The sequence below is a fragment of the Canis lupus genome, chromosome X (genome assembly GCF_003254725.2).
Source record: "Canis lupus dingo isolate Sandy chromosome X, ASM325472v2, whole genome shotgun sequence".
Taxonomy (NCBI): domain Eukaryota; kingdom Metazoa; phylum Chordata; class Mammalia; order Carnivora; family Canidae; genus Canis; species Canis lupus.
The window spans coordinates 123050985-123195163 of NC_064281.1; the positions used below are offsets into that span (position 1 = coordinate 123050985).

At 45.7% G+C, this 144179-nt stretch overlaps 2 pseudogenes; one reads left to right on the plus strand and one right to left on the minus strand.

The window, feature by feature from the left end:
• Window positions 1–17774: 17774 nt before the first annotated feature.
• Window positions 17775–58296, plus strand: LOC125754730 (olfactory receptor 3A1-like; annotated as a pseudogene).
• A 49741-nt stretch (window positions 58297–108037) lies between these two features.
• Window positions 108038–108534, minus strand: LOC112668519 (olfactory receptor 3A1-like; annotated as a pseudogene).
• Window positions 108535–144179: the final 35645 nt, after the last annotated feature.

Here is a 144179-nt window from a genome sequence, read left to right on the forward strand (position 1 = left end):
ATAATAACCTCCAGTTCCATCCACGTTGAAGCAAATGGTGGGTATTTGTCGTTTCTAATGGCTGAGGAATATTCCATTGTATACATAGACCACATCTTCTTCATCCATTCATCTGCCGATGGACACCGAGGCTCCTTCCACAGTGTGGCTATTGTGGCCATTGCTGCTAGAAACATCGGGGTGCAGGTGTCTCGGCGTTTCACTGCATCTGTATCTTTGGGGTAAATCCCCAGCAGTGCAATTGCTGGGTCGTAGGGCAGCTCTATCTTTAACTCTTTGAGGAACCTCCACAGAGTTTTCCTGAGTGGCTGCACCAGTTCACTTTCCCACCAACAGTGCAGGAGGCTTCCCCTTTCTCCACATCCTCTCAAACATTTGTGGTTTCCTTCCTTGTTAATTTTCCCCTTCTCCCTGGTGTGAGGTGGGATCTCATTGTGGTTTTGATTTGTATTTCCCCGATGGCAAGTGATGCAGAGCATTTTCTCATGTGCATGTTGGCCATGTCTATGTCTTCCTCTGTGAGATTTCTCTTCATGTCTTTTGCCCATTTCATGATTGGATCGTTTGTTTCTTTGGTGTTGAGTTTAAGAAGTTCTTTATAGATCTTGGAAACTAGCCCTTTATCTGATAGGTCATTTGCAAATATCTTCTCCCATTCTGCAGATTGTCTTTGAGTTTTGTTGACTGTATCCTTTGCTGTGCAAAAGCTTCTTATCTGGATGAAGTCCCAATAGTTCATTTTTGCTTTTGTTTCTTTTGCCTTCGTGGATGTATCTTGCAAGAGGTTACTGTGGCCGAGTTCAAAAAGGGTGTTGCCTGTGTTCTCCTCTAGGATTTTGATGGAATCTTGTCTCACATTTAGATCTTTCATCCATTTTGAGTTTATCTTTGTGTCTGGTGAAAGAGAGTGGTCTAGTTTCATTCTTCTGCATGTGGATGTCCAATTTTCCCAGCACCATTTATTGAAGAGACTGTCTTTCTTCCAATGGATAGTCTTTCCTACTTTATCAAATATTAGTTGGCCATAAAGTTCAGGGTCCACTTCTGGGTTCTCTATTCTGTTCCATTGATCTATGTGTCTGTTTTTGTTCCAGTACCACACTGTCTTGATGACCACAGCTTTGTAGTACAACCTGAAATCTGGCATTGGGATGCCCCCAGCTATGGTTTTCTTTTTTAAAATTCCCCTGGCTATTCGGGGTCTTTTCTGATTCCACACAAATCTTAAAACAATTTGTTCTAACTCGCTGAAGAAAGTCCATGGTATTTTGATAGGGATTGCAGTAAACGTGTACATTGCCCTGGGTAACATTGACATTTTCACAATATTAATTCTGCCAATTCATGAGCATGGAATATTTTTCCATCTCTTTGTGTCTTCCTCAATTTCTTTCAGAAGTGTTCTATAGTTTTTAGGGTATAGATCCTTTACCTCTTTGGTTAGGTTTATTCCTAGGTATCTTATGCTTTTGGGTGCAATTGTAAATGGGATTGACTCCTTAATTTCTCTTTCTTCAGCCTCATTGTTAGTGTATAGAGATGCCATTGATTTCTGGGCATTGATTTTGTATCCTGCCACGCTACCAAATTGCTGTATGAGTTCTATCAATCTTGGGGTGGAGGCTTTTGGGTTTTCTATGTAGAGTATCATGTCATCGGCGAAGAGGGAGAGTTTGACTTCTTCTTTGCCAATTTGAATGCCTTTAATGTTTTTTTGTTGTCTGATTGCTGAGGCTAGGACTTCCAGTACTATGTTGAATAGCAGTGGTGAGAGTGGACATCCCTGTCTTGTCTTGTTCCTGATCTTAGGGGAAAGGCTCCCAGTGCTTCCCCATTGAGAATGATATTTGCCGTGGGCTTTTCGTAGATGGCTTTTAAGATGTCGAGGAAAGTTCCCTCTATCCCTGCACTCTGAAGAGTTTTGATCAGAAATGGATGCTGTATTTTGTCAAATGCTTTCTCTGCATCTAATGAGAGGATCCTATGGTTCTTGTTTTTTCTCTTGCTGATATGATGAATCACATTGATTGTTTTACGAGTGTTGAACCAGCCTTGTGTCCCAGGGATAAATCCTACTTGGTCATGGTGAATAATTTTCTTAATGTGCTGTTGGATCCTATTGGCTAGTATCTTGTTGAGAATTTTTGCATCCATGTTCATCAGGGCTATTGGTCTGTAGTTCTCCTTTTTACCATATGAATTTTAAAAAAGATTTTACTTATTTAATGATGAGAAACAGAGAGAGAGAGAGAGAGAGAGAGAGAAAGAGAGAGAGGAAGAGACACAGGCAGAGGGAGAAACAGGCTCCATGCAGGGAGCCCAATGTGGGACTCGATCCCAGAACCCCAGGATCATGACCTGAGCTGAAGGCAGACGCTCAATCACTGAGCCACCCAGGAGTCACCATATGGATTTTTGAATCAGTTGTACATTTCTGCAAAGAATTCAGCTGGCATTTTGATAAAAATTGCACTGAAGCCTATATTAATTTGGGGCGTATTGCCATCTTAACAGTATTAAGTCCTTCACTTCACGAACATAGGATGTCAATTTATTTAGATCTTATTTACTTCCTTTCAACAGTATTTTGTAGTTTTCAGAGTAAGTTTTTCATTTAATTTGAAAAATTTGCTCATACATTTTTTTGGAGAGCGAGAGAGAGCAGAGGGGAGGGGCAGAGGGAGAGGGAGAGAGAGACTCTTGAGCAGACACCATGCCCAGCACGGAGCCCGATATGGGGCTTGATCTCACAACCCTGAGATCATAAACTTAGCTGAAATCAAGAGTTGGATGCTTAACAAAGTGAGCCACCCAGGTGCCTCAATTGCTCATAAATATTTTAAGGTTTTTGATGGTATGTGAATGGAATAGATTTCCCATATAATTTTCAGATTGTTCATTGCAATTTACTTATTTAATAATTAAATAAATTTAAAAATTTATTTTAATAAATAAATTTATTAACTCATTTATTAGCTTTAATAGTTTTTTAGTGTTTTCCTTAGAATTTTCCACATGCTGAATGAGGTCATCTGCAAATAGAGATAATTTGACATCTTCTTTTCCATTATGGCTGACTTTTATTTTTTTTCCTAGCTTGACTATACGGCTTGGATCCTCCAGTACAATGTTTAATAGAAAACAAGTACTGATATCCTTTGTTTCTGGTCTTAAGGAAAAAGATTTCAGTCATTCAATATTAAGTATGATGTTAGCTGTGAGTTTTTCATACGTGCACTTTATAATGTTGATGAACTTCCTTTCTATTTTTTAAAACATTCTGTTTTAAAGTAATCTCTACGTCTAACATGGGTCATGAACTCATGATCTGGAGATCAGGAGTCACATGCTCCACCGACTTAGTCCACCAGGCACCCCTATTTTTAGGTTAGTGAATATTTTTATCATGAAGGGTGTTGGATTTTGTCAAATGCTTTTCCTGTGTTTATTGAGATCGTCATGTGATTTCTCTCCTCCATTCTATTGATATGTAGTAAATAAAAATATGTCTTGAGGTGAGGACCAACTGAGTATTTGAGGCCCCTTGTTATGAACTAAATTGCGACACCCCCCAAAAAAATATGCTCAAATTCTAACCCCTATTACCTCTGAGTATGACCTTATTTGGAAATAGGGTCTTTGCAGACGTAATCAAGTAAAGGCAAGCTCATGCTGGTGTACAGTGGGCCCTAAATCCAATATGACTGATACCCTTATTAGAGAAGAAGAGGAGCACGTGAGTGGCACAGTTGGTTGAGGGTCTGACTCTTGATTTTGGCTCAGGTTGTGATCTTGGGCTCACAAGATTCAGCCCCATGTCAGGCTCGGCACTCAGTGGAGACTCTGCGTGGGATTCTTTCCCTATGCCCCTCCCCCTACATGCAGTTTCTATCAAATAAATAGATCTTAAAAAAAAAGAAGAGACATAGACACTGACACAGAAAGAGGAATGCCACGTGAAGATGGAGGCAAAGATTGAAGCGATGCATCTATAAGCCAAGGAATGTCAAGGATTGTTGGCAACCATCGGAAACAAGGAGAAAGGCATGAAACAGATCATTTCCTAGAGCTTTCACAGACAGAATGGCCTGCCAACATCTTGATTTTGGTCTTCTGACCTTGTGAAATGTGAGCGAATCAATTTCTATTGTTATAAGACAGTAAGTTTGTTGTACTTTGTCACGGCACCTTAGCAAACTAATATATCCCCCAACTCTCCAATGTTGTCACTTCAGTACCACTTGACCACTTAAAGTTCTGCTGACTTTTCTACCCACTAACAGCAACCATCAGCCTCTATCTGCATTGAGATCTGAAATTTTTCCTGGGGAAAAAGTGGTTGCCGATGAACAGTGTAAAATCATCACTGCTTCTAGGGCTTTCACTTTTGTTTGTTGTGTTTCCAGGGCCTCTCATTTAGCAGGCCTTTGTTTCCCAAGCACAGTGAGACTACAGAAAATGCCTACCACTGCTCAGCTTAGGTCTGTAGCCTCTAACCCTGTGCAGCTTTAGAACTATGCACATGTCTTGGGGGAGAGCAGCCATTGGTTTGAGGACCCGAGAGTCTCATGTTTTTTCTGAACCTTAGCAGTAGGTTTCTGTATGTGTCAAGTTCAGATTCTCAGCATCTATCCTTCAACTAGAGCCAGCATATCCTTTAAGCAAAAACCAGCTGCAGTTCCTCAGCTCATATCTAAATGTTTCTTCCTGTCTTAGTTTGTTCACGCAGCTAAAACAAAAATACCACCGACTGGGTGGCTGATAATCAACAGACGTGTATTTCTCACAGCTCTTGAGGCTCGAAGTCCAAGATCAAGTGCTGGCAGATTCCGTGTCTGGCGAGGGCCTGCTTCCTGGTTCATAGATGACCAACTTCTCATTGTGTTCTCACATGGCAGCTGGGATGAGGGTGTTTCCTGCTGTCTTTTCCATAAGGGCAGTAATCCCTTTCATGAGGGCTCCACCCTTATGACTTAATCATCTCTCAGAGACCTCACCTCTTAATACTATCACACTGCGAGTTAAGGTTCAATATATGGATTCTGGGGGGACCCAAACATTCAGATCATAGCATTCTACTCTGGCTCTTCGAAATTCATGTCCCTCTTTGCACACAGAGTGCATTCATTCTATTGTAGTTGCCCCAAAAATGTTAACCAGTTACAGCAAGAACTCTAAAGTCGAAGGCCAAGTCTTATGTAGATGTCATCTAAATCAGATTGGGTAAGACTCAAAGTATGAGCTGAGGCAAATTCCTCTCCATCTGTGAACCTGTGAAACTATACATGTTGTGTGCTTCCAAAATACAATGGTGGGATAGGCATAAAATAGACCTTTTCATTCTAAATGGGAGAAATAGGAATGAAGAAAAGACTGACAGATCCCAAGTAAGTCCAAAGCTTAATGGGGCAAATTCCAGTAGACCTTAAGGCTCAAGAATAATCTTTAGCTTGATGCTCTGTCTTCCAGGTCCACGGGGATGGCAGTGTCACCGCATAGCTTGGTGGGATGGCCCTGAAACTGCTCTCTGCTGGGGCCCTGAAGCTCTCCTGGGCTCGGATTGCATGCCTGAGGTTGTGCTGGGTAACCTTGTCTTTTAAAACCTAGGTGGAGGGACACCTGAGTGGCTCAGCGGTTGAGCGTATGCCTTTGGCCGAGGGCGTGATCCTGGAGTCCCAGGTTCAAATCCCACATCGGGCTCCCTGCATGGAGCCTGCTTCTCCCTCTGCCTGTGTCTCTGCCTCTATCACTCTGTGTCTCTCTGGAATAAATAAATAAAATCTTTAAAAAATAAAACCTAGGTGGAAGCAGTCAAGCCCCCCAAAGCCCATGTACTCTGGGCTTGTAATGGGAGGGTTAGTCCTGAAGATTTCAGAAGCACCCTTGAGGTCATTCTTCCATTGTCTTAAAGAATAGTGCTTCGCTTATATTGAGATCGCTAATCCATACTCATTTCTGAATCAAATGGTCACTTGGCCACATTCTTAGTGTTGTCATTTTTTGCAATATGGTTAGGCTGAGGATTGTCCAAATTTTTTTTTAAAGATTTTATTTTTTCTTCTTGGGAGACACATGCAGAGAGGCAGAGACATAAGCAGAGGGAGAAGCAGACTCCCTGCAGGGACTCGATCCCAGGACCCTGGGATCATGACCCGAGCTGAAGGCAGATACTCAACCACTGAGCCACCCAGGTGCCCGGATTTTCCCAATCTTTAAGTTATGCTTCCTTATTGATTAAAAATTGTCTTTAAACCACTTCTTTCTTCTCAAGTTTTACTAAGCAATCAGGAGGGACCAAGCTGCCCTTTCAACACTTTGCTTAGAAATTTCTTCAGCTAAATATCCAATTTCATTGCTGGTAAATTCTGTCTTTTACAAAACACTAGGACACAAACATGATTCAGCCAGGCTCTTTGCCACTTTATAACAAGGATGGCCTTTCCTCCAAGCCCAATAATATATTCCATTTCCGTCTGAGACCGCATCAGAATGACCTTTATTATCCACATTCTACCCATATCCTGCTCATGATTATGAAGACTGTGGCTTTCTCCATGGCTCTCCTCTTTTCTTTCTGAGCTCTCACCAAAATTGTCCTTGATGGTCTGTTTGTGGCAATATAGGCTTTTTCTAGTACGCACTTCAAAACTCTTCCATCCCCTACTGATTACCCAGTTCCAAAGCTGCTTCCATATTTTTGAGATAATTTGTTACAGCGGCACTTGTCAGTACTAATTTCTGTCTTAGTCCATTCAGGCTGCTATTACCAAATGCCACAGTCCAGGTGATTTATAATAATAGACATTTATTTCTCACAGTTCTGAAGGCTGGAAATCCAAGATCAAGGTTTTGGTAGGGTTGGTATCTGGTGATGGCCTGCTTCCTTGTTCACAGACAGCTATCTTCTTGCTGTGTCCTCACATAGAGGAGGGGCTGAGGGAGCTCTTTATGGTCTCTTGTATAAGGGGACTAATCCCATTCATGGGAGTTAAACCCTTATGCCTTTTTTAAAATAATAAATTTATTTTTTATTGGTGTTCAATTTGCCAACATACAGAATAACACCCAGTGCTCATCCCGTTAAGTGCCCCCCTCAGTGCCCGTCACACATTCACCCCTACCCCCCGCCCTCCTCCCCTTCCACCACCCCTAGTTCGTATGGGTTGATGACCTCCCAAAGGCCCTGCCTCCAAATAACATCATATTGGGAATTAGGTTTCAACATATGACTTTTAGGAGGGACACAGATATTCAGCATATAGTACTCCCCTCTCTGGAATTTTACCCCTTCTAATCCTTACTGCTTCTGAAGTTCCATGCATTTAAAAATATGATTTTAGAATTTACTAGCTTTTCTAATTGTTCTTGATGAGAGTGTTGTTTTGATGAGCTGATCTGTGTAATAAACTACCTAAAATTATTCTGGCTTAAAACAATAATCATTGTATTATGTTCTACAATATTTTGCATCAGAAATTTGGTTAAGGCTCACCTGACTAATTCTGTTCTTTGTGCTATCAAGTGTGGTGAGTTGGTGATATTCAGCTGCTGGCTGGTCTTGTCGAAAAGATCTAAGATGGCTTTAATGATGATCATTGTCACCTACCCATTTTTCTCCCCTTCATATCTAATCCATTTACTAGTTCTGTCTCATTTATATTCAAAATATGTCTTGAATTCATCAACTTTTCACCATTTCCACTGCTGAAATCCTACTTCAAGGCATCTTCATCTCTCTCCTGAAACCTATTGACAATAAAGTTACTGGTTTCTGACTTCAACATAGTCCCCCTCAAATATATTTTCCAGATTGATCTTAAACATAAATAAGATAATCTTACTGCCTTTCTTGGTACCTTCCTATGCCTTCTGTTTCACTTCAAACTAAAATCCATATTCATTACTATGACCTATAAGGCTCCACCTCATCCAGGAATTGTTCCCTCACTGAGTTCCAGCTATATTGATATATTCATACACTTATTCCACAAATATTAATTGAATACCTGCTATTGCTAGGCAGTAGGCCTGCAGTGGTGAACAATCCAGGCAGGGATTGCTGCCTCATGGAGCTTATATTCTTGTAGAGGGGCAGACAATATATAAGGTAAATAAATAGAATATTGAATGGCAATGATTACTAAGGGAAAAAGTGCATGGAAAAGAGATAAGAGATGGGGGTGGGGGTTCATTATAGATATAGGGGACAGGGAAAACCTTGCTGAGAAGTAGGCATTTGGGATCTCTGGGTGCCTCAGCGGTTTGGTGCCTGCCTTTGGCCCAGGACTTGATCCCAGAGTCCCAAGACTGAGTCCCACATCAGGCTCCCTGCATGGAGACTGCTTCTCCCTCTGCCTCTGTCTCTGCCTCTCTCTGTCTGTGTCTCTGTGTCTCTCATGAATAAATAAATAAAATCTTAAAAAAAAGAGAAGTAGGTATCTGAGGAAAGACTTGAAAGAAGTGAAGGAATAAACCACATGGATATTTGGGTAAGAAAATATGAACAAATCTTTTTTTTAAGATTTTATTTATTTCTTCATGGAAGACACACACACACACACACACACACACACACACACACACACACAGAGACAGGCAGAGAGACAGGCAGAGGGAGAAGCAGGGCCCATGCAGGGACATGGGACTCAATGCAGGGTCTCCAGGATCACACCCTGGGCTGAAGGTGGCGCTAAACCGCTGAGCCACCTGGGCTGCCCTTGAACAAATCTTTAAGAGTAAAGAGATTGAATCCACTAAAAAAATTCCCCAGTAAATGCAAATACATGACCGAATGGCTTCCTGGAGAATTCTACCAAACATTTAAAGGAGAATTAACATTGATCCTTCTCAAATTCAAAAAACAAAAGAGGAGGGAACAGGTAACCCACTCTGAGGCTAACGTTACCGTGATCCCAAAGCCAAATCAAAGACCACAAAAAAAACTACAGATCAACATCCCTTATGAATATATATGTGCAAAAATCTTCAACACAATCCTAGCAAACTTAATCCAGTAACATATTAAAAGAATTGCATATGGGGGTGCCTGGGTGGCTCAGTTGGTTAAGGGGCTGACTTGATTTTAGCTCAGGTCAGGTTATGATCTCAGGGTCCTGAGACAGAGCCCCATGTCAGGCTCCCAGCTCAAGGATTCTCCCTCTCCCTCTACCACTCTCCACCAATGACGTCCATGCTCTCATAAAAAAAATAATAATAAAAATAAATAAATAAATGTTTTTTAAAAAAGACTCACAGAATCACCAAGTGAGATTTGTTCTAGGAATGCAAATGTGGTTCCATATGTGAAACCTACCAGAGAATCAATAAAACAATGGAAAAAACCCAATCATCTCAATTGGTAAGATACAGTTTTTGACAAAATCCAACACCCTTTCATGATAAAAACATTAAAAAACCCTAAGGATTTAAGGGAAATTCCCAGAGATGATAAGGGGATTGTATGAAAAACCCACAGCTAACATCATACTCAGTGGTAAAAGACTGAAAGCTTTCCCTGTAAGATCAGGAGCAAGAAAGGATGCCCACTTTCAACACTGATTTTCTTTAAAAATTTTTTATTTTATTTAAATTGAACTTGCCAACATATAGTACAACACCCAGTGCTCATCCCATCAAGTGCCCTCCTCAGTGTCCGTCACCCAGTTACCCCATCACCCCATCCACCTCCCCTTCTGCAATCCTTTGTCTGTTTCCCAGAGTTAGGAGTCTCTCATGGTTTGTCTTCCTCTCTAATTGTTCCCCACTTGGTTTCCCCCCTTCCCTCTAGTCCTTTTCACTACGTCTTATATTCTACATGAGTGAAACCATATAATTGCTGTAGGTGTCCTTATGTCTAAAATGAGTCTCTTGTAAGCAGCAAATTGATGGGTATTGTTTTTTATCCAGTCTGACACCCTGCGCCTTTTGATGGGGTCATTAAACCCATTCACGTTCAGAGTTACTATTGAAAGACATGAGTTTAGTGTCATCATGGTACCTATTCAGTCCCTGTTTTTGTGGATTGTTCCCTTGAACTTCCTGTATTAGAGAATCCCTCTCAGTATTTCTTGCAGCGCTGGCTTCGTGGTCACATATTCTTCCAGTTTCTGCCTATCTTGGAAGCTCTTTATTTCTCCTTCTATTCTGAATGAGAGCCTTGCTGGATAGAGTATTCTTGGTTGCATGTTCTTCTCATTTAGGACCCTGACTATATCCTACCAGCCCTTTCTTAGTTTTGTTGACTGTTTCTTTTGCTGTGCTAAAGGTTCTTATGTTGATGCCAAATTTCAGGTAAATGGTGCTGGGAAAATTGGACATCCACATGCAGAAGAATGAAACTAGACCACTCTCTTGCACCAGACACAAAGATAAACTTAAAATGGATGAAAGATCTAAATGTGAGACAAGATTCCATCAAAATCCTAGAGGAGAACACAGGCAACACCCTTTTTGAACTTGGCCACAGTAACTTCTTGCAAGATACATCCATGAAGGGAAGAGAAACAAAAGCAAAAATGAACTGTTGGGACTTCATCAAGATAGGAAGCTTCCGCACAGCAAAAGAAACAGTCAACAAAACTCAAAGACAACCTGCAGAAGGGGAGAAGATATTTGGTATTTTTTTAAAGCTTTCAGTTTCATGGATTTTTTCTCTATTGTTTGTCCATTTAACATTTTATTCACATCTCTTTTTATCTTCATTATTTCTTTCCCACTATGTATTTAGATTTTAATTTGCTCTTCTATGTCTGATTCTCTGCAATATTGTTCTATCAATTATGAAAAAGGAGTGTGAAAATGTTTCTCCAATTGTGGATTCATCTATATCTCCTTTCTTTTCTGTGAGTTTTGTTTCATGTATTTTGGAGCCCTGTTATTAGCAGTGCATACATATTTAGGTTTTCTTCACAAAGTGACCCCTTTATCATTAGCAAACGTCCTCTATCCCGTCATCTCCCTTGTCCTGAAGCCTACTCTGCCTATAGGTACAGCCACTCAAACTTTCTTATGATAAGAGTTTGCACGGTATATATCTTTATCCATCTTTTCCCTTGTATTGTGCTTCACATTTGAGGCGGATTTCTTATGCTTAGCATATAGATTTGCTTTGTCTTTTTTATCCGGTCTGGCAATCTCTGCTTTTTAGTTGCACCATGTAGATCATTCCCAATAAATGTAAGTAGTGACACGGCTGAGTTGAAATCTACCATCCTGCTATTTACCTTCTCTTTGTCCCATGTGTTCTGTGTTCCCCTCTCCATCTTTACATGCCTTCTTTCAGATGAGTAATTTCTAGAATTTCACTATATGTGTATAGATTTTATATCTAGGGTTCTAGGGTTTCTAACACGTATGTGACCTTATTATGGACTGCGTTAAAATAATTTCCAATCGTTTCCCATATAAGATGAGAACATGACAACAGTATACCTCCAATTACCCACTCCTGTGCTTTGTGCTATTGCTGTCGTGCATTGCATTCCCTATGGAGGTTACAAAGCCCACATCATGTGGTGAATACTTTTGCTTTAAATGGTTTGCTATGGTTGAAAGAAATTTTAATGAGAGAAAAAATCTTTTATATTCACCCACGTACTTTCCATGTCTGGAACTGTGCGTTACTGCACGTAGGTCCAAGCTCCCATCTGGTATCACCCTTCCTCGTGGAGAATGTTCTTTAGCATTTCTCATACTGCAGGCTTTCTGCTGACAACAAAGGATCTCTGCTTCTGTATGTCGGGGAAAACCTTTATTTTGCCTTCTCTTTTTCTTGAGGGTGGTGGACTGTTTTTTTATTTTTTTTGGACTGTTGTATTGTACATACAATAAGCCATTAACTTACAAGAAGACTTAACATACAATAATCCATTTTAAGGTGAAAATTCCGTGGCATTTAGTACGTTCACATGTGAAACGATTGCCTAGCAGGGCTGGCACCATGAGAGCAGCCAGAGAAACGGGATCAGTTCGCCGCGGGCGGGAGGGCAGAGCCGTCTCCTGTGGAGGCAGGCAACGGGCCAGGGTGTCTGCTGCTGCGGGCCCATGTGCAGATGTGATTCGGGGCACGGAGCTGCCGGACTTGTTGCCTGATGACAGAGGAGAGGAGAGAGCGTATCACAGAGGGCCCGGTGGGCCTCGGGCAGGACTGTGGCTTTGACCCCAAGTGACATGGGAGGTACCGGGAGGTCCAGAGCAGGAGAAGGAGGGACCTGACGCATGTCTTATCACTGATCCCGGGTTGGGGCTCTGCTGTGTGGGCGCTGGGGAAGTAAGGGGACCATTGCGGATGATTACAGGGTCTAGGTTCCTCATTCAATAGGCGTTTCTGAGGGATTGACTGACACCCTCATGGGAGGAGGGCACACCTTAGCTTCCAGGTCGCGCACCTCTCTGGGTGTGGGGTTGCCATTCCCATTCCCCTGGCCTCCACCTCACCACCGGCCTCTCGAGCCTAACCTCACTCCTTTCATTTCAAGTCTCATTGTCCTAAGCTTGGAACGTGTCTTCTTTGTCTCTGGACCTTCCCTCGTCCCCACTCCCTCTAGTGAATTGGAATCTCGGGACTTAGATCCTCACGTGACTCTGAGTCGGACTCTACCGTTTCTGTGCTTGGCTCCATGCGGCTGGGGAGTGACACCCTAGGGTCCCAGTTTCTTCTGGAAGGACTGGCTGACACAGAGTTGAGGCCCTTGCTCTTTGAGATCTTTTTGCTGGTCTACATCATGGCTGTGGTTGGGCACCTGGGCATCGACAACCTTACTATCATGGAGTCCTGACTCCAACCCCCCATGTACTTCTTCTTAGCCAACCTGTCACTGCTGGAGGCTGCCTATATCTCCAACACGGTGCCTCGGTGCTGGCACGCCTGCTGGCGGCAGTGTGGCCTGTGCCCCACGGAGCTTGCCTCACCCAGATGATCCTCCTCCGTGTCCTGGCCCCTGGGAGTGCCTCCTGCGCAAACCTGTGGCCGACGACCGCTCTGTGGCCCTCTACCAAGACCTCATGGGCCAGGGGACCAGCATCGGGCTGGCTACTGCCTGCCTGCTCGCCTTGGGCAGCGCCCACCCACAGCACCCTGGCTGCTCTGCTCCAGCTCTGCGGGCCTGGCCTCCTCACCCACTTCTTCTGGGACCCCCCCCCCCGCCGACCAAGCTCTCTTGCTCCCACACATGGGCCACGAGGCTTGCCCTGTTCTTCTTCAGTTTTGCCGTGGCCGTCGCACCCCAGGCCCTGGTTGTGACCTTATGCCCGCGTCGTGGCCGCGTTGTCAGGATTCACTGCGCTGAGGGCCGAAGGAGGCCCTTTCCATCTGGCTGCCCGGTTCACCCAGGCAGCGTTGCCTCTGTCTCTTGGCTGCTCTGCTGCATCCTCCCCGGCTCCGCCCGCCCGCCCGCGGGGCCGGTGCTCTCTGTGCCGTGAGTGGCGCTCACTCCCGTGCCCACCGCCTCGGCTACACCATGCGGGACAAGGAGGTGAACAGGGCCTAGTTCAACACCCGCAGGCCAGAGCGTGCTTCCGGGGCACACGGCTCGCCAGCCCTCAGCCTTCCTTCTTCCTGGGTGAGGCAGGGCGACTTGACGCCTTGGGGTCACTCCAGTCACGCACGAGTCTGGACTGGCGTGCGGCCCACCCGTGCACTGAGTCCTCTCTGTGGGCCGCGTCTCCCCCCCTGCAGCGCGCATCGTGCATTTCCGTCGTGGTGTTTGATCCGAACACGGTGTTTCCTATTTACGGAGGTGAAACACGGTCGTTTGCTGAGCTGTGCACTTCCAGAAACTTATAGAGTGACACCGGGAACATGCCCTCTGGGGTCTCACCACCCAGAGAGAAGCCCTGGGAACATCTTGCTGGGAGCTTCCAAGCTTCTTTGGGAACTAGGAAGGTATGAGCGTGCAGAGTTCCAGAGAGGACAGCAAAACCGGGATCACAGTGTGTTCACGCTTCCCGGTGCTTAGACATGTTGCAGTTTATCCCACTAGGATACACACTCACTATAAAATCATTCATGCCTTGGGGATCCCTGGGTGGCGCAGCGGTTTAGCACCTGCCTTTGGCCCAGGGCGCGATCCTGGAGACCCGGGATCGAATCCCACGTCGGGCTCCCGGTGCATGGAGCCTGCTTCTCCCTCTGCCTGTGTCTCTGCCTCTCTCTCTCTCTCTCTGTGTGACTATCATAAATAAATAAAATAAAAAAAATCATTCATGCCTTAAGCCAAGGCGTGTTGTTAGAAAGTAAAAATGCCTCATCACCTCAGGGTCCGTGGTAACCACGAGGAACAGTTTGGTGTGCATTTTTGCGGGTTTTTCCCCAAGATATAGTGACCTGCATCCGTGACTCTTTTTTACACCAATACGATCGTACTGATAAAGTAGGCAGGTTAGACATGAGCTGCAGGCAGGGGCAGTGACAGTAGGGGACACCTTAGAAGCCTGAGCATACAGCATCCTGATTGTGGCTTTGAAGGTCTTGGCCTCCGGCCTTCCAAGGGGGGGGAGGGGTGAGAGAGGGAGGAGGGGTGGGAAGGAAGGGGGAGGAGGAGGAAGGAGGCGGAGGAGGAAGAGGGAGGAGGGGCAAAGGGGGGAAGGGAAGAGGGAGAAGGGGGAGGTGGAGGAAGGGGAGGAGGAAGAAGAAGGAAGGGGAATGCTGTTCCCCAATGCAACAGGCCTCTAATCTACCCACTGATGCCCTAACCTTTTCTCTCTCATCCACTTCTTGTCCTCAGGTTTCTCACTGCATCCTTGCCAAGGCAATCCAAGCTGAGCCGATCCACTCTCTGTCTGTGTGTCTTCCTCCGTCTCTGTCTCTCTCTTTTCTCCCATACCAATCCCAATTTCCTCTACTGCATCCTTCAGGACATTTCCTCAGGGAGGCCATCCCAGAGCGCTCAACATGAACTGACCAGAGAAATAAGTGTGCAAGAATAAAGTCAGATGTGGGCTTAGACTTTGGTGAAGATGACATTTCAATTCAGTAGAGATATATGGATTATGTGATAAATGATGTTGAGACACCAGACTAACCTTCCGCAGGGGAGGAGACAAAGTTAGACCAACGGCATTTTTCACACCAAAATAAACTCCTGGTGTACCAACATTTTAAAGTGCCAAAAGATGTTATGGATGACAAATTTTACACTTTTACCGTGGGTAAGGCTTTCCATTGGACACAAACTACAGAAATCATAATGGGAAAAAATCTCTCACTGAAATACATCTCAAATTATTAAAGACCCTCTGTGTATAAAAGAAGTGAACAAGGATGCAGGGAAGCAATGACGAAGGAAAGTGTTTTCAAATGGTGACAAGATTTGGTATCTTTAATATGTAAAGAGCATTCATGGATCAATAAGTAAAATGTGCCTATTTGAATTTAAAAACACAGATAAATGGTATGAATGGACTGTTCTCAGAAGAGGAGGTACCCCTGGCTCAACGTCATAGGACAGGTTTTCAAGCCACGTTAAAGATCAAAAGAAAGTGGAACCATATTGAGGTGTCATTTTAGTGACCATATGGGCAGAGATTTAAAACACTGAAAATGTCGTGTTTGGGGTAGGTTATGGGCTGAACTGTATCTCCTTGCCTCCACAAAGTCTTGTCTTGAAATCCTGATCATTAATGGGTCTGCATCTGGATGTATGTATGGACTTTAAGGAAGTCATTAGGGTTAAACGAAGTCCTAAGGGTGGGCCCCTACTCCGACAGGACTGGTGTCCTTGTAAGAAGAGGAACAGGCACCAGAGAGCTCGCTTCCTCTCTCTCCACACCCTCAGGCAGGAGGCCTCACCAGAAAGCAATGGTGCTGCACGGGCAGGACAAAAATTACGTGGAGACGCAGTAGCTGAACATAAAGTCAGAGGCGACTAAGTTTTATTTTGTGTGGTAACAGACCTTGGGAACCGTCCTGGTCCACGGGGGCCTGGGTGGCTCTGTCTGTGATGCCTGCGACTCCTGCTTTCGGCTCAGGGCATGATCTCAGAGTTGCGAGGTCCAGCCCGTGGGGGGCTCCCCGCGGCGCGTGGGGCCTGTTTAAGAGTCTCTCTCCCCCTCTGCCCCTCCCTGCATGGCTCTCTAGGAAACAGCAAGCAGCCCCTGCCCTCCAACCTCGGGGAACCAATAGGGCCCACAGGGCCCAGGGCCCAGGGCCCAGGACGAGCCCTCAGGCCACAATCCAGGGGCCACTGGCATAGGACTCAGTGCCCTGGGGAAGGACGCACCGCCCAGGAGGGGCACTATGTCGGGGGGAGCCCCCTTTCCCGGCCTCGGCTTATAGACAAAGTGGGGCCCGACGGGCTGCCTGGTGCGCACCAGCAGGGAAAGCTGCTCAAGACAGAGGCCATGCCAATGTGCAGGTGGCCAGGGTCCTCGGCCCCAGTCGGCCTCACGCGGGCACCGAGCAAGCAGATCAGATGAAATGCGGTCCTCCTGCCCCTATGTGTGTCTGCCCCCTCACGTGGGGCCTGCCCCGTGCGCCACGTGTACCTCCTGGCACCTACCCTGTGGGAGTCTCCAATCCTCCGGCACAACAGCAACTGCCCCCAGACCCCTTGCACCCCCACCTGCACCCCGGACCTCTGGGAACCAACTCAGTGACGATGGTGCCGGATACCATGGACTCCTTTCCAAGGGGCCCTTGCTGGGGCTGGACACGTGGAGCCAGGGCCTGGGGGCACCTCTGCCTCTAGGGGTGGAGGGAAAGGCACCGTGAGGAAACTGGTGAACATTCGATCAGGCCCCCCCATGCCCATCTGGTCTGTGCCTCAGGCCTCCTGATGGCTCCAGGGCCTGCTCCCCTCTGGCCGCTCTCAGCCCTCAGTGCGCCCCAGGCCTGCCCCCTGCTTTTGGGGCATCAGACTCTCTCTCCCACCATCTCTGCCACCCTCCGACGCCTCCGTGCACCAGGCCGGCCCCTCCAGACCTCCTGTACCCTGTCGCCCCTCCTTCCTCTGCACCCCAAGGCTGTGCCCCTTCCCTCCCTGTCCCAGAGCTCCTCAGGTCCCCTCCCCTGGCCCCCAGCCACCCCTCAGACAGGACACAGCTGGAGCGGCTGGCTTCTTGGCTCCCTGGCTGTGCAACCGGCCCCGGAGCAGCCCGTGCCCTGGGTTTCGCCCAGCGGGAGTTCCAGGCCCTGCCTCAGCAGGTGCCCCAGGTCCTGGCAGGGCGTCTCCGCCTGGGCCAGCAGCCTGTGCTGCCTGCGTCACCTGCGGTGCTGCGATGGCTGCAGCACTCGCCTCTCCCTCACCACCTCCACCGGGACAGCTGCATCCTGGGGGCCACCTGTGCCTCCGTGACCACCTGCACCCCAAGGGTCGTGCGGGCCTCCCTGACCCCCTGCACTGGTGGCCACACCGCCTGCGCCTCTGTCTGTGCCCTGCATTGCTCCTCAGGGTTTCCTTCGTTCTCCCCAGCCCTGCTGCCCTTACGCCCCTGCCCAGAGCCTCCCAGCTAGAGGCTGCTGGCACCTGACTCCCTCCCCGCCCAGCTCCTGCCTGAGCCGCCCTTCAGCATGTCCCCAGCCTGCTGATCACCTGCTCAGGTTCCACGAGCATCTGGAGCCATCGGGCAAGTCCCTGCTGCCACACCCTGCCTGTCCCCCGCTCTGGGCTCCACATATGGCAAGAGTCTGTGTGCACTGGGGCCCGGCCTGTCTTCAGGGAGCCACCAGCACAGCCCCGAGAGGAGCGAGAATGGGTGGACCTGGATCCTTCACGTCTCAGTCCCAGGCATTGTCACTCCATCGTGCCCGCCAGCCTGGGAGGGGGTGGCTCGCGGGCATGCTGTGGGTGCTGTGGGTGCCTCGGGTGCTGCGAGGCCAGGCTCCCAGCCCTACAGCCTCCGGCCCATTCACGCTCACACCCTGCAGCACCTCCGGGCCCCAGGCATGGGAGGGAGGGGGGGCTGGATGGGGTGCACCGCCCCCGGGGCCGCCCCCAGCCGCTCTGCCCGCTGCCTGCACCCCTCACGGACCCTCCCTCCTCCAGGAACAAAGTCTTGCGGCTCTCCGGGGGCCTGGAGGTGCCAGGGGCCCTCAACTGGGAGGAGACCCTGTGTCTGCTGGCCTGCTGGGTGCTGGTCTACTTCTGTGTCTGGAAGGGGGTCAAGTCGACGGGAAAGGTACGGCCGGAGGCTGGCAGGGCTGGGGGTGATGGCCGCGGTGAGGGTGTGGGGGGGAGGAGGGGCGCCCCTGCCAGGGACCACTGCTGCAACAGGAGGCGGCCGGATCCCCAGCAGGGCGCGGGTCGTCGAACCCAGGCCGCTGGATCCCCACCTGTGGCTGGAGGGCCTGGCCCCCCTGCACACTCAAGCCCGGGAGCCTTCCCTCCCTGTGGGGGAGAGGCCCAGGCGGCAGCTGCCCCTTGCCAGTGTGGGGCCACCCCGATTCCCCACTTGCTGTCCGGACCTCGCTGTCTGTCTCCGTTGCCGGCCTGCGGGAACCTGGGCTATGCCTCTCTCTCCCTGCTCATTCGGCCCTGGGAACCCAGGAGGATGTCTAGATACACGCTTTCCCCAGAAATTTCCTATCAGGTTGTAGTGACATAGGTAAGAGCAATTGTACAGGAGCAGAAGGCTCACCAGAGGGAGGTTACAGTGGGTGGTGTGGGCCAAGCCACAGACTCCACCACTGACCTTCCCTGTGCCGCTTGGCATCCAAATGTACTTTTCTCATATACTCTCGTACTCATCTCATAAGATGGCATAAGGGCTAACATTTAGTACGTTCCACTCTTTCTAGTGCTTTACATACATTAATCCCTTATGTAAGTGTTCAGGCAATAATAGCAACAACGATCTCCTGCCTACCTAATGCGACTGTCCTTTAAACAAATAAAAGGATACACACTCTCTCCAGAACTGCAGAGACTCCAAACCCATCCATCTCAGGGTGATGTTTGTTGCGTCTCTAGTCTGTTTGTAAAACCATGTGGTGTCCTGGAAGCTATGGACTACATTATAAAGTTCACTTCCACCGACTTAACTGGAATAAAATAGGAGGGGGAATGTGGCATAGGAGAAAATTGGCTAATACAAATTAAAACGTGTAAAATGACAAAGAAATAAAATAGACATGAGTATCTCTACGTTAGACATAGGCCCAAGTTGGCATTTTTCATTTCTTTCATCTACATCCATTCCCTCTCTGCTCCCTTTGCCCTCAGCCAACTTCCCAGCTCATGAGGATGAGGTGACCCCTGCCCCCATCATTAAGGGTGCTGAGCCTTTCTGGTTCTGTCTGTAAGGACTTGCTGTCGTCTTCCATTAAATCTGACCTTCCTGCATGGCATTACTAGGAGGGTGCCTCTCAAATTGTCTGGGTCTCAGGCACACTTCTCCCCAACCCCAATATAGAGCAGCCATTCTCTGTCCTCTGGATCATCAGGACACCTCTCCCTGACCAGCACAATAACCTCCTCTAGCTTATTGGTTCAAGAGCACAGGTAGCCCCACGTGGCCAGGGAATTGCCACAAACCCAGTTCAGCAGAGCTTTTGTGTGGACATTGCGATGGTGAATGAGACTTTAGTATGTCCATGGATGGTACTGCTGGCAAAACCCTGCCAGGACGGAGGGCAGGTACAGATATAGAAAAAGCCTGCATTTCAGAGACGAAAACTTGCTGCCCTCTGCATGAGGGAAGGGGTCCAATATAGTCAACGTTCCAAAAATTGGCTCAAGTTGGATGAACAGCCTACGGGATGTTTTCCACTTACTTAGGTCGTCTTCAATGTCTTTCTTCAATGTTTTGTAGTTTTTATGTATATTCTTCTTAGTTAACTTTATAAGTATTTTTTTCTTTTAGAGACTATTGTAAGTGGAATTGCCGTCTTAATTTCATGTTCAAATTACTCATTGCTAGTGTACAGGAAAACAACTGATTTTTGCATGTTGATCTTGTAACCTAAAACTTTACAGAATTCATTTATTAGTTCTAGCACTTTTTTGTGGATTCCTTGTGGGATCCCTATATAAGATCGTGTCCTCAGCAAATACAGATAGTTATACTTTTTCCTGTTCAATGTGGGTGTCTTTTATCTCTTCTTTCCGGACTGTGCTGGATGTAACTTCTGGTACAATGTTGAAAATCAGGGTTGAAGACCAAGTGGGATTTACCCCTGGGATGCAAGGATGGTTCAACATTCATAAATTATTCAACGTAATAGATTACAGTAATAAAATACAAGAGCCTTATGATCCTCTCAATAGATGCAGAAAAAGCATTTGACAAAATACAGCATCCTTTCCTAATTAAAACTCTTCACAGTGTAGGGAGAGAGGGAACACACCTCAATATAATAAAAGCCATCTATAAAAAGCCTACAATGAATATAATTCTCAACAGGGAAAAACTGAGAGCTTTCCCCCGAAAGTCAGGAACAGGACAGGAATGTCCACTCTCACAACTGCTATTCAACATAGTACTGGAAGTCCTAGCCTCAGCAATCAGACAACAAAAAGAAATAAAAAGTATTTAAATTGGACAAGAAGAAGTCATTCTCTCCCTCTTCGCAGATGACATGATAGTGGACATAGTAAACCCAAAAGACTCCACCTCGAGATTGCTAGAACTCATATAGCAATTCAGCAATGTGGCAGGATACTAAATCAATGCCCAGAAATCAGTGGCATTTCTATACACTAAAATGAGACTGAAGGAAGAGAAATTACAGAATCGATCTCATTTACAATTGCACCAAAAGCCATAAGATACCAAGGAATAAACCTCACCAAAGAGGTAAACGATCTGTATTCTACTAGCTACAGAACACATCTGAAGGAAATTGCGGAAGACACAAAGAGATGGGAAAACATTCCATGCTCATAGATTGGAAGAATAAATATTGAAAATGTCTATGCTACCCAAAGCAACTTACAGATTTGATGCAATCCCTATCAAAATAGCATGCATTTTCTTCACAGAGTGGAACACATAATCCTAAGATTTGTATGGAACGCGAAGAGACCCCGAATAGCCAGAGGAATGTTGAAAAAGAAATCCAAAGCTGGGGGCATCACAATGCCCTGAAGTCAAGCTGTATGACAAAGCTGTGATCATCAAGACAGTGTGGTGCTGGCACAAAAATAGACACACATAGATCCATGGAACAGAGTAGAGAATGCAGAAATGGACCCTCAACTCTGTGGTCAACTCATCTTTGACAAAGCAGGAAAGACTATCCACCGGAAAAAAGACAGTCTCTTCAATAAATGGTGCTGGGAAAATTGGACACCCACACGCCGAAGAATGAAACCGGACCATTCTCTTACACCACAAAGATAAACTCAAAATGGATGAAAGATCGAAATCTGAGACAGGAATCCACCAAAATGCTAGAGGAGAACACAGGCAGCAACCTCTCTGACCTCGGCCACAGCAACTTCTTGCCAGACACATCTATTAATCAAAAGCGAAAATGAACTATTGGGACTTAATCAGGATAAAAAGCTTCTGCACAGCAAAAGAAACAGTCAACAAAACCGAAAGGCAACCGACAGAGCGGGAGAAGATATTTGCAAATGACCTATCAGATAAAGGGCTGGTGTCCAAGATCTATAAAGAACTTATTAAACTCAAGACACAAAAAACAAACAATCCAGTCAAGAAATGGGAAGAAGACATGAACAGAAATTTCTCCTAATAAGACCTACACATGGCCAACGACCAAATGAAAAAAATGCTTGCCATCCCTTGCCATCAGGGAAACACAGATCAAACGACAATGAGATATCACTGCACCAGTGAGAATTGATAAAATTAAGACAGGAAACCACAAATGTTGGAGAGGATATGGAGAAAGGGGAACCCTCTTGCACTGTTGGTGGGAATGTGAACTGGTGCAGCCCCTCTGGAAAACTGTGTGGAGGTTCCTCAAAGTGTTAAAAACAGACCTGCCCTACGACCCAGCAATTGTACTGCTGGGGATTTACCCCACAGATACAGATGCAGTGAAACGCCGGTACACCTGCACCCCCATGTTTATAGAAGGAATGTCCACAATAGCCACACTGTGGAAGGAGCCTCGGTGTCCATCAAAAGTTGAATGGATAAAGAAGCTGTGCTCTATGTCTACAATGGAATATTTCTCAGCCATCAAAAAGGATGAATGCCTCCCATTTACATCTATGTGGATGCTGAGTGAAATAAGTCAATAGGAAAAAGACAATTATATGGTTTCACTCATATGTGGAATATAAGAAGTAGTGAAAAGGTAGAGGGAAGGAGGCGAAACGGAGTGGGGAAGAATTAGAGAGGAAGACAAACCATGAGAGACTCCTGACTCTGGGAAACAAAGGGTTGCAGAAGGGGAGGTGGATGGGGAGATGGGGTAACTGGGTAACGGGCACTGAGGAGGGCACTTGATGGGATGAGCACTGGGTGTTGTACTATACGTTGGCAAGTTCAATTTAAATAAAATAAAAACTTTAAAAAAGAAAATCAGTGTTGAAAGTGGGCATCCTTTCTTGCTCCTGATCTTACAGGGAAAGCTTTCAGTATTTTACCACTGAGCATGATGTTAGCTGTGGGCTTTTCATACATTCCCTTTATCATGTCTAGGAAGTTCCCTTAAATCCTTAGGGTTTTTTAATGTTTTTATCATGAAAGGGTGTTGGATTTTGTCAAAAACTGTATCTTACCAATTGAGATGATTGTTTTTTTTCCTTTGTTTTATTGATTCTCTGGTAGGTTTCACGTATGGAACCACATTTGCATTCCTAGAACAAATCTCACTTGGTGATTCTGTGTGTTAGTCTTTTTTAAAAAAAGATGTATGTATGTATGTATTTATTTATTTTTTTTTATTTTTTTTTGTATGTATGTATTTAAAAGAGCATGCACGTGATTGGTGGGGAAGGGTAGAGGGAGAGGGAGAATCCTTAAGCAGGGGGCCTGACATGGGGCTCTGTCTCGGGACCCTGAGATCATGACCTGACCTGAGCTAAAATCAAGTCAGCCACTTAACCAACTGAGCCACTCAAGCACCCCTGTATGCAATTCTTTTAACATGTTACTGGATTCAGTATGTTAAGATTGTGTTGAAGATTTTTGCATATATATTCATAAGGGATGTTGATCTGTAGTTTTTTTGTGGTCTTTGATTTGGCTTTGGGATCAGGGTAATGTTAGCCTCATAGAGTGGGTTACCTGTTCCCTCCTCTTCTGTTTTTTGAATTTGTTAATTCTCCTTTAAATGTTTGGTAGAATTCTCCAGGAAGCCATTCAGTCATGTATTTGCATTCACTGAGGAATTCTTTTAGTGGATTCAATCTCTTTCCTCTTAAAGATTTGTTCAAGGGCAGCCCTTGTGGTTCAGTGGTTTAGCGCCACCTTCAGCCCAGGTTGTGATCCTGGACACCCGGGATCCAGTCCTATGTGGGGCTCCTTGCATGGAGCCTGCTTCTCCTCTGTGTCTTTGCCTCTCTCTCTGTGTCTCTCTGTCTCTCTGTCTCTCTCTGTCTCTCTGTGTCTTCCATGAATAAATAAATAAAATCTTAAAAAAAGATTTGTTCATATTTTCTTAACCAAAATATCCATGTGGTTTATTCCTTCACTTCTTTCAAGTCTTTCCTCAGATGCCTACTTCTCTTTTTTTAAAGATTTTATTTATTTATTCATGAGAGACACAGAGGCACAGAGAGAGGCAGAGACAGAGGCAGAGGGAGAAGCAGGCTCCATGCAGGGAGCCCGATGTGGGACTCAGTCTTGGGACTCTGGGATCAAGTCCTGGGCCAAAGGCAGGTGCCAAACTGCTGAGCCACCCAGGGATCCCAAATACCTACTTCTCAACAAGGTTTTCCCTGGCCCCTATATCTACAATGAACCCCCACCCCCATCTCTTATCTTTTTTTCCATGCACTTTTTCCCTTAGTAATCATTGCCATTTAATATACTATTTATTTACCTTATTAATTGTCTCCCTCATGTGGCATTCCTGTTTCTGTGTCAGTGTCTATGTTTCTTCTCTTCTTTTTTTAAAGATTTATTTATTTGATAGAGAGTGCATGTATGGGGAAGAGCAGGGGAGAGAATCCCACGCAGACTCCCCGCTGAGTGCAGAGTATAACATGGGGCTGAATCTTCTGAGCCCAAGATCACAACCTGAGGCGAAATCAAGAGTCAGACCCTCAACCAACTGTGCCACTCATGTGCCCGTCTTCTTCTCTAATAAGGATATCAGTCATATTGGATTTAGCGCCCACCGAACTCCAGTATGAGCTTGCCTTTACTTGATTACATCTGCAAAGACCCTATTTCCAAATAAGATCATACTCACGGGTAACAGGGGTTAGAATTGAGCATACTTTTTGGGAGGGGGGTCACAATTTAGTTCATAACAAGGGGCCTCAAATACTCAGTTGGTCCTCAGCTCAAGACGTGTATGTATTTACTACATATCAATAGAATGGAGGAGAGAAATCACATGACGATCTCAATAAACACAGGAAAAGCATTTGACAAAATCCAACACCATTCATGATGAAAATACTCACCAACCCAAAAATAGGGGTGCCTGGCTGGCGAAGTGGGTGGAGCATGTGACTCTTGATCTCCAGATCATGAGTTCATGTCCCCTGTTAGGAGTAGAGATTACTTTAAAACAAAATGTTTTAAAAAATAGAAAAGAAGTTCATCAACATTATAAAGTACATGCTGAAAAACTCACAGCTAACATCATACTTAATAATGAAAGACTGAATTTTTTTCCTTAAGTCCAGAAACAAAGGATGTCAGTACTTGTATTCTAGCCTCAGTGTCCATCGAAAGATGTATGGATAAAGAAGCTGTGATCTATGTATACAATGGAATATTCCTCAGCCATTAGAAACGACAAATACCATTTGCTTTGATGTGGATGGAACTGGAGGGTACTATGCTGAGTGAAATAAGTCAATCGGAGAAGGACAAATATTATATGGTCTCATTCATTTGGGGAATATAAAAAATAGTGAAAGGGAATAAAGGAGAAAGGAGAAAAAATGAGTGGGAAATATCAGAGAGGGAGACAGAACATGAGAGACCCCTAACTCTGGGAAATGAACAAGGGGTGTTGGACGGGGAGGTGGGCGGGCGGTGGGGGTGACTGGGTGACGGGCACTGAGGGGGACACTTGATGGGATGAGCATAGGGTGTTATGCTATGTGTTGGCAATTTGAACTCCAATAAAAAATAAATAAATAAAAAATAAAGGGCTAGTATCTAAGATCTATAAAGAACTTATCAAACTAAAAAAACAAAAACAAAAACAAAAACAAACAAACAAACAAAAAAAACCTTATACTGGACGTTCCACCCAGTATAGTAAAGCTAGGAAAAGAAAAAGTCAGCCATAATGGAAAAGAAGATGTAAAATTATCTCTATTTGCAGATGACATCATCCAACATGTGGAAAAATCTAAGGAAAACACTAAAAAACTATTTTTTTTTCAGTGGGAAACTTTTTTTTAATTTATTTTTTATTGGTGTTCAATTTGTCAACATATGGAATAACACCCAGTGCTCATCCCATCAAGTGCCCCCCTCCATGCCTGTCACCAGTTACCCCCACCCCCCACCCACCTCCCCTTCCCCCACCCCTAGTTCGTTTTGCAGAGTTAGGAGTCTCTCATGATTTGTCTACCTCTCTGATATTTCCCACTCATTTTTTTCTCCTTTGCCCTTTATTCCCTTTCAGTATTTTATATATTCTCCAAATGAATGAGTCCATATCATGTTTGTCCTTCTCCGATTGACTTATTTCATTCAGCGTAATACCCTCCAGTTCCATCCACGTCGAAGCAAATGGTGGGTATTTGTCATTTCTAATGGCTGAGTAATATTCCATTGTATACATAGACCACATCTTCTTTACCCATCATCTTTGAATTGACACCGAAGCTCCTTCCACAGTTTGGCTATTGTGGACATTGCTGCTAGAAACATCGGGGTGCAGGTGTCCCAGCGTTTCACTGCATCTGTATCTTTGGGGTAAATCCCCAGCAGTACAATTGCTGGGTCGTAGGGCAGGTCTGTTTTTAACACTTTGAGGAACCTCCACACAGTTTTCCAGAGTGGCTGCACCAGTTCACATTCCCACCAACAGTGTAAGAGGGTTCCCCTTTCTCCACATCCTCTCCAACATTTGTGGTTTCCTGTCTTGTTAATCTTCCCCATTCTCACTGGTGTGAGGTGGGGTCTCATTGTGGTTTTGATCTGTATTTCCCTGATGGCCCATGATGCGGAGCATTTTCTCATGTGCATGTTGGCCATGTCTGTGTCTTCCTCTGTGAGATTTCTCTTCATGTCTTTTGCCCATTTCATGATTGGATTGTTTGTTTCTTTGCTGTTGAGTTTAGTAAGTTCTTTATAGATCTTGGAAACTAGCCCTTTATCTGATACGTCATTTGCAAATATCTTCTCCCATTCTGTAGGTTGTCTTTGAGTTTTGTTGACTGTATCCTTTGCTGTGCAAAAGCTTCTTATCTGGATGAAGTCCCAATAGTTCATTTTTGCTTTTGTTTCTTTTGCCTTCGTGGATGTATCTTGCAAGAAGTTACTGTGGCCAAGTTCAAAAAGGGTGTTGCCTGTGTTCTCCTCTCGGATTTTGATGGAATCTTGTCTCACATTTAGATCTTTCATCCATTTTGAGTTTATCTTTGTGTATGGTGAAGGAGAGTGGTCTAGTTTCATTCTTCTGCATGTGGATGTCCAATTTTCCCAGCACCATTTATTGAAGAGACTGTCTTTTTTCCAGTGGATAGTCTTTCTTCCTTTATGGAATATTAGTTGACCATACAGTTGAGGGTCCACTTCTGGGTTCTCTATTCTGTTCCATTGATCCATGTGTCTGTTTTGTGCCAGTACCACACTGTCTGGATGACCACAGCTTTGTAGCACAACCTGAAATCTGGCATTGTGATGCCCCCAGCTATGGTTTTCTTTTTTAAAATTCCGCTGGCTATTCGGGGACTTTTCTGATTCCACACAAATCTTAAAATAATTTGTTCTAACTCTCTGAAGAAAGTCCATGGTATTTTGATAGGGGCTGAGCACGCACGCATTGACCCGGGAGCAGCTCGGAGGGGCTCAGGGCCGGCTCCGCGGAGGGGGCTGCGCGGCCCGGGAGCGCGAATCCAACAGCGCAGGCCCCGGAGCACAGGGTGCCGGGACACAGCCCAGGATCCGGCCTCCCCCAGGGACAGGCAGAGGCCGGGAGGGCCCAGGACAGCGAGGACGCTCCTGCCCCGAGCTGAGCAGATCAGCGGCCCCGCCCCGGAGCCTCCAGGCCCTGCAGACGGAGAGCTCCGGAGTTCCTGCGGGAGCTGAATCCAGGGCTCCAGAGCTGGCCCCGCCACTGGGGTTGTTCCTCCTGGGGCCTCACGGGGTAAACAACCCCCACTGAGCCCTGCACCAGGCAGGGGCACAGCAGCTCCCCCAAGTACTAACACCTGAAAATCAGCACAACAGGCCCCTCCCCCAGAAGACCAGCTAGACGGACAGGGGAAAAACAAATTATTGACCAAGCAGCACTGGAAAGTTTCAGGAGAAGTCGAGGAATTTACAGTATACAGAATCAGAGGATCCTCCCCCTTGTTTTTTGTTTTCTGTTTGCTTCCCCCCTTTTGTTTCCTTTCTTCTCTTTTTTTCCTTCTCCTTTTTTTTTTCTGTTTACCTTCTTTCTCTTCTCTCTCTTTCTCCTTTTCCCAATACAGCTTGTTTTTGGCCACTCTGCACTGACCAAATGATTAGAAGGAAAAACTCACCTCAAAAGAAAGAATCAGAAACAGTCTTCTCGCCCACAGAGTCACAAAATTTGGATTACAATTCAATGTCAGAAAGCCAATTAAGAAGCACAGCTATAAAGCTACTGGTGCCTCTAGAAAAAAGCATAAAGGACTCAAGAGACTTCATGACTGAAGAATTTAGATCTAATCAGGCAGAAATTAAAAATCAATTAAATGAGATGCAATCCAAACTAGAGGTCCTAACGATGAGGGTTAACGAGGTGGTAGAACGAGTGAGTGACATAGAAGACAAGTTGATGGCAAAGAGGGAAACTGAGGAAAAAAGAGAAAAAAATGATAAGATCATGAGGATAGATTAAGGGAAATAAATGACAGCCTCAGGAAGAAAAATCTACGTTTAATTGGGGTTCTCAAGGGCGCCGAAAGGGACAGAGGGCCAGAATATGTATTTGAACAAATCCTAGCTGAAAACTTTCCTAATCTGGGAAGGGAAACAGGCATTCAGATCCATGAAATAGAGAGATTCCCCCCCCAAGAATCAATAAAAACCACTCAACACCTCGACATTTAATAGTGAAGCTTGCAAATTCCAAAGATAAAGAGAAGATCCTTAAAGCAGCTACAGACAAGAAATCCCTGAGTTTTATGGGGAAGAATATTATGGTAACAGCAGACCTCTCCACAGAGACCTGGCAGGCCATAAAGGGCTGGCAGGATATAGTCAGGGTCCTAAATGAGAAGAACATGCAACCAAGAATACGTGATCCAGCAAGGCTCTCATTCAGAATAGAAGGAGACATAAAGAGCTTCCAAGATAGGCAGAAACTGAAAGAATATGTGACCACAAAGCCAGCTCTGTAAGAAATTTTAAGGGGGACTCTGTTAAAGAAAGAGGAAGTCCAAGGGAACAATCCACAAAAACAGGGACAAAATAGGTATCATGATGACACTCAACTCATATTTTTCAATAGTAACTCTGAACGTAAATGGGCTTAATGACCCCATCAAAAGGTGCAGGGTTTCAGACTGGATAAAAAAGCAGGACACATCTATTTGCGGTCTACAAGAGACTCATTTCAGATATAAGGACTCCTACAGCCTGAAAATAACAGGTTGGAGAACCACGTACCATTCAAATGGTCCTCAAAAGAAAGCAGGGGGAGCAATCCCCATATCAGATAAACTAAAGTTTATCCCAAAGACAGTAGTGAGAGATGAAGAGGGACACTATATCATACTTAAAGGATCTATCCAACTAGAGGACCTAACAATCATCAATATATATGCCCCGAATGTGGGAGCTGCCAAGTATATCAATTAATAACCAAAGTTAAGACATACTTAGATAATAATACACTTATACTTGGTGACTTCAATGTAGCGCTTTCTACAATTGACAGGTCGGCTAAGCACAAAATCTCCATAGAAACAAGAGCTTTAAATGATACACTGGACCAGATGGATTTCACAGATATCTACAGAACTTTACTTCCAAACGCAACTGAATACACATTCTTCTCAAGTGCACATGGAACTTTCTCCAGAATAGACCACATCCTGGGTCACAAATTGGGTCTGAACCGATACTAAAAGATTGTGTCCCCTGTGTATTTTCAGACCATAATGCTTTGAAATTAAAAAACTGTTAAAGCTACTAAATGAGTTCAGCAGGATAGCAGGGTACAAGATCAATATACAAAAATCAATTATATTTCTATACACTTGCAATGAACAATCTGAAACTTATATTGGAAATCTATTCCATTCACATACCATCAGAAACAATAAAATATTTATGAGCAATTGACGCACCTGGGTGGCTCACTATGTTAAGCATCCAACTCTTGATTTCAGCTAAGTTTATGATCTCAGGGTTGTGAGATCAAGCCCCATATCAGGCTCCGAGCTGGACATGGTGTCTGCTCAAGTCTCTCTCTCCCTCTCCCTCTCCCTCTGCCCCTCCCCTCTGTTCTCTATTTCTCTCCCAAAAAATGTATGAGCACTTTTCACAAAGGAAATAAAAAACTTACACTTTGAAAACTACAAAATATTGTTGAAAGGAAGTAAATAAGATCTAAATAGACATCCTATGTTCGTGAAGTGAAGGACCTAATATTGTTAAGATGGCAGAACTCCCCAAATTAATATAGGCTTCAGTGCAATTTTTATCAAAATGTCAGCTGAATTCTTTGCAGAAATAGACAACTGATTCAAAAATCCATATGGTGACTCCTGGGTGGCTCAGTGATTGAGCGTCTGCCTTCAGCTCAGGTCATGATCTTGGGGTTGTGGGATTAAGTCCCCCATTGGTCTCCCTGCATGGAGCCTGATTCTCTCTCTGCCTGTGTCTCAGCGTCTCTCTCTGTTTCTCATGAATAAATAAGTATAATCTTTTTAAAAATTCATATGGTAAATAAATAAATGGAGAGTATCCAAAACAATCTTGAAAAAGAAGAAATTGGGGATCCCTGGGTGGCTCTGTGGTTTGGCGCCTAACCTTTGGCCCAGGGCGTGATCCTGGGGTCCCGGGATCGAGTCCTGTGTCGGGCTCCTTGTGTGGAGCCTGTTGCTTCTCTCTCTCTCTCTCTCTCTCTCCTCTGTCTCTCATGAATAAATGAATAAAATCTTTTTTATAAAAGAAAAAGAACAAAGTTAGAGGACTAGGTACTGTAATCAAGACTGTTGGGTACTGGAATAAGGACAGACATGAAGATCAATTGGAACAGAATTGAGAATCCAGAAATAAACCATATTTATAGTCAATTGATTTTCAACAAGGATGCCAAGACAATTCAATGAGGAAAGAACTATCTTTTCAACAAATAGTACTGGGGTAACTGAATATCCACATACAAAAGAATGAACTTGGACCCCTACCTCATACCATGCACAAAAATTAAATCCTAAATGATTGTGGACCAAAAATTTAAGAGGCAAAACTGTAAAACTCTTAGAAGAAAACAAAAGTGTAAAATCATGATCTTGGATTGGATGATGGTTTCGTAGATATGACACCATAGGTACAAGCAAAAAGAAATAAGAATAAACTAAACATCATCAAAATTAAAAATTTTTCGGCTTTAAGGTATATCATCAGAAAAATGAAAATACAATCTACAGGATGGTGGATCATCTTGCAAATCATGTATCTAATAAGGGTCTACTATGCAGAATATAAAGAACTATTACAACTCACTTTAAAAAAAAAGAAAATGACCTAATTAATTTTTTCTAGTATTTTCTCTTAAGTAATCTCTACACCCAACGTGAGGCCACTGACTGAGCCAGCCAGGTGTTTCTGTTATTGTCTTTTAAAATATAGGCATCTCGGGATCCCTGGGTGGCGCAGCGGTTTGGCGCCTGCCTTTGGCCCAGGGCACGATCCTGGAGACCCGGGATCGAATCCCACATCGGGCTCCCGGTGCATGGAGCCTGCTTCTCCCTCTGCCTGTGTCTCTGCCTCTCTCTCTCTCTCTGTGACTATCATAAATAAATAAAAATTAAAAAAAAAAATAAAATATAGGCATCTCGATGGATATGAAGTGGTATCTTGATGCGAGCCAAGCAACTCATGCTGTTTGACAAAGTCCAGGCATGAGGGCTAATCCTGAAAAATCAGGAGAAGCCACAGCTGGCTCCCACTGGTTCCTTTCACTTTGTTTTTGGCCATCTTCAGCATCATTATAATATTATCGGGGAATTTTCATAAAATAAATATGGAGTCTAAAAATAATCAAAATCTCCAACATGCTTTTTACAATAAAACCCAATGTCCCCGGCTCTGTAATTTCTCTAATATGAGAAAGGCTGAGTTTTTTCATCAGTTAAGGGTAAAAGAGATCTGGAAACCTAACCCAGTTAAAGCTGTCACAGAAGAAGTCCTTCAGGCACCTCTTAAGCGTCAAGACAAGGAGACGAAGTTAATTAACCAATGGAACAATATTTAATAAAATAGGTTATGGTAGGTTGTAGGTATTGTAAACTGACAAAAGAAAGTTAAACATTTCTGCATATAACCTCTAGACTATACTAACCCATTTCATGTAACCATAGTACCATAGACTTGTTCTTCCACTAGAGTAGGTCACGCTCTGTCTTGCACCTTTGTCTTTTGTGTCGCGTTCACTGCTTTCTCAAGAAATCAATAAAGGTCGTGTTAATTATAGCAGTAGAAGCTGAAAGGAAAAACATTTCGTATGAAAAAGAGGTTTAGAATGATCTAAGATGCTTGCGATAAAACGTAAAATGTAATTACCTACTAACTGGTAAAACAAGGCAATGTAAAATGATAGAAATAAAGCCCCTCCGAAATTTTCCGGAGGAGATGTATGTACCCTGCCTGTATGTGTGCGCATCTCCTCATTCGCGAACATCATCCTTTCCTTCAAGAGACCCACCCCAGTTGGAGCTGGACTCCAGCAGTATCTGACTCTGGTTTTCGTTTACATTTCTCTGATGTCTAGTTATCTGGAGCATCTTTTCATGTGTTTATTGATTGGACATTTGTAGGTCTTCTTTGGAGAAGTGTCTATTCAGACCTTTTCCTCCATTTAAAATTAGGTTGTGGAACACCTGGGTGGCTCAGCAGTCGAGCGTCTGCTTTTGGCTCAGGGCTTGATCCCGGGGTCTAGGAACCAGTCTCGAATCAGGCTTCTTGAGGGGAGTCTGCTTCTCCCTCTGCCTATGTCTCTGCCTCTCTCTTTCTCTGTGTCTCTCATGAATAAATAAATAAGATCTTTAAAAAAATTTGGATGTTTACGGGTGCCTGGCTGGCTCAGTCAGTGGAGTGTGGGACCCTTGATCTTGGGGTTGTGAGTTCAAGCTCCATGTTGGGAGTAGAGCTTATTTAAGAAAAGAAATCAAATTTTTCAAAAAGACAATAACAAATGTTAGCTAGGATAAGGATCAACTGGAACCCTCATGCATTTCTGGTAGGCATATAAAATAGTGCAACCACTAATGGAAGACAGTTTGGCAGTTTCTCAATAAGTTGAACATAGAATTACCATATGGCCCCCATAATGTCACTCCTAGGTATATACTGAAAATAATTGGAAATAGATACTCAAACAAAACCTTGTATAAGAATATTCATAGCAGCACTACTTACAATAGCCAAAAGGTAAAAATACCTCAAATGTCAATTACTGATGAATGATAAGCAATATGTAGTATATCCATACAATGGAGTGTTCTTCAGCCATAAAAAAGAGTAAAGTATTGATATATGCTACAGTAGAGATGGATTTTGAAAACATTATGGTAAGTGAAAGAAGCCAGACACAAAGGGCCACATAGTATATGATTCCATTTAAATGAATATCTGGAACAGATCAATCCATAGAGATAGAAAGCAGATTAGTGGTTGCTAGGAGCTGGAGGGCAGGTGGAAGGAAATGGAAAGTAACTGCTTAATGGATATAAGGTTTCCATTTAGAGTAATGAAGAAATTCTGGAAGTAGAGAGTGGTAATTATTGCACAACATTGTGAGTATACTAAATGCCACTGAATTGTATACTGTAAAATGGCTATTTTTTTTAATTGCAGAGTAGATGGAATGCCTGGGTGGCCAGTTGCTTGGGTGTCTGCCTTCAGTTTGGGTCATGATCTCAGGGTCCTGGGATCCAGCCCCACATCAGGCTCCCTGCTGAGCAGGGAGTCTGCATCTCCCTTTGCCCCTCCTGCCACTCATGTGCTCTCTCCCTCTCTCTCTCTCTCTTTTAAAATGATAAATACAATTTTTTTAATAAGTTAATTTTTATTGGTGTTCAATTTACCAACAACAGAATAACACCCAGTGCTCATCCCGTCAAGTGCCCCCCTCAGTGCCCTTCACCCACTCACCCCCACCCCTGCCCTCCTCCCCTTCCACCACCCTAGTGAGTTTCCCAGAGTTAGGAGTCTTTATGCTCTGTCTCCCTTTCTGATATTTCCCACACATTTCTTCTCCCTTCCCTTCAATTCCCTTTCGTATTATTTATATTCCCCAAATGAATGAGAATATATAATGTTTGGACTTTTCTGATTGACTTATTTCACTCAGCATAATACCCTCCAGTTCTATCCACGTTGAAGCAAATGGTGGGTATTTGTCGTTTCTAATGGCTGAGTCATATTCCATTGTATACATAAACCACATCTTCTCTATCCATCATCTGTCGATGGACACCGAGGCTCCTTCCACAGTTTGGCTATTGTGGACATTGCTGCTAGAAACATCGGGGTGCAGGTGTCCCGGCGTTTCACTGCATCTGTATCTTTTGGGTAAATCCCCAACAGCGCAATTGCTGGGTCGTAGGGCAGCTCTATTTTTAACTCTTTGAGGAACCTCCCCACAGTTTTCCAGAGTGGCTGCACCAGTTCACATTCCCACCAACAGTGTCGAGGGTTCCCTTTTCTCCGCATCCTCTCCAACATGTGTGGTTTCCTGCCGTGTTAATTTTCCCCATTCTCACTGGTGTGAGGTGGGATCTCATTGTGGTTTTGATTTGTATTTCCCTGATGGCAAGTGATGCAGAGCATTTTCTCATGTGCGTGTTGGCCATGTCTATGTCTTCCTCTGTGAGATTTCTCTTCATGTCTTTTGCCCATTTCATGATTGGATTGTTTGTTTCTTTGCTGTTGAGTTTAAGAAGTTCTTTATAGATCTTGGAAACTAGCCCTTTATCTGATACGTCATTTGCAAATATCTTCTCCCATTCTGTAGGTTGTCTTTGAGTTTTGTTGACTGTGCAAAAGCTTCTTATCTGGATGAAGTCCCAATAGTTCATTTTTGCTTTTGTTTCTTTTGCCTTCGTGGATGTATCTTGCAAGAAGTTACTGTGGCCAAGTTCAAAGAGGGTGTTGCCTTTGTTCTCCTCTCGGATTTTGATGGAATCTTGTCTCACATTTAGATCTTTCATCCATTTTGAGTTTATCTTTGTGTATGGTGTAAGAGAGTGGTCTCGTTTCATTCTTCTGCATGTGGATGTCCAATTTTCCCAGCACCATTTATTGAAGAGACTGTCTTTCTTCCAATGGATAGTCTTTCCTCTTTTATCGAATATTAGTTGACCATAAAGTTCAGGGTCCACTTCTGGGTTCTCTATTCTGTTCCATTGATCTATGTGTCTGTTTTTGTTCCAGTACCACACTGTCTTTTTTTTTTAATTTTTTTTTAAATTTATTTATGATAGTCACACAGAGCGAGAGAGAGGCAGAGACATAGGCAGAGGGAGAAGCAGGCTCCATGCACCGGGAGCCCGACGTGGGATTCGATCCCGGGTCTCCAGGATCACGCCCTGGGCCAAAGGCAGGCGCCAAACTGCTGCACCACCCAGGGATCCCTAGTACCACACTGTCTTGATGACCACAGCTTTGTAGTACAACCTGAAATCTGGCATTGGGATGCCCCCAGCTATGGTTTTCTTTTTTAAAATTCCCCTGGCTATTGGGGGTCTTTTCTGATTCCACACAAATCTTAAAATAATTTGTTCTAACTCTCTGAAGAAAGTCTGTGGTATTTTGATAGGGATTGCATTAAACGTGTACATTGCCCTGGGTAACATTGACATTTTCACCATATTAATTCTGCCAATCCATGAGCATGGAATATTTTTCCATCTCTTTGTGTCTTCCTCAATTTCTTTCAGAAGTGTTCTATAGTTTTTAGGGTATAGATCCTTTACCTCTTTGGTTAGGTTTATTCCTAGGTATCTTATGCTTTGGGTGCAATTGTAAATGGGATTGACTCCTTAATTTCTCTTTCTTCAGTCTCATTGTTAGTGTATAGAAATGCCATTGATTTCTGGGCATTGATTTTGTATCCTGCCATGCTACCAAATTGCTTTATGAGTTCTAGCAATCTTGGGGTGGAGGCTTTTGGGTTTTCTATGTAGCGTATCATGTCATCGGCGAAGAGGGAGAGTTTGACTTTTTCTTGCCAATTTGTTTTTTTTTTTAATTTTTTTTATTTACTTATGATAGTCACACAGAGAGAGAGAGAGAGGCAGAGACACAGGCAGAGGGAGAAGCAGGCTCCATGCACCGGGAGCCCGATGTGGGATTCGATCCTGGGGTCTCCAGGATCGTGCCCTGGGCCAAAGGCAGGCGCTAAACCGCTGCGCCACCCAGGGATCCCTTTTTCTTGCCAATTTGAATGCCTTTAATGTCTTTTTGTTGTCTGGTTGCTGAGGCTAGGACTTCCAGGACTATGTTGAATAGCAGTGGTGAGAGTGGACATCCCTGTCTTGTTCCTGACCTTAGGGGAAAGGCTCCCAGTGCTTCCCTTGAGAATGATGTTTGCTGTGGGCTTTTCTTAGATGGCTTTTAAGATGTCAAGGAAAGTTCCCTCTATCCCTACGCTCTGAAGAGTTTTGATCAGGAATGGATGTTGTATTTTGTCAAATGCTTTCTCTGCATCTAATGAGAGGATCATATGGTTCTTGGTTTTTCTCTTGCTGATATGATGAATCACATTGATTGTTTTACGGGTGTTGAACCAGCCTTGTGTCCCGGGGATAAATCCTACTTGGTCATGGTGAATAATTTTCTTAATGTGCTGTTGGATCCTATTGGCTAGTATCTTGTTGAGAATTTTTGCATCCATGTTCATCAGGGATATTGGTCTGTAATCCTCCTTTTTGGTGGGGTCTTTGTCTGGTTTTGGAATTAAGGTGACGCTGGCCTCATGGTACGAATTTGGAAGTACTCCATCTCTTTCTATCTTTCCAAACAGCTTTAGGAGAATAGGTATGGTTTCTTCTTTAAACATGTGATAGAATTCCCCTGGGAAGCCATCTGGCCCTGGACTCTTGTGTCTTGGGAGGTTTTTGATGACTGCTTCGATTTCCTCCCTGGTTATTGGCCTGTTCAGGTTTTCTATTTCTTCCTGTTCCAGTTTTGGTAGTTTGTGGCTTTCCAGGAATGCGTCCATTTCTTCTAGATTGCCTAATTTATTGGCGTATAGCTGTTCATAATATGTTTTTAAAATCGTTTGTATTTCCTTGGTGTTGGTAGTGATCTCTCCTTTCTCTTTCATGATTTTATTAACTTGAGTCCTCTCTCTCTTCTTTTTAATAAGGTTGGCTAGTGGTTTATCTATCTTATTAATTCTTTCAAATAACCAATTCCTGGTTCTGTTGATCTGTTCCACAGTTCTTCTGATCTCGATTTCGTTGAATTCTGCTCGAATTTTAATTAATTCTCTTCTTCTGCTGGTCGTGGGGTCAATCTGCTGTTTTTTCTCTAGCTCCTTTATGTGTGAGGTTAGCTTTTGTATTTGAGTTCTTTCCAGTTTTTGAATGGATGCTTGTATTGCGATGTATTTCCCCCTTAGGACTGCTTTTGCTGCATCCCAAAGATTTTGAACGGTTGTATCTTCATTCTCATTAGTTTCCATGAATCTTTTTAATTCTTCCTTAATTTCCTGATTGACCCTTTCATCTTTTAGCAGGATGGTCCTTAACCTCCACGTGTTTGAGGTCCTTCCAAACTTCTTGTGATTTAGTTCTAATTTCAAGGCATTATGGTCTGAGAATATGCAGGGCACGATCCCAAACTTTTGGTATCGGTTCAGACCCGATTTGTGACCCAGTATGTGGTCTATTCTGGAGAAAGTTCCATGTGCACTTGAGAAGAATGTGTATTCAGTTGAGTTTGGATGTAAAGTTCTGTAGATATCTTTGAAATCCATCTGGTCCAGTGTATCATTTAAAGCTCTCGTTTCTTTGGAGATGTTGTGCTTAGAAGACCTATCGAGGGTAGAAAAAGCTAGATTGAAGTCACCAAGTATAAGTGTATTATTATCTAAGTATTTCTTCACTTTGGTTATTAATTGGTTTAAATATTTGGCAGCTCCCACATTTGGGGCATATATATTGAGGATTGTTAAGTCCTCTTGTTGGATAGATCCTTTAAGTATGAGATAGTGTCCCTCTTCATCTCTCACTACAGTGTTCGGGGTAAATTTTAGTTTATCTGATATAAGGATGGCTACCCCTGCTTTCTTTTGAGGACTATTTGAATGGTAAATGGTTCTCCAACCTTTTATTTTCAGGATGTAGGTGTCCTTCTGTCTAAAATGAGTCTCAAGGGATCCCTGGGTGGCGCAGCGGTTTGGCGCCTGCCTTTGGCCCAGGGCGCGATCCTGGAGACCCGGGATCGAATCCCATGTCGGGCTCTCGGTGCATGGAGCCTGCTTCTCCCTCTGCCTATGTCCTTGCCTCTCTCTCTCTCTGTGACTGTCATAAATAAATTAAAAAAATGTTCAAAAAAAATGAAATGAGTCTCTGGTAGACAGCAAATAGATGGGTCCTGCTTTTTTATCCAGTCTGACACCCTGCACCTTTTGATGGGGTCATTAAGCCCGTTCACGTTCAGAGTTACTATTGACAGATATGAGTTTAGTGTCATCATGATATCTATTCAGTCCTTGTTTTTGCGAATTGTTCCACTGAGCTTCTTCTTAAAGGGGAATTTTGAGAGTCCCCCTTAATATTTCTTGCAGAGCTGGTTTGGAGGTCACATATTCTTTCAGTTCCTGCCTGTCTTGGAAGCTCTTTATCTCTCCTTCCATTTTGAATGAGAGCCTTGCTGGATAAAGTATTCTTGGTTGTATGTTATTCTCATTTAGGACCCTGACTATATCCTGCCAGCCCTTTCTGGCCTGCCAGGTCTCTGTGGGGAGGTCTGCTGTTACCCTAATATTCCTCCCCATAAAAGTCAGGGATTTCTTGTCTCTTGCTGCTTTAAGGATCTTCTCTTTATCTTTGGAATTTGCAAGCTTCACTATTAAATGTCGAGGTGTTGAACGGTTTTTATTGATTTTAGGGGGGGGTCTCTCTATTTCTTGAATCTGAATGCCTGTTTCCCTTCCCAGAGTAGGAAAGTTTTCAGCTAGGATTTGTTCAAATACATATTCTGGCCCTCTGGCCCTTTCGGCGCCCTTGGGAACCCCAATTAAATGTAGGTTTTCTTCCTCAGGCTGTCATTTATTTCCCTTAATCTGTCTTCATGGTCTTTTAATTGTCTCTTTTTTCCTGTTTCCCTCTTTGCCATCAACTTGTCTTCTATGTCACTCACTCGTTCTTCCACCTCGTTAACCCTCGTCGTTAGGACTTCTAGTTTGGATTGCATCTCATTCAATTGATTTTTAATTTCGGCCTGATTGGATCTAAATTCTTCAGTCATGAAGTCTCTTGAGTCCTTTATGTTTTTTTTTCTAGAGCCACCAGTAGCTGTATAATAGTGCTTCTGAATTGGCTTTCTTTTTTTTTTTAATATTTTATTTATTTATGACAGATACAGAGAGAGAGAGAGAGGCAGAGACACAGGCAGAGGGAGAAGCAGGCTCCATGCACCGGGAGCCCGACGTGGGATTCGATCCCGGGTCTCCAGGATCACGCCCTGGGCCAAAGGCAGGCGCCAAACCGCTGCGCCACCCAGGGATCCCTGAATTGGCTTTGGCTTTCTGACATTGAATTGTAATCCAGATTTTGTAACTCTGTGGGAGAGAGGACTGTTTCTGATTCTTTCTTTTTTTTTTTTTTTTTTTAATTTTTATTTATTTATGATAGTCACACAGAGAGAGAGAGAGAGGCAGAGACACAGGCAGAGGGAGAAGCAGGCTCCATGCACCGGGAGCCCGATGTGGGATTCGATCCCGGGTCTCCAGGATCGCGCCCTGGGCCAAAGGCAGGCGCCAAACCGCTGCGCCACCCAGGGATCCCTGAATTGGCTTTCTGACATTGAATTGTAATCCAGATTTTGTAACTCTGTGGGAGAGAGGACTGTTTCTGATTCTTTCTTTTGAGGTGAGTTTTTCCTTCTAGTCATTTTGCTCAGTGCAGAGTGGCCAAAAACAAGTTGTATTGGGAAAAGGAGAAAAAGAGAGAGAAAGAAGGAAGAAAAGAGGGATCCCTGGGTGGCGCAGCGGTTTGGCGCCTGCCTTTGGCCCAGGGCGCGATCCTGGAGACCCGGGATCGAATCCCACGTCGGGCTCCCTGTGCATGGAGCCTGCTTCTCCCTCTGCCTGTGTCTCTGCCTCTCTCTCTCTCTCTCTGTATGACTATCATAAGTAAATAAAAAAAAAAAATTAAAAAAAAAAAAAGAAGGAAGAAAAGAGAAAAAGAAAAAAGGAAGAAAAATAGGAAAAAAGGGAAGAAAAAGAGAAAGAAAAAGAAAGGTGAAAAAAAAGGGTGGGGGAACCAATCAGAAATCAAAAAGAAAAAAAAAACCCACGGGAGAGTATCTTCTGATTCTGTGTACTTTAAGTCCCTTGACTTCCCCTGGAACTTGTCCGTCTAGCTGGTCTTCTGGGGGAGGGGCCTGTTGTGCTGATTTTCAGGTGTCAGCACTTGGGGGAGCTGCTCTGCCCCCTGCCTGGTGCAGGGCTCAGTGGGGGTTGTTTACCCCGTGAGGCCCCAGGAGGAACAACCTCAGTGGCTTCCGCAGCCCTGGAAACCTGGATTCAGCTCCGGCAGGAACTCCGTCTGCAGGGCCTGGAGGCTCCGGGCGGAGCCGCTGATCTATTCAGCTCGGGACAGGAGCGTCCTTGCGGTCCTGGGCCCTCCCGGCCTCTGCCTGTCCCGGGGGAGGCCGGATCCTGGGCTGTGACCCGGCGCCCAGTGCTCCCGGGCTTGCGCTGTTGGATTCGTGCTCCCGCCCCGCAGCCCCCTCCGCGGAGCCGCCCCCGAGCTCCCCCAGCTGCTCCCGCCCCTCAGCCCCCTCCACGGAGCCTCTTCCTCCACCCGAGCCCCCCGAGCTGCTCCCGCCCCGCAGCCCCCTCCGCGGAGCCGCCGCCCGAGCCCCTCCGAGCTGCTCCGGGTCCTGCAGTGCACGCTGCAGCCCTTAGGGAGCTCGGCGCACTCTCCCGGGGCGCAGGTGCCTGTTAGTGTCCCAGGGAGCCCGAGGACATCCCCGCCCTCCTGGGTCCTGCTCTAACTCCCTGCGGGCCCCTTTCTGCCCGGGAAGGTCGGTGCAGCTCCTGCTTCTCCGGGACGGGGCTCTCCTGTCCTGGGGACACTCGCCCCGGCCTCAGCCCGGCTCCTCGCGGGGCCCTCCCCCTTGGAGGCCTTTTGTTTCTTTATTTCTTTTTCCCCATCTTTCTACCTTGATAGAAGCGCGAACTCTTCTCACTGTAGCATTCCAGCTGGTCTCTCTTTAAATCTCAGGCCAATTCGTAGGTTTTCAGGATGATTTCAGGATGATTTTCTAGGTAATTTGGTGGGGACAGGTGATTTGGGGACCCTACTCTTCCGCCATCTTGCCCCTCCTCATCTAAATACAATCTTTTTAAAATAAAAAAGTAAAACTTTTTTATTGTGGATCCCTGGTGGCTCAGCGGTTTAGTGCCTGCCTTGGCCCAGGGTGTGATCCTGGAGTCCCAGGATCAAGTCCCACGTTTGATTCCCTGCATGGAGCCTACTTCTCCCTCTGCCTGTGTCTCTGCCTCTCTCTCTCATTCTGTTTCTCATAAATAAATAAAATCTTTAAAAAAACAAACGTTTTTTAAAAATGGCAGAGTAGAAATTCCTACAGTCTTGTCAGTACTGTGTAGACAAAGACCCATACCCACTAGACCCACTAAGGCTGTCAATTGAAAGCCCTAGTGAACCAGAAGTAGACTGCAACCTGGCATCGACATAAACCAGTCCTTGATTAGAGAGAGTATGGTGATCAGCCCCCAAATTCTATCTACCTAGGAGAAAAAAATGCCTAATACTTTCTGGTGAAATGTAAGTTCATTTTGAGCATCTGTAGTATTTTTATACATATTTGAGACTCAATTAAAATTAGTAGCCATGAGAACTGACAAGACCGTATGACCAGATAACCAATAGAAAAACAGATAACCAAGAGAAGCAGACTTAGGGGTGACCCAGGTATTAGAATGAGCAGAAAAATAGCTTTAAAATAACTATCACTGGGATCCCTGGGTGGCGCAGTGGTTTGGCGCCTGCCTTTGGCCCAGGGCGCGATCCTGGAGACCCGGGATCGAATCCCACGTCAGGCTCCCGGTGCATGGAGCCTGCTTCTCCTTCTGCCTGTGTCTCTGCGCCTCTCTCTCTCTCTCTGTGTGTGTAACTATCATAAATAAATAAAAATTAAAAAAAAAAATTTAAAATAACTATCACTAATATGTTCAGAAAAATAGAGAAGAAGGAGATTTTCACAGAGAGTTGGATGATAAAAAAATTAAATGGGCATCCTAGAACTGAAATGCCAATATTTGAAATTGAAGCCAATGGATTGGGGTGCCTGGGTGTCTCGGTTGGTTGAGTGTACAGCTTTTGATTTCATTTCAGTTTGTGATCTCAGGGCCCTGGGATTGAACCCTGTGTTGGCTCCGTGCTCAGTGAGGTGTCTGCCTGAGGATTCTTTCTGTCCCTCTCCCTCTGTCCTTCCCCTTGCTCTCACTCTTTCTCTAAAAAAAAAATAAATATTTTAAAAAGTCAATGGAAGACTGGTCAAAAGAAAATATCTAAACTAAAACATAAAGAATTGATTTTGAAAAAACTGAACAGTGTAAAAGACATGTAAAAGGCATTTAAAAGGCATGGAAAAGACATGGTTAAGAGGTCTAATATACATGTAAATGGAGTTACAGAAGAAGAGAAAGATAGTAAAGCAGCATCAATATTAGAATTCAGATTTTTCAACATTTGAAACAAATAATACATTAAATGTTAATTAATTGAATTTAAATTTTTAAAAAGAGGGCAGCCCTGGTGGCTCAGCAGTTTAGTGCCGCCTTCGACCCAGTGCGTGATCCTGGAGACCTCGGATAGAGTCCCGTGTCAGGCTCCCTGCATGGAGCCTGCTTATCCTTTGCCTGTATCTCTGCCTCTCTCTCGACCTGTGTGTTTCATGAATAAATAAATAAAATATTTTAAAAAATAAAATAAATAAAAGACAAAGACAAAGATAAAATCTTAATAGCAGCCAGATGAAAAAAGAAGGGGAAAGAACACTAAAATCAACAGCTGAATTCTGCACAGAAACAGCAGAAGCCAGACAAGAAAATTATATAAAGTGCTAAAAGAAAACCATTTCCAACCTAGAACTCTATAGACTCAGTGAAAATATCCTTTAAAAATAAAGGTGATGTATGTGGAATTCCCAGTATGATGAGGTTGACAAATCCTGTCCCCAAAAAATCAAGTACAGAACTAGACAATATTATCAAAACCTGCCAGAACTATTGCAGGTTTCTGAAAAGCAACCAAAGGGAGACAACAAACTATTACAACTTCAGTTAAGAGCAGCACAGTCTGCAGCCTTCTTGCCCAGGGACACTCTCAATCTCCCATTCCTTTTAATAGGCAGTTGTGGTGTCACATGAGGTAGCCTTAATTGGGGGAAGGGAGCAAAAGTCAAAGTTTCATTGGCTGAAAGTGGAGACTTTGATAGGAAACCAATGGGAAAACCCAGAGTTTGAATAACTTTGTGATCATGGGTTAGATGAGCAGTGAGCCACCCAGATATTTAACAGTCCTAAAAGGTCAAAATAAGATTTCACTCATCCCTAGTTGACTAGGAAATTACATACATGAGCCGGGGAGATCCAAGAGAGCCCAGCAGAAAGTGAAAGCTATGGGAGATTTGAAAGGTATCTAAGGGGCACCTGAGTGGCTCAGTCGGTGAAGTGTCCTACTCTTGATCTCAGTCATGGCTTGATCTCAGGGTCATGAGTTCAAGCCCCTCACTGGGCTCCACATTAGACATGGGGCCTACTTTAGAAAAAAAGGTTGTGAAAGCTGTGTAAACTTGGAATGCACTCCCTGTAGAGGCCACCTTTAGGCAAACAGGCTTGAGCAATGGGATGTAGAAAGAGCAAAACAAAAGAGACTCTTAACTATAGAGAACAAACTGAGGGTTGCTGGAAGGGAGGTGGGTGGGGGTTGGGCTAAATAGGTGATGGGGGGATCCCTGGGTGGCGCAGCGGTTTGGCGCTTGCCTTTGGCCCAGGGCGCGATCCTGGAGACCCGGGATCGAATCCCGCGTCGGGCTCCCAGTGCATGGAGCCTGCTTCTCCCTCTGCCCGTGTCTCTGCCTCTCTCTCTCTCACTGCATGCCTATCATAAATAAATTAAAAAAATTAAAAAAAAATAAAAATAAAAATAAATGGGTGATGGGCCTTAAGGAGGGCACTTGTGATGAACACTGGGTGGGTGTTATATGTAAGTAATGAATCACTAAATTCTACTCCTAAAACCAATGGTATAATATACAGCAACTATCTTGAATTTAAATAAAAACTTGGAAGAGGGGCACCTGGGTGGCTCAGCGGTTGAGCGTCTACCTTCAGCTCAGGTTGTAATCCTGGGGTTCTGGGATTAAGCCCTGCGTCAGGCTCCCTGTAAGGAGCCTGCTTCTCCCTCTGCCTGTGTCTCTGCCTCTCTCTCTGCACCTCTCATGAATACATAAATAAAATCTTTTTTAAAAAGCTTGTAAGAAAATAATAGTAATGAATGAATTAATTATAGTCCACAGCAACCCCCTAGATGGACAGGCCCATCAGGTGACCCATGTCAAGATATACCCATGGGCCCTAACTAACTGGTGGGGTACTCACAACCAGGCAGAGTTACCAAAAAAAGAAGAATTCCATATGTCACCATCCCTCCTCACCTTCCACCTTTAAAAACAAGCACTACCCACTGCCTCTCCTTTGCTGTCCTGCCCACGGCTCCCTTACAGTATATACAATAAACTCCTATTTCATGTGTTCTGCTTCGGGTGAATTCTTTTCACCATTCCCGGCACCAGCTTCCGTCTGATTATCACCCCACATTGGGGGGCCCCCATCCAATTGGAAGAGACACCACATTTAGACACCACACTCCCAACCCTCTCACAGATCAACTGCAAGTAGCGAAAGTGTTTTGAGCTCAAGAAGTTTCAGCACAATCTCTGTCAAAATCACAGGCTTACCACTAAGCTATGGAGACACTAGGAGGTCAGGTTAAAAAAAAGAAAAATAAGGGGCACCTGGGTGGCTCAGTCAGTGGAGCTACTGCCGTCAGCTCAGGTCGTGATGCCGGGGCCCTAGAATTGAGCCCCACGTTAGGCTGCACACTCAGTGGGGAGCCTACTTCTCCCTCTCCTTCTGCTTGTCACTCCCACCGCTTGTGCTCATGCTCTCTCTCTCTCTGTGTCAAAATAAGTACTTAAAAATAAGAATTTTTTCAATCTGAAGAGTAAAAACAGCAGCTGTACTTCAAGAGAAGACAGATTGTGGGAGTGACAGATCCACAGTTTAAGCCTAGGAAAGTTACTAAAACAGAGCAAAACAAAACGAAACACAAACATTCAGAAAAACTCAGAAGCTAGAGTTGTTACATCATCTAAAATGCCCATTTTCAACAACAACAACAACAACAACAACAACAAACATGTAAGGTGTAGGGGAACGGTAATTCTGTGTGGCACCCTGATTATCTTGCACATGTCCACATAGGGTACACAGCCAAGAACTGATTACAGTCTGACATGTGTCTTAGCAGAACACCCTGTGGCTCTCCTGGAGCAAGGTTGGGGGGAAGGCTGGGATGGAGCTTCTGTGCGGCATTTTCCCATCCATATCTTATGGGACACTTCAACAAGGCCATTTTCATCTATCTCCCCAGTTAGAGCTGTGCACAGAACTTTCACCTTGTCTCCCCTCAGCTTACAGCTTCAGAATTCTATACAAGTCTACAAACCTGCTTGACTGTAATTTTAGAGGTGACTCCACATTGGCAGAGTGTTCCACTGCCTGGGTCACCTGTCATTTGGTCCCTCTGGTTTGGTGTCATCCTGTGAGATCAGAGACATGATCTGACACTACAATGATCTTATTTTTGGTGTAAGTAGCAAGATTTCTGAATCCATTTGCGCTCATTGTTTTCTGACCAGCTGAATCTATGGAAATGTGGAAGCCAAAACCTAGAGCCACAGTGCTGCAGTTTAGGAGCCACCTGACAACCTGACACAAAGAAAATGGAAAGTTTGGCCCATGGGTAAAAGGAGTCAAGAGAATCTGACTTTGAGAGGGCCTAGATATTCAATTTCATAGTCAAAGGCTTCAAAGCACCTAAAATGAATGTCTTCAAAGATTATAGGAAATTATGTTCCAATAATTAAAGGAAAATATGATAATTCATCAAATAAAAAGTCTCAATGGAGAAGGACAAATGACATAAAATAACCAAATGGGAATTCTAGAGTTTAAAAATAAAAATTGACATGAAAACTCCACCAGATGGGCTCAACAGCAGATATGAGATGAAAGAGGAAAAAATCAGCAAAAGATAAAAAAAAAATCAGCAAAAGATAAACCAACAGAAAGTACCAAATTCAAATAATAGAAAGAAAAATACATTCAAGAAAAATTATCATAGCTGCATATACTGGTGGATGCCATCGTGTCATAACATAAGTGTAATGAGACTCCCAGAAAGAAAGGAGTTAAACAGAAAGGCAGAACAAAATTACTGAAATAAAAATGGCTGAAATCTTCCCATGTTTGACGAAAAATGTTGATCTACAGAACCAGGAAGCTCAGAAAACTCCAAATAGGACAAACAGAAAGGGATCCATACCTAGACATACCATAGTCAAACTGTTAAAAGCTATAGACAAAAAAATCTTGAAAGGAACAAGAGAAAAGCAATTCATCGTGTACAAGGGAACAACATTTCCCTTAATGGCTGACAACTCCTCAGACTCAATGGAAAGCCAGAAGACAACTGATGACATTTTCAAAGTGTTGAAAGAAAATAACTGTCAACCAGTAATTGTTTCCACAAAAACTAGACTTGAAAATGAAATTAAATAAAGACATTTTTGCTTGTATTTGCTTCTTAGTCTCCTCAAACATGGGTGTATTTTTTTTAAAGGTTTTATTTATCCACTCATGAGAGAGACACAGAGGGAGAGAGAGGCAGAGACACAGGCAGAGGGAGAAGCAGGCTCCATGCAGGGAGCCCGACGTGGGTCTCGATCCAGGGTCTCCAGGATCATGCCCCGGGCTGCAGGCGGCGCTAAACCGCTGCGCCACCGGGGCTGCCCGAACATGGGTGTATTTTAAAGACCTTTGGGACTAGAGTTAAGAAGAATGAAAAAGGATGTTCAAGGAAAATAAGCCCATCCACATGGAGATCTGGAGGACACTTTGGCCAAAGAATTTCTTTCTTTTTAGAGCATACTGTGTTCACGTTGCAGATATTTCCACATCGTGACATTTTAGAGTTTCTGAGGCACTGCCAGGGCTGTGGGGAGTGGTAAAAAGGAATGTAACTCTACAGGTTGTGAATATATTTATTTACAAGTTGAAACAAGTTTAAGACATTTTCAGATAAAGCGTGAGAGAATTTGTTCCTAGTGGACTTTTTTTTTTTTTTTAAATTAACCATTTTATTTTTTTTTTAATTTTTTTAATTTATGATAGTCACAGAGAGAGAAAGAGAGGCAGAGACACAGGCAGAGAGAAGCAGGCTCCATGCACCAGGAGCCCGACGTGGGAATCGATTCCGGGTCTCCAGGATCGCGCCCTGGGCCAAAGGCAGGCGCCAAACCGCTGCGCCACCCAGGGATCCCCCTAGTGGACTTAATAAGAAATACTAAGGGAAAACTTTCAGGATAAAGCGAAATAAATCCACATGAAGAAATAAAGAATGAAGGAAATGATAATACAAAAAGGGCTTTCAATACTCCACTTAGAAACTTTTTTAGAGAGAGAGAGCATGGGGGGCAGGGGCACAGGCAAAGGGAGAGAGAGAAGTGTAAGCAGGCTCCCTGCCCAGCATGGAGCCTGACTCAGGTCCAGTCTCACCACCCTGAGACCATGACCTGAGCCAAAATCAGGGGTTGGATGCTTGACCAACTGAGATACCCAGGCACCCTTCAATACTCCACTTTAAACAATGGATAATCATATAGATATAAAGTCAATAAGGAAACATTGGCCTTGAACCACACTTCAGACCAAATGGACCTAGCAGACATACACAGAACATTCTATCCAACAGAAGCAAAATGTACATTCTTCTCAAGCACACGTGGAACATTCTCTAGAATCGATTGTGTTGGATACAAAACAAGTCTTAACAAATTTAAGAAGTTTGAAATTATATTAATATCTTTTCCAACCACAATGGTATGAAACTAGGAACCAATAAGATCAGAAACAAAATAAAACAAAAAGACAAAGATTCCGACTCTTAACTATTTTTTAAAGATTTTCCTTATTTATTTGAGAGAGAGAGAGTGAGCATGCACAAGCAGTGGCAAAGGCAGAGGGAGAGGAAAAGGGAGAAGCAGACTCCCCACTGAGTGTGAAGCCCTATGTAGGGCTCAATCCCAGGATCCTGGGATCATGACCTGGGCCAAAGTCAGATGCTTAACCGAGCCACCAAGATCATCACATCAGACAGCGCATCCCCCATCAGACAGCACATCATTCCCTGTCAGACAGCACATACCTGTCAGAAAGTGCATCCCCCGCAGACAGGTCATCCTCCGTCAGACACCGCATCCCCCATCACACAGCACATGCCTTGTCAGAGTGTCCATCCCCAATCAGAAAGAACATCCCCCGTCAGACAGCGCATCCACCGTCAGTCGGCACATACCCGATCAGACATGTATCCCCCATCAGAAAGGTCATGCCCCATCAGACACTACATCCCCTCTCAGACAGATCATCTCCCGACAGACAGCGCATCCCCCGTCACACAGCATATCCCCCGTCACACAGGTCATCCCCCGACGGACATGTCATCCCCCGTCAAACAGCTCATCCCCCGTCAGACAGCACATCCCGTGTCAGTCAGCACATCCTCCATCACACAGCTCATCCCACATCAGAAAGGTCATGCACGGTCGGACAGCATATCCCCCGTCAGAAAATGCATCCCTTGTCAGACAGGTCATCCCCCGTCAGACAGCACATCCCCCAACAGACAGGTCATCCCCTGTCAGTAACGCATCGCCTGTCAGACAAAACATCCCCCGTCAGACAGGTCATCCACCGCCAGCGTATCCCCGGTAAGAGCTCATCCCCTTCAGACAGCACATCCCCCATCAGACAGGCCATCCTCCGACAGACAGGTCATCCCCTGTGAGACAGGTCATCCGCCATCAGACAGCGCATCCCACGTCAGACAGCACATACCCCAACAGACAGGTCATCTCCTCTCAGAAACACATCGTCCATCAGACAAAACATCCCCTGTCAGACAAGCCATCCTCCGTCAAACAGCACATCCTGACAGGCAGGCAATCCTCTGTAAAACAGTGTATATCCTGTCAGAAAGAACATCCCCTGTCAGACAGCGCATCCCCCATCAGTCAGCACCTCCCCCATCAGACAGGTCATCACCCATCAGAAATGTCATCCATGATCAATCAGCGTATCCCCCATCAGACAGGTCACCCCTGTGAGACAGAGCATCCCCCGTCAGACAACCCATCCCCTGTCAGACAGTGCATCCCCCGTCAGAATGCGCAACCCCCGTCAGAGAGGTCATCCCCCGACAGACAGGACATCTCCCGTCACAGTGCATCCCCCATCAGACAGGTCATCTGCCATCAGACAGTGCATCCCCCATCAGTCAGCACATCCCCCGTCAGACAGGTCATCCCCTGTAAGACACCGCAAGCCCCGTCAGACAATCCATCCCTCTTCAGACAGGTCATCCCCCGCCAGACAATGCATCCCTGGTCAGACAGGTCATCCCCTGTCAGATGCATCGCCTGTCAGTGCATCCCCCGTCAGACAGGTCATCCCCCATCAGAAAGGCCACTCCTGGTCAGACAGCGTATCCCAGGTCAGACAACGCATCCCCCGTCAAACACGTCATCCCCCCTCAGATAACGCATTGCCCGTCAGACAGCACATTCCCCCATTGGAAAGGTCATCCCTGGTAGACAGCGGATCCCCTGTCAGACAACAAATCCCCCGTCACACAGGTCATCCACCGGCAAACAACACATCCCCCTTCAGACAGCCCAACCCCTGTCAGAAAGGATATCCCCTGTCAGACAGGTCATCCACCATCAGCGCATCCCCCGTCAGACAGATAATAGCCCGTCAGACAGCACATCCCCCATCAGGCAGCGCATCCCCCTTCAAACAGCACATCTCCCGTCAGACAGATCATCCTTCATCAGAAAGGTCATTCCCCATCAGACAGCTTATTCCCTGTCAGTCCACACATCCCGTCAGTCAGCGCATCTCCCGTAGTCAGCAAATCCCAGTCAGACAGTTCATCCCCCGTCAGACAGTTCATCCCCCATCGGAGAGGTCATCCCTCCTCAGACAGCGCATCCTCCCTCAAACCGCACATCCCCCATCAGACAGCACATGCCCTTCAGGCTGCACATCCCCAGTGAGACAGCACATCCCCATCAGACATCACATCCCCAACAGACAGCATATCCCCCTTCAGTCAGAAAATTCCCCGTCAGACACTGCATCCCCATCAGGCAGCACACCCCAGTCAGATGGCGCATCCCGTCAGACAGGTCATTCCGTGTCAGCCAGCCCATACCCCGTCAGACAGGTCATCCCCCATTAGAAAGGTCATCCCCCATCAGAGAACGTATCCCCCGTCAGACAACACATCCCCCGTCAGACAGGTCATCCCCCTTCAGACAACACATCCCCCATCAGACAGCGCATCCCACGTCAGTCAGCACATCCCCTGTCAGAGAGGTCATCCCCTGTCAGACAGGATATCCCCCTCACAGCCCATCCCCTGTCAAAGAGGTCATCCGCCATCAGACAGCCCATCCCCTGTCGGGTCATACACCGTCAACGATTCGGATAGCGTGACCCCCGTTACGCAGGTCATCACCCGTCAGCACATTCCCCATCTGACAGGTCATCCGCAGTCACAAAGGATATCCCCAGTCAGACAGGTCATCCATCATCGGTGCATCCCCCGTCAGATAGAGCGTAGCCCGTCAGACAGCACATCCCCCGTCAGACAAGTCATCGCCCGTCAGACAGTGCATCCCTGTCAGAGTACGCATCCCCTGTCACCCCTGGAGGCAGAGGTGCCCCCAGGCCCTGGCTCCACGTGTCCAGCCCCAGCAAGGACCCCTGGGAAAGGAGTTCGTGGTATCTGGCACCATCGTCACTGAGTTGGTTCCCAGAGGGCCGGGGTGCGGGTGGGGGTGCACGGGGCCTGGGGGCAGTCGCTGTTGTGCCGGGGATTGGAGACTCCCACAGGGTCGGTGCCAGGAGGTACACGTGGCGCACGGGGCGGGCCCCACGTGAGGGGGCAGACACACATAGGGGCAGGAGGACCGCATTTCATCTGATCTGCTTGCTCGGTCCCTCGCGTGAGGCCAACTGGGGCCAAGGACCCTGGCCACCTGCACATTGGCATGGCCTCTGTCTTGAGCAGCTTTCCCTGCTGGTGCGCACCAGGCAGCCCGTCGGGCCCCACTTTGTCCATAAGCCGAGGCCGGGAAAGGGGGCTCCCCCCGACCTAGTGCCCCTCCTGGGTGGTGCGTCCTTCCCCAGGGCCCTGAGTCCTTTGCCAGTGGCCACTGGATTGTGGCCCTGAGGGCTCGTCCTGGGCCCTGGGCCCTGTGGGCCCTGTTGGTTCCCCGAGGTTGGAGGGCAGGGGCTGCTTGCTGTTTCCTAGAGAGTCATGCGGGGAGGGGCAGAGGGGGAGAGAGACTCTTAAGCAGGTCCCACGTGCCACTCAGAGCCCCCCACGGGTCTCCACCTCGCAACTCTGAGATCATGTCCTGAGCCGAAAGCAGGAGTCGCAGGCATCACAGACAGAGCCACCCAGGCCCCGTGGACCAGGACGGTTCCCAAGGTCTGTTACCACCAAAATAAAACTTAGTCGCCTCTGACTTTATGTTCAGCTACTGAGTCTCCACCTTCTCTTTGTCCTGCCCATGCAGCACCATGGTTCTGCCGAGGCCTCCTGCTTGCGGGTGTGGAGGGACAGGAAGTGATTTCTCTGGTGTTTGTTCCTCCTCTTACAAGGACACCAGTCCTGTCGGAGTAGGGGCCCATCCTTAGGACTCCGTTTAACCTTAATGACCTCCTTAAAGTCCCTAACTCCATCCAGATGCAGGCCCATTAGGGGTTAGGATTTCAACACAGGAGTTTGTGGAGGCAGGGAGATACAGCTCAGCCCATCACCTACCCCAAAGGGGACATTTTCAGTCTTTTAAATCTTTGCCCATATGCTCACTAAAATGACACCTCAATATGGTTTCACTTTCTTTTGATCTTGAACATGGCTTGACAACCAGTCCTATGACATTGAGCCAGGGGTATCTCCTCTTCTGTGAACCATCCATTCATATCATTTAATCTGTGTTTTTAAATTCAAATAGGTACTTTTTACTTATTGATCGGTGAATGCTCTTTACATATTAAAGATACCAAATCTTGCCATCATTTGAAAACAGTTTCCTTCTTCATTCATTCCCTGCATCCTTGTTCACTTCTTTTCTACACAGAGGGTCTTTAAAATTTTGAGATGTATTTCAGTGAGAGAATGTTTTTCCCATTATGATTTCTGTAGTTTGTGTCCAATGGAAAGCCTTACCCAGTGTAAAAGTGTGAAATTTGTCATCCAAAACATCTTTTGGCACTTTAAAGTGTTAATACACCAGGAATTCATTTTGGTGTGAAAATTGCCAGTGGTCTGACTTTGTCTCTTCCCCTGCCGAAGGTTAGTCAGGTGTGTCAACATCATTTATCAAATAATCCATATAACCCTACTGAATTGAAATGTCATCTTCACCAAAGTCTAAACCCACATTTGACTTTTTCTTGCATATTTATTTCTCTATCCAGTTCATGGCTACGTGGGTCCCACTCCACCCTCTCGACTCACCTATTATCTGAGGCCTCATTCCCCGGGGTTCCCTGGGATTTCCCGAGCGCCTTCCTCTGTGTGGCTCTCTCTTGCATCATCTGTCCCCAAAGTGGTTTTCCAGCTCATTATGCTGCTGCCTTCTTCCCTAAAGTCAGGACGGGGGTCCTTGAGGAAAAGACAAAGGGGAACTGGTCTCCCTGAAGTGGGGAGGAGAGATGAAGTGGGTTCTTCTCCGCCTGTCCCTGCAAGATGCCCTGATTTCACAGCACAGTGGGGCTGCTCTCGAGGCACACTGTGGCCCGAGGAGGGGATGGGCAAGGCCCCATTGCAACAGGTGAGTCTCTGGGATGGACACAGGAGGAACAAGGCATTGTCTGGGGGAGAACCACTGTTTGCAGAGAGACTGAGCTGTGCAGAACTCTGTGACGACACATTTATGAATTTGTCCCCGTCTGTGGGTCTGTGAATAGGTCTGCCGGAAGTTGGGAAAATAAAGGCAACCCTGTCTTGTCTGTGAGGAAGGCATCCAAGCAAGAGGGTGACCAGTGTCTAGAATGGCTTGTGACATTGAGCAATGTCACCAAAGAGAGCCCCAGCCTGGGGCTCAACTGTCTCTGTCACTCCTGTTCTTTCTGATTTTCTACTGGGCAGGCAGCTGTCATCTCAGGTGTGTGCAGGGGGGACCCTGAGGCAGAGAACAAGGATGTTTCAACACACGCACATCTAGAAATGTGAAACATCACCTGTTTTAGTGAAAGATAAAAATCACATGATCCATTGATGCAGAAACAGCATTTGACAAAAGACAACATATTTTCATAGCAAAAACCTTCAATAAATGGGGGATAGAATTAGCTTTCCCCGATATAAAAAACAAACCCCACAGCTAATATCACACTCAACAGTGAAAATTTGAAAGTTTTTCCTCGAAAATCAAGAAGAAGGTATGGCTTGTCAGAGGCATACTCGGTGAAATTTTGATACTTAACTTTCAGATTTCTTGAAAATTGGTTTGTGGCCCAGCAAATGCACATCAAACATACTTGTACTGGAAAAGAATGTGCAGTACACACACATCTAAAGTTTAGATTATGAATTTAGTGTCATAAAGACATCAAGCAAGGTAGTTGATTGTATCGATGGGATGTCCTATGTCAGGGCCCAATAAACTTTTTTTTTTTTCAGATTATATTTATGTATTCATGAGAGACACAGAGAAGGCACAGGGACATAGGCAGGGGGAGAATTTATCTTGTTTTATCGCTTCCCTCCCCTCCCCTATGATCCTCTGTGTTGTGTCTTAAGTTCCCCGTACGAGTGAGATCATATGATAATTGTCTTTCTCTGACTTATTTTGCTTAGCATCATACCCTCTAGTTCCATCCACGTTGTTGCAAATGGCAATGACAAGATTTCATTTTTTGATGGCTGAGTAGGAGTCCATTGTGTGTGTGTGCGTGTCTCTCTCTCTCTCTCCATCTGAAGAACACTGTGTCTTCCGATCTGTGCGCATGATATCCTTCTCCATTCATGTAGGTTTTCTTTGATGCCTCTTACCAGTAGCTTTGAGCCTCACTGTAAACCTTTTGCACACGTTATTAAAGGTGTCACCCAGCATGTCAGGTTTGGGCATGCTAGTGTCAACGATAGTGATTTGTTTTTTATTTTCACTCCTTTCCTTTTGTAGATTACTTAGGATTTCTTACATACACGTCTGTGGATAAAGATGATTCTACTTCTTTTTTCCTTCAATCTGCAACACTTTTATTTCTCTTTCTTGCCTAGTGCACTGCCTAGGATTTCCAGGAAGGTGTTGAATAGAAGTGGTGAACATCCATACCTTGTTTCTCAAAGTTTGCTCGGGGGTGAAGGGGTGGGTTGGCTGGGGGAAGGCGTGTGTGCATGCGTGCGTGTGTGTGTGTGTGTGTGTGTGTGTTTGTATCTTTCACCATTAGGTATCATGTTAGCTGTAGGATTTTTGTAGATTCCCTTTGTCAGATTAAGAAAGTTTCCCTCTAGGCCTAGTTCTCTGAGAGCGTTTCTCATGAGTGGTTGTTGGATTTTGTCTGATGCATTTCTTCTGCATCTATTGAAATGATGGCATGTTCTCTCTCCTTTGTTTTCTTAATATGATGAATGACCCTGATTTTATTTTATTTATTTATTTTTTGATTATTTTATTTTATTTTTTTATTTTTTTTAGTGAAAACCAATCTTTCATTCTTGGGATAAGGTCACGATTGTATGATCCTCTTTATATATTGTTGGACTGAATTAGCTAATATTTAATCAAGTTTTTTCTGTGTCACTTCATGAAGGACTTTGATCTAGGGTTTTCTTTTCTTAGCAATGTCTTCATATGGTTTTCGTGTTGTGTAATGCTGGCCTCATACAATGATTTGGGAAGTGTTTCCCCTCCTCTGCTTTCTGAAAGAATTTGGATAGGATTGGTAATATTTCTCCGTTAAGTATTTGGTTGTATCTGCCAGTAAAGCCATGTGGGCCTGGAGTTTTCTGTTCCATTTCTCTCATAGACTTGGGGATATTCAGGTTTTCTATTTCTTCTTGAGTCAGTTTAGGTAAATTGTGTTATTCAAAGAATTTGTCCTTTTCCCTTATGTTGGGAAAGGTATCCACAAATATTATTCCTGATAATCCCTGGTTACATTTTTTAAAAAAAATCCATTTTCTTGTTTTTTTGAAGATTTATTTATTTATTCATGAGAGAGAGACAGAGAGAGAGAGAGAGAGAGAGAGAGAGAGAGAGAGAGAGGCAGAGACACAGGCAGAGGGAGAAGCAGGCTCCATGCAGGGAGCCCGATGTGGGACTTGATCCTGGGACTCCAGGACCACACCCTGCGCTGCAGATGGCACTAAACTGCTGCGCCACTGGGGCTGTTCCTCTTGGTATTTTTTTTTTAAAGGTTTCAGTTTCATGGATTCTTCTCTATTGTTTGTCCATTTAACATTGTATTCACATCTGCTCTTATCTTCATTATTTCTTTCCCACTGTGTATTTAGATTTTATTTTGCTCTCCTATGTCTGATTTTCTGCAATATTGTTCTGTCAATTATGTAAAAGGCGTGTGAAAATGTTTCTACAATTGTGGATTCTTCTATTTCTCCTTTCTTTTCTGTGAGTTTTGTTTCATGTATTTTGGAGCCCTGTTATTAGTAGTGCATACATATTTAGATTTTAGGTTTTCTTCACAAAGAGACCCCTTTATCATTAGCAAATGTCCTCCATCCTGTCATCTCCCTTGTCCCAAAGTCTACTCTGCCTATAGGTACAGCTACTCAAACTTTCTTATGATGAAAGTCACTATATAACTTTATTCATCTTTTTCTTGTGTCGTGCTTCACATTTGAGGCACATTTCTTATGCTTAGCATATAGTTTTCCTTTGCCTTTTTTATCCAGTCTGGCGATCTCTGGTTTTAAGTTGCACCATGTAGATCATTTACAATAAATATACGTAGTGACATGGCTGAATTTAAATCTACCATCCTGCTATTTACCTTCTCTTTGTCCCATGTGTTCTGTGTTCCCCTCTCCGTCTAACATGCCTTCTTTCAAATGAGTAATTTCTAGAATTTCTCTATATATGTATAGATTTTATATCTAGGGTTCTAACACGTATTTGAGCTTATTATGGACTGCATTAAAACAATTTCCAATTGTTTCACATATAAGATGAGAACATGACAACAGTATACCTCCAATTATCCAGTCAGTCATGTTTGTGCTATTGCTGTCGTGCATTTCATTCCCTATGGAGGTTATAAACCCCACATCATGTGAATAATTTTGCTTTAAATGGTTCTCTATGGTCGAAGGAAATTTTAAAAAGAGAAAACATATTTTATATTCTCCCACAAACTTCCCATGTCTGGAACTGTGCATTACTGCCCGTAGATCCAAGCTCCCATCTGGTATCACCCTTCCTCGTGGAGAATGTTCTTTAGCATTTCTCGTAGTGCAGGCTTTCTGCTGACAACAAAGGATCTCACCTTCTGTATGTCCGAAAAAACCTTTATTTGGCCTTCTCTTTTTGTTGAGGGTGGTGGATTGTTGTTAACATATAATAAGCCATTAACTTACAATAAGACTTAACACACAATAAGCCATTTTAAGGTGAAAATTCTGTGGCATTTAGTACGTTCACATGTGAAATGATTGCCTAGCAGGGCTGGCACCCTGAGAGCAGCCAGAGAAACGGGGTCAGTTCACCACGGGCGGGAGGGAGAGCCGTCTCCTGCGGAGGCAGGCAACGGGCCAGGGTGTCTGCTGCTGCGGGTCCATGTGCAGATGTGATTCGGGGCACGGAGCTGCTGGAGTTGTTGCCTGATGACAGAGGAGAGGAGAGAGCGTATCACAGAGGGCCCGGTGAGCCTCGGGCAGGACTGTGGCTTTGACCCCGTGTGACATGAGAGGCACCAGGAGGTCCAGAGCAGGAGAAGGAGGGACATGATGAATGTCTTATCACTGATCCCGGGTTGGGGCTCTGCTGGGTGGGCACTGGGGACGTAAGGAGAACGTTGCGGATGATTACAGGGTCTAGGCTCCTCATTCAGATAGGCGTTTCTGGGGGATCCCTGGGTGGTTCAGCGGTTTAGCGCCTGCCTTTGGCCCAGGGCATGATCCTGGAGTCCCGGGATCAAGTCCCATGTTGGGCTTCCGGCATGGAGCCTGCTTCTCCCTCATCCTGTGTCTCTTCTTCTCTCTCTATATGTGTCTCTCATGAATAAGTAAATAAATAAATCTTAAAAAACAAAACAAAACAGATAGGCGTTTCTGAGGGATTGACTGACACCCTTATGGGAGGTGGGCACACCGCGGCTTCCAGGTCGTGCACCTCTCTGGGTGTGGGGTTGCCATTCCCGCTCCCCCGGCCTCCACCTCACCACTGCCCTCCCAAGCCTAACCTCACTCCTTCTATTCCAAGTCTCATTATCCTAAGCGTGGAACCTGTCTTATTTCTCTCTGGACCTTCCCTCGTCCCCACTCCCTCTTGTAAATTGGAACCTCGGGACTTAGATCCTCATGTGACTCTGAGTCGGACACTACGGTTTCCGTTTGTGACTCCATGCGGCTGGGGAATGAGACCCTAGGGTCCCAGTTTCTTCTGGAAGGGCTGGCTGGCACAGAGTTGAGGCCCTTGCTCTTCGAGATCTTTCTGCTGGTCTACATCTTGGCTGTGTTTGGGCACCTGGGCATCGTCAGCCTTACTGTCATGGACTCCCGACTCCACCCCCACCCCCATGTACTTCTTCTTAGCCAACCTGTAGCTGCAGGACACTGCCTATATCTCCAACACGGTGCCCCGGCACTGGCACGCCTGCTGTCGGCAGTGTGGCCTGTGCCCCACGGAGCTTGCCTCACCCAGATGATCTTCATTCACGTCCTAGCACCTGGGAGTGCCTCCTGACTACAGCTGTGGCCGGTGATCACTCTGCGGCCCTCTGCCAGCTGCTGCACTACTGAGACCTCATGGGCCAGGGGACCTGCACAGGGCTGGTCACCACCGCCTGCCTGCTTGCCTTGGGCAGCGCCCACCCACAGCACCCTGGCCGCTCTGCTCCAGCTCTGTGGGCCTCGCCTCCTCACCCACTTCTTCCGGGTCCTCCACCTGCCAACCAAGCTCTCTCGCTCCCGCACGTGGGCCACCAAGCTTCCCCTGTTCTTCTTCAGTTTTGCGGTGGGCCTCGCACTCCAGGCCATAGTTGTGCCCTGGAAGCATTTCCGTCCTGGTGTTTGGTCCTAACACCTTGTTTTCTATTTGCGGAGGCGAAACACGGTTATTGGCTGAGCTGTGCACTTCCAGAAACTTATACAGTGAGTCCGGGAACATGCCCTCTGGGGTCTCACCACCCAGAGAGACCCCTGGGAACATCTTGCTGGTTGCTTCCAGGCTTCATTTGGAACTACGAAGGTATGCACGTGCAGAGTTCCAGGGAGGACAGCAAAACCCGAATCACAGTATGTTCACACTTCCCGGTGCTTAGACATGTTGCAGTTTTTCCCACTAGGATACACACTCACTATAAAATCATTCATGCCTTACGCCAAGGTGTGTTGTTAGAAAGTAAAAATGCCTCATCACCTCAGGGTCTGTGGTAACCACGAGGAAGAATTTCGTGTGCGTTCTTGCAGGTTTTTTCCAGGATACAGTGACCTGCATCCGTGACTCTTTTTTACATCAATAGGATCGTACTGATAAAGTAGGTAGGTTAGACATGAGCTGCAGACAGGGGCAGTGACAGTAGGGGACACCTTAGAAGCCTGAGGGCACAGCATCCTGATTGTGGCTTTGAATATCTTTCCTTGGGGCTTCCAAGGGGGAAGAGTGTGAGGGGGAGGAGGAGGGGACAGGAGAGGGTAGAGTGGAGGAAGGGGAAGGGGAGGAGGGGAAAAGGAAAGGAGATGGGAGAGGGAAGGGGGAAGAGGGTGGAGGGGAAGGGGGAGGAGGGGACAGGGTGAAGTGGAGGAGGGAGAAGGGGAGGAGGAGGGGAGGAGGGGATAGGGGGAGGAGGGAGAAGCGGGAGGGCTGCTGACAGACCAGGAGCCACATGTGCAGGCCACGTGCTCTCCTCTTCCACGTCAGGCCCAAGGTCATGGATGGCTTCATTATCACAGATGTACACTGGGTTTCACCCTCACCCCAACTGGTAGGAGACCCTTAGATGATGAGACACAATCATGGTCGGGGACCCTGCCCCTAGCCATAACTCGTGACCTCTGCAAACATACAAGGAAAGCCCCCCCACCCCAGCCGAGGTGCAGTCGCCGGCTCTGGGCCTGCCACCTCTCCTGCCTTGAGACTGTACTGTCTTTAATAAGCTACTTTGTGCTGTCACCTTCCTTCTGGCTGGCTTTCTGTGAGCGCGGGTCCTCCTGTCACTCTCTAGTGGGGGATCGAGAACCAAGACCCCTGTGCACACAAGGCAGACTCCCCCACCCGCAGCAATACTGTGCCCCAAATTGGCTGCTTTTGGTTCTTTTCCCGCAGATTCCACGTTCCCGCCATTTGTACAATTTCCTGATGGGCTCTTTGTCTTCTTATGTCTTTATTTCTACGAGTTATTTGCATTTTAAAGGTGGTAGCTTTAGTCTGCCATTTGGGTTACTGACGTTTACCTGACTTGTTGCTTGTCGTTTTATCTTATTTATCATGTTTTCTTCCATAAGAGAACCCAACACCTTTGTGTAATTAGACACTGGTGTTTTCTGCTTTTTATTTGATTTTTCCTTCTTGACACTTCCTTGTATCCAGACACTGGTTCATTTTTGTTCACACGTGGCTTCTGCGTTTTGTATCCTGCATACATTTCTTCATCAGGGCTTTCTCCTTGGACTTTAATGGTTTCATATTTTCTATTGAATTGTATGCTTTCATTTTTTTTCTCCTACTTCAGCGTTGATCCTTTTGGATATTTATTTTTCTGTAAAAGTCAAGTTGAAGACCAGCTTTCTTTCTCTTCTGACTTGAATAATCCCAATAAATTCACCATTGTTCTTTAGATACTCTTTCTCTTTAGAAAAGATCTATGTATTGGCTTGAGGGGGAGGGAGAAGGAGAGCATTGTCAAGCAGACCCACCGCTGAATGCCGAACCCCATGTGGGACTCGATCCCACTTCCCCAAAACCATGACCTGAGCTGAAACCAAGATTCAGATGCTTACTCAACTGAGCCACTCAGGGGCTCCTTATGGGCACTTTTAAGCTTGTTGTCTCTCTGGCTCCTCACTCTTAGTTTTTATACATCTTTTTCTCCAGTCACATCCCTCGCTTGGTTCCATAGAGCACTCCTTGTGTCCTGGCTGATAAACCCTCCCTTCCCATGAGAACATGGGTCCTACTTTGGATTTTGGACATCAACATTGCTGCCCCCTATCGTGGCCTTTCTCCTCATTGCTTTCACTTTACTGTATAGCAGGGGAATGTTCCCTCATCCCCTAACCAGGTAATATGCTATCGTCACAGAAATCTGGATAAATATGTCATCAAGGAATTTACAGTCCCTACAAAATTAGGAGCTCAATTACCTGAAAACTCTATCACTACTAAAACTAGGACTGTGTATACTTACGCATATCTATGTGTATGCAACCTCTTGAAACAAAATATTTGTAACAGCATTATTAATAAAGGCTTTTTTATTAAAAAATAACAGAAGTAAAGGACAAACCCAAATGCTGTTCCCCAATGCAACAGGCCTCTAATCTACCCACTGATGCCCCAACCTTTTCTCTCTCATCCCCTTCTTGTCCTCGGGTTTCTCCCTGCACCCTTGCGAAGGCAATCCAAGCTGAGCCAATCAGGTCTCTCTGTCTGTCTGTCTTCCTCCATCTCTGTCTCTGTCTCTTCTCCTATACCAATCCCAATTTTCTCTACTGTATCCTAAAAGTCAGTTTCTCAGGGAGGCCATCACCGTGCGCTCAATGTGGACTGGCCAGAGAAATAAGTGTGCAAGAATAAAGTCAGAAGTGCGCTTAGACTTTGGTGAAGATGACATTTCAATTCAGTAGGGATATATGGATTATGTGATAAATGATGTTGAGACACGTGACTAACCTTGGGCAGGGGAAGAGAAAAAGTTAGACCAATGGCATTTTTCACACCAAATTGAACTCCTGGTGTAATAACATTTTAAAGTATCAAAAGATGTTATGGGTGACAAATTTTACACTTTTACAGTGGGTAAGGCTTTCCATTGGACACAAACTACAGAAATCATAATGGAAAAAATCTCCCAGTGAAATACATCTCAAAAATTTAAAGACCCTCTGTGTAGAAAAGAAGTGAATAAGGAGGCAGGTAAGCAATGAGGAGGAAAGTGTTTTCAAATGATGACAAGATTTGGAATCTTTAATATGTAAAGAGCATTCACGGATAAATAAGTAAAATGTGCCTATTTGAATTTAGAAACACAGACAAATGATATGAATGAACAGTTCTCAGAAGAGGAGACACCCCTGGCTCAATGTCATAGGACTGGTTGTCAAGCCACGTTAAAGATCAAAAGAAAGTGAAATGATATTGAGGTGTGATTTTAGAGAGCATATGGGCAACGATTTAAAAGACAGAAAATGTCCTCTTTGGGGTAGGCTACGGGCTGAGCTATATCTCTCTGCCTCCACAAAGTCCTGTGTTGAAATCCTAACCCCTAATGGGCTTTCATCTCGATGGAGATAGCGACTTTAAAGAGCTCATTAGGGTTAAATGCAGTCCTAAGGGTGTGCCTGTACCCCGACAGGACTGGTGTCCTTGTTAGAAGAGGAACAGGCACCAGAGAGCTCCCTTCTTCTCTCTCCACACCCTCAAGCAGACCTCGCCAGAAAGCAATTGTGCTGGCAGCTTGCTCTTGGACTTTGAGTCTCCAGAACTGAGAGAATATACATTTCTGTTGTTTAAAGCACTTAGCATGTGGTCTTTTGTCATGGCAGCTTGAGCTGACAAATACACGGATGGGGGATTTCAGAAGATGGACACTTGCTTCCACAGTTGGTTGGAGTCGAATTGGCGCGACCTTTTGGGAGGAGAATTTGGTAATACATGTCAGATGCTTTCACAGGGCCAGGTGTCTGGCTGGCTCAGGCGGTAGACCAGGCGAGTCTTGACCTCGAGATAGTGAGTTTGAGCCCACATTGGGTGTGGAGTTTAAGACGAGAAGAAGGAGAGGGAGAAAACAAAAGAAAAGGGCTTATTCCCTGACCTACCACATCCCCTTCTGAAAATCTACTATAGATAACACGTTACACAACAACAAATGTCCCGGTTATTCATTTATTTCAGCATAGTTTATGATACTGAAAATTAGAAACAACCTAGAGGGAGGCCGACGTACAGGAGACCGGTTAGCATAGCTGTGCGATGTACCTTGTGCAGCAGGTGCTGCAGCCGCTGAGAATACGGTGGAAGCCGTGGGCTTCTCCTTCTCCACCCACTGGCCTGCTTCTGGGCCAATCTTGGAAACAGTATCTAGAAACAGACGGCCTTTCCTCTTGTCCCTCTCCTGCACCTGCTCTGTGCTGTCCCACCCCTCCTCCTTTGGAGTCTTACACACAAAAGACTCCTGTTTCCTCCTTTTGTACCATAATGTGGCTTGATTGGTAGGGAGCCGATCCCTTAGCAAGAAAGCAGGCCCATGTCGCCCTTGAAGTGAAGGAGGCCAAGTTCTCAGGTCATGACAGGGGCTTAAATAATGAATCATGGCAGGGGGTTAAATAATGAACCAAACCATGGTTTCTCAGCCCAATAATAGGTGAGACATTCCTCCTTCAGCCCGGGAATGATCCTGGAGTACTGTATGTAAAAAACCCAAAAGACTCCACCCCAAGATTGCTAGAACTCATACAGCAACTCAGCAATGTGACAGGATACTAAATCAATGCCCAGAAATCAGTGGCATTTCTATACACTAATAATGAGACTGAAGAAAGAGAAATTAAGGAATTGATCCCATTTACAATTGCACCAAAAGCCATAAGATACCAAGGAATAAACCTTACCAAAGAGGTAAAAGATCTGTATTCTAATAACTACAGAACACTTCTGAAGGAAATTGCAGAAGACACAAAGAGATGGGAAAACATTCCATGCTCATGGATTCAAAGAATTGATATTAAAAATGTCTATGCTACCCGAAGCAACTTACACATTCGATGCAATCCCTCTCAAAATACCATGCATTTTCTTCACAGAGTTGGAACAAATAATCCTAAGATTTGTATGGAACCAGAGGAGACCCCGAATAGCCAGAGGAATGTTGAAAAAGGAAACCAAAGCTGGGGGCATCCCAATGCCTGACTTCAAGCTGTATGACAAGACTGTGATCATCAAGACAGTGTGGTGCTGGCACGAAAACAGACACATAGATCCATGGAACAGAGTAGAGAATGCAGAAATGGACCCTCAACTCTGTGGTCAACTCATCTTTGACAAAGCAGGAAAGAATATCCACCGGAAAAAGCCAGTCTCTTCAATAAATGGTGTTGGGAAAATTGGACACCCACACGCTGAAGAATGAAACTGGACCACTCTCTTACACCACACACAAGGATAAACTCAAAACAGAATGAAGACCTACGTGTGAGACAGGAGTCCAACAAAATCCTAGAGGAGAACACAGGCAGCAACCTCTCTGACCTTGGCCACAGCAACTTCTTGCCAGACACATCTATTAAGGCAAGGGAAACAAAAGTGAAAATGAACTATTGGGACTTAATCAAGATAAAAAGCTTCCGCACAGCAAAAGAAAGAGTCGACAAAATCTAAAGGCAACCTACAGAACGGGAGAAGATATTTGCAAATGACATATCAGATGAAGGGCTAGTATCCACGATCTATAAAGAACTTATCAAACTCAACACCCAAAAGACAAACAATCCAGTCAAGAAATGGGCAGAAGACATGAACAGAAATTTCCCCAAATAAGACCTACACATGGCCAACGAGCAAAGGAAAAAATGCTCCACATCCCTTGCCATCAGGGAAACACAGATCAAAACCACAATGCGGCATCACTTTACACCAGTGAGAATGGCTAAAATTAAGACAGTAAACAACAAATGTTGGAGAGGATGTGGAGAAAGGGGAACCCTCTTGCAATGTTGGTGGGAATGTGAACTGGTGCAGCCACTCTGGAAAACTGTGTGGAGGCTCCTCAAAGAGTTAAAAATAGAGCTGCCCTACGACCCAGCAATTGCACTGCTGGGGATTTACCTCAGATACAGATGCAGTGAAACGTTGGGACACCTGCACCCCGATGTTGATAGCAGCAATGTCCACAGCAGCCAAACTGTGGAAGGAGCCTCGGTGTCCATCGAAAGATGATGGATAACGAAGCTGTGGTCTATGTATACAATGGAATATTACTCAGCCATCAGAAAGAATGGATGCCTCCCATTTACATCGATGTGGATGCTGAGTGAAATAAGTCAATAAGTATAAGACAATTATATGGTTTCACTCATGTGGAATATAAGAAGTGGTGAAAAGGACTAGAGGAAGGGAGGGGAAACCGAGTGGGGAACAAGTAGAGAGGAAGACAAACCATGAGAGACTCCTGACTCTGGGAAACAAAGGGTTGCAGATGGGGAGGTGGATGGGGTGATGGAGTAACTGGTGACAGGCACTGAGGAGGGCACTTGATGGGATGAGCACTGGGTGTTGTACTATAGGTTGGCAAGTTCAATTTAAATAAAATAAAAAATTTTTAAAGAAAATCAGTGTTGAAAGTGGGCATCCTTTCTTGCTCCTGATCTTAGAGGGAAAGCTTTCAGTCTTTTACCACTGAGCATGATGTTAGCTGTCGGTTTTTCACAAATTCCCTTTATCATGTCTAGGAAGTTCTCTTAAATTCTTAGGGTTTTTAAATGTTTTTAACATGAAAGAATGTTGGATTTTGTAAAAAATTGTATCTGTACCAATTGAGATGATTAGGTTTTTTTCCTTTGTTTTATTGATTCACTGATAGGTTTCACATATGGAACCACATTTACATTCCTAGAACAAATCTCACTTGGTGATTCTGTGTGTGAGTCTTCTTTAAAAAAGATTTATTTGTTTGTTTATTTATTTATTTATTTATTTATTTATTTATTTATTATAGCATGGACATGATTGGTGGGGAGTAGTAGAGGGAGAGGGAGAATCCTTGAGCTGGGAGCCTGACATGGGGCTCTGTCTCAGGACCCTGAGATCATGACCTGACCTGAGCTAAAATCAAGTCAGCCACTTAACCAACTGAGCCACCCAGGCACCCCTGTATGCAATTCTTTTAATATGTTACCGGATTCAGTTTGCTAGGATTGTGTTGAAGATTTTTGCATATATATTTATAAGGGATGTTGATCTTTAGTTTTTTTGTGGTCTTTGCTTTGGCTTTGGGATCAGGGTAATGTTAGCCTCATAGAATGAATTACCTGTTCCCTCCTCTTCTGTGTTTTGAAATTGAGAAGGATCAACATTAATTCTTATTTAAATGTTTGGTAGAAAAAAATATATTGGGTAGAATTCTCCAGTGAAACCTTTCGGTCATGTATTCTCATTCACTGGGGAATTTTTTTTAATGGATTCAATCTCTTTAGTCTTAAAGATTTGTTCAAGGGCAGCCCGGGTGGCTCAGTGGTTTAGCACCGCCTTCGGCCCAGGGTGTGATCCTGGAGCAGGATCCAGTCCCATGTGGTGCTCCCTGCATGGAGCCTGCTTCTCCCTCTGCCTGTCTCTCTGCCTCTGTCTCTATGTCTCTCTCTCTCTCTCTCTGTCTGTGTGTTTTCCATGAATAAAAAAATAAAATCTTTAAAGAAATGATTTGTTCATATTTTCTTAACCAAATATCCATGTGGTTTATTCCTTTTTTTAATAAATTAATTTTTTATTGGTGTTCAATTTACCAACATACAGAATTCTTCACTTCTTTCAAGTCTTTCCTCAGATACCTACTTCTCTTTTTTTAAAAATATTTTGTTTATTTATTCATGAGAGACACAGAGACACAGACAGAGAGAGGCAGAGACAGAGGGAGAGGGAGAAGCAGGCTCCATGCGGGGAGCCCGATGTGGGACTCAGTCTTGGGACTCTGGGATCATGTCATGGGCCAAAGGCAGGCGCCAAACTGCTGAGCCACCCAGGGATCCCAAATGCTAACTTCTCACCAAGGTTTTCCGTAGTCCCTATATCTATAATGAACCCTCACCTCCAACTTTTATCTCTTTTCCATGCTCTTTTTCCCTTAGGAATCATTGCCATTTTATATACTATTTATTTACCTTATTTATTGTCTGCCCCTATACAAGAATATAAGCTCCATGAGGCAGCAATCCCTGCCTGGATTGTTCACCACTGCAGGGCTAGTGCCTAGGAATAACAGATATACAATTAATATTAGTGGAATAAGGGTATGACTATATCAATATAGCTGGAACCTAGTGAGGGAACAATTTCTGGATGAGCTGGAGCCTTATAGGCTATAGTAATGAAAATGGATTTTAGTTTGAAGTGAAATAAAAGGCATAGGAAAGTACCAAGAAAGGCAGTAAGATTATCTTATTTATGTTTAAGATCAATCTGGAAAATATATTTGAGGGGGACTATGTCGAAGTCAGAAATCAGTAACTTTATTGTCAATAGGTTTCAGGAGAGAGATGAAGATGCCTGAACTAGGATTTCAGCAGTGGAAATGGTGAAAAGTTGATGAATTCAAGACATATTTTGAATATAAATGAGACAGAACTAGTAAATGGATTAGATATGAAGGGGAGAAAAAAAGGGTCGGTGACAATGATCATCATTAAAGCCATCTTAGATCTTTTCGACAAGACCAGCCAGCAGCTGAATATCACCAACTCACCACACTTGATAGCACAAAGAACAGAATTAGTCAGGTGAGCCTTAACCAAATTTCTGATGCAAAATATTGTAGAACATAATACAATGATTATTGTTTTAAGCCAGAATATTTTTAGGTAGTTTAGTACACAGATCAGCTCATCAAAACAACACTCTCATCAGGAACAATTAGAAAAGCTAGTGAATTCTAAAATCATATTTTTAAATGCATGGACCTTCAGAAGCAGTAAGGATTAAAGGAAGTAAATTCCAGAGAGGGGAGTACTATATGCTGAATATCTGTGTCCCTCCTAAAAGTCGTAGGTTGAAACCTAATTCCCAATGTGATGATATTTGGAGGCAGGGCCTTTGGGAGGTCATCAACCCATACGAACTAGGGGTGGTGGAAGGGGAGGAGGGCGGGGGGTAGGGGTGAATGTGTGACGGGCACTGAGGGGGGCACTTAACGGGATGAGCACTGGGTGTTATTCTGTATGTTGGCAAATTGAACACCAATAAAAAATAAATTTATTATTAAAAAAAAGTCATAAGGGTTTAACTCCCATGAATGGGATTAGTCCCCTTATACAAGAGACCATAAAGAGCTCCCTCAGCCCCTCCTCTATGTGAGGACACAGCAAGCAGATGGCTGTCTGTGAACAAGGAAGCAGGCCATCACCAGATACCAACCCTACCAATACCTTGATCTTGGATTTCCAGCCTTCAGAACTGTGAGAAATATCTGTTATTATAAATCACCTGGACTGTGGCATTTGGTAATAGCAGCCTGAATGGACTAAGACAGAAATTAGTACTGACAAGTGCCGCTGTAACAAATTATCTCAAAAATATGGAAGCAGCTTTGGAACTGGGTAATCAGTAGGGGATGGAAGAGTTTTGAAGTGCGTACTAGAAAAAGCCTATATTGCCACAAACAGACAACCAAGGACAATTCTGGTGAGACCTCAGAAAGAAAAAAGGAGAGCCATGGAGAAAGCCACAGTCTTCATAATCATGAGCAGGATATGGGTAGAATGTGGATAATAAAGGTCATTCTGATGTGGTCTCAGACAGAAATGGGAATATATTATTGGGCTTGGAGGAAAGGCCATCCTTGTTATAAAGTGGCAAAGAGCCTGGCTGAATCATGTTTGTGTCCTAGTGTTTTGTGAAAGACAGAATTTACCAGCAATGAAATTGGATATTTAGCCAAAGAAATTTCTAAGCAAAGTGTTGAAAGGGCAGCTTGGTCCCTCCTCATTGCTTAGTAAAACTTGAGAAGAGAAATGTGGTTTAAAGACAATCTTTAATCAATAAGGAAGCATAAGTTAAAGATTGGGAAAATCCGGGCACCTGGGTGGCTCAGTGGTTGAGCATCTGCCTTCAGCTAGGGTCATGGTCCCAGGGTCTTGGGATCGAGTCCCTGCAGGGAGCCTGCTTCTCCCTCTGCTTATGTCTCTGCCTGTCTGTGTGTGTGTCTCCCATGAAGAAATAAATAAAATATTTAAAATAAGATTTGGACAATCCTCTGCCTAACCACATTGCAAAAAATGACAACACTAAGAATGTGGCCAAGTGACCATTTGATTCGAAATGAGTGTGGATTAGCGATCTTAATATAAGCGAAGCACTATTCTTTAAGACAATGGAAGAATGACCTCAAGGGTGCTTCTGAAATCTTCAGGACTAACCCTCCTATTACAAGCCCAGAGTACATGGGGTTTGGGGGGCTTGACTGCTTCCACCTAGGTTTTATTTTTAAAGATTTTATTTATTTATTCCAGAGAGACAGAGAAAGACAATTATCATATGATCTCACTCGTACAGGGAACTTAAGACACAACACAGAGGATCATAGGGGAGGGGAGGGAACCGATGAAACAAGATAAAATCTCCCCCTGCCTATGTCCCTGTGCTCTCTCTGTGTCTCTCATGAATACATGTATAGAATCTTAAAAAAAAAAAGGTTTATTGGGCCCTGACATAGGACATCCCATGGATACTATCAACTACCTTTCTTGATGTCTTTACAACACTAAATTCAAAATCTAATCTTTAGTCATGTGTGTACTGCACATTCTTTTCCAGTACAAGTATGTTTGATGTGCATTTGCTGGACCACAAACCAATTCTCAAGTTATCTGAAATTTAAGTATCGAAATTTAACAGAGTATGCCTCTGACCAGCCGTACCTTGTTCTTGATTTTTTATTTTTGTTCTTGATTTTTGAGGAAAAATTTTCAACATGCTGATAGTAGTTCATGTTGAATAATGACACAATTATTTCTCCCATTTCCTAAATTGTCTTCAGTTGCCTTATACTTCGGTATCTGGATCCCAGGACCTCCTTTCCAACCTGAGAACAAAGCCAAGAAGTTTCGGAGGAGGAGAAGCTAAAATTAAACCCGATGCAGAATGGAAGCTGTTTTATTTCCTATATCTAATAAACATTTAATCACCAAACAGAACATGTGCACCCCAAGCCCATAAAGCAGCAACTACTACAGGAATCAGTACCCTAGCGAGGGGTGCCTAGGATGGGACAGGAACTTGGGTTTGGTGCCCTCTTGCCCACTGCGGCTTAGCAGAAAAAGGAGGCACACGGCGCTGCATGGTCCGAGTCACCAGGGAGAGGTGGTCAAGGCAGGAGGTGACAGGAATTTGGAGCTGGGCAGGGTCATCGGCAGTCAATCCTCTAACAGGGAGGACAAAATAAAATTCAAGTGAGAGGGGAGGAGGTGGATGTCTGCCCCTTCACACTGCAACGGTCCTGGAGCATCACGCCCCTTCCTGAGACTTAAGCCTTCCCTGTTCCCCTGTCTCCATTACAGCTCCTCCTGCACTGCCATTGTCCTGGGCCAGCTGCCACCACCTTCTCCTTGCCCATTCCAGATCCACCTCAGGCAGGATGCTGCCGATCGCATGAGCTCCATCTGAACTGGCCCTCGGAGCTCAGGGTGCGGAGTCAGTGTCTGGGCCACCGCCTGCCTGCTCGCCTTGGGCAGCGCTCACCCATAGCACCCTGGCCGCTCTGCCCCAGCTCCGTGGGCCTCGCCTCCTCACCCACTTCTTCTGGGACCTTCCCCCGCCGAGCAAGCTCTCTGGCTCCCACACGTGGGCCTAAGGTGCCCTGTTCTTCTTCAGTTTTGCGGTTGCCCTCGTGCCCCGGGACCTGGTTGTGCCCTGGAAGCATTTCCATCCTGGTGTTTGATCCTAACACGTTGTTTCCTATTTAAGGAGGCAAAACACGGTCGTTGGCTGAGTTGTGCACTTCCAGAAACTTATAAGTAACACCGGGAACATGCCCTCTGGGGTCTCACCACCCAGACAACCCCTGGGAACATCTTGCTGTGTGCTTCCAGGCTTCTTTTGGAAGTATGAAGTTATACACGTGCAGAGTTCCAAGGAGGACAGCAAAACCCGAATCACAGTGTGTTCACACTTCCCGGTGCTTAGACATGTTGCAGTTTTTCCCACTAGGATACACACTCACTATCAAATCATTCATGCCTTACGGGAAGGCATGTTGTTAGAAAGTAAAAATGCCTCATCACCTCAGGGTCCGTGGTAACCACAAGGAAGAGTTTCGTGTGCGTTCTTGCAGGTTTTTCCCCAGGATATAGTGATCTGCATCCGTGACTCTTTTTTACATCAATAGGATCCTACTGATAAAGTAGGCAGGTTAGACCTGAGCTGCAGGCAGGGGCGGTGACAGTAGGGGACACCTTAGAAGCCTGAGGAGACAGTATCCTGATTGTGGCTGAAGGTCTTGGCCTTGGGCCTTCCAAGGGGGCAGGAGGGAAAGGAAGGAGAGGAGATGGAGGAAGGGGGAGTAAAGATGAGGGGGAACGGGGAGGAGGGGGGAGGAGAAAGGGGAAGCAGGGGTGAGGAGGAGGGCTGCTGACAGACCAGGAGCCACTCCTGTAGGCCACGTGCTCTCCTCTTCCACCTCAGCCCCAGGGTCACCAAAGGCTTCATTATCACAGATGTACACTGGGTTTCACCCCCAAGCCAATGGGTAGGAGCCCCTTAGATGATGGGACACTACCCGGGTCGGAGACCCCACCGCCAGCCTGACCCATGACCTCTGCAAACATACGAAGAAAGCCCCCTCCATGCCCGGGTGCAGTCGTTGGCTCCGGGCCTGCCCCCTCTGCCGCCTTGAGACTGTACTGTCCTTAATAAGCTACTTTGTGCTGTCACCTTCCTTCTCGCTGGCTTTCTCTGAGTGCAGGTCCTCCTGTCACTCTTTTGTGGGGGATCTGAGAACTGACATCCCCATTCACACAGTGCAGACCCGCCCACCTGCAGCAATACTGTGCTCCAAATTGGCTGCTTCTGATTCTTTATCGAGGATTCCACGTTCCCACCATTTGTACAACTTCCTGCTGGGCTCTTTGTCTTCTTGTGTCTTTATTTCTAGGGGATATCTGCATTTTAAAGGCATTAGCTTTAGTCTACCATGTGGGTTACTGATGTTTTCCTGACTTGTTGCTTATCGTTTTATCTTATTTATCATGTTTTCTTCCATAACAGAGCTCAGCACCTTTGTGTCATTAGACATTGGTGGTTTTTGTTGTTTATTCGATTTTTCCTTCTGGATTTTGCATCCTGCTTTGTTTACTACTTGACTCAGGAATGCTTTGCTCACCTGAGTTCCAGATGGATGCTTTTATGGTGTCTCTACCACAAATCATTTGACACTTCCTTGTATGCAGACACTGGTTCATTTTTGTTCACACGTGGCTTCTGGGTTTTGTTTCCTGCATACATTTCTTCATCAGTGTTTTCTCTCTTTATTTTAATGTTTTCATATTTCCTATTTAATTGTGTGCTTTCATTTTTTTCTCCTACGTTAGGTTTGATTCTTTTGGAAATTTATTTTTCTGTAAAAGTCAAGTTGAAGACCAGCTTTCTTTCTCTTCTGACTTGAATAATCCCAATAAATTCACCATTGTTCTTTACATACTCTTTCTCTTTAAAAAGATTATTCTATTTGCTTGAGGGGAGGGAGAAGGAGAGCATCGTCAAGCAGACCCACCACTGAATGCCGAACCCCATGTGGGGCTCGATCTCACATCCCCAAAACCATGACCTGAGCTGAAACCAAGAATCAGATGCTTACTCAACTGAGCCACTCAGGGGCTCCTTAGGGACACTTTCAAGCTTGGTGTCACTCTGGCTCCTGACTCCTAGTTTTACATCTTTTGATCCAGTCACATTTCTGACTTGGTTCCTTAGAGCACTGCTTGTGTCCTGGATGATAAACCCTCCCTTCCCATGAAAACATGGATCCTGCTTTGGATTTTGGACATCAACTTTGCTGCCCCCTTTCGTGGCCTTTCTCCTCCTATCTTTCACTTTACTGCATAGCAGGGGAATGTTCCCTCATCCCCTAACCAGGTAATATGCTATCGTCACAGAAATCTGGATAAATATGTCATCAAGGAATTTACAGTCCCTACAAAACTAGGAGCTCAATAACCTGAAAACTCTATCACTACTAAAACTCAGACTGTGTATAGTTACCCATATCTGTGTGTATGCAATCTTTTGAAACAAAATATGTGTAACAGCATTATTAATAAAGGCTTTTTTATTAAAAAATAACAGAAGTAAAGGACAAACCCAATGCTGTTCCCCAATGCAACAGGCCTCTAATCTACCCACTGATGGCCTAACCTTTTCTCTCTCATCCCCTTCTTGTCCTCAGGTTTCTCCCTGCACCCTTGCCAAGGCAATCCCAGCTGAGCCGATCAAGTCTCTCTGTCTGTCTGTCTTCCTTCGTGTCTGTCTCTCTCTCTTCTCCCATACCAATCCCAATTTTCTCTACTGTATCCTTCAGGCCATTTCCTCAGGGAGGCCATTCCAGACCGGTCAATGTGAACTGGATAGAGAAATAAATGTGCAAGAATAAAGTCAGATGTGGGCTTAGACTTTGGTGAAGATGACATTTCAATTCAGTAAGGATATATGCATTATTTGATAAATGATATTTAGACCACTGACTAACCTTGGGTAGGGGAGGAGACAACGTTAGACCAATGGCATTTATCACACCAAAATAAATTCCTGGTGTATTAACATTTTAAAGTACCAAAAGACGTTATGGATGACAAATTTTACACTTTTACAGTGGGTAAGGCTTTTCATTGGACACAAACTACAGAAATCATAATGGGAAAAAATCTCTCACTGAAGTACATCTCAAAATTTTAAAGACCCTCTGTCTAGAAAAGACGAGAACCAGGATGCAGGGAAGCAATGAGGAAGGAAATGTTTTCAAATTATGACAAGATTTGGTATCTTTAGTATGTAAAAAGTATTCACCAACCAATAAGTAAAACGTGCCTATTTGAATTTAAAAACAGAGATAAATGGTATGAATGGACGGTTCTCAGAAGAGGAGATACCTCTGGCTCAACGTCATAGCACTGGTTGTCAAGCCACGTTAAAGATCAAAAGAAAGTGAAACCATATTGAGGTGTCATTTTAGTGAGCATATGGGCAATGATTTAAAAGACTGAAAATGTCCTGTTTGGGGTAGGTTATGGGCTGAGCTGTATCTCCCTGCCTCCACAAAGTCCTGTGTTGAAATCTTAACCCTTAATGGGCCTGCATCTGGATGGAGATAGGGACTTTAAGGAGGTCATCAGGGTTAAATGGAGTCCTAAGGGTGGGCCCCTACTCTGACAGGACTGGTGTCCTTGTAAGAGGAGGAACAGGCACCAGAGAGCTCGCTTCCTCTCTCTCCACACCCTCAAGCAGGAGGCCTCGCCAGAAAGCAATGGTGCTGCACGGGCAGGGCAAAGAGAAGGTGGAGAAGCAGTAGCCGAACATAAAGTCAGAGGCGACTAAGTTTTATTTTGTGTGGTAACAGACCTCGGGAACCGCCCTCGTCCACGGGGCCTGTGTTGTTCAGTCGGTGACGCGCGACTCCCGCTATCGGCTGAGGACATGATCTCAGAGTTGCGAGGTCCAGCCCGTGGGGGGCTCCGCTTGGCACGTGGGGCCTGCTTAAGAGTCTCTCTCCCCCTCTGCCCCTCCCCGCATGGCTCTCTAGGAAACAGCAAGCAGCCCCTGCCCTCCAACCTCGGGGAACCAATAGGGCCCACAGGGCCCAGGGCCCAGGACGAGCCCTCAGGGCCACAATCCAGTGGCCACTGGCAAAGGACTCAGGGCCCTGGGGAAGGACGCACCACCCAGGAGGGGCACTAGGTCGGGGGGAGCCCCCTTTCCCGGCCTCGGCTTATGGACAAAGTGGGGCCCGACGGGCTGCCTGGTGCACACCAGCAGGGAAAGCTGCTCAAGACAGAGGCCATGCCAATGTGCAGGTGGCCAGGGTCCTCGGCCCCAGTCGGCCTCACGCGAGGGACCGAGCAAGCAGATCAGATGAGATGCGGTCCTCCTGCCCCTATGTGTGTCTGCCCCCTCACGTGGGGCCCGGCCCGTGGACCACGTGTACCTCCTGGCCCCGACCCTGTGGGAGTCTCCAATCCCCTGGCACAACAGCAACTGCTCCCAGCCCCCTTGCTCCCCCACCTGTACCCCGGCCCCTCTGGGAACCAACTCAGTGACGATGGTGCCGGATACCATGGACTCCTTTCCCAGGGGCCCTTGCTGGGGTTGGACATGTGGAGCCAGGGCCTGGGGGCACCTCTGCCTCCAGGGGTGACGGGAAAGGCACCGTGAGGAAGCTGGTGGACATTCGGTCAGGCCCCCCCCATACCAATCTCGTTTGTGCCTCAGCCCTCTGATGGCTCCAGGGCCTGCTCCCCTCTGGCCACTCTCAGCCCTCAGTGCCCCGAGGCCTGCCCCCTGCTGCCGGGGTGTCAGACCCTCTCTCCCACCGTCTCTGCCGCCCACTGCCGCCCCCTGCCCCCGGCCGGCCCCTCCAGGCGCTTCGTACTCCCCGCCCCTCCTTCCTCTGCAATCGCAGGCTGGCCCCCTGCCCTCCCTGTCCCAGAGCTCCTCAGGTCCCCTCCCCTGGCCCCCAGCCACCCCTCAGACAGGACACAGTGGTGTGGCCGGCTTTTTGGCTCCCCGGCTGTGCATCCAGCCCCGGAGCAGCAGGTGCACTGGGCGTCGCCTGGCGGGAGCACCGGGCCCTGCCGCAGCAGGTGCTCCAGGTTCCAGCAGGACGTGTCCGCCCGGGCCAGCAGCCTGTGCTGCCTGGGTCACCTGTGGCACTGCGATGGCTGCAGCACTCACCTCTCCCTCACCACCTCCACCGGGACAGCTGCATCCTGGGGGCCACCTGTGCCCCCAGGTCCACCTGTGCCTCCGGGGCCACCTGCACCCCTGGGGCTCCCTGTGCCTGCAGGGTCACCTGGGCCTCCGGGGGATGTGTTGTCTGATTGGTGATGACCTGTCTGTCGGGGGATGACCTCTTTGTCAGGGGTATTCTGAATGACGGGGGATGACCTGTCTGACAGAGGATGTGTTGTCTGATGGGGGATTCGCTGCCTGAGGTGGGATGACTTTTCTGACGGGGGATGACCTGGCTCAAGGGGCTTGTACTGATTGACCAGGGATGCGCTGACTGAAGGGGGATGTGGTGTCTGATGGAGGATGTGCTGTCGGACAGGGAATGATCTGCCTGACCGGGGATGACCTGTCTGACTGGGGATGTGCTGTCGGACGGGGAATGTGCTGACTGACTTGGGATGCACTGTCTGTCGGGGAATGCGCTGTGTAATGGGAGAAAACCTGAGTGACAGGGGATGAGCTGTCTCCCGGGGGATGTGGTGTGTGACAGGGGATTCGCTGCCTGTTGAGGGATGACCTGTCTGACCGGGGATGACCTGTCTGATGGGGGATGCACTGTCTGATGCAGGATGTGCTGTCTGAGGGGGATGCGCTGTCAGTGGATTTGCTGACTGAAGGGGATGTGGTGTGTGACGGGTGATGACCTGTCTGTCGGGGGATGCACTGTGTGAAGGGGGATGTGCTGTCTGACGGGGGATGTGATGTCTGACGGGCATTTGCTGTCTGATGTGGGATGTGCTGACTGACAGGGGATGTGCTCTGAGGGGGGACACGCTGTCTTATGTGGGATGTGCTGACTCACTGGGGATGTGTTGTCCGACGGGGGACGACCTGTGTGACAGGGGATGCGCTGTGTGACAGGGGATATCCTGTCTGAAGGTGGATGCGCTGTGTGACAGGGGATATCCTGTCTGAAGGTGGATGCGCTGTGTGACAGGGGATATCCTGTCTGAAGGGGGATGTGTTGTCTGACGGGTGATGACCTGTCTGACAGGGGGGTATTCTGACTGAAAGGGGATGACCTCTCTGATGGGACATGCACTGTGTGACGGGGGAATGCGCTGTCGGACGGGAGATGCGCTGTCTAATGGGAGATTCGCTGTCTGTTGGGGATGACCTGTCTGACGGGAGATGTACTGACTGACAGGGGATGCACTGTCTGATGGGGGATGACCTGTCTGAAGGGGAATGTGTTGTCTGACGGGGGATAGGCTGTCTGTCAGGGTATGACCTGTCTGACGGGAGATGCGCTGACTGACGGGATGTGCTGTGTGACGGGGAATGTGTTGTCTGATGGGTGACAGGGGATGTGTGAGGCCTGACGGGGATTTGCTGCCTGACCGGGGATGCGCTGACAGGAGGTGACCTATCTGACGGGGGATGTGCTGTCTGACGGGGATGACCCGTCTGACGGGGGATGACCTGTCTGATGGGAATGCGCTGTCTGATGGGGGATGATCTGTTTGAGAGGGGGTGAACTGTCTGACGGGGGATGACATCTCTGACGAGGGATATCCTTTCTGACTGGGGATGACCTCTCTGATGGGGGATGTGCTGTCTGATGGGCTATGCTCTGTCTGACGGAGGATGAGCTGATGGTCAATGAGCTGTCTGACAGGGGATGTGCTGTCTGACGAGCGATGCATTTCTGACGGGATGACCTATCTGATGGGGGATGAACTGTCTGACGGGGGATGTGCTGTCTGAAGGGCTATTATCTGTCTGACGGGGGATGCGCTAACGGTGGATGACCTGTCTGACAAGGGATATCCTTTCTGACTGGGGATGACCTCTCTGTCGGGGGCTGTGCTGACTGACAGGGATGCGCTGATGGATGGGGGATGTAGTGGTTGACGGGTGATGACCTGTCTGACAGGGGATGCGCTGTCTGACAGGTGATGACCTTTCTGACGGCAGATGACCTGTCTCAAAGGGCTGTGTTGAGTGACAGGGGATGCTCTGTGACATGGGATGCGCTGTGTACGGGGGATGTGCTGTGTGACCAGGGATGCGCTGTTTGACGGGGGATGACCTGTCTGAAGGGGATGTGCTGTCTGATGGGGATGTGCTGCCTGACGGGAGATGTGCTGTCTGACAGGGGATGACATCTCTGACGGGGGATGTGCTGACTGACAGGCAATGCGTTGTCTGAGGGGAGACGACTTGTTTGACAGGAGATACGCTGTCTGACCAGGAATGACCTTTCTGATGGGGGATGACATGTCTGATGGGGGATGCGCTGTCTGACGGGGGATGCCATGACGGTGATGACATGTCTGACGGGGCTGCACTGTGATGGGAGATGTCATGTCTGACGGGGGACGACCTCCCTGATGGGGGTTGCACATTCCGACGGGGGATGCGCTGTCTGATGGGGGATGATGGGTTGTCTGACAGGGGATGCGCTGTCTCACAGGGGATGACCTGTCTGACGGGGGATCCACTGTCTGATCGGGGATGACCTTTCTGATGGGGGATGACCTGTCTGATGGGGTATGTGCTGACTGACGGTGGATGCGCTGACAGGGGATGTTCTTTCTGACGGGGTATGCACTGTTTTACGGAGGATTGCCTGTCTGTCGGGGATGTGCTGTTTGAAGGAGGATGGCTTGTCCGACGGGCGATGCGTTTCTGACAGGGGATGACCTGTCTGATGCGGGATGTGCTGTCTGACAGGGGATGCGCTCTCTGACAGTGGATGACCTGTCTTACAGGGGATGACCTGTCTGTCGGAGGATGGCCTGTCTGACGGGGGATGTTTTGTCTGACGGGGGATGCGTTTCTGACAGGGGATGACCTGTCTGTTAAGGGATGTGCTGTCTGACAGGGGATGACCGGTCTTACGGGGGATCATCTTTCTGATGGGGGATGGACTGTCTGACGGGGAATACGCTGTCTGACCAAGCATGACCTTTCCGATGTGGGATGACCTGTGTAATTCAAGATGTACTGACTGACGTAGGATGTGCTGTGTGACGGGGGATGAGCTGTGTGATGGGGAATGCGCTGTCTGTCAGGGGATGATCTGTCTGATGGGGTATGGGCTCTCTGACCGGGGATGACTTGTTTGACGAGGGATGCGCTGTCTGATGGCGGATGACCTGTTTGAGGGGGGTTGGGCTGTGAGGGGGCATTTCCTGTATGATGGGAGATGACCTGTCTGACAGGGGATACGCTGTCTGATTGGGGATGACCTGTCTGATGGGGTATGTGCTGAGTGATGGGGTATGTGCTGACTGACGGGGGATGTTCTTTCTGATGGGGGATGGACTGTCTGACGGGGCATGTGCTGTGTAATGGGGAATGTGCTGTCTGACGGGGGATGATCTGTCTGACAAGGGATGTGCTGTGTGACAGGGGATGATGCGCTGTGTGTCGGGGGATGTCCTGTCTGATGGGGGATGTGCTATCGGACGGGTGATGTGCTATCCACTGAGAGATGTGCTGTGTGAATGGAAATTTCATTTCTGCTGTGGGATGTGTTGACTGAAGGGTGACGTGCTATAGGAGGGGGGTGTCCTGTCTGCTGACGGAGGTGCTGTCTGGCATTGGATGTGATTTCTGTCGGGGGATGTAACGTCTCCTTACTGGACCATTTGCAACCTCAGCGTCCATACCCATAAAATCCCATGATAGTGTTGCCTTCCCGGGAGCAGCTAGAGGGAGCTCGGTGCCGTTTGCACACTTTTCCACAGCAAGGGCCAGTAGAGAGGACATTGGGCAGCTTCGGCAGTGGGGGGCTCATCAGGACCATGGAATAGCCGCCGCTCATCTCTATGTTCCCGTAGGTTCCTTTGGTTCATCCTCTTCCGAGGCTGCTGTTAGGTCATTCCCTTCGGCATCTCACTGGGGCGCATGTTTTTGTCTTGTGGGTAATGATTCTTTCACTTAGCAGATGAAGAGCCTGGGGCTGAGTGTTTTCTTTTTTTAAAAAGATTTTATTTATGAGAGAGAGACAGAGGCAGAGACCCAGGCAGAGGGAGAAGCAGGCCCCACGCAGGGAGCCCGACGCGGGACTCGATCCGATCCCGGGTCTCCAGGATCACGCCCTGGGCCCAAGGCAGCGCTCACCCACTGGCCCCCCGGGTGCCCTGAGTGCTGTTTTATGCCGTCGCTCCGCATTTCCCGAGCTGCCTATTATATGCCATGTGGTTCCGTAGGAGAAACCATGTGTATGAATAGACATCGCGCAGGCTCCGCCCCTTTTCTTTCTTCTCCTTTTCTCCTTTTCCTCTCTCATTCATCCTCTCCCTGTCATTTACTGGAAGTCTTTGTCGAGGAGGGAAACAACCCGTCGTCCTGTTCTTGCCAGTATTAACCAGCCCGGGGCGTCAAAGCAAGTGGATCGGAATTGCTCAAGTAAGTGTGGTGGGGTAGGGTCGGGATGCACTACGGATTCAAGGGAAGGGTGTCACGAGGCTTCCTTAAACCATCCCGGGGAGCTCGGCTGGTTCAGTCGGAAGAGCACGCGACTCCTGGTCTTGGGCCATAGGTTTGAGCCCTACATTGGGTGTAGAGATCACTTAATCGTAAAATCTTGGGGGGCACCGGGGGGGCTCCGTTGGTTTAGTGTCTGCCTTTGGCTCAGATCATGATGTCAGAGTCCTGGGATCAAGCCCCGCAGTGGGTTCCCTGCTCCATGGGGTGCCTGCTTCTCCCCCTCTCCCTCTGCCTACCCCCCCACTCATGTCATGCTCATGCTCTCTCTCTCTCAAGTGAATGGATGGGATCTTTAAAAAGAAATAAAATAGATTCCTGGGGCACCTGGTGGACTCATTTGATTGTGCAGCTGCCTTGGTTTCTGCTCAGGTCATGATCTCATGTGTTATGACATCGAGCCCCATGCCTAGCTTCATGCCCAGGGCGGAGCCCACTTAGGACTCTCTCCCTGTGCCCCCGCTCCTCAAAAAATAAATAAAAATTTGAAATATCCTGATTCTTTTTTAAAAAATGCTCTGTATCTTTAGTATGTATTATCTTGGCAGTAGGAGTGACGTGAAGTTTCCATGATCTATTTGATTTAAAGATCAATTTTTACCAGTGAGTTTACATTTTACAGCAGTCAGTTTTTACTTGTGAGCTTAAAGATGCAGTGGACAAATGGATATTTCGGAAGGCACTACGAAGGACGTGAAAGCCATGACAGTCTGTGCTTCTGGATGACCAGCTACCAGTTAGCATTTAATTGGAGTATATATACAAGAGGGAATGAAAAGCTAGGAAAATACTTGAAATCTTTTCCTAAGCTTCAATGTTCCTCTTTCAACGAAGTATCTTAGGAGAATATGGATGCCTAGACCAGGAACTAGAGGAGTCTGGGATTTTTTTTCTGAAATTGAGTAAATTGTATTTTCTTTTTAAATGACTTCGTGAATTTCCAAGACTCTCGAAATATCTTTGTATCTCTTCCAATTTGCTGTCATTTCACCTGAAATCCAGTTGGAATGCTTTTATTTCAGCTTTATCCCATTACTGGTTTTCTAATCAAATAGTTCATGGTGACCAAACTTAATTTGAGACATGGTTCCTAGGACATTGGGACCTAATGCCGGAAGCTGGAAGTCCACGTTGTGCTCTGTCCCAAAAGAGCATCTATTAGGGCCTCACTCTGGGCTATGTGGAGCCACCTGAGTGTGGTGTGGATGTTGGAGAATTGAGAAGACATCACTGCAGACCCCAACGAACCCTGTTACACCTGAGAGAGAAAAGCTGTGAGAGGGGTGCCTGGCGAGTTCATTCAGAGCATGTGACACTTGATCGTGGGGTTACGAACTTGAGCCCCAGGTTGCTTGTACAGATTACTAAAAAAATAAAATAAAAAAGAAGATCTGTGAAAATATTTATTATTGCCACTACAGAATGCACATCTCTTACTATTGAGATCTTGATCTCTGTCTCAAGTATTTTCTTTCCTTTAATAGTATGTATTTTTGTTTATATCTGTGGTGGTATTAAATTGCAATCCTTAAAATATGTTTATTGGTGACCTATGAACAATGTGATTATTAATAAAATTATCTCGAATTCCCCCATTAAAAAGAGTCCTAAGAGAATATTATGAATAGTTGTATGCCAACAAATTGGATAACTAAGATGAAATGGACAAATTCTTGGAAACACAGACTACCAAAATGGATTCAAGAAGGAATAGAAAATCTCAACAGACCTTTCATGAGTAAAGAGATTGAATCGTTGCTGTGATCTGAATGTTTGTGTCCCCCTAAAATTCATATGTCAAAATCCTGACCACTCCCCCCATAAAGGATGATATTCGGAGGTTGGACATTTGGGAAGTGATTGGGATGGGATCCATGAATGGCATTAGTGCCTCTATAAAAGAGGCTCCAGGGAGCTTGCTTGCCCCTTCCAACATGCCCCTTCCATACCACGAGAAGTCTGCCGCCAGGAACAGAGGTCTCGCTTGACCATGCTCATACTGTGGTCTCAGATTTCTAGCTTCCAGAACAAATGAGAAACTAATTTCTGTGGTTTATAAGCCACTCATCTGTGGCATTTAGTTAAAGCAGCTCAGATAGACCACGGAAATCAGTGATCAAAAACATCCTGAAAGACCAGTCTTGGACTAGATGGCTTCATTTAAAGAATTAACACCAATCCTTCCTAAACTCATTCCAATTATAGAAGAGGAGGAAATACTTCCTAATCCACTCTAGGAAGCCTGTCTTTACCTTATTCCATGAGCATCACCTTGATACCAGAGCAAGACAAAGACATCACAAGAAAACTAGACCAATATCCCTTATGAGTGTGGAACCAAAAAATTCTTGACAGAAAAAGCATTTCACAAAATCCAACACCCTTTCATGATAGAGCACTCAGAAATCTGGGAATAGAAGGTAACTTTCTCAACATGTTAAAGAGCATTTATGAAAAACCTATGACTAACATTGTACTCAACGACTTTCTCCCTAAGATCAGGAATAAGGTAAGGATGCGCACTTTTACCACTTCTATTCAACATTGTACTGGAAGTTATAGCCACAGCAATGAGACCCTAAATAAATAAATAAATAATTTGGCATATATATACATATATATATGGCATATATATAAAACTTGAAATTTTTGTCATTATGGGATTAAGGACATGAATGGGGCAAGCCTATTGGGCCACCCAAATGTGTTCTGATCCTGTCTGGGGTTTGGCGCCATCCAGTGGCAGGTGTTGCTCTGGAATAAAGATCCAGGCTGCCACTGCGGGGACTTCAGGGACAGGGGCAGTAATCTGGAATCTCCCAGATAGTTGGGACTTTTAATGACTTGATCTGGGGATATTGGGTGTGGAGAATACGGGGCAGACCCTCCCTCCATCTGGCTTCCTGATGGAAGGAATATGTGCCTCGACTCCTGGCTTTCCCCTCCCTTCCATGAGCTTGTGTCCAAAGCAAAAAACCTCAGTCTGCCTCTGTTGGAGACTGGAGGCTGGACAGAGGACGAAGGGCAGTGACCAGTTGGGTTACGTCTGACTTTCAGCTGCTTCAGGTCTAATTGTGTGATCAGGTTGTGTTTCCTGTTTATACTCCTGTGCTATCAGTTTCTGGAGTGTTGTGCAGCAGTGAAAATAATGAACTAGAGATACACACACCAGCTCGGCTGATTCTTTCTTAGCCTTGTATTGTGAAAATATAATACACAGCCAGGTGCACAAACATAAACGTACAACTTAATACATTATTATAACACCAGTGTAACCCTCACCCAAGGCAAGAAAGAAAACATTGCCGGAACTCCAGAAAGCTCCTTGTACCTTGTCCCAATCATGACTCCACTTCCTTTCTAAAGGTAACCACCATCCTGACTTTTTTAAAGATTTTATTTATTTATTTATTTATTTATTTATTTATTTGAGAGAGAGAGAGACGGAGTGAGAGAGAAAGAGAGGAGAGACACAGGCAGAGGGAGAAGCAGGCTCCACGAAGGGAGCCCGACGCAGGACTCGATCCTGACACTTCAGGATCACGCCCTGAGCCAATGGCAGGAACTAAACCTTTGAGCCACCCAGAAATTCCCCATCCTGGCTTTTATGTTACTCTTTTTTTTTAGTTTTGCTACTGTTTTAATCATGTACTATTGTGTAATAATTCTTCATTTTTGTCTTTTTCTCCTCTTTCTTCTTTTGCCTTAACAAAAAACACTGAAGTATAATTGTATAAAACTGTACATATTTAATGTATGCAACCCATTGAGCTTGAGGACAAGTATACTTGTGAAACCGTCACCATAATCTCTGCCGTAAAGTTTCCTCCTGCAGTCATCATCATCGTCATCATCATCATCATTATTATCGTGTGTGTTGACAACATAAGATCTACCCTCTGAGCAAATTTTAGGTGTATAATACAGTACTGTTAGCTATACTCTCTAGGACTTATCAAAAAATTTTATTTAAAAAGATATTTTATTTATTTATTAATGAGAGGCACAGAAAGGCAGAGACACAGGCAAAGGGAGAAGCAGGCTCCCTGCAGGGAGCCCGATGAGGGACTCAATCCCAGGACCCTGGGATCTGAACCACTGAGCCACCCAGGTGTCCCTACTTTCTAGAATATATCTTACATAACTCAAACTCTGTATCCTTTAACCATCATCTCCCCATTTCCCCCTCCCACCAGGCCCTGGCAACCACTGTTCTACTCTCTGCTTCTATGAGTAGGACTATTTCAGATCAACATATGAGGTCAGATAGTAATTGTCTTTCTGTATGTGGCTTATTTTACATAGCATAATGTCCTCCAGGTCCACCCGGGCTGTTGCACATGGCAAAATTTCCATCTTTTTTAGGCCCAGTAATATTCCACTGTATGCATATACCGTACATTCATTCTTTATTTTTTAAAAGATCTTAGTTATTCATTTGAGAGAGAAAGAGAGAGAAAGAACAAGCAGGGGGATGGGCAGAAGGAGGAGCATACTCCCCACTGAGTAGGAGGCCCAATGTGGGACCTGATCCCAGGTCCCCAGGACCACGACCTGAGCTGAAGGCAGACACTCAACCAACTGAGCCACCCAGGAACCCCTATACCATATTTTCTTTACCCATTCATCTGTTGATGGACATTTAGGTTCTTTCTGTGTCTTGGCTGTTGTGAATAATGCTGCAGTGAACAGGGGAGTACAGATATCTCTTTGGGATCCTGATTTCATTTCTTTTGGATAAATAACTAGAAGTGGGATCCTAGATCATATAGTGGTTCTACGTTTAATATTTTGAGGAGTCTCATATTTTTCCCCATCTTGGCTGTACCAATTTACATTCTTACCAAATAATAGCCAACCTCAAGGTGTGAGTTGATATCTCATTATGATTTTATTTGCATTTCCCTGATGATTAGTGATATTGGGCACGTTTTCATGTACCTATTTGCCATATGTATGTCTTCCTTGTAGAAAAGTCTATTCAGATCCTTTGCCAATTTTAAAATTGGTTTATTTATTTGTTAGTTATTGAGTTGTATGAGTTCCTTACATATTCTGGATATTAACCCTTCATCAGATGTATGGTTTGCAAATGTTTTCTCCCATTCTGTAGGTTGCCTTTTCATTTTGGCGATTCTTTCCTTTGCTGTGCAGAAGTGTTTGTTTTAGATAGATCTAATCCCGCTTGACCATTTCTGCTTTTGTTCCCTGTGCCACATTAAAAAAATTGATGCCAAGACCAATGTCAGGGAGCATTCCCATGTTTCCTTCTCATAGTTTTATGGTTTCAGATTTCCATATCACCAACTTTGGTGTTGGCTTGGATGTTCTCCTGCAAGAAGTGGCTGCTGGAGACATGCTAGAGGCCAAAGCTCTGAGTGATCCTGTGGCACATGGTGCCCTTGCTGGAACCAGGTGGCCCAAGGATGACTGCATGCGCAGGAATTTGGAAGCCATTGCCTTTGCCAGGCAGGGAGGGAGTGGCCAAACAGACAACCCACCATTAGAAATGACAAATACCCACCATTAGCTTTGACGTGGATGGACCTGGAGGGTATTATGCTGAGTGAAATAAGTCAATCAGAAAAGGACAAACATTATATGGTCTCATTCATTTGGGGAATATAAAAATTATTGAAAGGGAAAAAAAGGGAATAAAGGGAAAGGAGAGAAAATGAGTGAATATATCAGTGAGGGTGACAAAACAGGAGAGACACCTAACTCTGGGAAATGAACAAGGGGTACTGGAAGGGGAGGTGGGCGGGGGGTTGGGGTGACTGGGTGACGGGCACTGAGGGGGCACTTGGTGGGATGAGCACTGGGTGTTATGCTATATGTTGGCAAATTGAACTACAATAAAAAAAACAAAAACAAAAACAAAACAAAACAAAACAAAAAACAGGGAACCCAGAGGGCAGCCTTGGAGAAGCTCCGGGAACTTTGTTGCTTCTGCTTCTGCCTCTGACACTCTCCACACGCAGGGACTCTCGATTGCTATAGCTTTGTAATGTTATTTGAAATCAGGAAGTGCGATCCCTCTAGTTTTGTTCCTCTTGATCAAGATTGCTTTAGCCATCTGGGGTCTTTTTTGTAGTTCCATGTAAATTTTAGGAGTGTTTTTTCTAATTCTGTGAAAAATACCATTGGAATTTTGATAAAGATTGCTTTAATCTGTAGATTGCTTTGGGTAGTCCAGACATTTTAGCAATATTAATTTTTCCAATCCATGAACGTGGGTTATCTTTCCATTTATTTGTGTTGTCTTTAATTTCTTTCATTAATGTTTTATAGTTTTCACTGTACAGATCTTTCACCTTCTTAAATTTAATTCTAAGTATTTTATCATTTTGATGTGATTGTAAGTGGGATTATTTATTTAATGTATGTTTTGGATAATATGCTGTTAGCGTATAGAAACACAACAGATTTTGTAGTGTTGATTTTGTATCCTGCAACATCACTGAATGCATTTATTGGTTCTAACAGTTTTGGGGATAATTAGGGTGGTCTTTAGGGATAATTTTACTGGTTTCTAATATGATTTGGATGCCTTTTATTTCTTTTTCTTGCTTACTTGCTCTGGACTTTCAGTAATATGTTGAATAGAAATGGAAGAGATGGAGAGTGCCTTGCTGGCTCAGTTAAGCATCTGACTTTGGCCCAGGTCATGATCTCAGGATCCTGGGATTGAGCCCCACATAGGGCTTCACACTCAGTGGGGAGTCTGCTTCTCCCTTTTCCTCTCCCTCTGCCTTACCCCTGCTTGTGCATGCTCACTCTCTATCTCTCAAATAAATAAGTAAACTCTTTAAAAAATAGTTAAGAGTCGGAATCTTTGTCTTTTTGTTTTGTTTTCTTTTGTTTCTGATCTTATTGGTTCCTAGTTTCATACCATTGTGGTTGGAAAAGATATTAATATAATTTCAAACTTCTTAAATTTGTTAAGACTTGTTTTGTATCCAACACGATCGATTCTAGAGAATGTTCCACGTGTGCTTGAGAAGAATGTATATTTTGCTTCTGTTGGATAGAATGTTCTGTGTATGTCTGCTAGGTCCATTTGGTCTGAAGTGTGGTTCAAGGCCAATGTTTCCTTATTGACTTTATATCTATATGATTATCCATTGTTTAAAGTGGAGTATTGAAGGGTGCCTGGGTATCTCAGTTGGTCAAGCATCCAACCCCTGATTTTGGCTCAGGTCATGGTCTCAGGGTGGTGAGATTGGACCTGAGTCAGGCTACATGCTGGGAGCCTTCTTACTCCACTTACACTTACACTTCTCTCTCTCCCTTTGCCTGTGCCCCTGCCCCCCATGCTCTCTCTCTCTAAAAAAGTTTCTAAGTGGTGTATTGAAAGCCCTTTTGTATTATGATTTCCTTCCTTCTTTATTTCTTCACGTGGATTTATTTTGTTTTATACTAAAATTTTTCCCTTAGTATTTCTTATTAAGTCCACTAGGAACAAATTCTCTCACTCTTTATCTGAGAATGTCTTAAATTTTTTTCAACCTGAAAATAAATATATTCACAACATATAGAGTTACATTCCCCTTTACCACCCCTCACAGACCTGGCAGTGCCTCAGAAACTCTAAAATGTCACAATGTGGAAATATCTGCAACGTGAACACAGTGTGCTCTAAAAAGAAAGAAATTCTTTGACCAAAGTGTCCTCCAGATCTCCATGTGGATGGGCTTATTTTCCTTGAACATCCTTTTTCATTCTTCTTAACTCTATCTAGTCCCAAAGGTCTTTAAAATACACCCATGTTTGAGGAGACTATCAAGCAAATACCTGCAAGAATGTCTTTATTTTAATTTTATTTTCAAGTCTAGTTTTTGTGGAAACAATTACTGGTTGACAGTTTTTTTTTTCTTTCAACACTTTGAAAATGTCATCAGTTGTCTTCTGGCTTTCCATTGAGTCTGAGGAGTTGTCAGCCATTAAGAGAAATGTTGTTCCCTTGTACACGATTAATTGCTTTTCTCTTGCTGCTTTCAAGATTGTTTTGTCTATAGCTTTTAACAGTTTGACTATGGTGTGTCTAGGTATGGATCCCTTTCTGTTTGTCCTATTCGGAGTTTGCCGAGCTTCCTGGTTCTGTAGATCAACATTTTTCATCAAATATGGGAAGATTTCAGCCATTTTTATTTCAGTACTTTTTTCTGCCTCTCTGTTTAACTCCTTTCTTTCTGGGAGTCTCATTACATTTATGTTATGACACTTGATGGCATCCACCGGTATATGCAGCTATGATAATTTTTATTCAATGTATTTTTCTTTATATTATTTGAATTTGGTACTTTCTGTTGGTTTATCTTTGAGTTTGCTGATTTTTTCCTCTTTCATCTCATATCTGCTGTTGAGCCCATCTGGTGGAGTTTTCATGTCAATTTTTATTTTTAAACTCTAGAATTCCCATTTGGTTATTTTATGTATTTCTACTTCTCCATTGAGACTTTGTATTTGATGAATTGTCATATTTCCCTTTAATTATTTGAACATAGTTTCCTATAATTCTTTGAAGATATTCATAGTGGGTGATTTGAAGTCTTTGACTATGAAATTGAGTATCTAGGCCCTCTCAAAGTCAGATTCTCTTGACTGCTTTTACCCATGGGCCAAACTTTCCATTTTCTTTGTGTCAGGTTGTCAGGTGGCTCCTAAACTGCAGCACTGTGGCTCTAGGTTTTGGCTTCCACATTTCCATAGATTCAGCTGGTCATAAAACAATGAGCACAAATGGATTCAGAAATTTTGTTACTTACACCAAAAGTAAGATCAGTGTAGTGTCAGATCATGTCTCTGGTCTCACAGGATGACACCAAACCAGAGGGATCAGATGACAGTTGACACAGGCAGTGGAGCCCTTTGCCATTGTGGAGTCACCTTTAAAATTACAGCCAAGTGGGTTCACCGAATTCTATAGAATTCTGAAGCTGTAAGCTGAGGGGAGACAAGGTGAAAGTTCTATGCTCAGCTCTAACTGAGGAGATAGATGAAAATGGCCTTGTTGAAGTGTCCCATAAGATATGGATGGGAAAATGCCTCACAGAAGCTCCATCCCAGCCTTCCCCCCAACCTTGCTCCAGGAGAGTCACAGGGTGTTCTGCAAAGACACATGTCAGACTGTAATCAGTTCTTGGCTGTGTACCCTATGTGGACATGTGCGAGATCATCAGGGTGCCACACAGAACCACCGTTCCCCTACACCTTACATGTTTGTTGTTGTTGTTGTTGTTGTTGAAAATGGACATTTTAGATAATGGATAATGTAGCAACTCTGGCTTCTGAGTTTTTCTGAGTGTTTGGTTTTTGTTTTGTTTTGCTCTGTTTTAGTGACTTTCCTAGGCTTGAACTGTGGAATCTGTCATTCCTACAATCTGTCTTCTCCTGAAGTACAGCTGCTGTTTTTACTCTTCAGATTTAAAAAATTCTCATGTTTAAGTACTTATTTTGACACAGAGAGCGAGAGCGTGAGCACAAGCAGTGGGAGTGACAAGCAGAAGGAGAGGGAGAAGTAGGCTCCCCACTGAGTGTGCAGCGCAACATGGGGCTCGATCCCAGGACCCCGGGATCACGACCTGAGCTGAAGGCAGTAGCTTCACTGACTGAGCCACCCAGGTGCCCCTTATTTTTATTTTTTTAACCTGACTTCCTAGTGTTGCATAGCTCAGTGGTAAGCCAGTGATTTTGGTAGAGATTGTGCTGAAACTTCTTGAGCCCAAAATACTTTTGCTACTTACAGGTTGATCTGTGAGAGGGTTGGGAGTGTAGTGTCTAAATGTGGTGTCCCTTCCGATTGGATGGGGGCTCCCAAACGTGGGGTGATAATCAGACAGAAGCTGGTGCCGGGGATGGTGAAAAGAATTCACCTGAAGCAGAACACAGGAAATAGGAGTTTATTGTATATACTGCAAGGAAGCCGTGGGCAGGACAGCAAAGGAGACGCTGCCTGCAACACGGCAGTGGGTAGTGCTTGTTTTTAAGGGGGGAAGGTCAGGAGGTATTGTGACATGGAATTGTTCCTTTTTCGGTAACTCTGCTTGGTTGTGAGTACCCCACTGGATAGTTAGGTTCATGGGTTTATCTTGGATGGGTCAACTGTTGGGCCTGTCTGTTCAGTTAGGTGGTTACTGTGGACTTTAATGAATTAATTTACTACTATTATTTTCTTCCAAGATTTTTTTTTTAAGACTTTATTTATGTATTCATGAGAGATGCAGAGAGAGAGGCAGAGACACAGGCAGAGGGAGAAGCAGGCTCCTTACAGGGAGCCTGACGCAGGGCTTAATCCCAGAACCCCAGGATTACAACCTGAGTTGAAGGTAGACGCTCAACCGCTGAGCCACCCAGGTGCCCCTCTTCCAAGTTTTTATTTAAATTCAAGATAGTTGCTGTATATTATACCATTGGTTTTAGGAGTAGAATTTAGTGATTCATTACTTACATATAACACCCACCCAGTGTTCATCACAAGTGCCCTCCTTAAGGCCCATCACCCATTTAGCCCAACCCCCCCACACCTCCTCTCCAGCAACCCTCAGTTTGTTCTCTATAGTTAAGAATCTCTTTTGTTTTGCTCTTTCTACATTCCATTGTTCAAGCCTGTTTTCCTAAAAGTGGCCTCTACAGGGAGTGCATTCCAAGTTTACACAGCTTTCACAACCATTTTTTTAAAGTAGGCCCCATGCCTAATATGGAGCCCAGTGAGGGGCTTGAACTCATGACCCTGAGATCAAGCCATGAGCTGAGATCAAGAGTAGGACGCTTCACCGACTGAGCCACTCAGGTGCCCCTTAGACAGCTTTCAAATCTCCCGTAGCTTTCACTTTCTGCTGGGCTCTCTTGGATCTCCCCGGCTCATGTATGCAATTTCCTAGTCAACTAAGGATGAGTGAAATCTTATTTTAACCTTTTAGGACTGTTAAATATCTGGGTGGCTCACTGCTCATCTAACCCATGATCACAAAGTTATTCAAACTTTGGGATTTCCCATTTGTTTCCTATCAAATTCTCCACTTTCATCCAATAAAACCTTGACTTTTGCTCCCTTCCCCCAATTAAGGCCACCTCCTGTGACAGGACAACTGCCTAATTAAAGGGATGGGAGATTGAGAGTGGCCCTGGGCAAGAAGGCTGCAGACTCCTGCTACTCTTAACTGAAGTTGTAATACTTCGTTGTCTCCCTTTGGTTGCTTTTCAGAACCCTGCAATAGTTCTGGCAATATTTTTGATAATATTGCCTAGTTTCGTACTTGATTTTTTGTGGACAGGATTTGTCACCCTCCTCATACTGGGAATTCCACATACATCACCTTTATTTTTAAAGGATATTTTCACTGAGTCTATAGAGTTCTAGGTTGGAAATGAGTTTCTTTTAGCACTTTGTATGATTTTCTTGTTTTCTGGCTTCTGCTGTTTCTGTGCAGAATTCAGCTGTTGATTTTAGTGTTCTTTCCCCTTCTTTTTTCATCTGGCTCCTATTAAGATTTTCTCTTTGTCTTTGTATTTTATTTTTATTTTTAAAAATATTTTATTTATTTATTCATGAAACACACAGGTCGAGAGAGAGGCAGAGACACAGGCAGAGCGAGAAGCAGGCTCCATGTTGGGAGCCTGATGTGGGATTCGATCCTGGCTCTCCAGGATCACACCCTGGGCTGATGGTGGCACTAAACCGCTGAATCACCTGGGCTGCCCTCTTTTTAAAAATTTAAATTCAATTAATTAACATGATGTATTATTAGTTTCAGAGGTTGAAGAATCTGAATTCTACTATTGATGCTGTTCCATTATCTTTCTCATCTTCTGTAACTCCATTTACATGTATATTAGACCTCTTAACCATGTCCTACGGGCCTTTTTGACTGTTCAGTTTTTCCAAAATCAAAACTTTATGTTTTAGTTTAGATAATTTCTTTTGGTCCGTCATCTATTGACTTTATAAAATATTTATTTATTTTAGAGAGAGAGTGTGAACAAGGGGAAGGACAGAGGGAGAGGGACAGAGAGAATCCTCAGGCAGACACCTCACTGAGCACGGAGCCAACACAGGGTTCAATCCCAGGGCCCTGAGATCACAACCTGAACTGAAATCAAAAGCTGTACACTCAACCACCGAGCCACCCAGGCGCCCCAATCCATTGACTTCAATTTCAAATATTGGCATTTTCAGTTCTAGAATGCCCACTTAATTCTTTTATCATCCAACTCTCTGTGACAATCTCCTTCTTCTCTATTTTTCTGAACATATTAGTGATAGTTATTTTAAAGCCATTTTTCTGCTCATTCTAATACCTGGGTCACCCCTAAGTCTGCTTATCTTGGTTATCTGTTTTTCTATTGGTTATCTGGTCATGTGGTCTTGTCAGTTCTCATGGCTACTAATTTTAATTGAGTCTCAAAGATGTATAAAAATACTCTAGATGCTCAAAATGAACTTATATTTCACCAGAAAGGATTAAGCATTTTTTTTCTCCTAGGTAGATAGAATTTGGGGGCTGATCACCATACTCTCTCTAATTAAGGACTGGTCCATGTTGATGCCAGGTTGCAGTCTACTTCTGGTTCACTAGGGCTTTCAATTGACAGCCTTAGTGGGTCTAGTGGGTATGGGTCTTTGTCTACACAGTACTGACAAGACTGTAGGAATTTCTACTCTGCTATTGTTTTAAAAAGTTTTATTTTTTAAAAGATTTTATTTATTTATACTTGAGAAACAGAGAGAGAGAGAGTGAGAGAGAGAGAGAGAGAGAGAGAGGCAGAAACACAGGCAGAAGGAGAAGTAGGCTCCATGCAGGGAGTGCGATGTGGGCCTCAATCCCGGGGCTCCAGAATCACACCCTGGGCTAAAGGCAGCTGCTAAACTGCTGAGCCACCCAGGGATCTCCAATAAAAAAGTTTTATTTTTTTATTTAAAAAAATTTTATTTTTTCATTTGAGAGAGAGAGAGAGAGAGGGCACATGAGTGGCAGGAGGGGCAAAGACAGAAGCGGGCTCCCTCCCTCAGCAGGGAGCCTGATTAGGGGCTTGATCCCAGGACCCTGAGATAATGACCCAAACTGAAGGCAGATACCCAACCCATTGGCCACCCAGGCATTCCATCTACTCTGCTATTTAAAAAAAAATAGCCATTTTACAGTATACAATTCAGTGGCATTTAGTATACTCACAATGTTGTGCAATAATTACCACTCTCTAGTTCCAGAATTTCTTCATTACTCTAAATGGAAACCTTATATCCATTAAGCAGTTGCTTTCCATTTCCTTCCACCTGCCCCCCAGCTCCTAGCAACCACTAATCTGCTTTCTATCTCTATGGATTGATCTGTTCCAGATATTCATTTAAATGGAATCATATACTATGTGGCCCTTTGTGTCTGGCTTCTTTCACTTACCATAATGTTTTCAAAATCCATCTCTACTGTAGCATATATCAATACTTTACTCTTTCTTATGGCTGAAGAACACTCCATTGTATGGATATACTACATATTGGTTATCATTCATCAGTTATTGACATTTGAGGTATTTTTACCTTTTGGCTATTGTAAGTAGTGCTGCTATGAATATTCTTATACAAGTTTTTGTTTGAGTATCTATTTCCACTTATTTTCAGTATATACCTAGGAGTGAAATTTGGGGGCCATATGGTAATTCTGTGTTCAACTTATTGAGAAACTGCCAAACTGTCTTCCATTAGTGGTTGCACTATTTAATATGCCTACTAGCAATGCATGAGGGTTCCAGTTGATCCTTATCCTAGCTAACATTTGTTACTGTCTTATTGAAAAATTTGATTTCTTTTCTTTTCTTTTTTTGTTTTTTTTTTTTTTTGTTTTTTGATTTCTTTTCTTAAATAAGCTCTACTCCCAACATGGGGCTTGAACTCACAACCCCAAGATCAAGGGTCCCACACTCCCCTGACTGAGCCAGCCAGGCACCCCTAAACAACCAAATATTTTAAGGATTTTATTTATTTATTCATGAATGACACAGAGAAAGAGAGAGGCAGAGACGTAGGCAGAGGGAGAAGCAGACTCCCCTCAAGAAGCCTGGTGCGAGACTCAATCCTAGACCCCGGGATCAAGCCCTGAGCTAAAAGAAGACGCTCGACTGCTGAGCCACCCAGGTGTTCCACAACTTAATTTTAAATGGAGGAAAAGGTCTGAATAGACACTTCTCCAAAGAAGACCTACAAGTGTCCTATAAACACATGAAAAGATGCTCCAAATAACTAGACATCAGAGAAATGTAATCGAAAACCAGAATCAGATACTGCTGGAGTCCAGCTCCAGCTGTGGTGGGTCTCTTGAAGGAAAGGACAGTGTCGGTGAGTGAGGAGATGCACACACACAGGCAGGGTGCATACATCTCCTCAGGATCATTTCGGAGGAGCTTTATTTCCATCATTTTACATTGCCTTGTTTTACCAGTTAGTAGGTAATTACACTTTACATTTTATCGCAAGCATCTCAGATCATTCTAAACCTCTTTTTCATACGAAATGTTTTTCCTTTCAGCTTCTACTGCTATAATTAACACGACCTTTATTGATTTCTTGAGAAAGCAGTGAACGCGACACAAAAGACAAAGGTGCTAGACAGAGCGTGACCTACTCTAGTGGAAGAACAAGTCTATGGTACTATGGTTACATGAAATGGGTTAGTATAGTCTAGAGGTCATATGAAGAAATGTTTAACTTTCTTTTGTCAGTTTACAATACCTACAACCTACCTATAACCTATTTTATCAAAATATTTGTTCCATTGGTTAATTAACTTCGTCTCCTTGTCTTGACACTTAAGAGGGGCCTGAAGGACTTCTTCCGCGACAGCTTTAACTGGGCTACGTTCCCAGATCTCTTTTACCCTTAACTGATTAAAAAAAAATAGCATTTCTCATAGTAGAGAAATTACAGAGCCGGGGACATTGGGTTTTATTCTAAGAAGCCTGTTAGAGATTTTGATTATTTTAAGACTCCACATTTATTTTATGAAAATTCCCCGATAAGAAGAAATGTGTGGGAAATATCAGAAAGGGAGACAGAACGTAAAGACTGCTAACTCTGGGAAATGAACTAGGGGTGGTGGAAGGGGAGGAGGGCGGGGGGTGGGAGTGAATGGGTGACAGGCACTGGGGGTTATTCTGTATGTTAGTAAATTGAACACCAATAAAAAATAAATTAAAAAAAAAAGAAAATTCCCCGATAATATTATAATGATGCTGAAGATGGCCAAAAACAAAGTGAAAGGAACCAGTGGGAGCCAGCTGTGGCTTCTCCCAATTTTTCAGGATTAACCCTCATGCCTGGACTTTGTCAGACAGCATGAGTAGCTTGGCTCGCATCAAAATACCACTTCATATCCATCGAGATGCCTATATTTAAAAAGACAATAACAGAAACACCTGGCTGCCTCAGTCAGTGGCCTCACATTGGGTGTAGAGATGACTTAAAATAAAATACTAAAAAAAAATAATTAGGTCATTTTCTTTTTTTTTAAAGTGAGTTGTAATAGTTTTTTATATTCTGCATAGTAGACCCTTATTAGATATATGATTTGCAGGATGATCTACCATCCTGTAGATTGTATTTTCATTTTTTTTGATGATGTCCCTTGAAGCAGAAAAATTTTAATTTTGATGATGTTTAGTTTATCTATATTTCTTTTTGCTTGTACCTATGGTGTCATATCTACGAAACCATCATCCAATCCAAGATCATGATTTTACACTTTTGTTTTCTTCTAAGAGTTTTACAGTTTTGCCTCTTAAATTTTTGGTCCACAATCGTTTAGGATTTAATTTTTGTGCATGGTATGAGGTAGGGGTCCAAGTTCATTCTTTTGTGTGTGGACATTCATTTACCCCAGTACTATTTGTTGAAAAGATAGTTCTTTCCTCATTGAATTGTCTTGGCATCCTTGTTGAAAATAAATTGACCATAAATATGATGGTTTATTTCTGGATTCTCAACTCTGTTCCAATTGATCTTCATGTTTGTCCTTATGCCAGTACCAAACAGTCTTGATTACTGTACCTAGTCCTTTAACTTTGTTCTTTTTCTTTTTTTTTTTTTAAGATTTTATTCATTTATTCATGAGAGACAGAGGGGGAGAGAAAGAGGAGAGAGAGAGAGAGAGAGAGGCAGAGACACAGGCAGAGGGAGAAGCAGGCTCCACTCAAGGAGCCCGACACAGGACTCGATCCCAGGACCCCAGGATCATGCCCTGGGCCGAAGGCAGGCGCCAAACGTCGACAACAAAGGGATCCCCACTTTCTTCTTTTTCAAGATTGTTTAGGATATTCTAGGTTTATTTATCATATAAATTTTTAAAAATTGAACACCAATAAAAAATAAATTTATAAATTAAAAAAAAAAGAAAACAAGTCCTGACATCCTTTGTTTGTTTCTGGTCTTTTTTTTTTTTTAATAAAATAATTTTTATTGGTGTTCAATTTACCAACATGCAGAATAACACCCAGTGCTCATCCCGTCAAGTGTCCCCCTCAGTGCCCGTCACCCACTCACCCCCACCCCCCGCCCTCCTCCCCTTCCACCACCCCTAGTTCGTTTCCCAGAGTTAGGAGTCTCTCATGTTCTGTCTCCCTTTCTGATGTTTCCTACCCATTTCTTCTCCCTTCCCCTCTATTCCCTTACACTATTATTTATATTCCCAAATGAATGAGACCATATGTTTGTCCTTCTCCGACTGACTTATTTCACTCAGCATAGTACTCTCCAGTTCCATCCACGTTGAAGCAAATGGCGGGTATTTGTCGTTTCTAATGGCTGAGTAATATTCCATTGTATACATAAACCACATCTTCTTTATCCCTTCATCTTTCGAAGGACACCGAGGCTCCTTCCACAGTTTGGCTATTGTGGACATTGCTGCTAGAAACATCGGGGTGCAGGTGGCCCGGCATTTCATTGCATCTGTATCTTCAGGGTAAATCCCCAGCAGTGCAAATGCTGGGTCGTAGGGCAGATCTATTTACCCCTTTGAGAGACCTCACCTACTAATACTATCACATTGCTAGTTAGGGTTCAATATATGGATTCTGGGGGGACACAAACATTCAGACCATAGCATTCTACACTGGCTCTTCGAAATTCATATCCCTTTTTGCACACAAAATGCAATCATTCTATAGTAGTTGCACTAAAAAGGTTAACCAGTTACAGAAAAACTCTAAAGTCGAAGGCCAAGTCTTATGTAGATGTCATCTAAATCAGATTGGGTAAGACTCAAAGTATGAGCTGAGGCAAATTCCTCTCCATCTGTGAACCTGTGAAACTATACATGTTGTGTGCTTCCAAAATACAATGGTGGGATAGGCATAAAATAGACTTTTTCATTCTAAATGGGAGAAATAGGAATGAAGAAAAGACTGACAGATCCCAAGTAAGTCCAAAGCTTAATGGGGCAAATTCCAGTAGACCTTAAGGCTCAAGAATAATCTTGTTCGGCTTGATGCTCTGTCTTCCAGGTCCACTGGGATGGCAGTGTCACCACGTAGCTTGGTGGGATGGCCCTGCAGCTGCTCTCTGCTGGGGCCCTGAAGCTCTCATGGGCAGGGATTGCATGCCTGAGGTTGTGCTGGGTAACCTTGTCTTTTAAAACCTAGGTGGAGGGACACCTGGGTGGCTCAGCGGTTTTGCGTATGCCTTTGGCCGAGGGCGTGATCCTGGAGTCCCGGGTTCAAATACCACATCGGGCTTCGTGCATGGAGCCTGCTTCTCCCTCTGCCCGTGTCTCTGCCTCTCTCACTCTGTGTCTCTCTGGAATAAATAAATAAAATATTTAAAAATAAAATAAAACGTAGGTGGAAGCAGTCAAGTCCCCCAAAGCCCATGTACTCTGGGCTTGTAATAGGAGGGTTAGTCCTGAAGATTTCAGAAGCACCCTTGAGGTCATTCTTCCATTGTCTTAAAGAATAGTGCTTCGCTTATATTGAGATCGCTAATCCATACTCATTTCCCGATCAAATGGTCACTTGGCCACATTCTTAGTGTTGTCATTTTTTGCAATGTGGTTAGGCAGAGGATTGTCCAAATCTTATTTTAAATATTTCATTTATTTCTTCATGGGAGACACACACAGACAGGCAGAGACATAAGCAGAGGGAGAAGCAGGCTCCCTGCAGGGACTCCATTCCAGGACCCTGGGACCATGACCCGAGCTGAAGGCAGATGCTCAACCACTGAGCCACCCAGGTGCCCGGATTTTCCAAATCTTTAACTTATGCTTCCTTATTGATTAATAATTGTCTTTAAACCACTTTTCTCTTCTCAAGTTTTACTAAGCAATCAGGAGGGACCAATATGCCCTTTCAACACTTTGCTTAGAAATTTCTTCAGCTAAATATCCAATTTCATTGCTGGTAAATTCTGTCTTTCACAAAACACTAGGACAGAAACAAGATTCAACCAGGTTCATTGACACTTTATAAAAAGGATGGCCTTTCCTCCAGTGCCATAATATATTCCCATTTCTGTCTGAGACCACGTCAGAATGACCTTTATTATCCATATTCTACCCATATCCTGCTCATGATTATGAAGACTGTGGCTTTCTCCATGGCTCTCCCCTTTTCTTTCTGAGGTCTCACCAGAATTGTCCTTGGTTGTCTGTTTGTGGCAATATAGGCTTTTTCTAGTACGCACTTCAAAACTCTTCCATCCCCTACTGATCACGCAGTTCCAAAGCTGCTTCCATATTTTTGAGATAATTTGTTACAGCAGCACTTGTCAGTACTAATTTCTGTCTTAGTCCATTCAAGCTGCTATTTCCAAATGCCACAGTCTAGGTGATTTATAATAAAAGACTTTTATTTCTCATAGTTCTGAAGGCTGGAAATCCAAGATCAAGGTTTTGGTAGGGTTGGTATCTGGTGATGGCCTGCTTCCTTGTTCATAGACAGCTATCTTTTTGCTGTGTCCTCACATAGAGGAGGGGCTGAGGGAGCTCTTTATGGTCTCTTGTATAAGGGGACTAATCCCATTCATGGGAGTTAAACCCTTATGACTTGATGACCTCCCAAAGGCCCTGCTTCCAAATATCATCACATTGGGAATTAAGTTTCAACATATGACTTTTCAGAGGGACACAGATATTCAGCATATAGTACTCCCCTCTCTGGAATTTACTCCCTTTAATCCTTACTGCTTCTGAAGGTCCATGCATTTAAAAATATGATTTTAGAATTCACTAGCTTTTCTAATTGTTCTTGATGAGAGTGTTGTTTTGATGAGCTGATCTGTGTAATAAACTACCTAAAAATATTCCGGCTTAAAACAATCATCATTGTATTGTGTTCTACAATATTTTGCATCAGAAATTTGGTTAAGGCTCACCTGACTAATTCTGTTCTTTGTGTTATCCAGTGTGGTGAGTTGGTGATATTCAGCTGCTGGCTGGTCTTGTTGAAAAGATCTAAGATGGCTTTAATGATGATCATTGTCACTGAAACTTTTTTCTCTCCTTCATATCTAATCCATTTACTAGTTCTGTCTCATTTATATTCAAAATATGTCTTGAATTCATCAACTTTTCTCCATTTCCACTGCTGAAATCCTAGTTCAGGCATCTTCATCTCTCTCCTGAAACCTATTGACAATAAAGTTACTGATTTCTGACTTCGATATAGTCCCCCTCAAATATATTTTCCAGATTGATCTTAAACATAAATAAGATAATCTTACTGCCTTTCTTGGTACTTTCCTATGCCTCTATTTCACTTCAAACTAAAATCCATATTCATTACTATGACCTATAAGGCTCCAGCTCATCCAGGAATTGTTCCCTCACTGAGTTCCAGCTATATTGATATATTCATACACTTATTCCACAAATATAATTGAAAATCTGTTATTCCTAGGCACTAGCCCTTCAGTGGTGAACAATCCAGGCAGCGATTGCTGCCTCATGGAGCTTATATTCTTCTATAGGGGGCAGACAATATATAAAGTAAATAAATAGTATATAAAATGGCAATGATTCCTAAGGGAAAAAGAGCATGGAAAAGAGATAAGAGTTGGAGGTGGGGGTTCATGATAGATATAGGGGCCAGGGAAAACCTTGGTAAGAAGTCAGCATTTGGGATCCCTGGGTGGCTCAGCGGTTTTCGCCTGCCTTTGGCCCATGATATGATCCCAGAGTCCCAAGACTGATTCCCAAGACTGAGTCCCACATCGGGCTCCCCACATGGAGCCTGCTTCTCCCTCTCTCTCTGTCTCTGCCTCTCTCTGTCTGGGTCTCTGTGTCTCTCATGAATAAATAAATAAAATATTAAAAAAAATAGAAGTAGACATCTGAGGAAAGACTTGAAAGAAGCGAAGGAGTAAACCACATGGATATTTGGGTAAGAAAATATGAACAAATCTTTTAAGATTTTATTTTTTTATTCATGGAAAACACACAAACACACACACACACACACAGAGACAGAGAGAGAGAGAGAGAAAGAGAGACAGAAAGACAGAGGCAGAGAGACAGGTAGAGGGAGAAGCAGGGTCCATGCAGGGAGCACCACATGGGACTGGATCCTGGGTCTCCAGGATCACACCCTGGGCCGAAGGCGGCGCTAAACCACTGAGCCACCCGGGCTGCCCTTGAACAAATCTTTAAGAGTAAAGAGATTGAATCCATTAAAAAAAATTCCCCAGTGAATGAAAATACATGACCGAAAAGCTTCACTGGAGAATTCTACCAAATATTTAAAGAAGAACTAACATTGATCCTTCTCAATTTCAAAAAACAGAAGAGGAGGGAACAGGTAACTCAGTCTATGAGGCTAACATTACCCTGTTCCCAAAGCCAAATCAAAGACCACAAAAAAAACTAAAGATCAACATCCCTTAAAAATATATATGCAAAAATCTTCAACACAATCCTAGCAAACTGAATCCAGTAACATATTAAAAGAATTGCAGGGCAGCCCCGGTGGCAGAGCGGTTTGGCGCCGCCTGAAGCCTGGGGTGTGATCCTGGAGACCCAGGATCAAGTCCCACATCGGGCTCCCTGCATGGAGCCTGTTTCTCCCTCTGTCTGTATCTCTGTCTCTCTTTCTCTGTGTCTATGAATAAATAAATAAAATCTTAAAAAAAAAAGAATTGCATACAGGGATGCCTGAGTGGCTCAGTTGGTTAAGTGGCTGACTTGATTTTAGCTCAGGTCAGGTCATGATCTCAGGGTCCTGAGACAGAGCCCCATGTCAGGCTCCCAGCTCAAGGATTCTCCCTCTCCCTCTACCCTTCCCCACGAATCACGTCCGTGCTGAAATAAATAAATAAATAAATAAATAAATAAATAAATAAATAAATCTTTTTAAAAAAAAAACACACACAGAATCACCAAGTGAGATTTGTTCTAGGAATGCAAATGTGGTTCCATATGTGAAACCTACCAGTGAATCAATAAAACAAAGGAAAAAACCCAATCATCTCAATTGGTACAGATACAATCTTTGACAAAACCCAACACCGTTTCATGTTAAAAACATTTAAAAACCCTAAGAATTTAAGAGAACTTCCTAGATATGATAAAGGGAATTTATGAAAAACCGACAGCTAACATCATGCTCAGTGGTAAAAGACTGAAAGCTTTCCCTCTAAGATCAGGAGCAAGAAAGGATGCCCACTTTCAACACTGATTTTCTTTAAAAAATTTTTATTTTCTTTAAATTGAACTTGCCAATGTATAGTACAACACCCAGTGCTCATCCCATCAAGAGCCCTCCTCAGTGCCCATCACCCAGTTACTCCATCACTCCATCCACCTCCCCTTCTGCAACCTTTTGATTCCCAGAGTCAGGAGTCTCTCATGGTTTGTCTTCCTCTCTAATTGTTCCCCACTTGGTTTCCCCCCTTCCCTCTAGTCCTTTTCACTACTTCTTATATTCCACATGAGTGAAACCATATAATTTTCTTATACTTATTGACTTATTTCACTCAGCATCCACATCGATGTAATTGGGACCATTCATCCTTTCTGATGGCTGAGTAATATTCCATTGTATACATAGACCACAGCTTCTTTATCCATCATCTTTTGATGGACACCGAGGCTCCTTCCACAGTTTGGCTGTTGTGGGCATTGCTACTATGAACATTGGGCCTTTCACTGCATCTGTATCTGTGGGGTAAATCCCAACAGTGCAATTGCTGGGTCATAGGGCAGGTCTATTTTTAACTCTTTGAGGAACCTCCACACAGTTTTCCAGAGTGGCTGCACCAGTTTACATTCCCACCAACAGTGTAAGAGGGTTCCCTTTTCTCCGCATCCTCTCCAACATTTGTGGTTTCTTGTATTAATTTTAGCCATTCTCATTGGTGTAAAGTGATGCCGCATTGTGGTTTTGATCTGTGTTTCCCTGATGGCAAGGGATGTGGAGCATTTTTTCCATGCTCGTTGGCCATGTGTAGGTCTTATTTAGGGAAATTTCTGTTCATGTCTTCTGCCCATTTCTTTTTTTTTTTTTAAATATTTTTTTTCAATTTTTATTTATTTATGATAGTCACAGAGAGAGAGAGAGAGAGGCAGAGACACAGGCAGAGGGAGAAGCAGGCTCCATGCACCGGGAGCCCGACGTGGGATTCGATCCCGGGTCTCCAGGATCGCGCCCTGGGCCAAAGGCAGGCGCCAAACCGCCGCGCCACCCAGGGATCCCTTCTGCCCATTTCTTGACTGGATTGTTTGTCTTTTGGGTGTTGAGTTTGATAAGTTCTTTATAGATCGTGGATACTAGCCCTTTATCTGATATGTCATTTGCAAATATCTTCTACCGTTCTGTAGGTTCCCTTTTGGGTTGTCGACTGTTTCTTTTGCTGTGCAGAAGATTTTATCCTGATTAAGTCCCAAGAGTTCATTTTCACTTTTGTTTCCCTTGCCTTAATAGCATTGTCTGGCAAGAAGTTGCTGTGGCCGAGGTCAAAGAGGTTGTTGCCTGTGTTCTCCTCTAGCATTTTGGTGGATTCCTATCTCAGATTTAGATCTTTCATCCATTTTGAGTTTATCTTTGTGTGTGGTGTAAGAGAATGGTCCGGTTTCATTCTTCGGCGTGTGGGTGTCCAATTTTCCCAGCACCATTTATTGAAGAGACTGTCTTTTTTCCGGTGGATATTCTTTCCTGCTTTGTCAAAGATGAGTTGACCACAGAGTTGAGGGTCCATTTCTGCATTCTCTACTCTGTTCCATGGATCTATGTGTGTCTGTTTTCGTGCCAGCACCACACTGTCTTGATGATCACAGCTTTGTCATACAGCTTGAAGTCAGGCATTGTGATGCCCCAGCTTTGGTTTTCTTTTTCAACATTCCTCTGGCTATTTGCGGTCTCCTCTGGTTCCATACAAATCTTAGGATTATTTGTTGCAATTCTGTGAAGAAAATGCATAGTATTTTGATAGGGATTGCATCGAATGTGTAAGTTGCTTTGGGTAGCATAGACATTTTCAATATTAATTCTTCCAATCCATGAGCATGGAATGTTTTCCCATCTCTTTGTGTCTTCCTTCATTCCTTTCAGAAGTGTTCTGTAGTTATTAGAATACAGATCTTTTACCTCTTTGGTAAGGTTTATTCCTTGGTATCTTATGGCTTTTGGTGCAATTGTAAATGGGATCAATTCATTAATTTCTCTTTCTTCAGTCTCATTGTTAGTGTATAGAAATGCCACTGATTTCTGGGCATTGATTTTCTATCCTGCCACATTGCTGAGTTGCTGTATGAGTTCTTGCAATCTTGGGGTAGAGTCTTTTGGGTTTTCTACATACAGTACTTTAGGATCATTCCCGGGCTGAAGGAGGAATGTCTCACCTATTACTGGCCTGAGAAACCATGGTTTGGTTCATTATTTAACCCCCTGCCATGATTCATTATATAAGCCCCTGCCATGACGTGAGAACTTGGCCTCCTTCACTTCAAGGGCAACATGGGCCTGTTTTCTTGCTAAGGGATCGGCTCCCTACCAATCAAGCCACATTATGGTACAAAAGGAGGAAACAGGAGACTTTTGTGTGTAAGACTCCAAAGGAGGAGGGTAGGGACAGCACAGGGCAGATGCAGGAGAGGGACAAGAGGAAGGGCCACCCGTTTCCAGATAGTGTTTCCAAGATTGGCCCAGAAGCAGGCTATTGGGTGGAGATGGAGAAGCTCATGGCTTCCACGGTATTCTCAGTGGCTGCATCACCTGCTGCACAAGGTACGTCGCATGACTATGCTAACCGGTCTCCTGTAGGTCGGCCTACCTCTAAGTTGTTTCTAATTTTCACTATCATAAACTATGCTGAAATAAATGAGTAACTGGTACATTTGTTGTTGTGTAATGTGTTACATACAGTAGATGTTCAGAAGGGGATGTGTTAGGTCAGGGAATAAGCCCTTTTCTTTTGTTTTCTCCCTCTCCTTCTTCTTGTCTTAAATAAACTCCACACCCAATGTGGGCTCAAACTCACTACCTCGAGGTCAAGACTCGCCTGCTCTGCCGCATGAGCTACCCAGGCGCCTCAGGGGAAGGTCCTGTGAAAGCATCTGACACGTATTACCAAATTCTCCTCCCAAATGGTCGCGCCAATTCGACTCCAACCAACTGTGGAGGCAAGTGTCCATCTTCTGACCTCCCCCCTCCCTGTATTTGTCAGCTCAGGCCGCCATGACAAAAGACCACACGATAAGTGCCTTAAACAACAGAAATGTATATTCTCTCAGTTCTGGAGACTCCAAGTCAAAGAGCATGGTGCCAGCACCATTGCTTTCTGGGGAGGTCTCCTGCTTGAGGGTGTGGAGAGAGAGGAAGCGAGCTCTTTGGTGCCTGTTCCTCCTCTTACAAGGACACCAGTCCGGTCAGAGTAGGGGCCCACCCATAAGACTCTGTTTAACCTAATGATCTCCTTAAAGTCCCTATCTCCATCCAGATGCAGGCCCATTAGTGTTTAGGATTTCAACACAGGACTTTGTGTAGGCAGGGAGATACAGCTCAGCCCATCACCTACCCCAAATAGGACATTTTCAGTCTTTTAAATCTTTCCCCATATGCTCACTAAGATCATACCTCAATACGGTTTCACTTTCTTTTGATCTTTAATGTGGCTTGACAACCAGTCCTATGACATTGAGACAGGGGTGTCTCTTCTTCTGAGAACCGTCCATTCATATCATTTACCTGTGTTTTTAAATTCAAATAGGCACATTTTACTTATTGATCCATGAATGCTCTTTACATATTAAAGATACCAAATCTTGTCATCATTTGAAAACACTTTCCTTCTTCATTGCTTCCCTGCATCCTTGTTAACTTCTTTTCTAGACAGAGGGTCTTTAAAATTTTGAGATGTATTTCAGTGGGAGATTTTTTCCATTTTGATATCTGTAATTTGTGTCCAATAGAAAGCCTTACCTACTGTAAAAGTGTAAAGTTTGTCATCCATAACGTCTTTTGGTACTTTAAAATGTTAATACACTAGAAATTTATTTTGGTGTGAAAAATACCATTGGTCTAACTTTGTCTCTTCCCCTGCCCAAGGTTAGTCACGTGTCTCAACATCATTTATCACATAATCCATATATCCCTACTGAATTAAAATGTCATCTTCATCAAAGTCTAAGCGCACATCTGACTTTATTCTTGCACATTTATTTCTCTGTCCAGTCCACGTTGAGCGCACTGGGATGGCCTCCCTGAGGAAATGACCTTAAGGATACAGTGGAGAAAATTGGGATTGGTATGGGAGAAGAGAGAGAGACAGAGACGGAGGAAGACAGACCGACAGACAGAGAGACTTGATTGGCTCAGCTTGGATTGCCTTGGCAAAGGTGCAGGGAGAAACCTGAGGACAAGAAGGGGATGAGAGAGAAAAGGTTGGGGCATCAGTGGGTAGATTAGAGGCCTCTTGCATTGGGGAACAGCATTTGGGTCTTTCCTTTTCTTCTTCTTCTTTTTTTTTTAATAAAAAGCCTTTATTAATAATGCTGTTACAAGTATTTTGTTTCAAAAGACGGCATACACATAGATATGGGAAAATATACACAGTCCGAGTTTTAGTCGTGATAGAGATTTCAGGTTATTGAGCTCCTAATTTGTAGGGACTGTAATTTCCTCCATGGCATATTTATCCAGATTTCTGTGATGATAGCATATTACCCAGTTAAGGGATGAGGGAACATTATTCTGCTATACAGTAAAGTGAATGATATGAGGAGATAGGGCAAGATAGGGGGCCGCAAAACAAAGTTGATGTCCAAAATCAAAAGCAGGACCCATATTCTCATGGGAAGGGAGGGTTTATCAGCCAGGACACAAGCAGTATTCTAAGGAACCAAGCCAGAGATGTGACTGGAGAAAAAGATGTAAAACTACGAGTCAGGAGCCAGAGAGACACCAAGCTTGAAAGTGTCCATAAGGAGCCCCTGAGTGGCTCAGTGGAGTACGCATCCGACTGTTGGTTTTGGCTCAGGTCATGGTTTCGGGGATGTGGGATTGAGGCCCACATAGGGTTTGGCATTCAGGGGTGGGTTTGCTTGATGATGCTCTCCTTCTCCCTCGCCCTCATGGCAATACATAGATTTTTTTTTTCATAGATCTTTTTTAAAGAGAAAGAGTATCTAAAGAACAATGGTGAATTTATTGGGATTATTCAAGTCAGAAGAGAAAGAAATCTGGTCTTGAACTTGCCTTTTACAGAAAAATATATTTCTAAAAGGATCAATGCTGAAGTGGGAGAAAAAAATCAAAGCATACAATTAAATAGGAAATATGAAACCATTAAAGTCAAAGGAGAAAGCCCTGATGAAGAAATGTATGCAGGATACAAAACCCAGAAGCCACGTGTGAACAAAAATGAACCAGTGTCTGGATACAAGGAAGTGTCTGTCAAGTGATTTGTGGTAGAGACACCATAAAAGCATCCAACTGGGACTCAGGTGAGCAAAGCATTCATGACTCAAATAGTAAACAAAGCAGGATGCAAAATCCAGAAGGAAAAATCGAATAAACAACAAAGAACACCAATGTCTAATTACACAAAGGTGCTGATCTCTGTTATGGAAGAAACATGATAAATAAGATAAAACGACAAGCAACAAGTCAGGAAAACGTCAGTAACCCAAATGGTACACTAAATCTAATGCCTTTAAAATGCAAATAACTCCTAGAAATAAAGACATAAGTAGACAGAGCCCAGCAGGAAGTTGTACAAATCGCAAGAACCTGGTATCTGCGGGAAAAGAATCAGAAGCAGCCAATTTGAGGCACAGTATTGTTGCGGGTGGTGGAGTCCTCCTTGGGTGCACGGGGCTCTTGGTTCTCGGATCCCCCATGAGTGACACGAGGACCCACTCTCACAGAAAGCCAGCCAGAAGGAAGGTGACAGCACAAACTAGCTTATTAAGGACAGTACAATCTCAAGGAGGGAGAGGCGGCATGCCCGGAGCCAGTGATTGCACCCGGGCTGGGGGGTCTTTCCTTGTTTGTTTGCAGAGGTCACGGGTTAAGGCTGGTAGCGGGGTCTCCGACCAACGTTGTGTCTCATCTAAGGGGCTCCTACCAGTTGGGGTGGGGGTGAAACCCAGTGTACATCTGTGATAATGAAGCCATAGGTGACCCTGGGGCTGAGGTGGAAGAGGAGAGCAGGTGGCCTCAGCCGCGTGGGTCCTGGTCTGTTAGCAGCCCTCCCCCTTCTCCCTCCTCCCCCTTTCCCCTCCTCCCCTCCTCCTCCCCTTCTCCCTCCTTCCACTTCCCCCTTTCCCCTTCTCCTCCTTCCTCCTCCCCTCTCCTCCCCCATCCCACTCCCCTCTCTTTTCCCTTTAGTCTCCTCCCCTTCCCCTTCCTCCACCCACCACCTCCATCTCTTGTCCCCTCCTCCTCCCCCACCCACTCTTCCCCCTTGGAAGCCCCAAGGCAAGACATTCAAAGCCACAATCAGGATGCTGTGCCCTGAGGCTTGTAACATGTCCCCTACTGTCAGGGCCCCTGCCTGCAGCTCAGTTCTAATCTGCCTACTTTATCAGTAGGATCCTATTGATGTAAAAAAAGAGTCACGGTTGCAGGTCACTATATCCTGGGGAAAAACCTGCAAGAACACACACGAAACTGTTCCTCGTGGTTACCACAGACCCTGAGGTGATGAGGCATTTTTACTTTCTAACAACACGCCTTGGCGTAAGGCATGAATGATTTTATATTGAGTGTGTATCCTAGTGGGAAAAACTGCAACATGTCTAAGCACCGGGAAGTGTGAACACACTGTGATTTGGGTTTTGCTGTCCTCCCTGGAACTCTGCACGCGCATACCTTTGTAGTTCCCAAAGAAGCCTGGAAGCACCCAGCAAGATGTACCCAGGGCATCTCTCTGGGTGGTGAGACCCCAGAGGGCATGTTCCCGGTGTCACCTTATAAGTTTCTGGAAGTGCACAGCTCAGCCAATGACCGTGTTTCGCCTCCACAAATAGAAAACAACGTATTAGAATCAAACACCAGGATGGAAATGCTTCCAGGGCACAACCAGGGCCTGGGGTGCGAGGGCCACCGCAAAACTGAAGAAGAACAGGGGAAGCTTGGTGGCCCACGTGCGGGAGCGAGAGAGCTTGGTTGGCGGGCGGAGGACCTGGAAGAAGTGGGTGAGGAGGCGAGGCCCGCAGAGCTGGAGCAGAGCGGCCAGGGTGCTGTGGGTGGGCACTGGCCAAGGCGAGCAGGCAGGCAGTGGGGTCCAGCCCCGTGCCGGTCCCCTGGCCCATGAGGTCTCAGTAGTGCAGCAGCTGGCAGAGGGCCGCAGAGCCATCACCGGCCACAGCTGTGGTCAGGAGGCACTCCCAGGTGCTAGGACGTGAGTGAAGATCATCTGGGTGAGGCAAGCTCCGTGGGGCACAGGCCACACTGCCGCCAGCAGGCGTGCCAGTGCCGGGGCACCGTGTTGGAGATATAGGCAGTGTCCTGCAGCTACAGGTTGGCTAAGAAGAAGTACATGGTGGGAGGGGTGGAGTCGGGAGTCCAGCACAGTAAGGCTGACGATGCCCAGGTGCCCAACCATAGCCATTATGTAGACCAGCAGAAAGATCTCGAAGAGCAAGGGCCTCAACTTTGTGCCAGCCAGCCCTTCCAGAAGAAACTGGGATCCTAGGGTCTCGTTCCCCAGCCGCATGCAGTCATGAACGGAAACCTGTAGAGTCGACTCAGCATCACATGAGGATCTAACCGAGGTTCTAATTTACAAGAGGGAGTGGGGACGAGGGAAGGTCTAGAGACAAAGAAGACAGGTTCCAAGCTTAGGACAATGAGACTCGGAATGGAAGGAGTGAGGTTAGACTTGGGAGGACAGTGGTGAGGTGGAGGCCTGGGGAGCCGGACCGGTAACCCCACACCCAGAGAGGTGCACGACCTGGAAACCTCGGTGTGCCCACCTCCCATAAGGGTGTCAGTCAATCCCTCAGAAACGCCCTTGTGTTTTTTTTTTTTTTTGCGTGTGTGTGTGTGTTTTTTAAAGATTTATTTATTTACTTATTCATGAGAGATATATATATAGAGAGAGGCAGAGACACAGGAGGAGGAAAGAAGCAGGCTCCATCCCGGGAGCCCAACCTGGGACTTGATCCCTGGCCTCCAGGATCATGCCGTGGGTCAAAGGCAGGTGCTAAACCGCTGAGCCACCCAGGGACTCCCCAGAAACGCCTATCTGAATGAGGAACCTAGACCCTGTAATCATCTGTGCCGGACCCCTTACTTCCCCAGCGCCCACCCAGCAGAGCCCCAACCCGGGATCAGTGATAAGACATTCATCGTGTCCCTCCTTCTCCTGCTCTGGACCTCCCGGTACCTCCCATGTCACACGGGGTCAAAGCCACAGTCCTGCCCGAGGCTCACCGGGCCCTCTGTGATACGCTCTCTCCTCTCCTCTGTCATCAGGCAACAAGTCCGGCAGCTCCTTGCCCCGAATCACATCTGCACATGGACCCGCAGCAGCAGACACCCTGGCCTGGTGCCTGCCTCCACAGGAGGTGGCTCTGCCCTCCCTCCCGTGGTGAACTGACCCTGTTTCTCTGGCTGCTCTCATGGTGCCAGCCCTGTAGGTAATCGTTTCACATATGAATGTACTAAATACCACGGAATTTTCACCTTAAAATGGATTATTGTATGTTAAGTCTTCTTGTAAGTTAATGGCTCATACAACAGTCCACCACCCTCAAGAAAAAGAGAAGGCAAAATAAAGGTTTTTCCCGACATACAGAAGCTGAGATCCTTTGTTGTCAGCAGAAAGCCTGCACTACGAGAAATGCTAAAGAACATTCTCCACCAGGAAGGGTGATACCAGATGGGAGCTTGGACCTATGTGCAGTAACGCACAGTTCCAGACATGGAAAGTACGTGGGTGAATATAAAAGATTTTTTCTCTCTTTAAAATTTCTTTCGACCATAGCAAACCATTTAAAGCAAAAGTATTCACCACATGATGTGGGCTTTGTAACCTCCATAGGGAATGCAATGCACGACAGCAATAGCACAAAGCACAGGAGTGGGTAATTGGAGGTATACTGTTGTCATGTTCTATGATATAAAATCTATACACATATAGTGAAATTCTAGAAATTACTCATCTGAAAGAAGGCATGAAAAGATGGAGAGGGGAACACAGAACACATGAGACAAAGAGAAGTTAAATAGCAGGATGGTAGATTTCAACTCAGCCGTGTCACTACTTACATTTATTGTAAATGATCTACATGGTGCAACTAAAAAGCAGAGATTGCCAGACTGGATAAAAAAAGGCAAAGCAAAACTATATGCTAAGCATAAGAAATCTGCCTCAAATGTGAAGCATGATATAAGGAAAAAGATGGATAAAGATATATACTGAGCAAACTCAATCGTAAGAAAGTTTGAGTGGCTGTACCTATAGGCAGAGTAGACTTCAGGACAAGGGAGATGACTGGATGGAGGATGTTTGCTAATGATAAAGGGTTCACTTTGTGAAGAAAACCTAAAACTCTAAATATGTGTGCACTACTAATAACAGGGCTCCAAAATACATGAAAGAAAACTCACAGAAAAAAAAAAAAGAGAAATAGATGAATCCACAATTGGAGAAACATTTTCACACTCCTTTTTCATAACTGATAGGACAATATTGCAGAAAATCAGACATAAGAGAGCAAATTAAAATCTAAATACACAGTGCGAAAGAAGTAATGAAGATAAGAGCAGATGTGAATAAAATGTTACATGGGAAAACAATAGAGAAAATACATGAAACTGAAAGCTTTCTTTTTTTTAATAAATTTATTTTTTATTGCTGTTCAATTTGCCAACATAGAGAATAACACCCAGTGCTCACCCTGTCAAGTGCCCCCCTCAGTGCCCGTCACCCATTCACCCCCACCCCCCACCCTCCTCCCCTTCCACCACCCCTAGTTCGTTTCCCAGAGTTAGGAGTCTCTCATGTTCTGTCTCCCTTTCTGATATTTCCCACACATTTCTTCTCCCTTCCCTTATATTCCCTTTCACTATTATTTATATTCCCCAAATGAATGAGAACATACACTGTTTGTCCTTCTCCAATTGACTTACTTCACTCAGCATCAAACTGAAAAAAAAATACCAAGGGGGAAGCCCTGGTGGCGCAGACCTTTAGCGCCACCTGCAGCCCAGGGCGTGGTCCTGGAGTCCCAGGATCAAGTCCCATGTCTGGCTCCCTGCATGGAGCCTGCTTCTCCTCTGTGTCTCTACGTCTCTCTCTCTCTCTCTCATGAATAAATAAAATATTTAAAAAGAAACAAGAAAACGGATTTTTTTAAAAAAGATAACGTAACCAGGGATTATCAGGAATAATATTTGTGGATACGTTTCCCAACATAGAGAAAATGGACAAATTCTTTGAATAACACAATTTACCTAAACTGACTCGAGAAGAAATAGAAAACCTGAATATCCCCAAGTCTATAAGAGAAATGGAACAGAAAACTCCAGGCCCACATGGCTTTACTGGCAGATACAACCAAATACTTAACGGAGAAATATTACCAATCCTATCCAAATTCTTTCAGAAAGCAGAGGAGGGGAAACACTTCCCAAATCATTGTATGAGGCCAGCATTACACAACACGAAAACCATATGAAGACATTGCTAAGAAAAGAAAACCCTAGATCAAAGTCCTTCATGAAGTGACACAGAAAAAACTTGATTAAATATTAGCTAATTCAGTCCAACAATATATAAAGAGGATCATACAATCGTGACCTTATCCCAAGAATGAAAGATTGGTTTTCTCTAAAAAAATAAAATAAAATAAAAAAATCAAAAAATAAATAAATAAAATAAAATCATGGTCATTCATCATATTAAGAAAACAAAGGAGAGAGAACATGCCATCATTTCAATAGATGCAGAAGAAATGCATTAGACAAAATCCAACAACCACTCATGAGAAACGCTCTCAGAGAACTAGGCCTAGAGGGAAACTTTCTTAATCTGATAAAGGGAATCTACAAACATCTTACAGCTAACATGATACCTATTGCTGAAAGATACACACACACACACACGCACGCACACATGCCTTCCCCCAGCCAACCCACCCCTTCACCCCCGAGCAAACTTTGAGAAACAAGGTATGGATGTTCACCACTTCTATTCAACACCTTCCTGGAAATCCTAGGCAGTGCACTAGGCAAGAAAGAGAAATAAGAGAGTTGCAGATTGAAGGAAAAAAGAAGTAGAATCATCTTTATTCACAGACATATATGTAAGAAATCCTAAGTAATCTACAAAAGGAAAGGAGTGAAAATAAAAAACAAATCACTATCGTTGACACTAGCATGCCCAAACCTGACATGCTGGGTGACACCTTTAATAACGTGTGCAAAAGGTTTACAATGAGGCTCAAAGCTATTGGTAAGAGGCATCAAAGGAAACCTACATGAATGGAGAAGCGTATCATGCACACGGATCGGAAGACACAGTGTTCTTCAGATGGAGAGAGAGACACGCACACACACACAATGGACTCCTACTCAGTCATCAAAAAATGAAATCTTGCCATTGCCATTTGCAACAACGTGGAGGAACTAGAGGGTATGATGGAAGCAAAATAAGTCAGAGAAAGACAATTATCATATGATCTCACTCGTACGGGGAACTTAACACACAACACAGAGGATCATAGGGGAAGGGAGGGAACCGATAAAACAAGATGAAATCTCCCCCTGCCTATGTCCCTGTGCTCTCTCTGTGTCTCTCATGAATACATATATAGAATCCTAAAAAAAAAAAAAAAAAAAAAAAAAGGATTCTTGGGCCCTGACATAGGACATCCCATCGATACTATCAACTACCTTGCTTGATGTCCTTACAACACTAAATTCAAAATCTAAACTTTAGATGTGTGTGTACTGCACATTGTTTTCCAGTACAAGTATGTTTGATGTGCATTTGCTGGGCCACACACCAATTCTCAAGAAATCTGAAATTTAAGTATTGAAATTTCACCGAGTATGCCTCTGACCAGCCATACCTTCTTCTTGATTTTCGAGGAAAAACTTTCAAATTTTCACTGTTGAGTATGATATTAGCTGTGGGGTTTGTTTTTTATATCGGGGAATGCTAATTCTATCCCCCATTTATTGAAGGTTTTTGCTATGAAAATATGTTGTCTTTTGTCGAATGCATTTTGTGTGTCTATGGATCATGTGATTTTTATCTTTCACTCAAACAGGTGATGTTTCACATTTCTAGATGAGCATGTGTGGAAACATCCTTGTTCTCTGCCTAGGGGTCCCCCCTGCACACACCTGAGATGACAGCTGCCTGCCCAGTAGAAAATCAGAAAGAACAGGAGTGACAGAGACTGTTGAGGCCCAGGCTGGGGCTCTCTTTGGTGACATTGCCCAATGTCACAAGCCATTCTAGACACTGGTCACCCTCTTGCTTGGATGCCTTCCTCACAGACAAGACAGGGTTGCCTTTATTTTCCCAACTTCCGGCAGACCTATTCACAGACCCACAGACGGGGAAAAATTCATAAATGTGTCGTCATAGAGTTCTGCACAGCTCAGTCTCTCTGCAAACAGTGGTTCTCCCCCAGACAATGCCTTGTTCCTCCTGTGTCCATCCCAGAGACTCACCTGTTGCAATGGGGCCTTGCCCATCCCCTCCTCGGGCCACAGTGTGCCTCGAGAGCAGCCCCACTGTGCTGTGAAATCAGGGCATCTTGCAGGGACAGGCGGAGAAGAACCCACTTCATCTCTCCTCCCCACTTCAGGGAGACCAGTTCCCCTTTGTCTTTTCCTCAAGGGCCCGCGTCCTGACTTTAGGGAAGAAGGCAGCAGCATAATGAGCTGGAAAACCACTTTGGGGACAGATGATGCAAGAGAGAGCCACACAGAGGAAGGCGCTCGGGAAATCCCAGGGAACCCCGGGGAATGAGGCCTCAGGTAATAGGTGAGTCGAGAGGGTGGAGTGGGACCCACGTAACCGGTTGTCCTAGCACTTTTCTTCCCAGATCGGAATCAATGCCAATTCGCCACAAAATCTTACTTAGTATTCTGATGTTAGACATTAATATATAAATGAAAGGATACAACTAAGGAAATATTCTCACATGCTGATAGTAGTTACTGTTGAATAATGACACAATTATTTCTCCCATTTCCTAAATTGTCTTCAGTTGCCTTATACTATCGGTATCTGGATCCCAGGACCTCCTTTCCAACCTGAGAACAAAGCCAAGAAGTTTCGGAGGAGGAGAAGCTAAAATTAAACCCGATGCAGAATGGAAGCTGTTTTATTTCCTATATCTAATAAACATTTAATCACCAAACAGAACATGTGCACCCCAAGCCCATAAAGCAGCAACTACTACAGGAATCAGTACCCTAGCGAGGGGTGCCTAGGATGGGACAGGACCCTGGGTTTGGTGCCCTCTTGCCCACTGCGGCTTAGCAGAAAAAGGAGGCACACGGCGCTGCATGGTCCGAGTCACCAGGGAGAGGTGGTCAAGGCGGGAGGTGACAGGAATTTGGAGCTGGGCAGGGTCATCGGCAGTCAATCCTCTAACAGGGAGGACAAAATAAAATTCAAGTGAGAGGGGAGGAGGTGGATGTCTGCCCCTTCACACTGCAACGGTCCTGGAGCATCACGCCCCTTCCTGAGACTTAAGCCTTCCCTGTTCCCCTGTCTCCATTACAGCTCCTCCTGCACTGCCATTGTCCTGGGCCAGCTGCCACCACCTTCTCCTTGCCCATTCCAGATCCACCTCAGGCAGGATGCTGCCGATCGCATGAGCTCCATCTGAACTGGCCCTCGGAGCTCAGGGTGCGGAGTCAGTGTCTGGGCCACCGCCTGCCTGCTCGCCTTGGGCAGCGCTCACCCACAGCACCCTGGCCGCTCTGCCCCAGCTCCGTGGGCCTCGCCTCCTCACCCACTTCTTCTGGGACCTCCCCCTGCCGACCAAGCTCCCAGACACGGGCCACCGAGGTTCCCTGTTCTTCTCTAGTTCTGCTGTGGCTGTCGTGCTCTGGGTCCTGGTTGTGCCCTGGAAGCATTTCCGTCGTGGTGTTTCATCCTAAAATGTTGTTTCCTATTTACAGAGGCAAAACACGGTCATTGGCTGAGTTCTGAACTTCCAGAAACTTATAAGTGTGTTCACACTTCTCGGTGCTTAGACATGTTGCAGTTTTGCCCACTAGGATACACACTCACTATAAAATCATTCATGCCTTACACCAAGGCGTGTTGTTAGAAAGTAAAAATGCCTCATCACCTCAGTGTCCGTGGTAACCATGATGAACAGTTTTGTGTGCGTTCTTGCAGGTTTTTCCCCAGGGTATAGTGACCTGCACCCTTGACTCTTTTTTACATCAATAGGATCCTACTGATAAAGTAGGCAGGTTAGACCAGAGCTGCAGGCAGGGGGGTGACAGTAGGGGACAGGTTAGAATGCTGAGTGCACAGCATCCTGATTGTGGCTTTGATTGTCTGGGCCTAGAGGTTTACAAGGGGGGGGGAGGAAGAGGAGGGGAGGAAGGGGAAGGGGGAGGGGAGGGGGAGGAAGAAGGAGGAGGAGGAGGGAGAAGGGGAAGAAGGAGGAGGGGGTAGGGGGAGTAAGGGGCAGGGGGAAGGGGGAAGAAGGAGGAGAGGGAAGGGGGAGCAGTAGGGAGGGAGAAGGGGAAGGGGGAGTAGGAGAATGGAAGAGAGGGAGGAGGGCAGAGGGAGAGGGCTGCTGACAGACCAGGAGACACACCTGCAGGCCACCTGCTCTCCTCTTCCACCTCAGCTCCAGGATCACCTATGGCTTCATTATCACAGATCTACACTGGGTTTTACCCCCACGCCAACCTGGAGGACCCCCTTAGATGATGGGACACAACCTTGGTCGGAGGCCCCGCTGCCAGCCATGACCCATGACCTCTGCAAACATACAAAGAAAGCTCCCACCAGCCCAGGTGCAGTCACCAGCTTGGGGCCTGCCACCTCTCCCGCCTTGAGACTGTACTGTCCTTAATAAGCTAATTTGTGTTGTCACCTTCCTTCTGGCTGGCTTTCTGTGAGCGCGGGTAGTCATGTTTCTCTCTCGTGGGGGGTCCGAGAACTGAGAACCCCGTGCACACAAGGCAGACTCCCCCACCCGCAGCAATACCGTGCCCCAAATTGGCTGCTTCTGATTATTTTCCAGGGGATTCCATCTTCCCTCCCTCCATTTGTACAACTTCCTGCTGGGCTCTTTGTCTTCTTGTGTCTTTATTTCTAGGATATATTTGCATTTTAAAGGCATTAGCTTTAGTGTACCATTTGGGTTACTGACGTTTTCCTGACTTGTTGCTTGTCATTTTATCTTATTTATCATGTTTCTTCCATAACAGAGATCAGCACCTTTGTGTAATTAGACATTGGTGTTCTTTGTTGTTTATTCGATTTTTCCTTCTGGATTTTGCATCCTGCTTTGTTTACTATTTGAGTCATGAATGCTTTGCTCACCTGAGATCCAGTTGGATGCTTTTATGGTGTCTCTACCACAAATCACGTGACACTTCCTTGGATCCAGACACTGGTTCATTTTTGTTCACACGTGGCTTCTGGGTTTTGTATCATACACACATTTCTTCATCAGGGCTTTCTCCTTTGACTTTAATGGTTTTATATTTCCTATTTAAGTGTATGCTTTCATTTTTTTCTTCAACTTCAGCTTTGATTCTTTTGGAAATTTATTTTTCTGTAAAAGACAAGTTCAAGACCAGCTTTCCTTCTCTTCTGACTTGAATAATCCCAATAAATTCACCATTGTTCTTTACATACTCTTTCTCTTTAAAAAAGATTTATGTATTTGCTTGAGGGAGAGCGAGAAGGAGAGCATCATCAAGCAGACCTACCCCTGAATACCGAACCCCATGTGGGGCTCGATCCCACATCCCCGAAACTATGACCTGAGCTGAAACCAAGAGTCGGATGCTTACTCAACTGAGCCACTCAGGGGCTCCTTAGGGACGCTTTCAAGCTTGGTGTCACTCTGGCTCCTGACTCTTAGATTTACATCTTTTTCTCCAGTCACATCTCTGGCTTGGTTCCTTAGAGCACTGCTTGTGTCCTGGCTGATAAACCCTCCCTTCCTATGAGAACATGGGTCCTGCTTTGGATTTTGGACATCAACTTTGCTGCCCCCTATCATGGCCTTTCTCCTCCTATCTTTCACTTTACTGTATAGTGAGGAATGTTCCCTCATCCCTTAACTGTGTAATATGCTATCATCACAGAAATCTGGATAGATATGCCATGGACGAATTTACAGTCCCTACAAATTAGGAGCTCAATAACCTGAAATCTCTATCACGACTAAAACTAGGACTGTGTATATTTACCCATATCTACTTGTATGCTGTCTTTTGAAACAAAATGCTTGTAACAGCATTATTAATAAAGGCTTTTTATTAAAAAAAAAAAAGAAGAAGAAAAGGAAAGACCCAAATGCTGTTTCCCAATGCAACAGGCCTCTAATCTACCCACTGATGCCCCAACCTTTTTTCTCTCATCCCCTTCTTGTCCTCAAGTATGTCCCTGTACCCTTGCCAAGGCAATCCAAGCTGAGCCGATCAAGTCTCTCTGTCTGTCTGTCTTCCTCCGTCTCTGTCTCTCTCTCTTCTCCCATACCAATCCCAATTTTCTCTACTGTATCCTAAAAGTCAGTTTCTCAGGGACGCCATCCTAGTGTGCTCAACGAGGACTGAACAGAGAAATAAATGTGCAAGAATAAAGTCAGATGTGGGCATAGACTTTGGTGAAGATGACATTTCAATTCAGTAGGGATATATGGATTATGTGATAAATGATGTTGAGACATCTGACTAACCTTGGCCAGGGGAGGAAACAAAGTTAGACCAATGGCATATTTCACACCAAAATAAATTCCTGGTTTATTAACATTTTGAAGTGCCAAAAGATGTTACGGATGACAAATTTTACACTTTTACAGTGGGTAAGGCTTTCCATTGGATACAAACTACAGAAATCATAATGGGAAAAAATCTCTCACTCAAATACATCTCAAATTATTAAAGACCCTCTGTGTAGAAAAGAAGTGAACAAGGATGCAGGGAAGCAATGAGGAAGGAAAGTGTTTTCAAATGATGACAAAATTCGGTATCTTTAATATGTAAAGAGCATTCACTGGTCAATATGTAAAACGTGCCTATTTGAACTAAAAAACACAGATAAATGATATGAATGGACGGTTCACAGAAGAGGAGATACCCCTGGCTCAACGTCATAGGACTGGTTGTCAAGCCACGTTAATGATCAAAAGAAAGTGAAACGGTATTGAGGTGTGATTTTGGTGAGCATATGGGCAGAGATTTCAAAGACTGAAAATGTTGTGTTTGGGGTAGGTTATGGGCTGAGCTGTATCTGCCCACCTCCACAAAGTCCTGTGTTGAAATCCTAACCACTAATGGGCCCGCATCTGGATGGAGATAGGGACTTTAAGGAAGTCATTAAGGTTAAATGGAGACCTAAGGGTGGGCCCCTACTCTGACAGGACTAGTGTCCTGGTAAGAAGAGGAACAGGCACCAGAGAGGTCGCTTCCTCTCTCTCCACACCCTCAAGCAGGAGGCCTCACCAGAAGGCAAAGGTGCTGCACGGGCAGGACAAAGAGAATGTGGAGACGCAGTAGCTGAACATAAAGTCAGAGACACAGTAGCTGAACATAAGTTTTATGTTGTGTGGTACAGACCTTAAGAGCTGCCCTCATCCACGGGGCCTGGGTGGCTCTGTCTGTGATGCCTGCGACTCCTGCTTTTGGCTCAGGGCATGATCTCAGAGCTGCGAGGTCAAGCCCTGTGGGGGCTCCGCGTGGCACGTGGGGCCTGCTTAAGAGTCTCTCTCCCCCTCTGCCCCTCCCCGCATGGCTCTCTAGGAAACAGCAAGCAGCCCCTGCCCTCCAACCTTGGGGAACCAATAGGGCCCACAGGGCCCAGGGCCCAGGACGAGCCCTCAGGGCCACAATCCAGGGGCCACTGGCATAGGACTCAGTACCCTGGGGAAGGACACACCACCCAGGAGGGGCACTAGGTCGGGGGGAGCCCCCTTTCCCGGCCCCGGCTTATGGACAAAGTGGGGCCCGATGGGCTGCCTGGTGCGCACCAGCAGGGAAAGCTGCTCAAGACAGAGGCCATGCCAATGTGCAGGTGGCCAGGGTCCTCGGCCCCAGTCGGCCTCACGCAAGGGACCGAACAAGCAGATCAGATGAAATGCGGTCCTCCTGCCCCTATGTGTGTCTGCCCCCTCACGTGGGGCCCGCCCTGTGGGCCACAAGTACCTCCTGGCCCCGACCCTTGGGAGTCTCCAATCCCCTGGCACAACAGTGACTGCTCCCAGCCCCCTTGCTTCCCCACTGGGCACCCCGGCCCCTCTGGGCACCAACACCTTGACGATGGTGCTGGATATCACGAACTCGTTTCCAAGGGGCCCTTGCTGGGGCTGGACACGTGGAGCCAGGGACTGGGGTCACTTCTGCCTCCAGGGGTAACGAGAAAGGCCCTGTGAGGAAGCTGGTGGACATTCGGTCAGGCCCCCCCATACCAATGTCGTCTGCACCTCAGGCCTCCTGATGGCTCCAGGGCCTGCTCCCCTCTGGCCACTCAGCCCTCAGTGCCTCCAGGCCTGCCCCCTGCTGCCGGCGGGTCAGACCCTCTGTCCCACCATCTCTGCGGCCCATCACCGTCCCCTTGTCGCAGGCCGGCCCCTCCAGGCCCCCTGTATCCCCCGCCCCTCCTTCCTCTGCACCCTAGGCTTGCCCCCTGCCCTCCCTGTCCCAGAGCTCCTCAGGTCCCCTCCCCTGGCCCCCAGCCACCCCTCAGACAGGACACAGCTGGAGGGGCTGGCTTCCTGGCTCCCCGGCTGGGCACCCTTCCCCGGAGCAGCCCGTGCCCTGGGTTTCGCCCAGCGGGAGTTCTGGGCCCTGCCACAGTAGGTGCCCCAGGTCCCAGCAGGGCGTCTCCGCCCGTGCCAGCAGCCTGTGCTGCCTGCGTCACCTGTGGTGCTTCGATGGCTGCAGCAGTTGCCTCTCCCTCACCACCTCCACCGGGACAGCTGCATCCTGGGGGCCACCTGTGCCTCCAGAGCCACCTGGAACTCCGGGGGATGTGTTGTGTGATGGGTGATGACCTGTCTGACAGGGGATGACCTCTCTGTCGGGGGCATTCTGACTCACACGGGATGTGCTGTCTGACGGGGATGACGTTTCTGACTGGGGATGACTTGTCTGATGGATATATGCTCACTGATGGGGGATATGCTGCCTGATGGAGGGCGACCTGTCTGACGGGGATGGGCCGCCTGACTGGAGATGCGCTGTCTGACTGGGGATGCACTGTCTGACAGGGGATGTGTTTTCTGAGGGGGGATTCGCTGCCTAATGTGGGATGACTTTTCTGACAGGGGATGACCTGGCTCAAGGGGGTTGTACTCACTGCGGGGGATGTATTGACTGAAGGGGGATGATCTGTCTGATGGGGGATATACCGTCCGAGGGTGGATGCGCTATCTGTGGCGGGATGACCCGTCTGACAGGGATGACTTGTATGACGGGGATGTGCTGTGTGACGGGGGATACGCAGCCTGACGTGGGATGATCTTTCTGAAGGGGGATGACCTGGCTCAAGGGGGTTGTACTGACTGATGTGGGATGTGCTGCCTGCCGGGGATGCGCTGTCTGAAGGGGAACGTGCTGACTACGAGGGATGCTCTGTCCGTCGAGGATGCGCTGTGTAACGGGAAGAAACCTGAGTGACAGGGGATGCATTGTCTCCCGTGGGATGTGATATGTGACAGGGGATGCACTGCCTGACAAGGGATGACCTGTCTGACCGGGGATGACCTGTCTGACGGGGGATATCCTTTCTGACTGGGGATGACCTCTCAGACGGGGGATGTGCTGACTGACGGGTGATGAGCTGCCTGACGGGGGATGCACTATATGATGTGCTGATGATGGATGACCTGTCTGACAACGGATGGGCTCTCTGACGAGGGATGTGCTGTCTGATGGTGGATGTGCTGTCTGATGGGGGATGACCTGTGTGATGGGGGATGACCTGTCTCAAGGGGGTTGTGCTGACTGACTGGGGATGCACTATCTCACGGGGGATCTGCTGTCTGATGGGTGATGAGCTGACTGAGGGGGATGTGCTGACTGACGGGGAATGCGCTGTCTGAGGGCGGATGAGCTGTCTGACGGGGGATGCGCTGTCTGGTGGGGGATGACCTTTCTGATGGGGGATGATGTGTCTCAAGGGAGATGTGCTGTCTGATGGGGGATGACCTGTCTGAGAGGAAATACACTGTCTCACAGGGAATGAGCTGTGTGACCAGGGATGACCTGTCTGACGGGGGATGCACTGTATGATGGGGGATGATCTCTCTGATGGGGGATGGGCTGTCTGACGGGGGATGCACTGTTTGACGGGGAGATGTGCTGTCTGACAGTGGACGCGCTGACGGTGGATGAGCTGTCTGACGGGGGATGTGCTGTTTGACGACGGATGCGCTGTCTGTCAGGGGAAGATTGTCTGAGAGGGAATGTACTGTCTGATAGGGCATGAGCTGTCTGACCGGGGATGACCTGTCTGACGGAGGATGCGCTGTCTGATGGCAGTTGACCTGTTTGACGGGGTATGGACTGTGAGGGGGGATATCTTGTCTGACAGGGGATGACCTCTCTGACGGGGGATGTGCTGACTGATGGGGGATCTGCTGTCCGATGGGCTATGTATGCTCTGTCTGACGGGGGATGCGCTGTCTAACGGGGGATGTGCTCTTTGACGCGGGATGTGTTGTCTGACAGGGGATAAGCTGTCTGACCAGGGATGACCTTTCTGAGGGGGATGTGCTGACTGACTTGGGATGCTGTCTGATGGGGGAATGTGGTTTCTGACGGGGGATGGGCTGTCTGACAGGGGATGGACTGTGACGGGGTATGCAGTGTCTTACAGGGGATGACCTCTCTGACGGGGCATGTCCTGACTGACAAGGGATGCACTCTCTGACGGGGGATGCGCTCTCTGACGGAGGATGACCTGTCTGTTGGGGGATGTGCTGTCTGACAGGGGATGCTGTCTGATGGGGGATGTGGTGTCTGACGGGGGATGGGCTGTCTGACGGGATGACCTGTCTGACAAGGCATGACCTGTCAGTCGGGAGATGCGCTGTCTGACGGGGGATTTGCACTCTGACAGGGGGTGACCCGTCTGTCAGAGGATGTGCTATCTGACAAGGGATATTCAGTCTGACGGGGGATGACCTGACGGGAGATACGCTGTCTGACGGGGGATGTGCTGTCTGAAGAGGGATGCGCTGTCTGACGAAGGATGTGCTGTCTGACGGGGGATGACCTGTGTGACGGGGGAAGACTTGTCTCAAGGGGGTTGTGCTGACTGATGGGGGATGCGCTGTCTGATGGGGGATGACCTGTGTGACCGGGTATGACCTGTCTGACGGGGTATGTGTCTCTGACAGGGGATGACCGGTCTGACGTGGGATGGGCTGTCTGAAGGGGATGCGATGTCTGACAGGGATGTGCTTATTGATGGGGGATGTGAGGCCTGACAGGGATGTGCAGACTGACGGGGGATATGCTGATGGGGGATGACCTGTCTGACGGGGGATGGGCTGACAGGAGATGCGTTGTCTGATGGGATGGCCTGTGTGATGGGGAATGCGCTGACTGACGGGGGATGCGCTGTCGGATGGGGAATGATCTGTCTGAGAGGGGATAACCTGTCTGACGGGAGATGTGCTATCCGCTGAGGGATGTGCTGTGTGAATGGGAATTTCGTTTCTGCTGTGGGATCTGTTGACTGAAGGGTGACGTGCTATAAGAGGGGGGTGTCCTGTCTTCTGAGGGAGGTGCTGTCCGACATCGGATGTGCCTTCTGTGGGGGGATGTGACGTCTCCTTACTGGACCATTTGCGGCCTCAGCGTCCATACCCATAAAATCCCATGATAGGGGATCCCTGGGTGGCGCAGCGGTTTAGCGTCTGCCTTTGGCCCAGGGCGCGATCCTGGACACCCAGGATCGAATCCCACGTCAGGCTCCTGGTGCATGGAGCCTGCTTCTCCCTCTGCCCCTCTCTCTCTCTCTGTCTCTCTCTGTGTGACTATCATAAATAAAAAAAACAAATTAAAAAAAAAATCCCATGATAGTGTTGCCTTCCCAGGAGCAGCTAGAGGGAGCTCGGTGCCGTTTGCACACTTTTCCACAGCAAGGGCCAGTAGAGAGGACATTGGGCAGCTTCGGCAGTGGGGGGCTCATCAGGACCATGGAATAGCCGCCGCTCATCTCTATGTTCCCGTAGGTTCCTTTGGTTCATCCTCTTCCGAGGCTGCTGTTAGGTCATTCCCTTTGGCATCTCACTGGGGCGCATGTTTTTGTCTTGTGGGTAATGATTCTTTCACTTAGCAGATGAAGAGCCTGGGGCTGAGTGTTTTCTTTTTTAAAAAAGATTTTATTTATGAGAGAGAGACAGAGGCAGAGACCCAGGCAGAGGGAGAAGCAGGCCCCACGCAGGGAGCCCGACGCGGGACTCGATCCGATCCCGGGTCTCCAGGATCACGCCCTGGGCCCAAGGCAGCGCTCACCCGCTGGCCCCCCGGGTGCCCTGAGTGCTGTTTTATGCCGTCGCTCCGCATTTCCCGAGCTGCCTATTATATGCCATGTGGTTCCGTAGGAGAAACCATGTGTATGAATAGACATCGCGCAGGCTCCGCCCCTTTTCTTTCTTCTCCTTTTCTCCTTTTCCTCTCTCATTCATCCTCTCCCTGTCATTTACTGGAAGTCTTCGTCGAGGAGGGAAACTACCCGTCGTCCTGTTCTTGCCAGTATTAACCAGCCCGGGGCGTCAAAGCAAGTGGATCGGAATTGCTCAAGTAAGTGTGGTGGGGTAGGGTCGGGATGCACTACGGATTCAAGGGAAGGGTGTCACGAGGCTTCCTTAAACCATCCCGGGGAGCTCGGCTGGTTCAGTCGGAAGAGCACGCGACTCCTGGTCTTGGGCCATAGGTTTGAGCCCTACATTGGGTGTAGAGATCACTTAATCGTAAAATCTTGGGGGGCACCGGGGGGGCTCCGTTGGTTTAGTGTCTGCCTTTGGCTCAGATCATGATGTCAGAGTCCTGGGATCAAGCCCCACAGTGGGCTTCCTGCTCCGTGGGCTGCCTGCTTCTCCCTCTCCCTCTGCCTACCCCACCCCCCGACTCATGTCATGCTCACTCTCTCTCTCAAATAAATAAGTAAAGTCTTTAAAAAATTGTTAAGAGTGGGCATCTTTGTCTTTTTGTTGTGTTTTGTTTCTGATCTTAAGAGGAAAAATTTTCAACCTTTCACCACTGAGCATGATGCTAGCTGTGGGCTTGTCATAGATCACCCTTATTATGTTGAAGTACATTCCTTGTATAACATAATATGTTGAGATTTGGGATCCCTGGGTGGCGCAGTGGTTTGGCGCCTGCCTTTGGCCCAGGGCACGATCCTGGAGACCCAGAATCGAATCCCACATCAGGCTCCCGGTGCATGGAGCCTGCTTCTCCCTCTGCCTGTATCTCTGCCCCTCTCTCTCTCTCTGTGACTATCATAAATAAATAAAATAAAAAAAAATTAAAAAAAAACATAATATGTTGAGATTTTTTTTTATCATGAAAGGATGTTGAATTTTGCCAAATGCTTTTTTTTTAGATTTTTAAAGAAATATTTTATTTATTTATTCATGAGAGACACGTTTTATATGCCTACCAGCAATGCATGAGGGTTCCAGTTGATCCTTATCCTAGCTAACATTTGTTATTGTCTTTTTGAAAAATTTGATTTCTTTTTTTTAATTTTTATTTATTTATGATAGTCACACACAGAGAGAGAGAGGCAGAGACATAGGCAGAGGGAGAAGCAGGCACCATGCACCGGGAGCCCAACGTGGGATTTGATCCCGGGTCTCCAGGATTGTGCCCTGGGCCAAAGGCAGGCGCTAAACCGCTGCACCACCCAGGGATCCCCTGATTTCTTTTTTTAAATAAGCTCTATTCTCAACATGGGGCTTGAACTCACAACCCCAAGATCAAGGGTCCCACACTCTACTGACTGAGCCAGCCAGGCACCACCAAACAACCAAATTTTATTTTAAATATTTTATTTATTTATTCATGAGAGACAGAGAAAGAGAGAGGCAGAGACATAGGCAGAAGGAGAAGCAGACTCCCCTCATGAAGCCTGATGGGAGACTCAATCCTAGACCCCGGGATCACGAGCCACCTAGGGGTCCCCTCTTTGTTCTTTTTCAAGATTGTTTTGGATATTCTCGGTTTCTTTATTTACCATATGAATTTTTAAAAAGATTTTACTTATTTAATGATGAGAAACAGAGAGAGAGAGAGAGAGAGAGAGGCAGAGACACAGGCAGAAGGAGAAACAGGCTCCTTGCAGGGAGCCCAATGTGGGACTTGATCCCAGAACCCCAGGATCATGACCTGAGCTGAAGGCAGACGCTCAATCACTGAGCCACCCAGGAGTCACCATATGGATTTTTGTATCAGTTGCCCATTTCTGCAAAGATTTCAGCTGGCATTTTGATAAAAATTGCACTGAAGCCTATATTAATTTGGGGAGTTCTGCCATCTTAACAATATTAGGTCCTTCACTTCACGAACATAGGATGTCAATTTATTTAGATCTTATTTACTTCCTTTCAACAGTATTTTGTAGTTTTCAGAGTAAGTTTTTCATTTAATTTGACAAATTTGCTCATACATTTTTTTGGAGAGAGAGAAAGAGAGAGCAGAGGGGAGGCGCAGAGGGGGGGGGAGAGAGAGACTCTTGAGCAGGCACCATGCCCAGCGCGGAGCCCGATATGGGCCTTGATCTCACAACCCTGAGATCATAAACTTAGCTGAAATCAAGAGTTGGATGCTTAACAAAGGGAGCCATCCAGGTGCCTCAATTGCTCATAAATATTTTAAGGTTTTTGATGGTATGTGAATGGAATAGATTTCCCATGTAATTTTCAGATAGGTCATTGCAATTTATTTATTTATTTAATAACTAAATTAATTTAAAAATTATTTTAATAAATTTATTAACTCATTTATTAGCTTTAATAGTTTTTTAGTGTTTTCCTTAGAATTTTCCACATGCTGAATGAGGTCATCTGCAAATAGAGAAAATTTGACATCTTCTTTTCCATTATGGCTGACTTTTATTTCTTTTCCTAGCTTGACTATACGGCTTGGAACCTCCAGTACAATGTTTAATAGAAAACAAGTACTGAAATCCTTTGTTTGTTTCTGGTCTTAAGGAAAAAGATTTCAGTCTTTCATTATTAAGTATGATGTTAGCTGTGAGTTTTTCATGCGTGCACTTTATAATGTTGATGAACTTCCTTTCTATTTTTTAAAACATTCTGTTTTAAAGTAATCTCTACGCCTAACGTGGGGCATGAACTCATGATCTGGAGATCAAGAGTCACATGCTCCACCGACTTAGCCCACCAGGCACCCCTATTTTTATCATGAAAGGTGTTAGATTTTGTCAAATGCTTTTCCTGTGTTTATTGCGATCATGTGATTATTCTCCTCCATTTTATTTATATGTAGTAAATATAAGTATGTCTTGAGCTGAGGACTGAGTATTTGAGGCCCCTTGTTGTGAACTAAATTGTGACCCCCCCAAAAAAAAATATGCTCTAGTTCTAACCCTTGTTACCTGTGAGTATGACCTTATTTGGAAATAGGGTCTTTGCAGATGTAATCAAGTAAAGAAGGCAAACTCATACTGGAGTACAATGCGCCCTAAATCCAATATGACTGATACCCTTATTAGAGAAGAAGAGGAGCATGTGAGTGGGCACAGTTGGTTGAGGGTCTGACTCTTCATTTCGGCTCAGGTTGTGATCTTGGGCTCACAAGATTCAGCCCCATATCAGACTCTGGACTCAGTGGAGAGACTGCGTGAGATTCTCTCCCTATGCCCCTCCCCCTACATGCACTCTCTATCAAATAAATAGATATTTAAAAAAGAAGGAAGAGAAATAGACACTGACACAGAAAGAGGAATGCCACGTGAAGATGGAGGCAAAGATTGAAGCGATGCATCTATAAGCCAAGGAATGTCAAGGATTGTTGGCAACCATCGGAAACTAGGAGAAAGGCATGAAACAGATCATTTCCTAGAGCTTTCACAGACAGAATGGCCTGCCAACATCTTGATTTTGGTCTTCTGATCTTGTGAAATGTGAGCGAATCAATTTCTATTGTTATAAGACAGTAAGTTTGTTGTACTTTGTCACGGCACCTTAGCAAACTAATATATCCCCCAACTCTCCAATGTTGTCACTTTAGTTGCACTTGACCACTTAAAGTTCTGCTGATTTTTCTACCCACTAACATCAATCATCAGCCTCTATCTGCATTGAGATCTGAAATTTTTCCTGGGAAAAAATGGTTGCCGATGAACAGTGCAAATTCATCACTCCTTCCAGGGCTTTCACTTTGTTTGTTGTGTTTGTTGTGAGGGCCTCTCATTTAGCAGGTCTTTGTTTCCCAAGCACAGTGAGACTACAGAAAATGCCTACCACTGCTCAGCTTAGGTCTGTAGCCTCTAACCCTGTGCAGCTTTAGAACTATGCACATGCCTTGGGGGAGAGCAGCCATTGGTTTGAGGACCCGAGAGTCTCATGTTTTTTCTGAACCTTAGCAGTAGGTTTCTGTATGTGTCAAGTTCAGTTTCTCAGCATCTATCCTTCAACTAGAGCCAGCATATCCTTTAAGCAAAAACCAGCTGCAGTTCCCCACCTCATATCTAAATGTTTCTTCCTGTCTTAGTTTGTTCACGCAGCTAAAACAAAAATACCACCGACTGGGTGGCTGATAATCAACAGACGTGTATTTCTCACAGCTCTTGAGGCTCGAAGTCCAAGATCAAGTGCTGGCAGATTCAGTGTCTGGCGAGGGCCTGCTTCCTGGTCCATAGATGACCATCTTCTCATTGTGTTCTCACATGGCAGCTGGGATGAGGGTGTTCTCAGGGGTCTCTTCCATAAGGGCACTAATCCCTTTCATGACGGCTCCACCTTTATGACTTAATCATCTCTCAGAGACCTCACCTCCTAATACTATCACATTGCTAGTTAGGGATCAATATGTGGATTCTGGGGGGACACAAACATTCAGATCATAGCACTCTACTCTGACTCTTCGAAATTCATGTCCCTCTTTGCACACAGAGTGCATTCATTCTATTGTAGTTGCCCCCAGAATGTTCACCATTACAGCAATAACTCTAAAGTCGAAGGCCAAGTCTTATGTAGATGTCATCTAAATCAGATGTGGGTAAGACTCAAAGTATGAGCTGAGGCAAATTCCTCTCCATCGGTGAACCTGTGAAACTATACGTGTTGTGTGCTTCCAAAATACAATGGTGGGATAGGCATAAAATAGACTTTTTCATTCTAAATGGGAGAAATAGGAATGAAGAAAAGACTGACAGATCCCAAGTAAGTCCAAAGCTTAATGGGGCAAATTCCAGTAGGCCTTAAGGCTCAAGAATAATCTTTAGCTTGATGCTCTGTCTTCCATGTCCACTGGGATGGCAGTGTCACCACGTAGCTTGGTGGGATGGCCCTGCAGCTGCTCTCTGCTGGGGCCCTGAAGCTCTCCTGGGCTCGGATTGCATGCCTGAGATTGTGCTGGGTAACCTTGTCTTTTAGAATCTAGAGGGAGGGACACCGTGGTGGCTCAGCGGTTGAGCGTATGCCTTTGGCCAAGGGCATGATCCTGGAGTCCCGGGTTCAAATCCCACATCGGGCTAAGTGCATGGAGCCTGCTTCTCCCTCTGCCTGTGTCTCTGCCTTTCTCGCTCTGTGTCTCTCTGGAATAAATAAATAAAATCTTAAAAAAATAAAACCTAGGTGGAAGCCGTCAAGCCCCCCAAAGCCCATGTACTCTGGGCTTGTAATAGGAGGGTTAGTCCTGAAGATTTCTGAAGCACCCTTGAGGTCATTCTTCCATTGTCTTAAAGAATAGTGCTTCGCTTATATTGAGATCGCTAATCCATACTCATTTCTGAATCAAATGGTCACTTGGCCACATTCTTAGTGTTGTCATTTTTTGCAATATGGTTAGGCTGAGGATTGTCCAAATCTTTTTTTTTTTTGAGATTTTATTTATTTCTTCATGGGAGACACACACAGATTGGCAGAGACATAAACAAAGGGAGAAGCAGGCTCCCTGCAGGGACTCAATCCCAGGACCCTGGGATCATGACCGGAGCTGAAGGCAGATGCTCAACCACTGAGCCACCCAGGTGCCCGGATTTTCCAAATCTTTAAGTTATGCTTCCTTATTGATTAAAAATTGTCTTTAAACCATTCTTTCTTCTCAAGTTTTACTAAGCAATCAGGAGGGACCAAGCTGCCCTTTCAACACTTTGCTTAGAAATTTCTTTGGCTAAATGTCCAATTTCATTGCTGGTAAACTCTGTCTTTCACATAACACTAGGACACAAACATGATTCAGCAAGGCTCTTTGCCACTTTATAACAAGGATGGCCTTTCCTCCAGTGCCCAATAATATATTCCCCATTTCTGTCTGAGACCACATCAGAATGACCTTTATTATCCACATTCTACCCATATCCTGCTCATGATTATGAAGACTGTGGCTTTCTCCATATCTCTCCTCTTTTCTTTCTGATCTCTTACCAGAATTGTCCTTGATGGTCTGTTTGTGGCAATATAGGCTTTTTCTAGTACGCACTTCAAAACTCTTCCATCCCCTACTGATCACGCAGTTCCAAAGCTGCTTCCATATTTTTGAGATAATTTGTTACAGCAGCACTTGTCAGTACTAATTTCTGTCTTAGTGCATTCAGGCTGCTATTACCAAATGCCACAGTCCAGGTGATTTATAATAACAGACATTTATTTCTCACAGTTCTGAAGGCTGGAAATCCAAGATCAAGGAATTGGTAGGGTTGGTATCTGGTGATGGCCTGCTTCCTTGTTCACAGACAGCCATCTTCTTGCTGTGTCCTCACATAGAGGAGGGGCTGAGGGAGCTCTTTATGGTCTCTTGTATAAGGGAACTAATCCCATTCATGGGAGTTAAACCCTTATGACTTTTTTTTAATAATAAATATATTTTTTATTGGTGTTCAATTTGCCAACATACAGAATAACACCCAGTGCTCATCCTGTCAAGTGCTCCCCTCAGTGCCCGTCACACATTCACCCCCACCCCCCACCCTCCTCCCCTTTTACCACCCTGAGTTCGTATGGGTTGATGACCTCCCAAAGGCCCTGCCTCCAAATATCATCACATTGGGAATTAGGTTTCAACATATGACTTTTAGGAGGGACACAGATATTCAGCATATAGTACTCCCCTCTCTGGAATTTTACTCCCTTTAATACTTACTGCTTCTGAAGTTCCATGCATTTAAAAATATGATTTTAGAATTCACTAGCCTTTCTAATTGTTCTTGATGAGAGTGTTGTTTTGATGAGCTGATCTGTATACTAAACTACCTAAAAATATTCTGGCTTAAAACAATAATCATTGTATTGTATTTTACAATATTTTGCATCAGAAATTTGGTTAAGGCTCACCTGACTAATTCTGTTCTTTGTGAATCAAGTGTGGTGAGTTGGTGATATTCAGCTGCTGGCTGGTCTTGTCCAAAATATCTAAGATGGCTTTAATGATGATGATTGTCACCGACCCTTTTTTCTCCCCTTCATATCTAATCCATTTACTAGTCCTGTCTCATTTATATTCAAAACATGTCTTGAATTCATCAACTTTTCTCCATTTCCACTGGTGAAATCCTAGCTCAAGGCATCTTCATCTCTTTCCTGAAACCTATTGACAATAAAGTTACTGGTTTCTGACTTCAACATAGTCCCCCTCAAATATATTTTCCAGATTGATCTTAAACATAAATAAGATAATCTTACTGCCTTTCTTGGTACCTTCCTATGCCTTCTATTTCACTTTAAACTAAAATCCATATTCATTACTATGACCTATAAGGCTCCACCTCATCCAGGAGATGTTCCCTTACTGAGTTCCAGCTATATTGATATATTCATACACTTATTCCACAAATATTATTTGAATACCTGCTATTGCTAGGCAGTAGGCCTGCAGTGGTGAACAATCCAGGCAGGGATTGCTGCCTCATGGAGCTTATATTCTTGTATAGGGGCAGACAATAAATAAGGTAAATAAATAGTATATTAAATGGCAATGATTACTAAGGGAAAAAGAGCATGGAAAAGAGATAAGAGATGGAGGTGGTGGTTCATTATAGATATAGAGGCCAGGGAAAAACTTCTTGAGAAGTGGGCATTTGGGATCCATGGGTGGCTCAGCGGTTTGGTGCCTGCCTTTGGCCCAGGACTTGATCCCAGAGTCCCAAGACTGAGTCCCACATCGGGCTCCCTGCATGGAGGCTGCTTCTCCCTCTGCCTCTGTCCCTGCCTCTCTCTTTATGTGTCTGTGTGTCTCTCATGAATAAATAAATAAAATCTTAAAAAAAAAGAGAAGTAGGCATCTGAGGAAAGACTTGAAAGAAGTGAAAGGAATAAACTACATGGATATTTGGTAAGAAAATATGAACAAACCTTTTTTTAAAGATTTTATTTATTTCTTCATGGAAGACACACACACACACACACAGAGAGAGAGAGAGAGAGAGAGAGAGAGAGAGACAGGCAGAGAGACCGGCAGAGGGAGAAGCAGGGTCCATGCAGGGACATGGGACTCAATGCAGGGTCTCCAGGATCACAGCCTGGGCTGAAGGTGGCGCTAAACCGCTGAGCCACCTGGGCTTCCCTTGAACAAATCTTTATCCCTGGGTGGCGCAGGGGTTTGGCGCCTGCCTTTGGTCTAGGGCGCGATCCTGGAGACCCGGAATCGAATCCCACGTCAGGCTCCCGGTGCATGGAGCCTGCTTCTCCCTCTGCCTGTGTCTCTGCCTCTCTCTCTCTCTCTCACTCTCTCTCTCTGTGGCTATCATAAATAAATAAAAATTAAAAAAAAATAAGAGTAAAGAGATCGAATCCACTAAAAAAATTGCCCAGTAAATGCAAATACATGACCGAAAGGCTTCACAGGAGAATTCTTCCAAACATTTAAAGGACAATTAACATTGATCCTTCTCAAATTCAAAAAACAGAAGAGGAGGGAACAGGTAACCCACTCTATGAGGCTAACATTACCCTGATCCCAAAGCAAAATTAAAGACCACAAAAAAACTACAGATCAACATCCCTTATGAATATATATGTGCAAAAATCTTCAACACAATCCTAGCAAACAGAATCCAGTAACATATTAAAAGAATTTCATACAGGGGTGCCTGGGTGGCTCAGTTGGTTAAGGAGCTGACTTGATTTTAGCTCAGGTCAGGTCATGATCTCAGGGTCCTGAGACAGAGCCCCATGTCAGGCTCCCAGCTCAAGGATTCTCCCTCTCCCTCTTCCCCTCTCCACCAATCGAGTCCATGCTTAAATAAATAAATAAATAAATAAATAAATAAATAAATATTTTTAAAAAAATCACACGCAGAATCACCAAGTGAGATTTGTTCTAGGAATGCAAATGTGGTTCCATATGTGAAACTTACCAGTGAATCAATAAAACAAAGGAAAATCCCAATCATCTCAATTGGTAAGATACAGTTTTTGACAAAATCCAACACCGTTTCATGATAAAAACATTTAAAAACCCTAAGAATTTAAGGGAAATTCCTAGAGATGATAAGGGGAATGTATGAAAAACCCACAGCTAACATCATATTCAGTGGTAAAAGACTGAAAGCTTTCCGTGTAAGATCAGGAGAAAGATAGGATGCCCACTTTCAACATTGATTTTCTTTTAAAATTTTTTTATTTTATTTAAATTGAACTTGCCAACATATAGTACAACACCCAGTGCTCATCCCATCAAGTGCCCTACTCAGTGCCCGTTACCCAGTTACCCCATCACCCCATCCACCTCCCCTTCTGCAACCCTTTGTTTGTTTCCCAGAGTCAGGAGTCTCTCATGGTTTGTCTTCCTCTCTACTTGTTCCCCACTTGGTTTCCCCTCCTTCCCTCTAGTCCTTTTCAGTACGTCTTATATTGTACAAGAGTGAAACCATATAATTGTCCTTTTCCTATTGACTTATTTCACTCAGTATCCACATCGATGTGAATGGTAGGCATTCATTCTTTCTGATGGCTGAGAAATATTCCATTGTAGACATAGACCACAGCTTCTTTATCCATTCATCTTTCGATGGGTACCAAGGCTCCTTCCACAGTTTGGCTATTGTGGACGTTGCTGGTATGAACATTGGGGTGCAGGTATCCCATCGTTTCACTACATCTGTATCTGTAGGGTATATACCTAGTAGTGCAACTGCTGGGTCATAGGGTAGCCCTATTTTTAACTTCTTGAGGAGCCTCCACACAGTTTTCCAGAGTGGCTGCACCAGGTCACATTCCCACCAATGGTGCAAGAGGGTTCCCCTTTCTCCGCATCCTCTCCAACATTGTTGTTTCCTGTCTTAATTTTAGTCATTCTCACTGGTGTAAAGTGATGCCGCATTGTGGTTTTGATCTGTGTTTCCCTGATGGCAAGGGATGTGGAGCATTTTTTCATTTGCTCGTTAGCCATGTTTAGGTCTTATTCGGGGAAATTTCTGCTCATGTCTTCTGCCCATTTCTTGACTGGATTGTTTGTTTTTTGTATCTTGAGTTTGGTAAGTTCTTCATAGATCTTGGACACTAGGCCTTTATCTGATAGGTCATTTGCAAATATCTTCTCCCATTCTGTAGGTTCCCTTTCAGTTTTGTTGACTGTTTCTTTTGCTGTGCAGAAGCTTTTTATCCTGATTAAGTCCCAATAGTTCATTTTCGCTTTTGTTTCCCTTGCCTTAATAAATGTGTCTGGCAAGAAGTTGCTGTGGCTGAGGTCAGAGAGGTTGCTGCCTGTGTTCTCCTCTAGCATTTTGGTGGATTCCTGTCTCATATTTCGATCTTTCATCCATCTTGACTTTATCTTTGTGCATAGTGTAAGAGAGTCGTCCAGTTTCATTCCTCTGCATGTGGCTGTTCAATTTTCCCGACACCATTTATTCAGGAGACTGTCTTTTTTCCGGTGGATATTCTTTCCTGCTTTGCCAAAGATGAGTTGACCATAGAGTTGAGGGCCCATTTCTGCATTCTCTACTCTGTTCCATGGATCTATGTGTGTCTGTTTTCCTGCCAGCACCACACTCTCTTGTTGATCACAGCTTTGTCATACAGCTTGAAGTCAAGCATTGTGATGCCCCCAGCTTTGGTTTCCTTTTTCTCTGGCTATTCGCGGTCTCCTCTGGTTCCATACAAATCTTAGGATTATTTGTTCCAACTCTGTGAAGAAAATGCATAGTATTTTGATAGGAATTGCGTCGAATGTGTAAGTTGCTTTGGGTAGCATAGACATTTTCAATATGAGCATCTATGAGCAATCTATGAGCATGGAATGTTTTCCCATCTCTTTGTGTCTTCTGCAATTTCCTTCAGAAGTGTTCTGTAGCTACTGGAATACAGATCATTTACGTGTTTGGTGAGGTTTATTCCTTGGTATCTTATGGTTTTTGTCTTCAAAAATCTTATGGTTTTTGGTGCAATTGTAAGTGGGATCAATTCCTTAATTTCTCTTTCTTCACTCTCATTGTTAGTGTATAGAAATGCCACTGATTTCTGGGCATTGATTTTGTATCCTGCTACATTGCTGAATTGCTGTATGAGTTCTAGCAATCTTGGGGTGGAGTCTTTTGGGTTTTCTATGTCCACTATCATGCCATCTGCGAAGAGGGAGAGTTTGATTTATTCTTTGCCAATTTGAATGCCTTTTATTTCTTTTTGTTGTCTGATTGCTGAGCTTAGGACTTCTAGTACTATGTTGAACAACAGTGGTGAGAGTGTGCATCCCTGTCGTATTCCTGACTTTCAGGGGAAAGCTCTCAGTTTTTCCCTGTTGAGAATTATATTCATTGTGGGCTTTTCATAGATGGCTTTTATGATATTGAGGTGTGTTCCCTCTCTCCCTACAGTGTGAATGGTTTTTATTAGGAAAGAATGCTGTATTTTGTCAAATGCTTTCACTGCATCTATTGAGAGGATCATATGGCTCTTGTTTTTTATTACTGTAATCTATTACATTGCTTAATTTATGAATGTTGAACCACCCTTGCATCCCAGGGGTAAATCCCACTTGGTCTTCAACCCCGATTTTCTTTTTTTTTTAATTTTATTTATTTATTCATGAGAGACACACACAGAGAGAGGCAGAGACACAGGCAGAGGGAGAAGCAGGCTTCATGCAGGGAGCCTGATGTGGGACCCGATCCAGGGTCTCCAGGATCATGCTCTGGGCCCAAGGCGGCGCTAAACCGCCGAGCCACCAGAGCTGCCCTTCAACCCTGATTTTCAACATTGTACTAGAAGGTCCATACAGAGCAGTCAGGCAAGAAGAAGTGATAAAAGACACCCACATTGAAAAGGAAAAAGTATAACTATCTGTATTTGCTGAGGACACGATCTTATATAGAAATCCCCCAAGGAAACCACAGAAAACTGCTAGAGCCAATAAATGAATTATGTAAAGTTTTAGGTTACAAGATCAACATGCAAAAATCAGTTGTTTTCCTGTACACTAGCAATGAGTAATTTGAACATGAAATTAAGACGGCAATTCCACTTACAATAGTCTCTAAAAGAATAAAATACTTATAAATTTAACCAAGAGGAATATACATCAAAACTACAAAACATTGATGAACGACATTAAAGATGACCTAAGTAAGTGGAAAACATCCCGTAGGCTGCTGATCCATCTTGAGTCAATTTTTGGAACGTTGACTATATTGGACCCCTTCCCTCATGCAGAGGGCAGCAAGTTTTCGTCTCTGAAATGCAGGCTTTTTCTATATCTGTACCTGCCTTCCGTCCTGGCAGGGTTTTGCCAGCAGTACCATCCATGGACATACTAAAGTCTCATTCACCATCACAATCTTCACACAAAGGCTCTGCTGAACTGGGTTTGTGGCAATTCCCTGGCCACGTGGGGCTACCTGTGCTCTTGAACCAATAAGCTAGAGGAGGTTATTGTGCTGGTCAGGGAGAGGTGTCCTGATGATCCAGAGGACAGAGAATGGCTGCTCTATATTGGGGTTGGGGAGAAGTGTGCCTGAGACCCAGACAATTTGAGGGGCACCCTCCTAGTAATGCCATGGAGGAAGGTCAGATTTAATGGAAGATGACAGCAAGTCCTTATGGACAGAACCAGAAAGGCTCAGCACCCTTAATGATGGGGGCAGGGGTCACCTCATCCTCATGAGCTGGGAAGTTGGCTGAGGGCAAAGGGAGCAGAGAGGGAATGGATGTAGATGAAAGAAATGAAAAATGCCAACTTGGGCCTATGTCTAACGTAGAGATACTCATGTCTATTTTGTTTCTTTGTCATCTTACACATGTTTTAGTTTGTATTAGCCAATTTTCTCCTATGCCACATTCCCCCTCCTATTTTATTCCAGTTAAGTCGGTGGAAGTGAACTTTATAATGTAGTCCATAGCTTCCAGGACATCCACATGGTTTTACAAACAGACTAGAGACGCAACAAACATCACCCTGAGATGGATGGGTTTGGAGTCTCTGCAGTTCTGGAGAGAGTGTGTGTCCTTTTATTTGTTTAAAGGACGGTCGCATTATGGTAGGCAGGAGATCGTTGTTGCTATTATTGCCTGAACACTTACATAAGGGATTAATGTATGTAAAGCACTAGAAAGAGTGGAACGTACTAAATGTTAGCCCTTATGCCATCTTATGAGATGAGTACGAGAGTATATGAGAAAAGTACATTTGGATGCCAAGCGGCACAGGGAAGGTCAGTGGTGGAGTCTGTGGCTTGGCCCACACCACCCACTGTAACCTCCCTCTGGTGAGCCTTCTGCTCCTGTACAATTGCTCTTACCTATGTCACTACAACCTGATAGGAAATTTCTGGGGAAAGCATGTATCTAGACATCCTCCTGGGTTCCCAGGGCCAGATAAGCAGGGGAGAGAGAGGCATCGCCCGGGTTCCCGCAGGCCAGCAACGCAGCCAGCCAGCAAGGCCTGGACAGCATGTGGTGGAGCCGGGGTGGCCCCACACTGGCAAGGGGCAGCTGCCGCCTGGGCCTCTCCCTGCAGGGAGGAAAGGCTCCCGGGCTTGAGCGTGTAGGTGGGGATCCAGCCATAGGTGGGGATCCGGCGGCGTAGGTTCAAGGACCCGCGCCCTGCTCAGGCCCCGGGCCCCCTCCCGTTGCAGCAGTGGTCCCTGGCAGGGGCGCCCCTCTTCCCCCCCACACCCCCACCACGGCCATCACCCCCAGCCCTGCCAGCCTCCGGCCATACCTTTCCCGTCGACTTGACCCCCTTCCAGACACAGAAGTAGACCAGCACCCAGCAGGCCAGCAGACACAGGGTCACCTCCCAGTTGAGGGCCCCCGGCACCTCCAGGCCCCCGGAGAGCCGCAAGACTTTGTTCCTGGGGGAGGGAGGGTCCATGAGGGGTGCAGGCAGCGGGCAGTGAGGCTGGGGGCAGCCCCGGGGGCGGTGCGCCCCGTCCAGCCCCCCTCCCTCCCACGCGTGGGGCACGGAGGTGCTGCAGGGTGTGAGCCTGAAGCCCGAGTGTCCCGGGCCCGAGGCCGTAGGGCTGGGAGCCCGGCCCCGCGGCACCCACAGCACCCACAGCACCCATAGCATCCACATCGTGCCCGCGAGCCACCCCCTCCCAGGCTGGCGGGCACGATGGAGTGACAATGCCTGGGACTGAGACTGAAGGAAGCAGGTCCACCCATTCCCGCTCCTCTAGGGGCTGTGCTGGGGGCTCCCCGAAGACAGGCCGGGCCCCAGCACAAGCAGACTCAAGCCATATGTAGAGCCCATGGCAGGGGACAGGCAGGGCCTGTTGGGGGGACCTGCCCGACCGCCTCTTGATGCTCGGGTACCCTGATCAGGTGATCAGCGGGCTGGGGACACACGGGGTGGCGGCTCAGGCGCGGACTGGGCCGGGAGGGAGTCACTTGCCAGGGGCTTCCAGCCGGGAGGCTCAGGGGGGGAGGTAAGGGCTGTCGGGCTGGGGAGGGTAAAGGAAACCCTTGGAGCCATGCAGGACACAGAGTGAGGCCCAGGTGGCATGGCCAGCAGTGTAGGAGTCAGGGTGGCCCGCATGACCCTAGAGGTGTAGGTGGTCATGGAGGCACAGGTGGCCCGGGAGGAACAGGAGGCACTGGGGGTACAGGTGGCTCTGGAGGCACAGGTGGCTCCGGGGGTGCAGGTGGTGTCGGAGACCCAGGTGGCCCTGAGGGCACAGGTGGCCCCGATGGAGGTGGTGAGGGAGAGGCGAGTGCTGTAGCCATCGCAGCGCCACAGGTGACGCAGGCAGCACAGGCTGCTGGCCCGGGTGGAGCCGCCCTGCCGGAACCTGGGACACCTGCTGTGGCAGGGCCAGAGGCTCCCACCAGGTGGTGCCCATTGCACCAAGCCCAATGCACTGTGCACCAAGGCCGGGTACTCAGCCAGGGAGCCAAGAAGCCAGCCACTCCAGCTGTGTCCTGTCTAAGGGGTGGCTGGGGGCCAGGGGATGGAACCTGGGAGGCCCTGGGACAAAGAGGTTAGGGGGCCAGCCTTGGGGTGCAGAGGAAGGAGGGGCAAGGGGGTTCAGGGGCCTGGAGGGGCCGACCTGGGGCAGGGGGCCGGCGGTGGGCGGCAGAGACAGTGGGAGAGAGGGTCTGACACCCGGCACCAGGGGGCAGGCCTGGGGGCACTGAGGGCTGAGAGTGGCCAGAGGGGAGCAGGCCCTGGCGCCATCGGGAGGCCTGAGGCGCAGACGAGATTGGTATGGGGGGGCCTGACCGAATGTCCACCAGCTTCCTCATGGTGCCTTTCTCGTCTCCCTTGGAGGCAGAGGTGGACCCCAGGCCCTGGCTCCACGAGTCCAGCCCCAGCAAGGGCCCCTGGGAAAGGAGTCCATGGTATCCGGCACCATCGTCACTGTGTTGGTTCCCAGAGGGCCGGGGTGCCCAGTGGGGGAGCAAGGGGGCTGGGAGCAGTTGCTGTTGTGCCAGGGGATTGGTGACTCCCACAGGGTCGGGACCAGGAGGTACACGTGGTCCACGGGCCGGGCCCCACGTGAGGAGGCAGACACATATAGGGGCAGGAGGACCGCATCTCATCTGATCTGCTTGCTCGGTGCCCGCGTGAGGCCGACTGGGGCCGAGGACCCTGGCCACCTGCACATTGGCATGGCCTCTGTCTTGAGCAGCTTTCCCTGCTGGTGCGCACCAGGCAGCCCGTCGGGCCCCACTTTGTCCATAAGCCGAGGCCGGGAAAGGGGGCTCCCCCCGACCTAGTGCCCCTCCTGGGTGGTGCGTCCTTCCCCAGGGCCCTGAGTCCTATGCCAGTGGCCCCTGGATTGTGGCCTGAGGGCTCGTCCTGGGCCCTGGGCCCTGTGGGCCCTATTGGTTCCCCGAGGTTGGAAGGCAGGGGCTGCTTGCTGTTTCCTAGAGAGCCATGCGGGGAGGGGCAGAGGGTGGAGGAGACTCTTAAGCAGGTCCCACGCACCACGCAGAGCCCCCCACGGGCTCGACCTCGCAACTCTGAGATCATGCCCTGAGCCGATAGGGGGAGTCGAGCGTCACCGACTGAGCCACCCAGGCCCCGTGGACGAGGGCGGTTCCCGAGGTCTGTTACCACACAAAATAAGACCTAGTCGCCTCTGACTTTATGTCCAGCTACTGCGTCTCCACGTTCTCTTTGCCCTGCCCGTGGGGGCGGAGGCCCGGGACACACACACTCCAGGAGGGGCGCCGGGCAGGTGTAGACGGGCCCCGACGGGAGGAGCCGCACTGAGTCCTGTCGCTCGGCCCCCACTCCCCAGCCTGGGGCACAGGGCCCGGGCTTCACAGTAGCCTTGTGGTTGAGGCGCCGGACGCCAAGGCTGAGGTCCCACCCCGAAGCTCGCCGTTCCATGCTTTCTGAATTCTTTTCATTGAGCAGACAAGGTCTTCCTGTTTCTGAAGACCCTTCCATGGTAGGACATGGGATGCGTAAGAGAAGGACCCGGCTGTGACTGCTGGACGCTTAGGCTCTTCTCCACCGAAGGCAGGATCTCGGGGAATTCGGGGCCAGTCTCGTCCGAACCGTGAGCTCCTCAAGCTGGGATCCACCAGGTGCAGTCGCTCAGTCCAGAATGTACTTTTCTGGGTAGTTTTCAAGGCGGTGGGTCTAGGGTCCCCGCTTGCCGCCCAGAAAACAGCCCCCCCACCAGAATTCTAGTTTCTCTGCCTCCTTGTGCCAGCAGGTGTGACTCCTGCCAAGACTCCTTCCCGTTTGCACGGGAAGCTCCAAGGGCCCCGAAACACTGGAGCTAGAATGTGGCACTTACTGACCTTGTTTGAGGTCGGCGAAGACCGTCGGGGGGTGAGGGGGCTGCAGAGGGCGGGCTGGTATAGACGGAGAGGAGGCTGGAGCTAGAAAGGCGAATTCCAGAGCACCAGAGGCTGGGCCCTGCCCTGCCTGAAGACAGAAAGGGCTCCATACATTTCGGGGACAGGGTCCCAGAAACTCTCTGTGGTGAAGGCCACAAACATGGACGTTCTCATTCTTTGGTTTCTTGCTTTTTTTGTTTAAGATTTTATTTATTTATTCATTAGAGACACACACACACATAGAGCACACATGGAGAGGCAGACACACAGGCAGAGGGAGAAGCCGGCTCCATGCAGGGAGCCGGACACGGGACTCGATCTCAAGTCTCCAGGATCACACCCTGGGCTGAAAGTGGTCCTAAACCTCTAGGCCACCGGGACTGCAAGGTTTCTTGGGTTTATTTTTTATTTTTCTTTCTTTCTTTCCCCACATGCAGTAGGAATGTCTCCCCTATTATTGGACTGAGGAACCATGGTTTGATTCATTATTTAACCCCCTGCCATGACCTAAGAACTTGGCCTCCTTCACTTCAAGGGAGACATGGGCCTGTTTCCTTGCTAAGGGATCGGCTCCCTGCCAGTCAAGCCACATTATGGTAGAAAAGGAGAAAAATGAGTCTTTTGTGTGTAAGACTCCAAAGGAGGAAGGAAGGGACAGCACGGGGCAGATGCAGGAGAGGGAAAAGAGGAAGGGCCACCCGTTTCCAGATAGTGTTTCCAAGATTGGCCCAGAAGCGGGCCATTGGGTGGACATGGAGAAGCCCATGGCTTCCACGGTATTCTCAGCGGCTGCACGACCTTCCGCACAAGGTAGGTTACACGGCTGTGCTAACCGGTCTCCAGTAGGTCGGCCTCCTTCTAGGTTGTTTCTAATGTTTCAGTATCATAAACTATGCTGAAAGAAATGAATAACCAGAACATTTGTTGCTGTGTAACGCGTTACGTAAAGTAGATTTTAGGAAGGGGATGTGTTGGGTCAGGTAATAAGCCCTTTTCTTTTGTTTTCTCCCTCTCCTTCTTCTCTTCTTAAGTAAGGTCCACACCCAATATCGGACTTAATCTACCAGGTCAAGACTTGCGCACTCTACTGACAGAGCCAGCCAGGCACCTCGGGGGAAGGCCCTGTGAAAGCGTTTCACGCGTATTACCAAATTGTCCTTCCAAAAGATCGCGCCAATTCGACTCCAACCAACTGTGGAGGCAAGTGTTCATCTTCTGACTGTCCCCCTCCCTGTATTTGTCAGCTCAGGCCTCCATGAAAAAAGACCATGCACCAAGTGCCTTAAACAACAGAAATGTATATTCTCTCAGTTCTGGAGACTCCAAGTCCAAGAGCATGGTGCCAGCACCATTGCTTTCTGGCGAAGTCTCCTGCTTGAGGGTGTGAAGAGAGAGGAAGCGAGCTCTCTGGTGCCTGTTCCTCTTCTTACAAGGACATGCGTCCTTTTGGAGTAGGGGCCCACAATTAGGACTACAATGAACCCTAATGACCTCCTTCAAGTCCCTATCTCCATCCAGATGCAGGCCCATTAGAGGTTAGGATTCAACACAGGACTTTGTGGAGGCAGGGAGATACAGCTCAGCCCATAACCTACCCTAAACAGGACATTTTCAGTCTTTTAAATCATTGCCCATATGCTCCCTGAAATAACACCTCAATATGGTTTCACTTTCTTTTGATCTTGAACATGGCTTGCAACCAGTCCTATGATGTTGAGCCAGGGGTATCTCCTCTTCTGTGAACCGTCCATTCATATCATTTATCTGTGTTTTTTAATTCAAATAGGCATGTTTTACTTATTGATCCGTGAATGCTCTTTACATATTAAAGATACCAAAACTTGTCATCATTTGAAAACACTTTCCTTCCTCATTGCTTCCCTGCATCCTTATTCACTTCTTTTCTACACAGAGGGTCTTTAAAATTTTGAGATGCATTTCAGTGAGAGATTTTTTTCCATTATGATTTCTGTAGTTTGTGTCCAATGGAAAGCCGTACCCAGTGTAAAAGTGTCAAATTTGTCATCCATAACATCTTTGGCACTTTAAAATGTTAATACACCAGGAGTTTATTTTGGTGTGATGAATGCCATTGGTCTAACTTTTTCTCTTCCTCTGCCCAAGGTTAGTCTGGTGTCTCAACATCATTTATCACATAATCCATATTTCCCTCCTGAATTGAAATATCATCTTCACCAAAGTCTAAGCCCACATCTGACTTTATTCTTGCACACTTATTTTCTGGCCATTTCATGTTGATTGCTCTGAAATGGCCTCCCTGAGGAAATGGCCTAACGGATACAGTAGAGAAAATTGGGATTGGTATGGGAGAAGAGAGAGAGACACAGATGGAAGTAAACAGTCAGACAGAGAGACTTGATCGGCTCAGGTTGGATTGCCTTTGCAAGGGTACAGGGACATACTTGAGAACAAGAAGGGGATGAGAGAGAAAAGGTTGGGGCATCAGTGGGTAGATTAGAGGCCTGTTGCGTTGGGGAACAGCATTTGGGTTTTTCCTTTACTTCTGTGTTTTTAATAAAAAAGCCCTTATTAATAATTCTGTTAAGAATAATTTGTTTCAAAAGATTGCATACACACAGATATGGGTAAAGATACACAGTCCTAGTTTTAGTGGTGTTAGAGTTTTCAGGTTATTGAGCTCCTACATTTGTAGGGACTGTAAATTCGACCATGGCATATTTATCCAGATTTCTGTGACGATAGCATATTACCCGGTTAGGGGATGAGGGAACATTCCTCTGCTATACAGTAATGTGAAAGATAGGAGGAGAAAGGACAAGATAATGTTGATGCAAAGTTGATGTCCGAAATCAAATGCAGGACCCATGTTCTCATGGGAAGGGAGGGTTTATCAGCCAGGACACAAGCAGTGTTCTAAGGAACCAAGCCAGAGATGTGATTGGAGAAAAAGATGTAAAACTACGAGTCAGGAGCCATAGTGACACCAAGCTTGAAAGCGTCCATAAGGAGCCGGTGAGTGGCTCAGTTGAGTAAGCATCCGATTCTTGGTTTCGGCTCAGGTCATGGTTTTGAGGATGTGTGATTGAGCCCAAATGAGTTTTGGCATTCAGTGGTGGGTCTGCTTGATGATGCTCTCCTTCTCCCTCCCCCTCAAGCCAATACATAAATCTTTTTAAAGAGAAAGTGTATGTAAAGAACAATGGTGAATTTATTGGGTATTTTCAAGTCAGAAGAGAAAGAAAGCTGGTCTTGAGCTTGCCTTTTACAGAAAAATAAATTTCCAAAAGGATCAATGCTGAAGTAGGAAAAAAAATCAAAGCATACAATTAAATTGGAAATATGAAACCATTAAAGTCAAAGGAGAAAGCCCTGATGAAGAAATGTGTGTATTATACAAAACCCAGAAGCCACGTGTGAACAAAAATGAACCAGTGTCTGGATCCAAGGAAGTGTCAAGTGATTTGTGGTAGAGACACCATAAAAGCATCCATCTGGAACTCAGGTGAGCAAAGCATTCATGGGTCAAATAGTAAACAAAGCAGGATGCAAAATCCAGAAGGAAAAATCGAATAAACAACAAAAAACACTAATGTCTAATTACACAAA